This window comes from Hyla sarda, chromosome 2 (assembly GCF_029499605.1).
Source record: "Hyla sarda isolate aHylSar1 chromosome 2, aHylSar1.hap1, whole genome shotgun sequence".
NCBI lineage: Eukaryota > Metazoa > Chordata > Amphibia > Anura > Hylidae > Hyla > Hyla sarda.
The window spans coordinates 90,018,028-90,127,888 of NC_079190.1; the positions used below are offsets into that span (position 1 = coordinate 90,018,028).

General features: G+C 43.9%; 1 protein-coding gene across 4 annotated transcripts; it reads left to right on the forward strand.

Moving 5' to 3' along the window:
• The first annotated feature begins 735 nt into the window (after positions 1-735).
• Positions 736-73,237, forward strand: SHMT2 (serine hydroxymethyltransferase 2). 4 transcript variants are annotated; one of them, XM_056562525.1, is made up of 12 exons: positions 736-893; positions 13,288-13,461; positions 18,610-18,689; positions 25,127-25,327; positions 27,176-27,257; positions 38,624-38,746; positions 42,794-42,933; positions 55,036-55,201; positions 61,983-62,082; positions 63,360-63,515; positions 66,045-66,152; positions 72,733-73,237. In XM_056562525.1, exons 1-12 carry the CDS (start codon positions 861-863, stop codon positions 72,858-72,860), a joined length of 1,491 nt encoding a protein of 496 aa, XP_056418500.1. In that variant the 5' UTR covers positions 736-860; the 3' UTR covers positions 72,861-73,237. The 4 variants fall into 4 exon arrangements, with proteins under 4 accessions (XP_056418500.1, XP_056418503.1, XP_056418502.1 ...); XM_056562528.1 differs by lacking the exon at positions 736-893 and adding an exon at positions 911-1,017; XM_056562527.1 differs by lacking the exon at positions 736-893 and adding an exon at positions 925-1,032.
• The last annotated feature ends 36,624 nt before the right edge of the window (positions 73,238-109,861 follow it).

Consider the following 109,861-nt stretch of genomic DNA (forward strand, 5'->3'; position numbering starts at 1 on the left):
GAACCCCCGCGATCTAAAACTAATCTCCTATCCTTCAGATAGGGGATAAAGTTCAAAGCATTACAGATCTCCTTTAAGGTGTCATTATGCCTCAATAATCCACTCCAAGCAATTAATCCAACAAATGAAGTCTTTAGAACAGTGTTTCCCAACCAGGGTGCCTCCAGCTGTTGCAAATCTACAGCTTCCTGCATTCCAGAGCAGCAAAACACTACTCTAGATCAGTTTTTCCCAACTAGGGTGCCTCCAGCTGTTGCAAAACTGCAAATCCCAGCATGCCCGGATCTGGGAGTTGTAGTTTTGCAACAGCTGGAGACACCCTAGTTGGGAAACTGCCCTAGAAGGACATTATGGGGGAGATTTATCAAAATCTACCTGGTGGAAAAGTTGCTGAGTTGCCCATAGCAACCAGATTGCTTTTATTTTTTCAGAGGCCTTTTCAAAACTGAAAGTAGCGATTTGATTGGTTGCTATGGGCAACTCAGCAACTTTTCCTCTGGACAGGTTTTGATGAATCTCCCCCTCTGTGACTACCAGTACACAGACTGTACCCCATATATACCGCCAGTGCTACACCTGAAGTATGACTGAGGGGCTGACACCACGAGTCAGCGGCCCCCAAACGTCCACTTCTCCTCACGTATTGTGCGGTTCTTTACCAAAATGCAGCAGCATCAACACAAACACCTCACGATTTGTGCAGCGCGCGCCCCCGTTCCTAGAATGCACTGCGGGCGACGCATGCGCAGTTCAACGCACTAGTAGCGTGGCAAGTCGCCAGTGCGCAGCCTCAGTCACACGTGTTTCTCCGGTGCTGCTGCTGCAGATCGCTGCTGTGCGGGAGGCCCCGGTCACGGATCATGTTACCGTTCTCGTTACGGCGCCTGGCCCAGGTGAGTGGCGGGGGACAGTACGTGACACTGATGCACCGGGGCGCTATCTGTCATATGTCAGTGCCTTATACACGGCATCTAATCCGATTACTGGCACTAACTCGTGATGGGGACTTTGCATTATGTAAAAAACACTGCAGTCAGTATGTGAAATGGTCCCTGTACAGCGCTGCAGCATATGCTGGTGCTATATACATTATATAGTGCATATAAAAGCAGCGGGTTTTCCTGTCTCCTGTACTTTGCTAATGCATATGCAGGGGCAATAGAAATGAGTAGAAAACATGGCAGGATGTACCAGAACTGGAGCAGAGGAAAAGTAGTTACCCATGAGAACCAATCAGGTTGCAGAATTTATGTTAAAGACTGTTAAAGACTTCCAGAAACAGCACCACAACTGTCCACAGTTTGTGTCTGGTATTGCAGCTCAGCCCCATTCTTTTTTATTGGAGCTGAGCTGTAATACCTGAAATGACCTGTTGACAGGTGTGGCGCTGTTTCTGGAAGAAAGCAGTCAAGTTTGTGTAATCCTGTTACTCCAGGGAACTGAACTTTTTAGACACCTTTTTACAGGATAGCAGATAAGTGTCTGATTGTATAAGTAGCCGGGGCCCCTGTACAGGTGATAGTGGGGGTCCCAGCGGTCAGACTCCCCGTGATCAGACTTTTATACTTTTTAGCCACAGCTAGGGAATAAATGTCTGATAAGTTTAGTTCCCTGGACTACCCCTTTAAAGACTTTATAAAAGAAAGTTGAAAGCTGGTTGTTTTATAACCACTCCGCTATTTCCCCTTCCCTAATGTTTCCTACCTGTTTATAAAGGGGTATTCCAGCGATACCGATGTACTGGCACAGGCCCCATTGATTTTAATGACCTAAACACAGTCAATGAAGGACTATGTTTAGGGTCATTTCCTACATGTATAAGTTTAAGTCATTGTTTCCCAACCAGGGTGCCTCCAGCTGTTGCAAAACTACAACTCCCAGCGTGCCTGGACAGCCTTTGGCTGTCCAGGCACGCTGGGAGTTGTAGTTTTGCAACAGCTGGACGCACCCTTGTTGGGAAACACTGGTTTAGGCCATGTTCACACAACAGAATTTCCAAGTGGAATCCGGCATACAGATTCAGCTTGGAAATTCAGTCCTATTGTGTTCATTGGGATTCTGCTGTACCACATACACGGCGGAATTTCCGTTTCTGCCACGAAAATCCGTCTCCGCTGAGAGAATTGACTTGTCTATTTCGGTGTAAACCGCTGGGAAATGCATTGCCGTCTATGAAGACAGTGCATTTTTTGAGCGGGTGTAGCGCCTGCTGTTTGCGGAATGTCAGCCCATGTTTGTCGTGTGAACATGGCCTTACTTTGTCACACTCAAAATCGTGGTGTGGTACACATTTGAGTCCCGTATAATCTACATACGGGAAACAACCGGAACGTCATTACCATTCGACTGTGGTGAGGTCATTGAAGTCAATGGTGCTGGGTCTGTACGTGCACGTATGCATCGGCGTCTCATTTTGACAGGCTGCAGATGTGTAAGTGCAATATACTGCCGAATTGTCTATGGGGATGGATGGATGGATGGATGGATCAGTTTGCCAAATGCATTGGGAGAGTTCTTTATTTATACTGCAAACATAAACAAAAATGTTCTGTACAAAGCCCAAGTTGCATAATGTTTTCCTGTTCACAGCTTTTGCTATACTGTTTCCAATTACGTAAACAGCTTAGTTTGTGGTTTTATGCTGTTCACACAGCTCCCTTTAGGGTCTATTCGCACCTACAGTATCCTGCGCGCATTTGATGCACAGGATTTTATGGTGCAGATTAGGGATCGACTGATTATCGGTTTGGCCCATATTATCGGCCGATAATCACGATTGTGGGCATTATCGATATCGTCAATTACCTTGCTGATATGCCGATAATGACCCGCCCCCACAACCCACCCCACCGCGTCGCACCCTCCACCGCACCACCCCGGCCCCATTGCCTCCCCCATTCCCGGTTTTATAATTACCTGTTCCCGGGACCCGGGGTCAACGCTACTTCTGGCTCCTGCTGCGTCCTGCGTTACGCTGTGCGAAATGACGAGTGACGTGACGCGACGTCACCGTCAGTGCGCATAGTGACAGCTCAAGAGGACGCCACCAGAGCCAGAAGTAGCGTTGACCCCGGGAACAGGTAATTATAAAACCGGAGATGGGGGAGGCAATGGGGCCGGAGCGGTGTGGGGGGGGGGCGGTCTCGGTGGCGGTGATAGGACTCAGGACCCCCGGACAGGCAGGGGGAGAGAAGCAGGTGGCGGCGGCGGTCTATGGCACCACAAAAGCCGCTGCAGTTCATTGATTTAAAGCGGTGTGTGTGGGGGGGACGTCAAATAGCCGATAACTTATACCGGAATATCGGTATAAGTTATCGGCTATCTGTATCGGCCCTAAAAAAACGATATCGGTCGATCCCTAACACAGCTTCAAATCCTACGCATCAAATCTGCTCAGGATATTGTACATAGAATACTGTGAATAGACCTTTAAAGGAGTAGTCCAGTGGTGATTCAGTGGTGAGCAACTTATCCCCTATCCTAAGGATAGGGGATAAGTTGCAGATCGCGGGGGGTCCGACCCCTGGGGCCCCCCGCGATCTCCTGTACGGAGCCCCGACAGCCCGCTGCAAGGGGGCGTGTCGACCTCCGCACGAGGCGGCGGCCGACACGCCCCCTCAATACAACTCTATGGCAGAGCCGAAGCGCTGCCTTCGGCAATCTCCGGCTCTGCCATTGAGATGTATTGAGGGGGCGTGTCGGCCGCCGCCTCGTGCGGGGGTCGACACCCGCTATCTCGGCGGAGAGCCGGGGCCCCGTACAGAGAGATCGCAGGGGCCCCCAGCGGTCGGACCCCCCGCGATCTAAAACTTATCCCCTATCCTTAGGATAGGGGATAAGTTTTTCACCACTGGACTACCCCTTTAAAGGGGTACTCCCATGGAAAACATTTTTTTTTTTTTAAATCAACTGGAGCCAGAAAGTTAAACAGATTTGTCAATTACTTCTATTAAAAAACCTTTCCTTCCAGTACTTATCAGTTGCTGTATGCTCCGCAGGCAGTTCTTTTCTTTTTGAATTTCCTTTGTCTGACACATTGCTCTCTGCTGACACCTCTGTCCCTGTCAGGAACTGTCCAGAGTAGGATAGGTTTGCTATGGGGATTTGCTCCTAGTCTGGACAGTTCTTAAAATGGACAGATGTGTCAGCAGACAGCTGGGGTCAGACAGAAAGGAAATTCAAAACGAAAAAAGAACTTCCTGTGGAGCATACAGCAGCTTATAAGTACTGGAGGGATTAAGATTTTTCAGTAGAACTAATTTACAAATCTGTTTAACTTTCTGGCACCAGTTGATAAAAAAAAGTTTTCCGGAGGAGTACCCCTTTAAAGTGAGTGTTTGATTGCTGTTAAACGGCTATTATGGTGAATTTTCTTAAAAGTTTTCGCGCAAGTGACAATTTGTGCAAAATAACTTGGGCACTGTCACTTTTCTAACAACAAGCGCAACAGTTCCACCTCCACTAACTGCACCCGTGCACGGGTTTGACCACGAGCGTCTCCAGCCACAACAACAAAATCCAGGTAAAGAAGATGTCCAGCACGAAGGATGCAGGAAATACTGTATTGTACAAAACCAACATATGGAGCATCAACACGACGTGTTTCGGATATGGCTGGATCCTTAGTCATGGCATGGCTTGACTAAGGATCCAGCTGGGTCCGAAACACGTCGGCATTGATGCTCCATATGTTGGTTTAGATGCCATAAAGTATTCCTTTTTTTCACTGAATCCTTTGTGCCGGACACCTTTTCCTTTAAAAAACTCTTGACATTGTAGACATGTCAACATTTTTAATCGGTCAGGTTCTGAGTGGTCAGACTGCGACCAATAGCAAGAACTAACTAGAAGAAGAGTGCGCTAAGCGAGACAAACATACAATGTAAGGCTACATTCACACTGCCGTAGCAGCAGATTAAAGTAGCGCTTGCATCGTCTTTTTTTTTCTCTCGATATTCTTTCTGAAAATAGCGGCGCCTGACGGACCCAATTGACTAAAATGGGGTCCATCGGGACCCGTTATGACCTGTCAAAATGACGGCTGTCAAACTCCAAAAAAAAAAGAGTTTGATGGCAGTCATTGACGTGGCATAACGGTAGTGTGAAAGGGGCCTAAGTCTATGGTAGTGTTTTCCAAACAGTGTGTCTCCAGCTGTCTCGAAACGACAACTCCCAGCATGCCCGGACAGCAAGGGGGCCCCCATTTCAGACCTTTATGGCATACCCCGTGTATCTCATATTAGTCTATGGTACTGATGCTGAGGATTCATTGAGCATTTTCCCCATTGACTTCAAAATCTGCAATAAATATGTAGTTTTAAAGATTTGACTGCAGATCCACAGCAAAAACCTTCAACTGTGGATTTTTATACATCCATATATAAAAAAAAAAAAATATATATATATATATATATATATATATATATATATATATATATAAACTTTATTATTGTTTGCTCTGAAAATTTGCATCAAATCTGCTTCAAAATCTTAGCGTTTTGGTGCAGATTTTAAGTTGGGGATTAGAGATGAGCGAACTTACAGTAAATTCGATTTGTCACAAACTTCTCGGCTCAGCAGTTGATGACTTTTCCTGCATACATTAGTTCAGCTTTCCGGTGGGCTGGAAAAGGTGGATATAGTCTTAGGAGACTCTTTCCTAGGACTGTATCCACCTTTTCCAGCCCACCGGAGCACCTGAAGGCTGAACTAATTTATGCAGGATAAGTCATCAACTGCCGAGCCGAGAAGTTTGTGACGAATCGAATTTACTGTAAGTTCGCTCATCTCTATTGGGGATTTTAGTTGGGAAATACCTCAGACTTTCCATTGCTGAATATTCTTAGCATTTATAGTAAGTGGGGCCGTACCCTTACAGTATTACTGAACGCCACCTAATTCCGTATGTCAGTTCTTCCCATAATCACTGCTTCCGGACTGTATGATATTCGGAAATGTATTTGTGGGCAGCAGAGTAGAAAATAACAGGTGGATATTGTCATCTCTATGGAGGAGATTTATCAAAACCTGTCTAGAGGAAAAGTTGCTGAGTTGCCCATAACAACCAATAAGATCGCTTCTTTCATTTTTAAGTAGGCCTCTGAATACTGAAAGAAGTGATCTGATTGGTTGCTATTGGCAGCTCAGCAACGTTTCCTCTGGACAGGTTTTGATAAATCTCCCCCTATGTGCCTGTAGTATTACGTTATTCATACCCTTTCTATAATTGTTCCAGTAAAAATGAACATTTCCAATGGTCGATGCTTCCATTACATTCTTGTTCATCATGTTTGAGCGTGCATGTTATTTCTGTGGAGATTACGAGTGGAGCAGCTGCCAGACACTTGATGCCGCTTTCCTCCAGGCAACCTTCCATTTTTAATATCTTGTGCATTTTTTTGCACTCCTTAAAAAGTGAGATAGCGTGGAGGGAAATTGTTGCAGATAATCCCAGCAAACTAAACCATGGGGGTTTTCCAGGGAAATGTAAGAATCCACAGTTGCTGATTTTCAGGTAATTCATAGCTATATCTGTACAGAAGTAACTATAGTGTGTGACTGAGATTTGTTGTAGAGCCGCAGAAAATATCTGCAGCAATTCTGTCCTGTGTGAACTTTCCTCTGTAGTATTAAGCAGCTAATAAGTACTGGGAGGATTAAGATTTTTTAATAGAAGTAATTTACAAATATGTTTAGCTTTCTGGCACCAGTTGATTAAATAAAAAAAATAAATAAAAAAAGTTTCCACCGGAGTACCCCTTTAATTCCAGGGCCAGTTTCACACTGACATAATACAGGTGCTGGCAGTATCAACATTTTCTATATTGCTGTCAGTTTGGGTCATTAGACTGGTAGTTGTGGTGGGACTTGCGACAATAATATGAAATAATTCGCAATCATATTAAAGGGGTACTCCACTGGCCAGCATTGGGAAGTAAATGTTCCGAATGCTGTTTTCGCACTGCAGGGGTCGGCCGTGCCCCTCATGACATCACTGCCACGCCCCCTCTATGCAGGTCTATGGGAGGTGGCAGTGATGTAACGAGGGGCATGGCCGACCCCCGCAGTGCGAAAACAGCATTCGGAACATTTACTTCCCAATGCTGGCCAGTGGAGTACCCCTTTAAGTCCCCTCCTGACCAGTGAGTTGTCAGTTTAGGTCATCAGAAAAAGTGCTGCTCCTCCCTGTGCACACCGCACATACCCCGTACCTGTGTTGTCACCCCCAATATCATCTCATGTAGCCACCCATACCTATAAGGAAAGAACCATCGGGCCAGTTGTCACCCACCCCTCCCCAGTGCATGCTGCACAGACCCTGCACTGATGTCACCCACTCCACTTTGTAATGAGCAGAAAGACTCTTCGCTCATTTGCCTGTGCCTGCATTAGGGATCAACCGATATCGTTATTTTTAGGGCCGATACCGATAATCTGTGGAGGTTAGGGCCGATAGCCGATATTCCGGTATAAATTATCGGCTATTTATCCCCCCGCGACACCACTGCAGATCATTGATTTAAAGTGGGCGCTTTAAATCAATGAACTGCAGCGGCTTTTGCGGTGCCATAGACCGCCGCCGCCACCCGCTTCTCTCCCCCTGCCTGTCCGGGGGTCCTGAGTCCTGCCACCGCGAACACCCCCCCCCCCCCCACCGCCACACCTCTCTGCTCCGCGCCCCTTACCAGCGCACCGCGTTGCAACCTCACCGCTTTGCCCCATTGCCTCCCCCATCCCCAGTTTATAATTACCTGTTCCCGGGGTCCACTCTACATCTGGCTTCGTTGGCATCCTCCGGAGCTGTCACTGTGCGCACTGACGGTGACGTCGCGTCACGTCACTCGTCATTGCGCAAAGCGTAACGCAGGACGCAGCAGGAGCCAGAAGTAGCGTTGACCCCGGGAACAGGTAATTATAAAACCGGGGATGGGGGAGGCAATGGGGCCGGGGCGATGCGGTGTGGGGTGCGGCGGGTCGTGGGGGGGGGCGGTGTCGGGGGCGGGGCATTATCGGATTATCGGCAAGGTAATTCCCGATACCGATAATGCCCAAAATTGTGATTATCGGCCGATAATATCGGCCAAACCGATAATCGGTCGATCCCTAGCCTGCATGATCTATTATTTTTGAGAACCTCAGCAGGGATGGAGGTGTGTGCGTACCTGCATAGTAGCAGTTGAGATCATGCCCCCGGAAGTGAAGCAGGTCCAACTTTTTGGCTGGTCCAGAAATCTGAAACAACACTGGATCTTGCATGCAAAAGTTCGCCCATATTGCATTGGTGTGAAACCGGCCTAATAAACATTTAGGCTTTTTTTTTCTCCCTTTCTTGATCATCTTAGTATATAAATTGCGTAGTTGGGTCCATTTGGACGTAGGACACAGTTATAGGATTTGGTAATGAGAAGGTGTAGCAACGCGGATAGTAACTACTTCGCCTCCCGTTTATAGGATAGCGCTCAAGTCTGGTGTCTGTTCCGCCGACACTAGATATCCGTAGCTCTTTGCGGTATTCTGCAGCTATTCCACCACACAGTAAGGCAGTAGTCCGTCCCGGCTCATAAGCTTTGCACGTACAGCGATAAATAGGCTTCATGTGATGATGGAAGTTGTAATGATCGTTTCCTCCATCTCTGGCGGGCGGCGTGACTTCTCCAGCTGCTGCGGCGTCGAGTTTGGCTGCCGGCGGTGTGAGGGTTAATAATAATAGCGATGATACCTGAGTGGCGCGCGGAGACAGACAGAATAGGCGTAGTGTTATATGCTGGAGTAAGTGGCTGGAAATGGGTTTATTATGATCTCTTCAGAGACACGGCACGCTCCGTTGACTTTATAGCCCAATTTTGTTGGCTTTGTACCTTGCAGCTGTGTATGTACGTCTGCACATCTCTTGCATAAAAGTCATTTTCCAGCAGCCACAGCTGGCCGGCCCCGGTCTAGGCGCTCCGAGTGTCTATTTTCTTATTATCTGGAAGCGTTGGACCTTGATTGTTAGTACATGGTCCTGGTGAGGGAGGAGGGGGGGATAGCAGACATTGCACCAAGTCATTGAGCTGAGGAAGTAAACACAGGGCCTGCTATTATTCTTTGGACTTGAACTCCGTTCCGGCTCACGTGAAAGGATTTGCTGATGTTGGAACGTGCCCTGTGTACAGAGGCGGCCTGTCAATAAGGGGCGATCGATAATTGTGTGACTTGCAGGCTTCACGCGATTGGACGATGTGTTTTTGCGACTGGTGTGCGCTTTCCTTCTTTGGTCCATTGCAACCAAATGCTTGAGGGTCTTTTTAGGCCAGCTTTTCCCAATCAGTGTGCCTACAGCTGTTGCAAAACTACAACTCCCAGCATGCCCGGACAGCCAAAGGCTGTCCGGGCATGCTGGGAGTTGTAGTTTCGCAACAGCTGGAGGCACGCTGGTTTAGCCTTTATTATTGTCTGTGTAAATGTATTTCTTTCTACCCCAATTCGCCTGGCAGTATGTCATGTGTACTCTTTCCCCCCCCCACCCCCCACATAAATAGCAAACTAGCTTAGCCTAGGTTCACACATCCGTTGGTTCCCGTCCCGATATTCACCCGTTCAAGTAAAATAACGGAACATGAAAAAAATGGGTTACCAACTGGTGGAAACGGGTCTGGTAACCCATTTTTTTTTACTCCTATATTATATCCGTTTGCACCCGTTTTAAACCCCCTTTAATCCGTTAATTCCTGGCTCATGCCACCTCTTCTGAGCATGCTCAGAAGAAAATAGAGGTGAAAAACGGATTGAAATTAAACGGGAACGAACGGGTACATTTAAAGGGTAACCCGTTTGTAACCCGTTTCCCATAGACTTCAATGTTAAATTTAAAAGACCCGTTTTTCACCCGTTATTTTTGACAGGCAAAAAAAATTGTGCACGGAACGTCTTTTGGCTGTCAAAAATTACGGGTTAGAAACATAATGGGTGCAAATGGGTGCAAAAGGACTGTAAAAAAAAAAATCCCATTGAGATTAATGGGATCGGTTTACAGCCCTTTACAACCCGTTTGCAAAATTAGCAAACGAGTTGCATAACGGGCATTTTTTGACGGGAGCAGGCGGCTGTGTGAACGAGCCTTTAGATGTAGTCGAGTTTTTGAGCAAAAAATTTCCACAAAACTTTTGCGACATTTTTAGGGTGCATTCACACATAACCAATCCTCTGCAGAGGAAATGCAGCAGAAGTTCTCCTGCACGCTGAATTTCCGCAAGCAGTTATGTTGTCACCTATTGGCTTCAGCATATTCCACTAGCAGATTTTGCGGCGTGGACATTTTCTTTGCAGAATTCCGTAGCGGAAAATCCACAAGTAGAATTTCAGGTTTGGGCAACCCGCAGTGGATTCGGTATGCGTGAACGTAACCTGAAAAGGCTGCAGTTGATAAATCGCCAACCCCTGAAAAAAAGCGAACTGAGCCACTCTACATATATGTTTTCTGGGAAGACTGGATGATTTGTGCAGAAATTTTGTGATGTTTCCTCCATCCCACAAAAAAATCACAACTTTTAACAAAAAAAAAAAGATGGAGACATCTATGATAAATTTCCCCCTGAATGTTTTTGTCAACTGAGTTGGTTTATTAAAAAGAAAAACACACATCTGAGTCTTTATCCCAGGGTTCATTGGCACATTCTTTGTTCATTCGCATGCTGCAAGCGGACATTTAGCCAGCAGAATTCGCTAGCTAAGTGTCCATAGTGCGGACAAGCTCCTAAGAGGGAACTCCGGTACATGCGTTCTTATCCCTTATCCACAAGATAGGGGGTAAGTATGTGTTTGTGGGGGCTCCGACTGCTGAGACCCCCCACAATCTCCATCCCGGCTCTTCTCATGCATGTAGCGACTCCCCTGGCGATCGCGTGCCCAGCGCTCCGGCTCTCTTCGCATGGAGAGGGTGTCGGCATGCGGCCTCTATTTATTTCTATAGGAGAGCCGTAGATACACGAGTACAGTGCTCGGTAGGGCTGCACGATATATCGCAAAAGCAATCGAATCGCGATTTTTGCTTTTTACGATATAGCGATACGGCCCCCCCGGGAAAACATGCCATTATCTGTTCGGGCAGGCTCCCGTGGCGGGGGCCGGCCAGAGCAGGTAAAGACTAATTTAAGTACCAAAACTCGGTGTTTGCCAACCAGGGGGCCTCCAGTTGTTGCAAAGCTACAACTCTTAGCATGCTCGTACCGGCAAAGGCTGTCCGGGCATGCTGGGAGTAGTAGTTTCACAACAGCTGGAGGCACCCTGCTAGAAAAACACTGAGCTAAGGGCGCAGGGAGCAAAATAAAAAGCCTTCTGCTCACCTAGTCCCAGTCCCTGCAGATTCATCTCCGTGCGCTCCGGAGTGTCCTCTCTTCTTGGTACAGTAGGACCTTTCCCTTTTCAGCCAATCACTGGCCGCAGTGGTGTCACTTGTCAAGCCAGTGATTGGCTGATGGGGAAAGGTCTTGTACTGCAGCAATACCCTAGGTTTCCTGGGTCCCATGGAAGATTTGAAATCCGCCCGGGAAACCCAGTGTATTACTGCAGTACAAGAATACAAGAATGTGACAGGAGGGGGGGGGGGGGGTGGAGAATGTGACAAGGGGAGATGTGAAATAGGCGGTGGGCATAAAATGGGTGGATAGATGTTAAATGGAGGCGATTGGACATGAAATGGCGGGATTTCACAATTTTTTTTTATTATATCGCAATCACAATATTTAGGCCCAAAATCGCAATCGCACATTTTCCCCATATCGTACAGCCCTAGTGCTCGGGTATGCCGAGAAGTGCCATGCAGGAGATCAGGGGTGGAGGGGGGTTCAAGCAGTCAGATATGAGGTAAATTTGTCCTTCACTGCTGTACACTGCTTTTAACTCGCACACACAAAAATATAGGGATCAAAATGATGTCCTTTTTATTTTTTTATTCTTTTCTTTCTTTCTTTTTTATATAAACTCTATTGCCAAATGGTGTAGACTAGATTAGACTAGACCCGAACTTGACTCCAGACTGAACAGCCCTGGTTTATAGTCTGGTCAACTCCACTTATGTGAACTTTATCTGTGGTTTGTAATGATATCCAGGAGTCCAGTCCGTGGCCAGATTTATGATAAGGTTATACCCTGAGCTTTATGTAACACTGAATTGTAGTACGCTTTTCTCTAGAGCAGTGTTTCCAAAGCAGGGTGCCTCCAGCTGTTGCAAAACTACAACTCCCAGCATGCCCGGACAGCCAACGGCTGTCCGGGCATGCTGGGAGTTGTAGTTTTGCAACAGCTGGAGGCACCCTGCTTTGGAAACACTGCTCTAGTGTGTGTTTGTGTCTTTCCTGTTTTATCTATACTTTTGTTATGTAACAGCCGCTTCTGTTTTGGTTCCCTTTCTTATCTCAGGTTATGTATTAGGAGATAACTTTTTAAAGTTTTGTTGATCTTTTTTCTCCTATCACTGCTTCTGAGCAGCTGTTATGTAAAGGTTCTGCCGCGAATGCCGTTTCAATATTTCTGTTCTCCATTGGTGTCATTTCTAGAAGGAATTCATTGCAGTGAGTTCTATATAGATATTATTCAGCTGATGCAATTTAGGAATGGCGATTTCATCATCTCTACAGATCCGAGGCTGGGGAGGAAGCTGAGGTGGTGCTGAGCGAGCACATGCGTGGCGTGTTACACTAAGCCTTTTGTATGTCTGGTCTGGGTCACAAGCTTCTAGATGACGGGCTGCCACCAATAAAGTGTCCGATTCTTATATGTGGGTTTGATCTGCAGGGTTAGTTGTCATTTAGCTTTGAAAATAACATTTTCAGAGAAAATAATAGCTTCAAATCCAGGGATAACAATGCACCTTAATAGCTTTTCCCCATAGCAGCCTGACCTGATCGACAAAGCGCCGAAAATGTTAGAAATGTCAGTACCAACTATTTATAATCTATACCCATATAGATATAATCAAATCAATGACTTATAGAATGGCACTATATAGAAAAGTTGGGTTCTTAGCCTCGCGAACCCTGAAGAAACAACAAAAAAGCATAAAAAAACAACAAAAAGAATATTCTATTTGAGGTATTTTTGTTCAATTCACTGCATCAAAAAAACAACAAAAAGAATATTCTATTTGAGGTAATTTTTTTTGTTTCTTACGGGTTGTTTCTTATCTGTTGTAAGTCTGTCGACAGATATTCTGGTTTGTTTCCCATTTTTATAACGTTTCTATGAAATATGCAGCAACCGTTTAGCTACTATGTGACTGACTGTTGGCTATTGACTTGTCTATACTAGCCTTTAAGAAGATGCAGCCATATTCGAAACCAACATACAAAACCAGCATCTCAAGCTGGGAACCAGTTCTGGAACGGGCAAGAAAGCTTGGCTGAGAATGATCCTCAAATGTGGGACCTTGTACAGAAGGAGAAGGACAGGCAATGTCGTGGACTAGAGATGATTGCCTCCGAGGTAAGTGCTCCCCATGTACTCCACCCACATTCATGTTTTTTTTGTTTGTTTGTTTTTTTTAAGATAAATTCAATTTTTTGGCCTTTCCTACAAGCAGAGAGGGATCATAGATAAAGCTAGGGCTAAAATAATTTAAAGTGTTCTGATCATTAGAAAAAAATGTTGCCATGTCACTAAGCCCCATTTATTTTAATAAAAACAAGCAATCTCCAGGTAGCAGAGCGGGATCAATGGAAGCGCTGAGACCAGATAAGAAGTTAAAAGGATTTTTTTCCCATAATGCAACGCGTTTCACGGTCACCTGACTTCTTAGGCAGATGCAGATGCCTGAGGAAGCGGGTGACTGTGAAACGCGTTGCATTATGGGAAAAAAATCCTTTTAACTTCTTATCTGGTCTCAGCACTTCCATTGATCCCGCTCTGCTACCTGGAGACTGCTTGTTTTTATCGTGAATTTATTTCAGCGGGACGAAGCTGCAGAGACCCTTTGATGATTTGCCCTGTTCCATTGTTGTACTTTGTTGGAGTACAACTTCATGTGGTAAGCGCAATTCACACTTAGCGTTACCAACTCACCTTTGGTGTTACACTACGGAGCGCATCCGTTTGTGCTTTTTTATTCCATTTATTTTAATGGAAGTTCCTGACATGGATTTTCTGCTTCAAGTATGAGCATGTCCATCCATACAGCAGAAAATACATTCTTATTTGGATCTTCCATTGACATCAATGGATCTTTGAATCCAGGAGTATTCTAGGCAGGTTTTAAGTCATGGAAATTTGTGTGGAATCTGCTTGAAATGAGCCCTGGTAGAGGAATTTCATGGAGAAGAGAATTTCCGCTTTTCCTCATAATTTCCTCCATGTGAACATACCCTTATAGTTTAATGCTGTCCAAAAGGCTCTCTGTGGGGGCAGATATTATTACTTCAGGGGCTAGCTGCTTGGCGTACAATATGAGTATTCTAAGGGAAGACTATATGCTATAGGGGTCTGAATTTATTAATCTATTCATGGGTCTGGGGACATGAATTTAGTTAGGGGTTAAGGGAGAACTCCGGAGAAAATTAACTTATCCCCTATCCACGTCTCTGGGACGGGACCCCAGCTCTCTCACTGAGGAGCAGTTGGAGGTTTGGGCTGGGAAGTGGCAGATGAGGTTCAATACTGATAAATGTAAAGTAATGCACATGGGGAGGAAAAATCTGGGCTTGGAGAACACTTGGGATGACTGATGTGGAAAAGGACTTGGGGGTCTTAGTTAACCGTAAATTTAGCTGTAGTGGCCAGTGTCGGGCAGCTGCTGCCAAGGCAAATAAAATCATGGGGTGCATCTATAGTGGCATAGATGCTCACGACAAGGAAATATTTCTACCGCTGTACAAATCACTAGTGAGACCACACATAGAATTCTGTGTACAGTACTGGGCACCAGTGTACAAGAAAGATATAGTGGAGCTGGAGAGGTATCAAAGACGGGCAAAAAAGAAGGCTTAGGGGAGACCTAATAACAATGTATAAATATATCAGGGGGCAGTACAGAGATCTCTCCCATGATCTATTTATTCCCAGGACTATATCTATAACAAGGGGGCATCCTCTACGTCTAGAGGAAAGAAGGTTTCTACACCAGCACAGACGGGGGTTCTTTACTGTAAGAGCAGTGAGACTGTGTGGAATTCTCTGCCTGAGGAGGTGGTCATGGGGAACTCTGTGAAAGAGTTCAAAAAGGGTCTGGATGCATTTTTGGAGAATAATAACATCGCTGGTTATGTATACTAGATTTATAGGGACAGAAGGTTGATCAAGGGATTTATTCTGATGCCATATTTGGAGTCGGGAAGGAATTTTTACCTCTAGTATGAGGGTTTTTTGCCTTCCCCTGGATCAACTCAGTAGGGACTCATTAGGGTTATAGGTTGCACTTGATGGACTCTGGTCTTTTTTCAACCTTATGAACTATGTTAGTATGTTAGCATGTGATGTCTACCTGTAGACGACACGTGCTCCATTAATTTCCATAGAAATTAATGTAGTGCGTGCCGGATGCAGCATGCGCTCCTCACTGAGCGCTGGGTCCCATCCTGGTGATCACATGTGATCCCATGGATAGGGGAAAAGTTCATTTTCGCTGGAGATCTCCTTTAAGTGAGGGGCCAAAGATGTCTCCTTTTTAAACTCGATAGTCATCAGGAGAAGTCCTCATGGTGGCCTGGGACAATGAAGATAAGGAAAAGTTAATGACTTTAATGTCACCTGTAAGTCACTGGATGATAGAGGAGCTCTCACCCTTCCCTAAACTTTCTGTTGATAGAGACATAATAAGCTAAGAATTCTGGAGCATCTTTAGTCTGGGTTGTGTTCTTCTACTTGGAACTGTAAGGCCTGGTCTACACTTTTTGTAGGCCAATGCTCTGGTCAATAGGATTCATCCCTACACGGACTATAAGGCCAGGTCAAATGGCGGAATTTGTGCAGAATGTCTGCGCGGGAAACTTGCGGACATTCCACACATTTGCCTAATCTGGCAGGCGCTAGGACCGCTCATAAATGTGCCGTCTCATAGACGACAATTCATTTCTATTCTTTTTGTGGACGCCTAAATCTGGTTGTCCGTGGCAGAAACATCTGGCGGGGAAATTCCGCTGTGTGCAAAGTGCTGGAGAATTCCATTGAATTCAGCCGGATTTTCAGAGCAGAATATTCTGTGTGAATGTTCTGCACAAATTCCGCTATGTGAACATTCCCTAACTGTCTACGATGATTGAACCTTGTCAATCTATAAGGAGAAGGGGATCTTGACACAGAGTTGACAAATTATTCATGGATTTTCAGAAAGAATAATGGGAGAAGTACGAGTTCTGAGGAAAGATCAGCATAATAAATAAGACAATCTAAAGAACAATAGCCACATCTTTTTTTTTTTTTCCTTTTTAAATCCATTCTACGCCAAGAGTGGATTCAAAAAAGCGTAGAGGTAGCCGAAGTAGCATCTGTTTTTTTATTTTATTTATATTTATATATATATATATATATATATATATATATATATATATATACATACATACTCTAATTCATTATGATCCTTACCTGGTTTTGGCTTGTACAAGGTAGAAGCCCTCTAAGTTTAGTGATGTTCAAGGCATTGCCCATGTTGGTCTTCTGGTATGGCCTTCATGATGATATGTTTATTTTAGTGAATGAGCAAATGACTGACATCCAATATTCTGAGAATAATAAGAAGGTTACATTATATGGTAGAGTAACTGTTCCATATTATCTTTTATTTTGCTATGCAGTGTTAGCTTTTTTGACTGGTGTACTGATGTTCTTATGTTGTTTATAAAGCCCTATTCTTTAATCTGATGGGCCATTACCAATCAATAAGAAAGCCACAGTGAACAGCATTGCAGCACGTTTAATGAGCTGCACCGCAAATGCTGGGGAAGGCAATACCCTAATATATAGCCTACCTCCGATCACCACTAGGGGAGCCTATGGAATTTCTACATACAGATTCATATAGGTCCCATTATACTTGATAAGACAGGATGCACCTCTGGTACTGACTGTGAAATTCCATAATTTAACGCGGGGGGCCTCTGTGCAGTGAGGGCAGGCGGGGGGGGGGGGGGGCTCTGTGCAGTGAGGGCAGGCGGGGGGGGCCTCTGTGCAGTGAGGGCAGGCGGGGGGGGCCTCTGTGCAGTGAGGGCAGGCGGGGGGGGGGGGGCCTCTGTGCAGTGAGGGAAGGCGGGGGGGGCCTCTGTGCAGTGAGGGCAGGCGGGGGGGCCTCTGTGCAGTGAGGGCAGGCGGGGGGGGGGGGCCTCTGTGCAGTGAGGGCAGGCGGGGGGGGGGGGGCCTCTGTGCAGTGAGGGCAGGCGGGGGGGGGGGGCCTCTGTGCAGTGAGGGCAGGCGGGGGGGGGGGGCCTCTGTGCAGTGAGGGCAGGCGGGGGGGGGGGGGCCTCTGTGCAGTGAGGGCAGGCGGGGGGGGGGGCCTCTGTGCAGTGAGGGCAGGCGGGGGGGGTCCTCTGTGCAGTGAGGGCAGGCGGGGGGGCCTCTGTGCAGTGAGGGCAGGCGGGGGGGGGGGCCTCTGTGCAGTGAGGGCAGGCGGGGGGGGGGCCTCTGTGCAGTGAGGGCAGGCGGGGGGGGGGGCTCTGTGCAGTGAGGGCAGGCGGGGGGGGGCTCTGTGCAGTGAGGGCAGGCGGGGGGGGGCCTCTGTGCAGTGAGGGCAGGCGGGGGGGGGGGGGCCTCTGTGCAGTGAGGGCAGGCGGGGGGGGCCTCTGTGCAGTGAGGGCAGGCGGGGGGGGCCTCTGTGCAGTGAGGGCAGGCGGGGGGGGGCCTCTGTGCAGTGAGGGCAGGCGGGGGGGGGGGCTCTGTGCAGTGAGGGCAGGCGGGGGGGGGGCTCTGTGCAGTGAGGGCAGGCGGGGGGGGGGGCCTCTGTGCAGTGAGGGCAGGCGGGGGGGGGGCCTCTGTGCAGTGAGGGCAGGCGGGGGGGGGGGGCCTCTGTGCAGGGAGCGCCTACTAATAAAATAGAAAAGTTGCCCGCTCACTTCAGATGGTAGTAGTCATTGCTGTAGGAGAGATAATGTAGTTAAATCAATTACAAGATCTCCACTGGAAAAAAATGTTTTTAAATCAACTGGTGCCAGAAAGTTAAACAGATTTGTAAATTACTTCTATTGAAAAATCGTAATCCTTCCAGTACTGCTGTTATGATCCAAAGGAAGTTCTTTTCTTTGAGTACGGAGCAGGATAGGTTTTCTATGGGGATTTGCTCCTACTAAAATGGACAGAGGTTTCAGGAGAGAGCACTGTGGTCAGGCAGAAAGGAAATTCAAAAAGAAAACTTCCTGTGGCTCATACAGCAGTTAAGTACTGAAAGGATTAAGATTTTTTTAATAGAAGTAACTTACAAATCTTTTTAACTTTCTGACACCAGTGGATTTAAAAAATAAAATAAAAAAATGTTAAAGCTGTAAACGAGATCTACATTTACTGTGTCCATGAATACTATCTTCTGTAGGACAAGCATACTCATATCAGGTTGGTCTCACATGTCTCAGTTTGAGAACCTCCAGGAACAGTTATATGTATACTGAATGCATGAATCATTTTTTTAACTTGGCTGTGCTTTTACGTCTCTTACAGAATTTCTGCAGTCGAGCAGCTTTGGAAGCACTTGGTTCCTGCCTCAACAACAAATACTCTGAGGGCTATCCTGGGAAGAGGTGAGATTCCGCAACCAAAATATAGTTTTTCTTTGTTCTATTGCTGGTTGTATCCAACTGTATGACAAAATATTTTATCTAAAAGGGTTATTCAGTGTTTTGCTAAAATTCATATCCTCCTGAGAGTGGGAAAAAATAGAAAAAAAAAAGCTATAATTGCCTAGCCCCGTTTCACTGCTGGGTTCTCGCAGCCCCCATTCGGCTCTGTCAAGCCCCCAGATCTTCTTACTGCTTCCAAGACAAATGCTTGGGACAGGACTGGCCAACTCTGGCACAGCAATGTCCCATCTTTTAGTTCACATATGGTTATGCATGCAGAGTACAAGTATACCCCCACTTGTGCTGTGAGAGGTTTTCAGCCTGTACATCTTGATGTAAATAGAAATGTTTCAATATTGCGACAGCACAAAGAAGAACTTAAATGGACACTGTAAGATATAAAAACTTGGGATCCCCGATATCGATTTTTTTTTTTGGGCCGATACTGATAATCTGTCACCTTTCAGGCCAATAGCCGATAACTTATAACGATATTCCGGTGTAAGTTATCGGCTATTTCAAACCAACACCCACCCCGCCGGCGGGGCAGAAGCCGTTGCAGATCAAAGATTTAAATCAATGAACTGCAGCGTCTTTTACGGTGCCAGAGACCGCCGCCGCCACCAGCTTCTCTCCCCCTGCCTGTCCTGAGTCTAACCACCACTGTTGCCCCATCGCCTCCCTCCTCCCCCCTCATCCTCTGCCCACATACTGCCACTGCCCCATCGCCTCCCCCCATTCTCTGCCCTCATACTGCCGCTGCTCCGTCGCCTCCCCCCCATTCTCTGCCCACATACCGCCGCTGCCCCATCCTCTGCCCACATACCGCCGCTGCCCCATCACCTCCCCCCATCCCCGGTGTTACCTGTTCCCGGGGGTCCGCGATCCTTCTGGCTCCGTCCACGTCCTGCGCTGTCACTGTGCTGACTGACGTGGCGTTGGGGACGTCAATCGTCATTACGCAGCGCAGCGCACAGCAATTGTGCAGGAGCCAGAAGGATCGCGGACCCCCCGGGAACAGGTAATTATAACACCGGGGATGGGGGGAGACGATGGGGCGGCGGCGGCGGTATGTGGGCAGAGGATGGAGGGAGGCAATGGGGCAACGACGGCGATGGTCGTCTCAGGCCCGGGGGGCGGGGCATTATCGGCATATCTGCAAGGTAATTGCTGATACCGATAATGTCCAAAATCGCGATTATCGGCCGATAATATCTGCCAAACCGATAATCGGTCGATCCCTAATAAAAACTTTTTAGATGTTGTACATCTTGGCAAAACAATAGTTTTTCTAATATACTTCTTTTAAAAAATTCACATTTTATTAAAGAAAACTGCCTTTGAAAAACCCACCACTAGGGGTCCCCATACCTCCTGGGACACTGAGTCCCACAGCAGCATCAGCTTGTCCAAGGGTCATGGACAAGAGATGGCTGATTGACAAAGCAGCAGGAGGAACACAGCCTGTAGCAACATTACTGTAACAGCTTTACCAAACTTGTGCCTCACGCTGTTGCAAAACTACAACACAAAGCCTGCCTGGACAGTCAAAGGATGTCTGGGCTTAGTAACATAGTTCATAAGGTTGAAGAAAGACCACAGTCCATAAAGTTCAATCTATATCCCTAATGAGTCCTTGCTGAGTTGATCCAGAGGAAGGCAAAAACCTCATACTAGAGATAAAAATTCCTTCCTGACTCCAAATATCGCATTCAGAATAAATCCCTGGATCAACATTTTATCCCTATAAATATAGTATTCATAACCTGTAATGTTATTTCTCTCCAAAAATGCATCCAGGCTCCTTTTGAACTCTCTTACCGAGGTCACCATGACCACCTCCTCTGGCAGAGAGTTCCACAGCTGGTGTAGAAACCTTCTTTCCTCTAGACGTAGAGGATGCCCCCTTGTTATAGATACAGTTATGGGTATAAATAGATCATGGGAGAGATCTCTGTACTGTCCCCTGATATATTTATACATAGTTATTAGGTCGCCCCTAAGCCGCCTTGTTTCTAAACTTAATAACCCTAATTCTGATAATCTTTCTGGGTACTGTAGTCATCCCATTCCCCTATTACTCTGGTTGCCCGTCTTTGAACCCTCTCCAGCTCCACTATATCTTTCTTGTACACTGGTGCCCAGTACTGTACACAGTATCCTGTGTGTGGTCTGACTAGTAATTTGTACAGCGGTAGAATTATTATTTCCTTGTTGTGGGCATCTATGCCCCTATTGATGCACCCCATGATTTTATTTGCCTTGGCAGCAGCTGCCCAACACTGGTCACTACAGCTAAATTTACTGTTAACTAAGACTCCTAAATTCTTTTCCACATCAGTCGTCCCAAGTGTTCTCCCATTTAATACATAATCCCAGCCCAGATTTTTCCTCCCCATGTGCATTACCTTACATTTATCAGTGTTGAACCTCATCTGCCACTTCCCAGCCCAAGCCTCCAACCTATCCAGATCCATTTGTAACAGTGCACTGTCCTCTTTAGTGTTTGCCTTTTTACAGAGTTTAGTATCATCTGCAAAGATTGCTACTTTACTATTCAAACCCTCTACAAGGTCATTAATAAATATATTAAATAGAATAGGACCCAAGACGGACCCCTGTGGTACCCCACTAGTAACAGTCACCCAATCAGAATAAGTACCATTAATTACCACCCTCTGTTTCCTATCACTGAGCCAGTTACTTACCTACTTACACACATTCTCCCCCAGCCCAATCCTTCTCATTTTATGCACCAACCTTTTATGTGGCACTGTATCAAATGCTTTGGAAAAATTCAGATATAAGACATCCAGAGATTTCCCCCTGGTCCAGACTGGAGCTCACTTCCTCATAAGGTTAGTTTGACAGGACCGATCCCTCATAAACCCATGCTGAAATGGGGGTCATACATTTATTTTTATCAAGATACTCCAAAATAGCATCAGAAAACACTCAAACAACTAACATAGAACAGAGGTTAAACGAATAAGCTTATAATTCCTGTGGTCCCTTTTTTTTTTCTTTTTTAATATTGGCACCACATTTGCCATGTGCCGGTCCGGGTGAACAATCCCTGTCATTATGCAGCCTGGTGCAACCTGTCCCTACAGTAGAGCTGGTATCCAACAGAGAAGTCGGTCCAGTTCTCCATGAACCCAAACCCCTCCTTCCTACACCAACTTCTGAGCCACTTGTTTATGTCCCTAATCTCCCGCTGCCTCTCTGGTGTGGCTCGTGGTACAGGTAATATTTCAGAAAATATTACCTTGGAGGTCCTTGCCTTAAGCTTGCGGCCCAAGTCCCTGAGATCATTTTTAAGGACACTCCACCTACCTCTTACTTTGTCATTGGTGCCAATATGTACCATGACTGCTGGGTCCTCTCCAGCCCCACCCAGCAACCTGTCAACTCGATCCACAATGTGCCAAACTTGAGCACCATGAAGACAACACACTGTTCGGCGATTCCAGTCTTTGTGACAGATCACAATGTCTATCCCCCTAATAAGAGTCCCCGCACTACCAGTACCTGTCTGGCCTTTCCTGCACTCCTCCTTACTGGAGCAGACACTCCCCTGGTGGTCAGAGGCAGTATCTTGCTGCATGCAGTACTGCTAGCTCTGAAATGACATCCCCTTCATCTGCCAACAGGGCAAACTTGTTGGGGTGTGCCAGTTCACGACTAGCCTCCCTGACACTTTTCCCTCTACCCCGTTTTCTAACTGTAAACCGGCTGACTGACTGTCCTGCACCTCCATCCCTCTACCCTCCCCCACATCTAGCCTAGAGAGTACTTGCTCAGTGAGCAGGAGACTCCTCTCCAAGTTGTCAATGCGTCTTTGTTGCCAGCGGCTCTTCTAGATCCAGGATCTGGGCTTCCAAATGAACAACTCGCACAGCAATATGCACCCTTGAACTACTGTTCAGATTGCATACATTATGCAAGATGTACACCGGGCGACATTTTTCAACATGGAGTACATCTTAGTTTTGGGGATTGCACAGATAACAGTCAAAAGGAGAAGTAAATATTTTAATGAAACTCCTTCAATTTAAAGTCCCTTAATTTTAAGTCCCCCCCACTTTTATACTCACACCCACTTGAATCACACACAATTGCAAGCGCATACAATCACTTAGTGTATTTGTAAAAAAAAAAAGTTATCCAAACTATTCCACAACTACACAAGTCCCAGCATTACAGGACTGCCAAGGGATGACGCACATCAGGGGTGTGGAAATTTAATAAAAAACTGCTTGTCCACGGGACTAAAATGGAGCAAAAACTACTTGTCCCTCATGACTATCCACTTGCCGGGCCAATTTTTGCTTTTACACTCTTGTTTATTCCTCCTCGCCCTATAATAGCCATAACTACCTACTATAATGATACCTTTAAATTTTTCAATAACCTATTCTCCGAACCAAAAAAAATTAAAATAAATATATACGGTGAAGCGAAATTTAAATAGTAAAAGATAATTTAGCAAATTTGGTGTTTTTTTTTTCTATGCCATTTACCTTGTGTTTGAGCTAACATGTTGTTTTGACACTTTAGGCCGGCCCGATTACAGCATTACCATGTTTTACTAATTAAAAAAAATTTGAGAACTTCTTAGAATTTTTTAATTGCCATTTTTTTGACCCCTGTAGCTTTTTTTTTTCCACATACCAGGCTGTAATGGAGGGCAAATTTTTTGCACCATAATCTGTGTTTTGTATTGGTACCATTTTGGTATTGATCTGACTTTTTAATCGCTTTTTAACTTTTTTTTGTTTTCAGGGATATTATAAAAATTGCAATTTTGTGGTTTGGTATGGTCATTTACCGTATGGGATACATAATGTTATATTTTAATAGTTCGTAAAATTACGCACGCAGCGATACTAAATGTTTATTTTTATTATGTTTACATTTTTTATATAGGAAAACGGAGTGATTTGAACTTTTAACATGGAAGGGGTTAATGTGTTTCTTTTAAACTTTTATTAAAACTTTTTCTTTTTTACACTTTTATTAGACTTTTCGGAGGAATCATTAGTCCTCATACAGATCAATAGAGTTCTATTGAAATCCTTTGATCTGTGTGCTCTGCGATCCATTGATAGAGCCTAGTCCAGCCAGGCTCTTTATCAATGACAGAGGTAAGCCCTCTGGCTACCTCTATAGTGGATCGCCCCCACTAGCCCACCAGGGAGCATTCACATGTCCCTTTAGACACCGCTGTCAGCTTTGACAGGGGCAATCTAAAGGGTTAATAGCCAGCCGCGACGATCGCCGCATGCTGGCTATTAGCAGCAGCCCCCAGCTACTAAGAACAGCTGGAGGGCTGCAGAGTATGGAGCGGGCAGGAGTCGGGAGCCCCCTCCTTACAGACTTCTGAGTGCCGCCGCACTTGTCAGGTCCGGCCCTGCTTGCCCGGCGCCTGGTACTGCATGTCCACATCCCTGCACGTGAATGACATGCGAACATACAGAACAGATAGAAAATGTATGCTTAAAAATATAGTGTACTTTTAGCACTAAACCTTTGCACTAATTTAGGAAGATCTAAGTTATACACTCACCATATTGTCTTTGGGGCTAGAGTACAGGCAATCTCCAATAATCATGTCTCTTCTGTCTCTCTGTGTAACATGTACAGCATAAAACAAGAGAGATAAGGATTAGAGTGCAGTGTACCATACTTGGCAGACTGCCAGGCTCTCTCCCGAGACCAGAGCAGAGTGAGGAAGAAAGCGGAGCTATGCACAGTGCAGACAAGAGAGGGACCTGCCCTCTTCACAAGAGAGGACGAAAAAGACAGTGAGCAGCTTTACTAAGCAATAATTTTATTTATTTTTTTAAGTGAAATATGGGTTATTGATCAGGTTTAGGTTCTGAGTAACATAATTTTTTTTTTGTGGGTTCTTACAGGTACACTTTAATTATTGACGAGAGGACCTGGAAACATATCAGGTCCTCGACACCAAACAGAACTGCATTCTGACATTATTCTCCTAGACAATGCTGCATAGAGCTACAAAAGACCTTTGAACAATCCGCACCATGTCTGGTGTCCAGTGAACTTGTTGTCATGAAATTTTGAAATCCCTAAATGGGCACTATAAAAAAACAAACAAAAAACATTTAACATGACATGTCAAAAGTTTTACTAGATAGGGTTTGACTATTCAGACTCCAATTAATACAATGAGTCGGGAGGAGAGTGCACTAACCAAGTCTACATTTACTTCGGGTATATTTCACTACCATCCATTGGCTTGTAATATTGCAGCTTAGAAGCATAACATGGAAATGTTAAGTCCTTTATTTTGTCCACTGTTGCAAATGTACATATCTTATTATTTCAGTAAAAACTGAACAGCTTTGCTTCTATTCATGTCTTTTCTTCAGGTATTATGGAGGAGCTGAGGTGGTGGATCAAATAGAGTTGCTGTGTCAACGCCGTGCATTGGAGGCCTTCAGTTTGGACCCAGAAAAGTGGGGTGTAAATGTGCAGCCATATTCTGGGTCTCCAGCCAACTTTGCAGCATATACAGCTCTGCTTCAGCCACATGACCGCCTCATGGGGCTTGATCTTCCAGATGGAGGGCAGTAAGTATGCAGGTTGTCTCTTCAGTGATTAAACCAAAGTGCTTAACAAAATAGTAAATGTCTTCTTTTCTTCAGGGCACCTGTATCTATATGTGGGAGAAAAATATTATTCCAGCTGTTTTTGTATCTTGTCACATTGCAGTTCTCTAAGTTTTACATGTGTCCCTTGAAACAACTGAACTGCACCAAAGTAGTGCTTAAAATTTGGCAATTCATATTTGTGGAACATTCTGTGTTTAGTGTACAGAGATATAGAAGTGCAGGATCCCCTCCTCTGTGTACAGTGTATAGAGACATACAGTGGGGCAAAAAAGTATTTAGTCAGCCATCAATTGTGCAAGTTTTCCCACTTAAAAAGATGAGAGGCCCGTAATTTTCATCATAGATATACCTCAATTACGAGAGACATAATGGGGCAATAAATCAATAAAATCACATTGTCTGATTTTTAAAGAATTTATTTGCAAGTTATGGTGGAAAATAAGTGTTTGGTCAATAACAAAAGTTCAAACATTTTCTGTAAGTCTTCACAAGGTTTTCACACACTGTTGCTGGTATTTTGGCCCATTCCTCAATGCAGATCTCCTCTAGAGCAGTGATGTTTTGGGGTGTCGCTGGGTAACATGGACTTTCTACTCCCTCCCCAAAAAATTTTTGGGGTTGAGATCTGGAGACTGGCTAGGCCACTTCAGGACCTTGAAATGCTTCTTATGAAGCCACTACTTCGTTGCCCGGGCGGTGGGTTTGGGATCATTGTCATGCTGAAAGACCCAGGCACGTTTCATTTTCAATGCCCTTGATGATGGAAGGAGGTTTTCACTCAAAATCTCACAATACATGGCCCCATTCATTCTTTCCTTTACACGGATCAGTCCTCCTTGTCCCTTAGCAGAAAAACAGCCCCAAAGCATGATGTTTCCACTCCCATGCTTCACAGTATGTATGGCGTTCTTTGGATGCAACTCGGCATTCTTTTTCCTACCAAACGAGTTGAGTTCTTACCAAAACTTTGGTTTCATCTGAACATATGACATTCTCCCAATACTCTTCTGGATCATCCAAATGCTATCTAGCAAACTTCAGACGGGCCCGGATTTGTACTGGCTTAAGCAGGGGGACACATCTGGCACTGTCCGGCAGCCTAGTGTGTTACTGATGGTAGCCTTTTGTTACTTTTGACCCAACTCTCTGCAGGTCATTCACTAGGTCCCCCGTGTGGTTCTGGGATTTTTGCTCACCGTTCTTGTGATCATTTTGACACCAAGGGGTGAGATCTTGCCTGGAGCCCCAGATCAAGGGAGATTATTTCTTCACACCAAGCTGCTTGCCTATTGCAGATTCAGTCTTCCCAGCCTGGTGCAGGTCTACCATATTGTTTCTGGTGTCCTTCGACAGCTCTTTGGTCTTAGCCATAGTGGAGTTTGGAGTGTGACTGTTTGAGGTTAGGGTCTACAAGGTTAGCAGCCGGGACCTGCTGCGCATGATGCAAGCAGCGGTCTGGTGCTCGCGGTCATGGCAGAGCGTAAATGTACGTCCTATTGCGTTAAGTACCATGGCACCATGACGTACATTTACATCCATTGTCGTTAAGGGAATCTTTCATTAGACTATGTTCTTTACTTTCCTGATTTGGGGCTCTGTTCATCAGTGCTGTTTTTTCTGGTAATGCAAATGAACTGGCTTGGTTCCCCAGCCCTGAGTGTACAGTCACGGCCTATTATAGTAAACACCCTCCTTATGGATATTGTTATCATTTTATAAATTAAAACCTAGTATAAAGTTCACATAATAGGATTAGCTTTTTTGTGGTATTGCATTAACCCTCACAATTTCTTATCTTTTCCCAAGCTTAACCCACGGATACATGTCTGATGTCAAGCGCATTTCTGCTACCTCTATATACTTTGAATCTATGCCTTACAAGCTAAATGTAAGTACCTTGAAAGGAAAGTACAGTGACTTCTAGTTCATTTAATGTAAGGACATGTCCTGTAACAAATGAAATAGTAGGTAACTGATGCCAGTGAGAAGTGCAGGAATTCCCATAGGCAACAAATAGGGGTTGCTGCACTTATTATTCAAAGGCTCACTGAAAAATCAGTTATGGAATCAAATTGGTTGCTGTTTTGATTAATCTCTTATTTGTTTAGTTATTGATGTATTGCTTGCATGAAATTCTGAGTTACACACATATCAATTTATTCCTGTAGCCAGCCACTGTGCTCTATAGTTGCTGTCAAAGCTATTGTGTAGTAACAAGTCTGTATGTAGCAACAGTGAGCAAATGTGTGCATCTTGAATTAGATGAGATCGAGGGGAGGGTAATTTATATTGTCACAAACAAAAACCTGTACGGGGCCCCGGCTCTTCTTTGAAATGTAGTGTGTTGAGCACTGCATGAAGCGGTGGCCGATGCCCCCCACCATGCAGCTCTATAGGAGAGCTGGAGATTCCGGAGTGCAGCGCTCTGGCTCTCCGATAGAGCTGCATGGTGGGTGCATGTCACCTGCCACTCAGTGCAGTGGTTGACACGCCTTATTCAGTAGTAGAGCCGAGTGGGAGATTGGTTGGACCTTTGCGATCTGACACTTATCCCCTATTCTTAGGATAGGGCATAAGTTTTTATCTCCCGGAGTACTCCTACCTGACAGTGGCGCAAATTTCAAGCTCCTTTCTGAGATGACCTGCCTTTTCAAGAAGGAGGATGATCGGAACCTGTGCGGCTCTCTTCATCCTCATTGATATGTGCTCTACACTTAATGCATTGGCAATCGACAGGTTGCCGACCCCGACATGGTTAGGCTGGGTTTACAGTGCATTCAGAGATATACATTCAGAGTTATACTACCAGCAAGAGAACAGTCTTTTGAGTCCTGCAAAAGAAAAGCTTCCATTTGGGAAATAGTGTCTTAGTAGACACTGCAGTATGCGTATAACACAGTCTCACCCAAAAAAAAGTGAACCATAGCGGAAGACAATAGTAATAAAGTGTGGCTAGCGAGAAGCACAGTGAGGTGGAACAGTATCAATAGCCATAAAAAAAATCTGACCTATACACATTAAATCAAAATAACACTGTCCCGAATCAATAAAAATAAACCATGGCAGTAAGAAGGAAAGACAAAAAAAGATTAAGTTGCCAGCTGAAAGCAGACCATGGTAGCCGCCGTCCCCCCGCACACATTTCACTACTAAAAGGAAGGTTCACTGATGCAGCCCAAGGACTATTATGTAAAATAAAGAGGAAGAAAGCCTCCTGAGTGGTGATGGATCATTTGTGGTCATTGTAATAAGTGTAAAGAAATAATGGTCTTTGCAGAAATCTCTTAAGCATAAACACGATTCTTCCATGCCTGCTTATAATGTAGTGTTTGTTCTCCTGCTGCTTTTGCATCCCGCGGCTGTTTTGAGTCTTTTATTACAGAACACAAATGCAAAGGTATTTAGAAAGTTTCTTTTTAAACTGAAGATGACAACTGGAAAAAAAAAAAAAAACAGTTTTATCCAGATTATAAATAATGTTGAAACCATTTTAATGGCGTTGAAAAGTTTATGTAATTCAGTTGTGACACCATCAGGCAGGCGCAGGTTTCAGCACCCAGCTGTTCTTTATGAAGCTGTGCGGAGCTAGAACACCACTATGTGCAGTCTTTGCCAAGTGAGGAAGGGAAAAATACAGTAATAAAGCTGGTGTGTGTAAGGCATAAGGACTGGGGAAATTAAAGAAAGTAGAAGAATCTGTGGTGTAACAAACAACCTATTCTACCCAAAAGAGTGGTTGACTTTATTGTGGATACATTGTTCTAAATTGCCAAAGTGTAAACTCCTTAAAGGGGTCAGCCCACCAACCAACCTCCCACTTCTGTCATTCCGATAGTGCCTGGATCTTCAGTGGTTTCCACTTCCTAGGCCGGTGTTTCCTAACCCGAGCGCATCCAGCTGTGGCAAAAACTACAACTCTGGGCATGATGGGAGTTGTAATTTTGCCACAGCTGGGGGCACAGCGGTTGGTAAACAATGTCCTATGTCTTGTCTAGACAGGAAATGCCTGCTCAGCTGATCTTTGTGTCTGAGGCCAGTCCCTGCGGCAACCAGTGGTTAACTGATCATTTTCTGTTTGTCGAAATGGGACCAGGAAGTGGAGATCACACAGGGTCCTTGATTTGAACAACATGTCTACTTTTTTAATTTTATTTTTTCAAGGGGCCTGGGAGGGGGGGGAAGCGTCACACCCACCCACAGATTGTATGTGGCATTGCTACTTAGCTGAATTGCAATACCTGATGCAACCCATTGACAGTTGTCACACTTGCTAGCCAACAGATTTAAGGTGGTGTCTCTTGGAGTGGCACCCTTGCCTATTGGTCCCCAACCCAGTCTTCAAGGTTTTTTGTTCAATTTATTGAAATATAACATCCTTGACTGCTTGGGGGGCTTTATGGACTGGGTTGGGGAGCTCTGCTATAGCCCAGTCATTACGGAGCTCCTCCAATCCTGGGTCTCCTGGGTGCCACAACCTCACCAGGTGGAATGCAGCTTGGGTTCCCCTATTTTGCAGATAGGGGAGGGTCCCAGAACTGGAACCCACATCTGTAAGACATTTTTGATATGTCTTGCGGGGATTCTATTTAACTGGGTTGAGTATTATTACAAACCATAATATGCTACATAAATGTAACGTACAAAGCAGAACTGTAGGGGGCCAATATTGAGTATTGAGTAGACTATATGAAGTGGATAGTAAGGCCAGCACAGACTTCAGCGCTACGACTGCACAGATATTGCAATCCTGATAGACGGCAATGTCTGCAGTGTTGATTCCGCAAAAACATTGAGCAGGTTCTATGCTCTGGCGGAATTCACCTCCATATTAACCTTCATGCTGTGTAATTTCCAACCAAAATACCGGAGCGGAATTCCAGTTGGAAATTCCTTATTGTGAATCCAACCTAGTATTAATGGTTAAGCGAGACAAGAATTATATTATTATACGGTAAGATCATAGAAATGTAATAGTTTTTCTTCTGTCCGCACCTTGCGCATCACAGGCCCACTGACTGTGTGTGGAAACATTGTAAAGTATAAATATGTTTAGTTTCCATCATGTTGAGATAAATTTAAAATCTGAAATTTTTAGCTGTTCTGTTCACAATAAGAAAAGATAGATAGCCATCATTGTGTTTCTATTGATCTACATCTCCATAATTTTAATCTATAGAGATACATATTTGCACATATACAACACTATGTAATATCCACACACAACAACACATTGAGCGAATTGAACCTTTTCCAAACCCTGGTGTCCGCTTTCTTTTTATTTGATGAAGTCTTCTTATATTGCAGACAATAAAATATGATTGCAGAGGCAATAATAATTCTGTGGGTTTGGATTTCATCCATTTAAACAGTATTGTAGCGATTTTATTTTCACATCTTAATCTTTTGTCAGTGGTGCAATTGATTTCTAACCTTGTATGCAGCACCCTGTGTGGATCACGCCTGCCTGTTTACAGTGGCTAGCCTACAGGTATTGGTATCTGTGTTTAAGGTAAATTGAGCAGCTGGTTTAGAGACCTGAGCCTTCAGCTCCCCAGCTTGTCATATTTATAACTATTATATTATCTTGTTAATATCAGCAATGTCATAGGTGTGCTAAAACGTGGCCTGAAAGGGATATATTACAGCCATGTCTCAAAAATTCAGGGCATGAAACACTGCTATAGCAGGTGTATATTTGGCAAACACAAGTAAAAACGCTCACGTTTCCTATGATTTCTTGACCATCCAGTTGTTCTTTTATTTGTATTTCCACAATTGCATTGCATGAGTAAGGGGCTGGACCCCAAAACGTTGCACGTCAGATCCTGACACTCTCTGATGTGTGGAGGTGCTTCGGCTGGGAACATGTATATGCCGTTTAATCCTCTGCAATTGTGGAAATACAAATAAAATGATTACTGGATGGTCAAGAAATCATAGGAAACGGGAGTGTTTTTCCTTGTGTTTGCCAAATATACTCCTGCTATAGCAGTGGTGTTTGATGTAGTGCTGGGTGGTATGATCAACTTATGGCAGTTCCACGGTATTTAAAGGGTCACTCTCATTAAAACAAATTTTTGCTATTGCACTCCTTTATGGTAAATGAAAAATATTTCTAATATACTTTGTTTAAAAAAAATGAAATTTTCTATGTTTAATTTGTGCTTAAAAAAGCTCAAGAGCACATTTTCCCCCCAACTCATACACAGACTTTGGACCAAAGTCCAAATACAGGAATTGCCGCCTGGAGTGCTGAGGGGGGGAGGGGAGGGGGTGTCCAGCCTCATCCAATCATAGCTCCTCTCACACATAACTGCCATATGCTGTTGGTTGAACCCCCCCCCCCCCCCCTCAGCCCTCCAGACGGCACTGCCTGTGTTTGGACTTTGGTCCAAAGTCTGTGTATGAGTTGGGGGAAAATGTGCTCTTGAGCTTTTTTAAGCACAAATAAAACATAGAAAACTTCATTTTTTTTAAACAAAGTATATTAGAAATATTTTTCATTTACCATAAGGAGTGCAATAGCAAAAATTAGTTTTAATGAGAGTGCCCATTTAACGGTATTCCCCACCCACGTTGGGGAACTAATCACATGTGACCCACGGGCATTGCTCTGCTTCTCTAACCCCCCCCCCCCCCCCCATGAATTATCAGCTGCAGCGCTACGCTGTCCTCCACATCGGAAACTAATCATATGTGACCCTCGGACGCTGCTCCCCCCTGTGAGCCACCGGTGCTTTAAATGAATGAGTTGTGTGCGGTGGCGCTGGAAATGATTAATAAAGGACACCTGTACTCATTCATTTTACCCGGGCTGCAAAAATTTTAAACAATTTACTTTGACTCACCTTCCTACGTTCCCCCGTTGCTCCGGTATTGGCCTCAGTGTTCTCCGCTGCAATCCTCATGCTGCTTCCTGGGGACGGGAATGTCACAGAGCCTCAGTTTATCACCGGCCGCAGCAATGTCCCGCCTCGGCCGGTGATAGGCTGAGCGTACTGTCATGTAAGGAGCCGGCCGGCTCCTTACATGACATGATAGGCTGAGCGCACTGTCATGTAAGGAGCTGACCGGCTCCTTACATGACAGTGCGCTCAACCCATCACCGGCCAAGGCGGGACAAGCAGCATGAGGATCGCAGCGGAGAACAGTGAGGCAGATACCGGAGCAACGGGGGAATGTAGGAAGGGAAGTCAAAGTTTATTTTGTTTATTTTTGCAGCCCGGGCACATGAATATGTAACATTAATCAGTACAGATGTTCTTTTATTAATTTCCAGCACCGCGGCACGCAACTCATTCATTTAAAGCGCCGGTGGCTCACAGGAGAATGGGGGAGCAGCGCCCGTGGGTCACATATGATTAGTTCCCCGATGTGGGGACAGCCGCTGCGGCTGATAATTCATTCATTCGAAGGGGGGGGGGGAGGGGCCCGACCAGTAGTGCGGTATAGGAAAAATGCATATCGTACAGAATAAAAAAATAAAAAAGAAAAAATGCTATTTGGTATGAACTGGTATATCGCCCAACCCTAGTTTGATGCCCTGAATTTTTTGGACATGTTTGTAGTGGGAGCAAAGGGTGGAGCTCCTTACTGGGCTTCAAGAAAATTGGAGGCACTGAATTACTGAGTCTGTTTTCATTTTCATATATTACAGCCACACAATCATTGTGTTAATTGACTCTGGGTGCTTTAAAAATAAAAAAGAATCCATACTTACTTGCCCCGTTCCCCACAGCTGCTGTTCCGACAGCTCCTGGTCATCGCTGGTTCCTGTAACATGTCTCTGCAGGAAAAACCTACTTATAAACACAGGCTAAGGTGGGCCATAGCTGCAGATAGTGATTAAAGTATAGAAGGGACCAGGAGGAGTCAAAATAGCAGCTGTGGGGGATCGAAGTAGGTAAGTATGGATCCTTTTTTTATTTTTAAGTTTTTTGCACAACTCTAAAACAATTAGGCCAAAGTCATCTACCAGTTATCATTAGTGTAAGGGCCATATGATTCAGTTATATCGAATTTCTTTTTTTTTCCTCCAAGTGACATGTTTCACAATTGCTCATGAGCAAGAAAAATTTGGCACACTCTGCTCTTCACCCTTGGTATCCCTATGTAGGGCCCATTTGACACTCTTAAAAGGTAATGGTACCCCCAAAGCAACACAAGAAAAGTGTAGGTGTTGTCCTCACTTTCTCTTTGATATCTTATATTTCAAATTGGAGTACAGTAGAATCTTCAAATTGTGGGCGCTCAGGGAGAAAAAAAACAGAACATTGTTGAAAGATGTCCCCTATTGGGGAAAAAAGGCTCTAAAATATTTCTAAATGATCGAATACTGTACTCATTCCAGAGAGTAATTACCTATAAAACACGATAAAAAGCAATATTACAGTAGAATATCCCCACTGTACTATTTATTCCCCCTCTTGATCCTCCCAATTCCACTTTATTCCTTCCCTCCTTGAACCCCTATGCCACTTTATTCCCCCTGTGCCAAGACACCCCCCCCCCCTTACCCCATGTGCCACTTCATTCCCCCTTTATTACCCTCTGTGCAAATTCATCATCCCCTTTTCTATCCCCCTGTGCCACATTATTCCCCTAGTGCCAAATCTACCCCCCCCCCCCTTACCACATTACCTTTCCTCCTTCTATGCAGAGGCTCCCAGCATGTTTGTTCTTCTCATGACGTCCTCTGCGCTGCACTTACTGAGGGGCTGTGAGCAGCGCTGGCTGCGGGCACTGATGAGGGATATCAGGAGCGTCACTCGTCAATGCTGACAGCCGCCGCTGCTCATAGCCTTTCAGTGAGTTCAGCGCAGAGGACATCAGGAGATTGTCAAACCCGCAGAGAGCCCCTGTGCCTGAGCCTGCTGGCCAGGTAAGAAGAACAGGGGGAGGAGAGAAGGGGAAAAGTGATGTGGCAGAAGGGGAAAGGGGGGTTGATTTGGCACAGGGGTATAAAGGGGGAATGAAATGACAAGGGGGGGGGAAAGAAATGGCACAGAGGGATAAAATGGCACAGAGGGGTGGTGAAAGGGTAATGAAAGGCACAGGGGGGATCAAGAGGAAATTATGTTATACGGGATGTAATAAAGAGTAGGATAATATAGCATGGGGGGGCGCAAATGATGTTGGCCAGCAGACGTACAGAAGCAGGCACCCTGGGAACCCAGGCCCTTTACGGTGGTATTGGTTGTACCGTCCCGACGGCTGTCCTGTGTATAAGGTAGGGCTGGCACATGAGCCTGGTTGTCCCCAATTTGGAGTGTTTTTTGTCCCCTGTTGGGAGCGTTTTGTCCCCTAATGGGCATGTTTGCGTCTTCTATTGGTACATTGATACATTAAGTCTTATGGGACTCTGCCGGGGAATAAAAAACTGTCCCCTGTTGATGGGTGCCCCCTATTGATAGGTGCTCCCTATTGGGATGTGTACTCTTAGGGACATTTTGCTGTATTGGGGCCATGAGGCAAGGGCTGTTCAATCAAGTGGTGTGTGCTGAGGCTGGCTGCATACATTGGTTTTATGGATACATTTCTACAAATGTCCATAAAGCCAAATGTTATGGAATGTTTAGGAACAGTCTGTCTCCTTTACATGCAGATTCTGGGTTTATGTAGTTTATGCTGTGTAAGTGTTCAGTGAGATCCTCCCTGACAGTGACATCCCTTGTTTTGTGGAATACTTGCTGATCTTGTGTGCTTGTTCTGCATTGTGTCTGGTGTGCCCTAAGCACATCAGTCGTTCGCAAATGTTTGTATTTATTTGTGTTCTATATTCTGGGTTCCTCTTCTTTTTTTTTCACCCCTAGCCAGTGCTGAAATAATAGGATCGGTGACAGACGTGCAGCCCGCTATTGTGGATGCACCATTAGGTGTTAATGTTATTTGTAGACCTGTGATTATCAGTGTGTACGTTTTTTTGTGTTACTTGGCTCCATAGGTGAATAGCTAAATGGAAGTATAAAATTAGTATTTAACACAGATGTAAATGTACGTGTCAGATTATCTGGTGTAAGGATATGCTGTGCTGACGAATGCTGCTGTATAGGCATCCAGTACGGTATACATGCACAGTAGGACAGGGTAGACCACTCTTTTCTATAGAGGAAATAAAGGATATGCTGATGCATATTGGGCAAGAGCATGACAAAAGAATACTCTTTCTGCATGGAGGCCTATAGACACATCTGGACTAAAAGATTTATCAAAACCTGTGCAGAGGAAGAGCGCTGCAGTCGCCATAGCAACCAATTGGATTGCGTCTTTCATTTTTTTTAAAAAGGCCTGTGAAAAATAATGTGCACTTAAAAAATAAATAAATAAAAAAGGCAAATCTTGCATACACTTTGTTTTGTACACGTGCTGACATTCTTGTACAAAATCCTTTAGTAGTTTAAATTTCCTGCTGAACTTTTCCATGTTTGGCCAGTTAATGTCTTTGGGAGGGTTGGGCTTAACCAATGAGAAAGGCTTAAAACTTGTGTCTTACTGCAGAGGGGGGAGGCTCCTGCTGCAGCCATGTGTCATATAGCCAGACCTAGGATAGTAAAGAAGTGGAGGATGGGGAAATGGCAGCTCTCAGGGGAGACATAAGAGAGCTTTTTGTCTCTCAGATTTAAATGCAATATGAGACTAAACAGGATCAAATAAAAGTAAGCAATTTGGGAAAAATTGCTGGGATGTAATTTAACTTCAATGTTCATTGTTCTTTTAGGGTAGGGTCACACATGCTGTATTTTGCTGTGTGTTTGCTACTGCTTATTTTCCTACTCATTGAAGTAAATGGGTAGAAAAATTATGCAGCAGAGAAATACAACTAGTGTGACTCTACCCTAATGGTGTATTCACTTGTACAGTATCCTGTGCATATTTAATTTACAGGATTTTATACTGCAGATTTGATGCTGTGGTCATTCAAATAGTTTACATTGAAATCTGCAGCTTCAAATCCTTTGCAGAATGCTGTACATGTGAATACACCAGAAAGGGGTATTCCCATCTTGGCCTTCCCATCGGATATAGGAATAACAGAAATCACGTAAACTGCTTTTGAGTCAAATAGGGTCTTAAACTAACGAAACCAATTGAGAGGTGGGAACCTTAGTGCCTGACTGTTCATTGCATTATTATTGTTGGGGTTTGCAGAAAGATAAAGCAGCACATCTGTCACTTTAACATACGTGATCTAGATGGGAGAACCTCTTTTAGCGAATGCAGATTCTCCACTCACTGAACTCTATTTATTCTCCTTATTCCTCCGGCAGTATTAATGTTATGTGCTTTTACATACAAACACTGATGAGTCAATAGCAAAAAGAAAAAGTCCAGCTACTCGCCGCAACCGACACTCAGTACATAGCAGCCGCCATGGATGTCCAGGATCTTGCGGGAAGCTCAGAGGCTACAAACCGGTGAGTTTCGTGCAATTAGCACTTCTTCCGGCCCCATGGGGCACTGAGTGTCGGTTGCGGCGAGTTGCTGGATTTTTCTTTTTGCTATTGTATCATTTGCTTCTTTGATTCCTTTGCACCACCGTTTTGCTCAGAGATATATATATATATAATTTTTTTTTTGTTTTATTTTTTTATTTTTTTTTAACCACTGTGATTTGTTGCTTTTGTTTTCCATACATTCCATTGAGTGCTTCAGGTTTTTTGTGTTAGGTGCCTCCAGCTGTTTTGTTTCTCAATTAGTTTTATGTAAACACTGATGACTATTTATCGATTTTTATAATTATATCTCTGCTTCTGTCTGAAAAATACGAGACATTATTGCTTTTGACTTTTCTACCTTAAAACAAGTGATCTGTATTCTCGGGTAGTAAATATCATGTCACCTATAAGACTATTAAATCAATTTTGTTCCGTGATGTCATTCACAATTCATTTGTGATATAATGTGTGACATGCAGCATCCAGCCATCATTTTCAGTCATTTATTTCAATACTTGACTTGTGCCTCCATAAATAAGAAAACAATATATCTTGCTTGTGGCTGACATACTTCTCCTCTCCTTGGGTTCATTAGTCCTCCTTAACTTCTGCATCCAGGTCGCTCTGCTCTAGACGACCAAAAATGTTGTAATACGACATTCAACCTGATTGCTCAGCTGTCTTGTCCAATAGTGATCATATTTGTTTTTGTTTTTTTTTGTTACAATCATATACCAAAAATGGGGATTCTCTAAACTGTAATCTGTTTGGTGCTGACTAGGCTTATGTGTGGAGTCTAAGGGATCCCTTGGGCTTTAATCTTAATTCCCATAATGATTTGTGAAGGATCTCCACATCACTGTGTCCAGAGCAGTTACAGAAAAGCAGAGTTAATGCTAACACAGCAGTAGCGTAGTCAGGGACAAAGGCAGAGGTAGTCACCAGGAGAAATAAGGCAGGGTACAAGAGAGGAGCATATTTATGAATAAAGGCAAATATTAGAACAAAAGAACCTGGCTGAACAATGTAAAGACTAAGTTGGAATAGTGCCTTCAGATGGCGGGGCTATGACCGCTGGGTCATTCACTCCCCCCCCCCCATGCCCGCGATCTCCTGTACGGGGCCCTGATTCTCCGTCCAAATAGCGCGTGCCGATCATCGTATGAAGTGGCGACTGACACGCCCCTTAAATGAAAGCGCTATAGCAGTGCTGGAGATTGCCGAATGCAACGCTTCAGCTCTCCCATAGAGCTGTATTGAGGGGGAGTGTCAGCCGCCGCTTTGCGCAGTGGGCGACGTGTCCCCTTGCTGCGGACTGCCGGGGCCCCGTAGAGGAAATGGTGGGGGTCCCAGCAGTCGGAGCCCTGTGTTCTGACAAACTATCCTAAGGATCCTTTTCATATACCACAATACTCCTTTTAAGAAGCAAACAAAACATTGGAGATTGCCCTCTAACTACTGTAGGTTGCTGGCTGTGACTTTGTCGGCAGTTTGGCAAGGCAACAGTCAGTTGTAGACAGCATGAGAGCCGTGACTGAAGGCGGAGGGCAAGACAATATTGGGATAAGTAGCGGAGGTTTCTGTTGTCTGGGCAGCCATCTGCAGGAGACATGACCAATTTCAAGAATGCATCACAGGAGCTTGTTGAGGTGAATAACAGTTGCGATAACTTATCCAATGCCCTAAATTACAAAAAAATGGAAAAGTTAATGCTAGTACTATTTTCATAAGCTTGAACTTTACATTTTAGTTGGGAAACCTTTGCAATGAGAAAGAATTGTGTCCCTTCATTTATTTATACCTGGATTTTATTTCTAAGCCAGCTACTGGGTTGATCGACTATGACCAACTGGAGGTGACAGCCCGACTCTTCCGTCCAAAACTCATCATCGCTGGGACAAGCGCCTATGCAAGACTGATCGATTATGCCAGGATGAGGAAGGTATGTGAACAATAAATATATATATATATTTATTTTTTAATGCTTTAAGTTATGAGAACTATGTCAAGGTACAATTGTAGTATTACCTTTTGCTTTCTATGTATATTATGGTTTTGATGTAACTCGCAGTGTGGGAGGGCCACCAGTATCTCGAGCTCAGGAATAAGGCAGGCCCACCAGAAATCTAAGGTCACTAATATTTCAGCAGTCATGTCACTTATGGCTTTGTTGTTAATGCTGTATTGGTTTTTATGTGCGTGACCTTTCAAAGATCTCCAGTGTTCGTCACATTTTTATATTAAAGTTTGTTGCTGTTGAAATTAATATCCTGAAACAAAACAAAAAATCAGATGTCTATCACTGACCAGCCCTGTAGCTAAATACGTTTGCAGTTCACATTATAACTTGGTTAAAGATAATGCATCTGTATAAAGAGGTTAATATTTTATAACACTTTATAGTATTTCCTAGGTTTGATAAATGTTTTTATCATGCAAAATGTTTGGCATCAACAAAGAGAACCTAAAAATGCGGCAAGAATTCAAAACTTAGGCTATAAATAAGCGTTGCATTTTGTATCTTCTGAAAATCGCTGCCACAGGGATTAAAATCAGACACAATTTCACTGTCAGTTATTCATATAGTGGCATCACATCCATACTTGGGGAGTTTGGGGTGATCATCTCCTGAGCTTTATTATAGCCTCTTCTGGTATCACCGATTCAATAGAGAGCATATGAGGTGGTCCGTAACAAGAGTTTCAATGTTGGCAGTAAGGTTGCAGTGACCTAACGCCAAGCTGGCCAGGATAATGCATGAGATTCCCATAAAATAAAGCCCATGGAAAACTTTATAGATGGTAACAAATCCATCTGAACTACTTTTCTCTGAGTAACTTTTATGGTTTCAAACATTATCTGTCAGCTCTATATCATGCTCAGAGCTAAAGACAAGGGCAGATAGCTGATGAAACAAATCATACCTGTCTCTTAGTTGATGGCTGTTTGTGTCATAGAGGCTGGGTTGAGCTTTGGTGCAGCATGCATGCCTCCTCCCTCCTCCATCCTTCCTTGCTCTTCATAAATGATGTACAATGCTCAGTGAGAAAAAACAAACCCTGTGAATCAGTCATGCAGGGCAGGTAGTGTTGGAGGCATTCTTGCTGCAGCTCAGACCAACCTCTGACAGTTCATTTTTTATGAAAAATATGATATGTGAAACTGACAGGCAGCCTATTAAACCCTGCCTTTAGCATACACAGATGGCAGACCTTTGGGCCTTTTTTAAAAGGTATTCATTTTGGGGAAATATAACATATCCACCTCACCTGCACCTCTTATCGGCTTCTTAATTACCTCTGATGGTCACATGGATATACCCTAAATGTCCCAGTTCTGAATACCCCTTAAGCCCCCTTAGATGCCATTAAAATGCAATGACATCAAGAGTTCATATGAGAGAGGCTGCTCCTTGCCGTGATCCGACTTCATAGATGCTGCGTTCTGTATTGACTGGACTGTCTAAGGAGTTAAACAGCTGGTCTTGGAGATAACCTTAAAGGGGTAATCCAGGAAAAAACTTTTTATTTTTTTTTTTTTATATCAACTGGCTACAGAAAGTTAAACAGATTTGTAAATTACTTCTATTAAAAAAAATCTGAATCCTTTCAATAATTATCAGCTGCTGAAGTTGAGTTGTTGTTTTCTGTCTTGCAAAAGTGCTCTCTACTGACATCTCTGCTAGGGATCGACCGATATCGTTTTTTAGGACCGATACCGATAATCGGTGGAGGTTAGGGCCGATAGCCGATAACTTATACCGATATTCCGGTATAAGTTATCGGCTATTTATCCCCCCTCAACACAGCTGCAGAGCATTGATTTAAAGCAATCACTTTAAATCAATGCACTGCAGTGGCTTTTGCGGGGCCATAGGCCGCCGCCGCCACCACCACCACCCGCTTCTCTCCCCCTACCTGTCAGGGTGGTCCAGGCCATCCATCCTTCCTTCCTGTAGTGTCCGGCGGCATTCCGGGTGGAGGGTGAACCGGTCCGGGATGTCCTTCTTCTCCGGGGGTCCTCTTCTCCACTCCGGGCAGGCTCCGGCCTAGTACGCTGCATAGACGCCGCTGCGCAGTGACGCCCGTGCGCAGCGACGCACCTGACGTCACGGCGTAGCTGCGTCTATGCAGCGTACTAGGCCGGAGCCTGCCCGGAGTGGAGAAGATGACCCCCGGAGAAGGACAGCCCGGACCGGTTCACCCTCCACCCGGAATGCCGCCGCACACTACAGGAAGGATGTATGGCCCGGACCACCCCCATTACGGGTAAGTTTAATTTTTTCTTATTGACTCGGAGGGTGGGGGAGGGGCCCGACCGGTATGGGCAAAAATCCATACCGGTATACCGCCCAGCACTACGGGGGGGGGCGGTGGCGGTGCGGGGGGCGGGGCATTATCGGCTTAACGGCAAGGTAATTGCCGATAATGCCCAAAATCGTGATTATCGGCCGATAATATCGACCATACCGATAATCGGTCGATCCCTAATCTCTGCTTGTCTCGGGAACTGCATAGAGTAGAAGAGGTTTGCTATGGGGATTTGCTTCTAATCTGGGCAGTTCCCGACATGCGTGTCATCAGAGAGCACTTAGACAGAAAAAAACAACTCCACTTCAGCAGCTCATAAGTACTGAAAGGATTAAGAGTTTTTAATAGAAGTAATTTACAAATCTGTTTAACTTTCTGGAGCCAGTTGATATATATATATAAAAAGTTTTTCCTGGATAACCCCTTTAATCCCAGACTTTCTGTCAGTGCAATATACATTTGACACCTGTTGCACATGGTAAGTCCAGCTTCTGTGTCCCTATTACCCACCATGCTAACCATGTAAGGCACTTTGCTCTAACAACATTGTGTCAGCATCACCCATGTGTGGCGTATTATTAGTAGAGTGAGAAAGGTAACATTATTTATCCCTACTATTCTCCTTTGTTTCCCCCTTTGTGGAGAAACTCTTTGTGAGCCCATTAGTAAGACTGTGCTAATGGTGTATTCAAGCTAATATAGCAGCGAGTACCTGGGGGACCTGATTCATGCTTGTAAACTGCTGCACTAAGTCTCTGCTAAAATTCTGGTCTGAATAAGACGACATAAGGTGCAGCATCTTGGTTGTGTTAGTCTTCCATTTCCTTCAGACCCTTTGGGTATAAATCATAGGCCAGGAAAAAAAAATGTAAAGCTATTTTAAGTAACGTATCGCCAGTCTGGGCACAAAAATCTCAGGCGTTTTAATAAAGAAAACCAGAGAAGTCTCAGCCCGAGAACCTCCAGACTACAGCTCTCAAAAGACTGAATTAAGACTAAATTCTTATGGAAGCAGAATTGATCTTAATTCCGAAATGGTAAAACAAGGACAATTAAAGAGGTGCTCAGCATTTGGAACAAATTGTTCCGTAAGCTGAAGACTGCGCCGGGAGCTATGACGTCACGCCCCACACCCTCAATGCAAGTCTATGGGAGGGGGCGTAACATCTGAGCAGCAGAGTGCCCATTTAAAGATTAAGTTACAGTGGAAAGTTTGCAAAGTAGCTGTATCTTGTATCTGAGGTGTGGAAAACAAATTCAATTTTGTGCAATAATGCATGTACTATACCTTTTCTTGAGACTCTGGTTGGTATAGAATACATAGTATAGGGGTGCAAAACGGGCGGGGTTGCAATTCTTCACAATGTCACATTGGGACAAGAAAATACAATCTCGTTTAGATACAAAGGCAGAATTTGTGCCAGTCTGGGGCAGCGCTTGGTAAAGATGAGTGGTTTTTCACTGAAGGAGTGTGGCCACCCCATGCACCAAGTTTACTACAATTTACAGCTGCTAGCACTTGCTTGGTATTAATTATTGTGTTCATACAAGCAGGGGCCACATGTACTTGAGAACTTTGGAAGTTTTTTAATAGTTCATATACAGCACAGGATCTCTTGACCACATACAGTGGCATTTTAGATGTTTGCAGATCTTTCACAACCTTTTCTTGCTTACAGATATGTGATGACGTGAAGGCGTACCTACTGGCTGACATGGCACACATCAGTGGTCTTGTAGCAGCGAGAGTTATTCCATCTCCTTTTGATCATGCCGATGTGGTCACCACTACAACCCACAAGACTCTCCGAGGAGCCAGGTAAAATTGAAATGTATTTTCTATAAAGAATATTACATTTTGAATATATTTAACAATCTGTGTTACTGAGCTTGTTTAGATGCTTGTACAGAGCAGGGTTTAGGTGTTGTTGGTATTAGTAACCCTCAAGTTCTTTAAAAAAATTGGAAAATGACATACTGAGATTACTGTCAAACCATTAAGGTTGCACCATTTGCAATTATGTACAGCCTCAAGGCAAATATCTTCCATTATCCAAAACAATCGGTAACTAAAAAGCTCCAATAAATCAGTTGTTACACCCTTCCTGACCTTTTCTCATTTGTTGTATAGGGGGTCACATGATTGGGTCCAAGTGTCCTCTTATTCGGGTGTGGATCTTTTCTTCCAAGCAATCTCTTCTATTCCAGGGGGTATAAAGTCACTGTGGTTAAAGAAATACTCCACCCCTAGACATCTTATCCCCTATCCAAAGGATAGGGGATAAGATGTCTGATCGGGGTGGGGGGGCCCGCGATCTCTGTGCAGCAGGCATTTGTTTAGAGTGCTGGGTGCGGGCGGCGGGGTTGGGATGTCACAGCCATGCCCCTCGTGATGTCACGCCCCACCTCAATGCAAGTCTATGGGAGGGGTGTGGCATCCGCTACGCCCCCTCCCATAGACTTGCATTGAGGGGGTGGGGCGTGACATCACGAGGGGCATGGCCGTGACATGGCCACGACTCCCCGACCTGCTCCAAGCATACGGAACAAAATCTTCCTGGAGGTATGGCTTCAGTAAGACCTGGGCAATGAGAGGTGGAAACTAATATTCTTTCTGGTTCTGATCCTTCCTCCTGACTCGCTAAGTGGAGCACCTGTTTTGGAAAGGACCCACCACTTTATCCCTAAATAACCCTTCTAAGACCCTATCATACCCGCCACTAGAGGCATCACCTGTGGCTTATACAGAAACCTAATATGCAGTTATCTAACTTGTACCAATGCATTTCTGCAAACTGTATTCTTTGCTTTATTAGCGAACATATGTTTCATATAGTCATCGGCTAACTTGGCAAAAGGGAAGTCAAGTGTGGTTACCCCACACATGTGTTGCATCTCAGACTACCCTATGCACAGGGCTTTTCAGGAGTTTACACTCCCAGTGACTAAGTTCAGTTTATATGTAATGGTCATATAAATTGCTGCAAAGAATATTAAACTATTGATGTTGCAGCTTTTTCCATTAAAGGGGGTACTCTGCCCCTAGACATGTTATCCCCTATCCAAAGGATAGGGGATTGCATGTTCCAGCGGCCAGATCTACGGGCTGGTACTACGGGCACGGAAGCCTGGGGTTTCTGTGATCCTGGCGTCACGCCACGTCCTCTGCATTCATGTCTATGGGAAGGGGTTTGACTGATAGTACAGAGCCGTCACAACCCCTCCCATAGACATGAATGGAGGGGGAGTGGCATGACATTACTATCACTGAATCCCCAGACTGGACCCCCCATGATTAGACATGCTGTTCCCTATCCTTTTGATAGGAGATAACATGTTTAGGGGTGGAGTACCCCTTTAATGGAACATCCCCCACCCAAAAAAGGGTAAGTTCACACGTACAGTGTCTGCATATTTTGCGGCTTATTTTCTGGCTTATTTTCTGCTGCCGATTTTGCTACTCTGGGATTTTCTATTTAAAAAATCACAGAAAGAGGGCCACACTTACTGGTTACGGATACAAGGGCAGGTTAGGTTCCTATACCCACTATAATACAAGTCAGCCACAATGCTAACTAAGGGCTGGTTGTACAGGAGCAAAATACAGATGAATAAACACTCACACCCCTACTATTCATAAGGGGCGGAAGGAGGGGGGGGCCTGCTTTGTATTATAGTTGCACACAGATAAGACACCCTGGGGGAGATTTATCAAAAACTGTGTAGAGGAAGAGTGGTGCAGTTGCTGCTTTTATTTTTAGAGACCTGTGAAAAATTTAAGAAGCAATCTAATTGGTTGCCATGGGTAACTGCACCACTCTTCCTCTAAACAAGGTTTGATAAACCTGCCCTTTTATCAATAACCAGCACATCTTTTTTATTTTATTTTAATTTTTTTTATATATATATTTTTATGTTGGTCCCATTTTCCTAAAGGGATTTTCCAAGGACTTTTTAATTGAGCGACTATTTGGATGGTGCCCGATGTCTGACCCCACCAATTAGATCTGGCTCATCCTGAGCATAAGTTAAAAAAAAAAATAAAAAAAAAATGAATGGGAAATTATAGGGCTTTTTACCCTCAATCTGTACATACCTGCTAGAGCCTGACTTCACTCCCCTTTTAGGGAAGTGACTACCTGGTCAAGGGGCTGTGCTGTTCTGTGCTGGGTTCTTATAGCCTAATTCTGCAGAAGTAGTGTGAGAAAATCTTATTTTACTGAAAGAATAGTAGATGCTTGGAACTAACTTTTCAGGAATGTTAGTAAACTCATTCCTGCCTGGTATAAACATCAATCTGTCCTAAGCTAAAAGGACTGGAGAAAACTTTAAAGCGTAACTGTTGTGATCTTGTTAAATTTTATAATCCTCCCTGTTCACTGCCCCCATCATGATAAACCACCCCCTGCCTTTATTTTTATCATTTAGTTTTTTACCTTGATATAGTTCTGTATTGTCTACTCAGTCTCAGGCAGATTCACTGACTGGGAAAGGGCGGTCCCCAACAGGCGTGACATCATCTGAAGCCATACAGGGGAGAACTTCCTCCCTCACTCTGCTACACAGCCCAGAGGAGTTCAGTGTGTGAGATGAGCTATGATTGGCTAAGGCTGCACTCCAGGCTGAATTTCCTGATTAAGGCCGGCAGGAGTCTAATGTATGTGCAAGAGATGGGGAGGAAAATGTGCTCTGGACAAGTAGGGAGACACCTAGAGGCAGCTTAAAAAAAAAAAAACACATAGAAAACTTTTTTTTTTTACATTAGAAAGGAGTGCAATAGCAAAACATGATTTTAATGAGTGCCCATTTTAAGGGCAGACTCTATGGACCATGGGGCCATTTTCTAATGACAATCTCCTAAGTCAGTGTTTTCCAAACAGCATGCCTCCGGCCGTTGCAAAACTGCAACTCCCAGTATGCCCGGGCATGCTGGGAGTTTAGTTTTGCAACAGCTGGAAACCCTCTGTTTTAAGTTTCTATGACTTTTCATGGAATAATGATGCAGCTGACTACAAACACATCGTCCTCTCCTTTCCTGGAAGCTGACATCAGTCCTCGCTACTATGTTCGATATTTTTATTTCATTTATTTTTCTACACTGGGAGCTACAAGTGCATATTTTTATTTAGTTTCCGGCTTTTAATGTCTTAACGCGGGGTCACGTGGGTCGGTCCCGGCGGCTAATGAAAACCGGGACCCTGGGCTAATAGCATGCGGCACTGATCATGTGCTGCACGCTATTAACCCTTTAGATGCGACGATCAAAGTTGATTGCCGCGTCTAAAGTTGAGAAAATTGCATCCCGGCAGCTCAGTCGGGCTGATCGGGAACATTACGGTGTCCCGATCATCTAGGACGCCGAAGGAAGGTCCCCTACCTGCTTCCTCGGTGTCCATGCCTGAGATCCAGGCAGGAGAAGTCAAACCCTTATAACAGTGATCATCCGCATATAGTTCTATGGCAATGATCAGTGTTAGGAATCAATGTAATGCCTGTTATAGCTATAACATAGAGAAAAAAAAAGATACTAATGAGGAATTAACCCCTTCCCTAATAAAAATAAGAATCTTCGTGCATGTAGTTATGATTTTTTTTTCTAGAGGTAAGGCAAAATCAAACCTTTATAGGTAGAGTATCATTTTAACCATATGGACCTACAAAATTTGCATTTTTTCTTAAATTTTGTCGCACAGTGTATTTTTTTTTTTTCTGTTTCACCCTGGATTTTCTGGTAAAATGACTGTCATTGCAAAGTAGAATTGGTGGAGCAAAAAATAAGCCATAATATGGAATTTTAGGTGCAAAATTAAGAGTTATGATTTTAAAGTTAAGGAGGAAAAAACTAAAGTGCAAAGAATGGAAAAAGCCCGGGTCCTTAAGGGGTTAACAAGAGCGGATTCTAATAATAAAGGTAGCAGTGTTTTTGCCGTCAGCTGCGTGCTACCCGGTAGGTTGAGTTCTTATAATGTCAGTGCGGTGGTGTGAACACTGCCAGCATTTCTTCATGCTGCTCTCTTCACCTTCCAATCAAAGCAATTAGCAAACAGGGTCTGGGCTCCCGTACGGCTTTGCCCTCACCTCCTCTGCTTTCTCCTGATCTTCCGATTTTTTTTGGTATTATTATTTTTTGGCACCTCTCTTTGCTTCCGTCAGTTTCACACCCTGGAGTGGCGCATGAAGCAGGAAACACTGTGAAACAGAGCAGCAGGGCTCCGCAGTCCTCACGCTGGGCTTCATTCACCCTTTCTCTGCTCCAGAGCTCTGCTGGATGCATCCCCGCCGCTCGTACAAAATGCCTTATGTCTGCCAAGGAAGGCAAAGTGGAATGCGACAGCCAAGCTGCATAGTGTCCTATATGTAGCATGCAGCAGATCGGTGGCCCAGGCCGCTCGCAACATTGCTTGACGTATAAGGAACCTGGGGTCAAGTCCTATTTATGTAATTACATTTTTGATCTAGACAGTATGTAGGTGGTAAAAGTAGATATTATATTAATTCACTATATTTCCTTGTCCCAGGCTTCTCTAGATTTTAATTATATATGTGCTTAAAGCCTTTCTATTATGTAGATAAATGCTCTCTAAACTGTGGCCCTCCAGATGTTGTAAAACTACAACTCCCAGCATGTGAGTTGTAGTTTTGCAGATTGGTGCATATTGTTGGACATAAAAGGAACCTGGGGTCAAGTCCTTTTTATGTAATTAATTACATTGTTGATCTAGACAGTATATAGGTGGTAAAAAGGGGCTTCTCATGTTGTCTGTGTGTATATATATATATATATATATATATATATATATATATATATGTATATGTGTGTGTGTGTGTGTGTATGTATGTGTATGTATATGTCTGTGTGTGTGTGTGTGTGTACATATATGTGTATGTAACAGCACACCATCAAGTAGGATGATAGGTAGGTGCAACTCAGTGGGGATCCTAGGTCACAGGACTCCAGACATTCACATAAGTAGATCACTGCAGCACTCTAAAGTTGTGGAAAGTGTAGGTAGCGTTTATTCCATCGTAGTGTACAGCGCAACGTTTCAGCTGCTAACAAGCAGCCTTTCTCAAGCAATTACACAGTGCAAGTGAGGTGGTATAAATATGGTTACGGAAGTGACATCATCAGTTAAATCACTCATTTGCATCAGGATAATAACAAAGTGCAAAGAATGCAATCAATACAAAAATCATGTGAATTTACAGTACAAGGAGAGAGACAGACAGACAGACAGACTCTGGGCGGGTACTGCATGACAAGGCAGAGACGCCAGCGGTGCCGTCGTCACCATGCGACAAGTGCACTCCAGGCGTTAACTGGAAGTAAACTGGGCTAGAGGATCAGCCGGAAGTGAAAAGCTGCGCTGACATGTTAGATATTGGCACAAGCTATCAGAACGTGTGCGCAAGCGCACTGGGGCGACTGGCTCAACTAAGGGCAGCAGCATATGGACAACCAGTAAAAGATGCCACAATATGTAATGAACGGCAGTCAATAGAAATAAATATAACAACTGGTAGAGGAGGATAGCTGTCATGGCTGGACAGCAGTGGGGAACAAATGAAATAAAGAATAAAGGGAGAGGCAGGTCTAAATGGAGCAACATACAAATGATAGGGGTCATTTTTAATACATACAAGTCATGCATGGAGGACAATGCACGGAGAAATCTGGACCCATCTCAGGGTATGAGCCTCCAGCACCGGGGCATGTGATATGTCCTAGGTGGAGGCAAGTGGATAACACAGATGTCCCGACCATAGGAAGGGGACTCGATGATCTTCCCGATACCCATTCACTGAAGGTGGCACAAGCCAGAAGTATCCCACACACCAGAGTCATTCATACGTGGCCCCTGCTCCTGATGACCTGTCTTGACCTAGAAACAATAACAAAAGAGCCATGCCCAACACCATAAATAGCTGTATGTAAACAGAATCCCAGCTGATCATTGGCCCTTTCTTGAAATAAAGGAGTTGTAGCTTAATGTTCTCGCCATCTCTGTAAGAAGAGTAAAACAGAGGAGATTAAAATCTAAAATAACAGCAAAGTATAAATCCAGCATAACTGGGGTGAACAATTTACAAGACCTCGCGTGTAGGAGAAGACAGTTAATACAATATTCACAATAGGAAAATCTACATTCCGACCATGAGGCCGAAGAGACTGAAGGTCATAAATCCACTTTGCGATCACCTCCTCTTTTAGGTGGTGGAATGTGGTCTATGAGAACGAATCTCAAGTCACGTTCAGTGTGGCCGGCCTCCACAAAATGTTTAGGTACTGGAAGGTCGAGCCTAACTTTGCGTATTGTGTTAGGCTCGACCTTCCAGTACCTAAACATTTTGTGGAGGCCGGCCACACTGAACGTGACTTGAGATTCGTTCTGTTGATTAAACCTTACACGAAATTCACCAGTAGTCTCGCCAATATATAGAAGGTTGCATGTACACAATAAAATGTAAACAACAAAACTGGAAGTACATGTTAAATAGTGTCTGATGTTCTAGACTTTACCAGTACTTGGATGTGTGAAAGAGTGGCCTTTCAGCATTTTAGGGCAATTAATGCAGTGTCAAATATCATTGCCCTGTGGTAGTTTTAGTGGAAATATCAGCATTTACTAACTTGTCACGCAGATTTGGTGCTCGTCTAAAGGACATCAGTGGATATGCTTGAAACTCAGGAATATCAGGGATGGCACGTTGTAGAATGTTCCGTTGTTGTTTATTGTTGCGAGAAATAGCAGTAGATTGATCGTTGAATTGGGACACAAAAGCAATACGGTTATCAGATGATTTTAACTGAGGTATCATAAATCAATGTCTTACGCTCTACTGTAAGTGTGTTCGACTTAGTGTGAAACCATTTTTTTGGGGGTACCCTCTCTGAAAAATTAGCAGTCATAGCATCAAGAGTAGCAACAATTTGGGACTCATCACTGACGATCCGTCTCTCCTTTGGCCCTCTGGGCATGCTGGGAGTTGTAGTTTTGCAACAGCTGGAGGGTCACATTTTGGAGACCACTGATTTGTAGACTGAAGAAAGGTTATAGGAATATACTAGCACAGCAGCATATGTTATATTGAGCTTTTTTTTCCCTTTCTAATATAGCATTAGGGTAGAGTCACACATGATGTATTTTGCTACATATTTGCTGCTGCGTATTTTCCTACCCATTGAAGTCAGTGGGTAGCAAAACACCCAGTTGTGGCCCTCCAGATGTTGCAAAACTAAAATTCCCAGCTTTCCCGGATCGAAGCATTGTAAATCAAAATGTACGGGGTACGGCAGCCGGATCTGATGGAAGGAATTAATAACTGGCTGATTATATATGTAGATATATATATAATGTAGGTCTGCAACGATTAATCGATGTAATCGATTAAAATCGATAACTGGATCCGTTGTCGACGAATCCCGTTATCGAATAATCGCTCGATTTGTTGTCTGCCGTCAGTGGCGTCAGTGAATGAATGAATGAAGCCGACATGTCTCAGCCGCTGCCCTGCTCCTTGTGCAATCAGCGCACTGCTGGGAGTTGTACATTCTCTGCTGCTCATCTCTGTCGGGTACAGAGATGAGCAGCAGAGAATAGACCTGTCCCGGCGGTGCGCTAGGAGCAAGGCAGCAGTGGGGAGATGTCGGGTGGTGGCAGCAGGGCCCCCCTTTAGACCGCAGCCCCCCACCCTTGTAGACAGCTCACCTACAGCTGTTCTCTGTCGGGGGCTGCCGCTCTGCTGCCCCGTTCTCCCGTCCGCATCACGTTGTCCTATGGAGGACCATGTGACATACACGTCACTCCACCTCCTCCTCTGCGCCCGGCGTAACGTTACGGAGGAAGCAGAGTGACGTGTGTGTCACATGGTCCTCCATAGCACAACGTGATGTGGACGGGAGAACGGGGCAGCGGAGAGTCAGCCCCCGACATGACAGCTGCAGGTGAGCTGTCTACAAGGGTGGGGCTGCAGTCTAAAGGAGGGCCCTGCGGTCTAAAGGGGGGGGGGGGGCATTTGACTTCATCTCCCATCCCCATATATTGTCATACCCCGACCGCCTATCCATAAATACATAGAATGTGTCGGCAGATGAGAACCATTTGGCCCATCTAGTCTGCCCAATATTCTGAATCCTATCAATAGACCCTGGCCCTATCTTATATGAAGCCTTATGCTTATCCCATGCATGGACTCCTTCACTGTATTTGCAGCGACAACTTTTGCAGGAAGGCTATTCCATGTATCCACTACGCATTTGACTTCATATCCCATCCCCATATATTGTTGTCATATCCCCTTCCCCACATATCCCCTTCCCCACATATCCCCTTCCCCACATATCCCCTTCCCCACATATCCCCTTCCCCACATATCCCCTTCCCCACATATCCCCTTCCCCACATATCCCCTTCCCCACATATCCCCTTCCCCACATATCCCCTTCCCCACATATCCCCTTCCCCACATATCCCCTTCCCCACATATCCCCTTCCCCACATATCCCCTTCCCCACATATCCCCTTCCCCACATATCCCCTTCCCCACATATCCCCTTCCCCACATATCCCCTTCCCCACATATCCCCTTCCCCACATATCCCCTTCCCCACATATCCCCTTCCCCACATATCCCCTTCCCCACATATCCCCTTCCCCACATATCCCTTCCCCTTATAATGACCTCCTATCCCGACCTCCTTGCTTTGTGAAATGGGATGTGGCTTGCAAGCCGGATTGACACATTCACCAGGAGATGCAGAACGGAGCTTGTGGAGTAAGGTACCGGAAGTCCCATATACTCGCATGGGACTTGAAACAAAAACCCATCTTTTATGTAAGGGTGTAAGTTAAATTAACCCTTACCATCTTTTTATTTGACATATAAGTAATATGTGTACCAGGTATTATGTGGGAACATACATTTCCCATTGATTTGCATGGAACTTTAAACAAAAACCCTGACCCTTTCAAATGGGGGTAGTTAAGGGTTAAATTAACTATCCTATATTTTAAGTGGACATATAAGTAACATGTGACAAAGTATCAAAATATCTCCAACTGTTTGGAAGTTATGTTGTAACATATATTTCCCATAGACTTGTATGGGACTTTAAACAAAAACCCCGACCCAGGCAAATGGGGGTGAGTAAGGGTTAAATCACCTATCCTATGTTTGTTGTTGACATATAAGTAACATGTGTGCCAAGTTTCATGTTAATATGTTTGGACGTGATGCTGGAACATATATACACACACACACACACACACACACACACACATTGAGAATATATTTATAATATGTGTGTATATATTAACTCAATGGGGGAGATTTATGAAAACCTGTGCAAAGGAAAAGTTGCCCAGTTGCCCATAGCATCAGATTTCTTATTTCATTTTGCTAAGGCCTTGTTAAAAATGAAGGCAGCAAGCTGAATGGTTGCTATGGGTAACTGGGCAACTTTTCCTCTGGACAGGTTTTGATAAATCGCCCCACTGTGTGTATGTGTATGTATGTGTGTATGTTCCAGCATCACATCCAAACGGCTAAAGATATTAACGTGCAACTTGGCACACATGTTACTTATATGGCAACAACAAACATAAGGTAGGTAATTTAACCCCTTACTCACCCCCATTTGCCAGGGTCGGGGTTTTTGTTTAAAGTCCCATACAAATCTATGGGAATTATAGGTTACTGCATAACTTCCAAACGGCTGGAGATATTTCAATAATACTTGGTCACATGTTACTTATATGTCCACTTAAAATATAGGATAGTTAATTTAACCCTTAACTACCCCCATTTGTGAGGGTCGGGGTTTTTGTTTAAAGTGCCATGCAAATCAATGAGAAATGTATGTTCCTACATAACTTCCGTACGGCTGGAGATATTTCAATACCTGGTGCACATATTATGGGTCGGGGTAGGAGGACGGGATAGGAGGACGGGATATGACAACAATATATGAGGATGGGATATGAAGTCAGAAGCTTCCTGTGTTGATTTTCCTCCACAACAATGATTAGGAAGGAAAAACCGGGTAATGCCGTGTACTCAGCTAGTGTGTGTGTGTGTGTGTGTGTGTATATATATATATATATATATATATATATATATATATATATATATATATAATCCCAAAATAAAGCAGCACTACTTATCCAGTCCAACCAAAAAATTGGTGCCAGCGTCCCAAAGGACTTGATCAGAGTCCATCCAAGATAAAAACCAGATACAGGCGCAGCACTCCAACAAAATAAGTGATTTAATGTCTCATGTCAGTAATGCTGACATGAGACATTAAATCACTTATTTTGTTGGAGTGCTGCGCCTGTATCTGGTTTTTATATATATATATATATATATATATATATATATCTATATATCTATATATATCTATATATATCTATATATATCTCTGTGTGTGTGTTCGCCGTATAAGACTACCCCTCTACCTTACAATAGTTACCCCACACTACGTTGTCAGCATAGTTCCTCCACATTAGGCTGGCAGTATAGTTCCTCCACATTAGGTTGTCATCATAGTTCCCCAACATTAGGTTGTCAACATAGTTCCCCCACATTAGGTTGTCAGCATAGTTCCCCCACATTAAGTTGGCAGTATAGTTCCCCACATTAGGTGGTAGTTCCCCCACATTAGGCTGGCAGTATAGTTCCCCCCCCCCCCCCCCCCACATTAGGCTGGCAGTATAGCGCCTCCCCTCCACACACATTAGGTTGGCAGTATAGTTTCCCCCCTACATTAGGTTGGCAGTATAGTTTCTCCCCCACATTAGGTTGGCAGTATAGTTTCCCCCTACATTAGGTTGGCAGTATAGTTTCCCCCACATTAGGTTGTAGGTTCCCCACATTAGGTTGGCAGTATAGTTCTCTCCACATTAGGTTGACAGTATAGTTCCCCCCCACATTTGGTAGGCAGTGGACCCCACAGACATACAGCCTTCAGCCATACACAGTGTATGGCTGGAGGCTGTATGTCCTTGTACTGCCCCACTTCAGTGCTCTGACTACCGCTTCTCCGGTCTGGTGTCACGATCTACTGCTATGGCCTATAGGCCATAGCAGTAGGTCCCGGGACCAGAGGAGCAGTGGTCGTTGCACCGAAGATGACGTGCCGCTGGTAACTTGTGATGCCCGTGCGTCCGCTCTGCTGTTGCTATGGGCGCACCCACGGCATGTCAGTGACATCCCTGCGTGCGCTACCACCCGGCAGCCCCTGCGTTTTTAAATTTAACGCAGGGCCACAGAAAGGTAACCGGGACAACCTTGTGTCCCGAAAAGATCTTTCGGGACACAGGGATGTCCCGAATCTGATAGGGGAAGTTATGCTCGGCCGGGATGCCCGGGATATGGGTAATCCATACCCCGGGCGTCCCGGCCAACTGCAGCACCCGGCGTATAAGACGACACTCGACTTTTGAGAACATTTGACGGGGTTAATAAGTCGTCTTATAGTCGTCTTATATGACGGAAAATACGGGTATATACATCATGCTTATAGCCTGATGCTGTATTCCTGCGGGACCCCATTCATTTCAATGAGCTGAATAGGGTGAGTTAGTGAGGTAGGCTCATTTTTGGTCACCAAGGAAGAGCGTGTGCGCTTTAAATTAGAGAGGCAAAGGTTTAAGCAGTAATATTTGGAAGTATTTACTGAGAGAGTGGTGGATGCATGGAATAGCCTTCCTGCAGAAGTGGTCACTGCTAATACAATGAAGGAGTGTAAACATGCATGGGATAAGCATAAGGCTATCCTTCATATAAGATAGGGCCAGGGACTATTGATAGGATTCAGATTATTGGGCAGACTAGATGGGCCAAATGGTTCTTATCTGCCGACACATTCTATGTTTCTATGAATAACGACTTTAGTTAATTTTTTAATTTTTATTATTAGGTCTGGACTGATATTTTACCGTAAAGGTGTGAAATCGGTGGATAAGAAAACTGGAAAAGAAATTCTTTACAACTTTGAAGATAAAATCAACTTTTCAGTTTTCCCTTCCATCCAGGGAGGTCCTCATAACCATGCGATAGCGGCTGTAGCCGTGGCACTAAAGCAGGTAAGTTGATTACTATTGTCATGCGTTAAAGGAGTTTTCCAGGAATAGAAACCCAGAGCTAATTTCTTCTAAAAACAGTGCCACCTTTGTCCTCAGGTTGTGTGTGGTATTATAACTTGTCTCCATTCACTTCAATGGAGCAGAGCTGCAATACCACACACAACCTGAGGACCGGGGTGGCCCAGTTTTTGAAGAAATTAGCTCTGGGTTTCTATTCCTGGACAATCCTTTTAGGTTGCATAAAGCAGACAATAACATTACAGCCATGGTGCTCTTATCCGTGTGGATTATTATAATTTTTTTCATCTGCTGCCAACACTTTAAGCTGTTATCTTAGGCTGCATTCACACCACGATTGCAGCCTCCGTTTACCGGATACGGCTGGGGAGGGGAAAACCGGGTTTTGTGACCAGACCTAAAACCGTAGTATACTACGGTTTTAGGTCCGGTCACAAAACCGGATACGGGGCAGAAATGGGCCGACCGGAGTAGCTGTTTGACTCTGGTCGGCTCATTAATGTGAATGGATTTCAGCGCCGGTCCGGCTGGGGTACAGGAGCGCCCGGTTTTCCCCTCCCCCTGCCGGATCCGGCAACCTTAGGCTGCAATCGTTGTGTGAATGCAGCCTTAGATTAATGCAATATTACACAACAACCATTTACATGAACCAATGAGTTTAGTGGTCTCCAAACTGCGGCCCTATAGATGTTGCATAACTACAACTCCCAGCATGCTCGGACAGCCTTTTGCCGTAAGCACCAATGAGTTCAGTAATCTTTAAACCAAACAGCATCAATGAGTCCACCGGTCTCCAAACTGCCGTCTTATAGTTGTTGCAAAACCACAATTCCCAGTTTGCCCGGACAGCCATTGACTGGTAGTACCAATGAGTTCAGTGGTCTTAAAAACAATGAGCACAGTGGTCTGCAAACTGCAGCCCTTTAGATGTTGCAAAACTACAACTCCCAGCATGCCCGGACAGCCAACGGCTGTCCTGGCTTGCTGGGAGTTGTAGTTTTGCAACATCTGGAGGATAGCAGTTTGGAGACCACTGCTATATATCATAGAAGTGCCAAGCATAGAGGAGCCGCCATTGTCCATATCCCTAACAAGTAATTTGCAAAGTTGCTTTATATAACTTATTTTTAAGTTGAACCTGGCTAGAGCTGCTTCTCCCTACTCTCCCATTGTTTTTATTACTTGTCATAACCAACAGAGCATAAGTGGCAACCGCTCTATTACATTTCTTGTCATCATCTATATCAGATATGTGCTGCCGTTTCTCACTTTCCATCTAACACTATAGGTTGACTAAATTGATTGATCGGTGTTCCAATATATGGATTAACTATGGAACAGTAATTTATTAACACACACACACCCTTTTTATTTATTTTTATTTTTTATTTTTATTTTTTTTTAAGGATTTTTCCTATAGAAAAGTAATGAGAGAGCCAAAAAACACCATACCCAGAGAATGCTTTGTCTGTAGTTGGTGTCCTACAGGAAATCCTCTCTAAGGGTAGGGTCACACACAGCACATAAGCAACATATTTCATGCTGCAAGAAATCCACAGGGAAGCAGGAAATACTCTGCGCATTTTGCTATGAGCAGACACACAGGGATTCCCCGCCGCAGCCCTGTGTGTGCAGTGAGGTTTGGAGGCGGGCCCGGGCCCCACAGTCACAGCGGCATGCTCGGCCCGCCTTCAAACCTTACTGCGCACACAGGGCTATGGCGGAAGTGCCCAGCATATTTCCCGCTGCCTGGCAGATTTCTCGCACCATGAAATACACTGTCTATGCGCTATGTGGAACCCTACCTTAAAAGATCACCTTTTTGAGAAGACCGCCCCCACGTCCACCATACATTTAGCATAGTAAGCATTCTCTTTGAGAAGACCACCCATAGAAGACCACTTTTCACTGCATTTTTTTATTGTCTTTTCAACGAGATTTTTCTCTTTCATTATTAAAAAAAAATGCAAAAAGCACTGTGTATAAAACCAGCTTTGGCAAAATATCGCTTGGAACATGCATATCATGTATTTTTTTTATTTATTTTTTATTAAAAAGTTAGTGTGATGTACTTCTATATGCTGTAGTTTTTTTATTTTTTTATTAAAATGTCTGTGGCTCATACAGTAGACTCTTTGATGTGCACTGTAAGGATGGGTTCTCACGGCGAGATGTGTTAATGGTTAATGCAAAAAAAAACTGTGTCAACGAGGCACAAAAAAGCCTGTTACCCCTAATAATAAATTGTAACTTTTATTCGGTATATATTAAGATAGACGTGAATGAAAAATACCTATATTGTCATACTCTTATAGAATTCATTAAGTAACAGAGTGTAGGATGTATTGGGGAAACTGTTTAAAACCCAATCCTATGGCCAATGCCACCAACACTGTAATACAATTGAGGTAAGTGTTATCTTAGCCTAAGGCTGAAGTCATTAGGCCATTAACCCGTGACAACAAAGAATTTTAAAAACGTACAGACACTGCCACCTAACTAGTTTCACTCAAATACATGAGCTTCATCAGAGGTGCAGACTGGTGACTGTCAAAATGACGGTCGTTTGTACTTTTATGTCCGCAGTTACTGACATCACCCACTTGACCTGATGTCTGTTTAGCCAATCGCTGGGTCCATATTGAATGGACACTCTATTCTGCCAATCAGATCTTCTATCGGCTTGCATCATGTATCAGTCATTTTATTTGTTTATCCGTACCCATTGGCAACCCCAATTCAGGGCCGCCACATCATGATATTATCTCCACCTACCTCTGCGTAACAGCCAATAAAATAACTTACCTGGATGGCCAATCGTATCACCTCTCTGCCTGCACCAATCCACATCTTTTATGTATTGACGTCTATTTCCAGGTCAGGTGCCCGTCACTTCCTGATCTTGGCGTGTGCGCCCGGTCCATGTAAACACAGCTGCGGCTGCTAAGGTCCGCGTGCGCAAGATCTTATACTCAGGGACACATCCCTTACAGTGGTGTGTACCTGTGCCCGCACTTATCCCCCTATCTGGGTATAAGGATCATATGCGAATGCGCCGGCACTTAGTCTCAGTGTCACTGTGTGCCGGCATTCAAACTGAAATCGGGTAAGGAATGTATACCTGGCCTGGGGCGACATTCTTATTATAAAATTAGTAAAAAATAAGTTGCATAGAAAAATGTGTAGGAAACCATAGGGCTGGGCGTCCGGGCCAATGGCTGTCCGGGCATGCTGCGAGTTGTAGTTTTGCAACAGCTGGAGGTCCGCAGGTTTGAGACCACTGCTGTACGCTGTATCCCTATGCCCGGGCTGCAAAAGATAAAGAAAATAAACTTTAACTTACCTACGTCGGCCTTACGCTGGGGACGGGACTGTCGGACAGCCGTCAGCCTATCACCGGCCTGAGCGATGTCCTGCCCCGGCCAGTGATAGGCTGAGCCCACTGTCATGCAGGCCAGAGCTCCTTACATGACAGTGGGCTCAGCCTATCACTGGCCGGGGCGGGACCTCGCTCCGGCCAGTGATAGGCTGACAGCTGTCCGAAGTTCCCGTCCCCAGCGTGAGGCCGACGTAGGTGAGTTAGTTTATTTTCTTTATCTTTTGCAGCCCGGACATAGGGATACAGCATACAGCATTGGTCTCAAACCTGCGGACATCCAGCAGTTGCAAAACTACAACTCCCAGCATGCCCGGACAGCCATTGGCACGTCTATCTTAATATATACCGAATAAAAGTTCAATTTTATTATTAGGGGTAACAGGCTTTTTTGTGCCTCGTTGACACTGTTTTTTTTTGCATTAACCATTAACACATCTCGCCGTGTGAACCCATCTTTACAGCGCACATTAAAGAATCTACTGTATGAGCCACAGACATTTTAATAAAAAATAAAAAAACTACAGCATATAGAAGTACATCACACTAACTTTAAAAAAAAAAAAAATAAATGATATGCATGTTCCACGCGTTATTTTGCTAAAACTGGTTTTATACACAGTGCATAGACAGTGCATTTCACGCTGCGAGAAAACAGTGCTGGCGGGTAACATAGGATTAGTTCCCGATGTGGGGACGGGACAGCGCTGGGCTGATAATACATTCCCGAGGGGGAGGGGCCAAACCGGTATTGTGGTATGGGGGAAAATTCATATCGTGCAGCCCAAAAAATTCGGTATTCAGTATGAAACGGTATACCGCCCAGCCCTAGGAAACCTGTAGCTTCTCGAGTACCACGGACCACAATAATATGAACATTTTGACAGTCACTTGCCTGCACCTCTGATGAAGCTCATGTATTTGAGTGAAACTAGTTAGGTGGCAGTGTCTGTTTTTAAAATTCTCTTTGTTGTCACGGGTTAATGGCCTATTGGACTGCAGCCTTAGGCTAAGATAACACTTACACCAATTGTATTACAGTGTTGGTGGCATTGGCCATTGGATTGGGTTTTAAACAGTTTCCCCAATACATCCTACACTGTGTTACTTAATGAAGTCTATAAGACCGTGACAATATAGGTATTTTTAATTCACATCTATCTTAATATATACCGAATAAAAGTTAAATTGTATTAGGGGTAACAGGCTTTTTTGTGCCTCGTTGGCACTTGTTTTTTTTTTTGCATTCGATTGCCTTCCCTAATAAGGGTATCTGTGATGTTAGTTAAAGGGGTACTCCGGCACTTAGACATCTTATCCCCATCCAAAGGATAGGGGATAAGATGCCTGATCGCTGGGGACCCCCGTGATCTTGCATGCAGCACCCCATTAAAATCAGTCCCCGGAGCACGTTCGCTCCAGGTCTGATTACTGGCAATCACGGGGGCCGGAGCATTGTGACGTCACGGCTCCGCCCCTGTGTGACGTCAAGCTCTGCCCCCTCAATGCAAGCCTATGTCATCACAATGCTCCAGCCCCCGTGATCGCCAGTAATCAGACCCCGAATGTGCTCCAGGGAGTGATTTTAACATGGTGTTGCGTGCAAGATCACGGGGGTCCCCAGCGGCGGGACCCCCGCAGTCAGGCATCTTATCCCCTATCCTTTGGATAGGGGATAAGATGTCTAAGCGCCGGAGTACCCCTTTAATGGTTAATGTGCACATTTTTTTCTTAAAAAGTATACAAACTCAAACATTGACTTCTATGGTGTTACGTAGACAAACTGAATATTTCCAATTTTTTACCTTTCATGTTTTTTTCTGTATACTGTAATGTAGTAGTCTATGCTTTTGTGTCGAGCAAAAAACAAATATGTTTTTATATCATGTAAGTTAAAGGGGTAATCTGGGGAACTAAACCCAATAAAGCCCATCCATTCTTTCTTAGCAACCTATTTATTTTTCTAAATATTGTGTATTAGCTATATAGAGCAGTTCCCCTCTTTGATTGTCACTTACATACAGGAAGTCAGGGAATTACATCATCCAGCCATCCACGCTCTTTGTCCAAATTCCTCTCTGAAAGCAGCCCCCCTCCTGAGAGAGACAGGCCATGTGGTTTCTGCCTTGCAATGATGACTCATTCTCCCTTTAGGTTATGTTTACCCTACGTAATTCCCACGGAATTACACAATGTGAACATAAACATCAGTGAGAGTGGGTCCTCCAGGAATTTCAGCAGCGGACAATTTTGCCGCTGAAATTGTTCCGTGCAAAGAAGGAACATGTTCGTTCTTTGAGCAGAAGTCCGCGAGCACTGCATAACCGTCAGTGGTGACGGCGCAGTGCTGCGCAGTCCTACCACCGAAGTATTTTGTCCGCCAGAATGGAATTTCCGCTCGTGGAGATTCCGCAGTGTGAACGCACCCTTAGTGTTGAGAACTAGGAGGTGTGTGCAGCCTCAGCCAATTGGACACTGAACCTCCCTCTGCTGTTCAGAGCAGGTGTGTTGGGGCTGCTCTCGGAGAGTGAACTGGCTGACAGAGCAGAGCTGCAATGATTGCTGGGAGAGGAGGCAAGGATGGCAAAGAATATCAAGCAGTCAGAGGCAATGCATATCGGGCAGGATGGCTTACAGGGACCATTGGCTGTCTAGGCATTCTGGGAGTTGTAGTTTTGCAACCGCTACATGTCCACAATTTGAAGACTACTGATTTGCAGACTGAAGAGGGTTTATAAGAATATACTAGCGTATGTACTTGTCTGGGCTAAGGTGTTTTTTTTTGCAGCTGTCTAATCTGTATATATGTGCATTATGTAATTATATACTGTATATAAGCACACACTTTGGGACCCCCTACTGCCTCGCAGTACAGAAATCTTTTTAATAAACCTTCTATTTGTTGAATGGAATAGCGATTTTGTTGTGTGTGAAACACCTGCTGACCGATAACCACAGCGCAGGTGACTCCAATAGGAAATGTGGTTATTAATCTTATGGTGACAGCGCTGGCAAATACTGCAGAACCCAGACAACCGCCTCACCCTGAGAAACTATTAATTGCTGACTAGAGGGACAGGCGTGAAGGAAGGGGGGTTAGAATAATACGGAGACGGAAAAGGATTTGAGGCATCTATGTGGACAAGAAATTAGCTAAATGGAATAAAATGTAACAATACTGTATGCATTTCACAGCTAAAGACCCTTTCTGCTTAAAATAAAAAATAATAAAATAACAAATACCAGTATTGTTAATACTGGTGTCCTATGTGGAGGATCTCTTGGATATGCACGGATCCCGATGTTACTGTTAAACTAGGCCTCTCATTCTGCAGAAAATATGGCAAATAATCAGTAATAAACAGAAATCTTTCTTTGACTCCGCAGGCCAGTTCTCCGATGTTTCAGGAATATGCCGCACAGGTCCTGAAAAATGCCAAGGCCATGGCCGCCTCCCTGCTCAAGAAGGGTTACACGCTGGTATCAGGTACAGTGAAAGTGGACACTGTGGATCATATTGTCTGGAATGTATCCTGCATAATAACGGGTTGTGTTTTGTCCTGTTTGAAATGGAGTCACTTCTGTGTTATAAATTAGCTAGAAATGACCCAGATTCATTGACTTCTGTTAAGCAAATTAACCATAAGGACCACATGGCTCCACTAGTGACTCAGCCCTTGCTATCAGGCTAATAAAAACTAATATTTTATTAATTCACTCTAAAACTAAATTTTAGAATGGGTCAGAAGTGGACTTGCTAACCACCCATAGACAACATTATAGCCACTAATGTGTTAAAAACTTTGATGTAATCAAACTTGGTATCTCTCTGACATGTTTTTACTGCCTAACGGCATCATCAGGGGAATGAGACACAATTGGGTCAAACTTCATGGTGCATTGTTACCCTGATAACGCTGCACAATAGAATACTTATATGGCAGTAAGGGGAGGGCCAGTACAGTCCTATCCCTTTTAGTAGGGATACCAAAAGGGCACACGTAGCAGGTCAAGTTAACAGTAAAGTTGAAGTTTATTATGATCTTGTAGCTAACGAAAGGTTTCCTTAGGCCAAGAATTATATTAGACCTTACCTTTTTAAGAAAATATTCTCTGTGTGCCTTTTTGGTATCCATACTGGAGGGATAGGACTGTACTGGCCCTGCTTCATGAGTATCATTGACTCTGCCAGGTGGAGACCTGATGCTAAAGAGTCCTAGACATGGGTTGAAACAGCTTATTACGATATAGAGGTGGGCCTATAATACAAGCACCACTCACCCAGGGAGCACCTTTGACCTTTATTCTGGGATGTACTCATCCTGTGGTGTGCTGCGCTTTGTATATTTCTTTCTAGCCCACTGCTGTTTTTTGCGGATAAATATAATTGACTTCCAATTTCTTTTTTGCTAATATATATATATAGATATAGATAGATAGATAAATAGATAGCAGTCCAAGGGAAGCAGCACCCCCAAAAAAACGGTAGTGTGGTGCACACAGAACCGAACCCTGGTCAATGGTCCATATGTAGATAAATTAGTAGCAGCGTTTCAACCAGGAGAGCTGGTTGAAACGTCGCTGTAACTTTCACCAAGATATGGAATAAATGTCACTTTTTTTTGCACTTTCATCATTTTGTGTGCTGCGGATTTCTACTAATTTATTTATTTATATAATTTATTTTATTTTATTTATTTGTGTCTATTTGTTGAGGGAAATTTGTATCGGGGGTTTGATGATCTTATAATTTTCTTCTTTCAGGAGGTACTGATAACCATCTGGTGTTAGTAGACCTGAGGCCCAAGGGTCTGGATGGAGCACGAGCTGAGAGGGTGCTGGAACTTGTGTCTATAACTGCTAACAAGAACACGTGTCCTGGTGACAAGAGTGCTCTTACTCCTGGTGGTCTGAGGCTGGGTATGTCCTTCTGTTTTCCATGTAATTTCTTTTCACCACATGTTTTATCTCTTGTGTTTTTATATATTTGTGTTCATGCCACGAGAAGTTGCAGGCATTATGATGAAGGATGTACAGAATCTGCCCTTTGAGTTACCACGTTCAAAGAGGAAGGGGGTGAATAATATAACTATTTCTCTGTAGTGTAATGAGTCACTGACATCTCATTACAGCTCTGACCTGTCATAGACAGGTGGGGGGATTTATGAAGCCAGGACCCCTATCTTTAGACCAGTGTTTCCCAGCCAGGGTGCCTCCAGCTGTTGCAAAACTTCCTCCCAGCATGCCCGGACAGCCAAAGGCTGTCCGTGCATGCTGGGAGTTGTAGTTTTGCAACAGCTGGAGACGCCCCGGTTGGGAAACACTGCTTTAGACTATAAAAAGTCGTACATATTTTCTCAAACGCCTAATTTGCACAAAAATTAATTAAAAAAAAAAAAAATTTCATATCCATGACTAGCCATTCATCCAATAGGTGTTCATAAACTGGTTGATATATGGCCCCTAGAGCTGAGCAAAGTTACAGTGATTCGATTCGTCACGAACTTCTCGGCTCGGCAGTTGCTGACTTTAGCCGGAGCACCTGAAAGCTGAACTAATTTATGCAGGCTAAAGTCAGCAACTGCCGAGCCGAGAAGTTTCTGACGAATCGAATCACTGTAACTTCGCTCAGCTCTATTGGCCACTATATGCCTTGTTTTTTTAGTTTTTGTGTTCTCGAATTGGTTTTCTGCTTTATTATTTAGTCTTGGATACTTCAAATTGGTTTTTGCTTTAGTATAGTCTTAGATACTTTTATTAGTTTTTGTGGCTTCCAATTGGTTTTTCTGCTGTATACTTAAAATATTTTTTTGCTTTATTATATAGCCTTAGATACTTCAAATTGGTTTTCTGCTTTATTATATAGTCTTAGATAGTGCTGGGCGGTATACCGGTTCATACCGAATACCGAAAATTTTTTCCTGCACAATATGAATTTTTCCCATACCACAATACCGGTTGGGCCCCTCCCCCCTAAAATGAATGAATTATCCACCGCAGCGCGCTGTCTCCACATAGGGGAACTAATCATATGTCACCCGCGGGCGCTGTTCTGCTTCACTTTCCCCCAGGGAATTATCAGCCCAGCGCTGTGCTTTCCCCCATATCAGGGAACTAATCATATGTGACCCGCGAGCACTGCTTCTCTCCCCTGCCCCCAAATAAATATCAGCCGCTGCGCTGTTCTGCTTCACTTTCCCCCAGTGAATTAATAAGCCCGGCACTGCGCTTTACCCCATATCAGGGAACTAATCATATGTGACCCGCGAGTGCTGCTTCTCTCCCCTGCCCCCAAATAAATATCAGCCGCTGCGCTGTTCTGCTTCACTTTCCCCCAGTGAATTGATAAGCCCGGCGCTGCGCTTTACCCCATATCAGGGAACTAATCATATGTGACCCGCGAGTGCTGCTTCTCTCCCCTGCCCCCAAATAAATGTCAGCCGCTGCGCTGTTCTGTACTATCCTGAGCCCGGGCTTCAAAAATAAACAATATAGAGGAAGAGAAGCAGCGTCCATGGGTCATATGATGGGGGGGAGAAGCGCCCATGGGTCACATGATGGGGGTGGGGGCAGGAATACTGTTAAATTAAATACTTCGTAGCCGCCATAATTTACAAAAATACAGTGATACACATTTTTGGTCATACCGCCGAGCTCTAATCTTAGATACTTCAAATTGGTTTTCTGCTTTATTATATAGTCTTAGATACTTTAGGGGTGTGCGACTTTTCTTTTGCCTACATGTGACTTTCGCACATCATAAATATGGGACCACTGCAAGGTGAGGATGTTTGTAACTTTTTGCTTATCCGCAAAAAATTGCACAAAAAAGTGCTTAGTCGCACGTGAGAGTAATTAAAAAAACGCTCTAAATACCTTGATAAATGTTCACCTTAGTCTCTAGATTAGCGTCTAGCTGTGCAGGGACAGTTTTCTTTTTCACTTTTTAGGAACTATGCTTCTAGTTTGTGCTCAGTATATATTAGCACTTCTCTACCCATCTAGTTATTGTTTATGCACACACCATGTCTTACTATTTGTATATGTCAATGCATATTCCTGTATTTGGTGGTGTCATTTTCCTCCCTTCCTTCCTTTTGTACCCTTCTCTTCCCTGTTAATTTTAAAAATTCCATTCAAATTTTGAATGAAAAAAAAAAAAAAAAACAGCTTTTCACTATGCTCACGAAGTGGGTGGAGCATTACGTAAAATGGGTGTGGAAAGGGGCATGGCCACCGCAACGCTGAACTTATGACAATTTATGCTACAGAGCTAAATTGTATTTGAACTCTACACAAGCGCCATCATAATGCTAAAGAACAGCCGATGCAATGCCTGATTTATTAAGGGGTCTGTGCCTTTTAGATCATGTTTTTTAATAAGACTGAATGTATGTTATACAAAGCTTTCAAGAATATTTATCTTGTCCTTTTTTTTTTTTTTTAAAGGTGCTCCTGCTCTTACGTCCCGGAATTTCAGAGAGGCAGACTTTGAAAAAGTTGTTGATTTTATTGATGATGGCATCAAGATTGGTCTTGATGTGAAAAGCAAGACAGGTTGGTGATAATTGTTATAATAGCACATTAAACAGCTTCTAAATATCTCTGTGTAACACACATATAAGAGATGGGGCATGTGTATTAGCACTCTGTACTGTATAAAGTATGTGTGTGCCGGATTGGCTGAAAATGAAAAGAAGACTTTAATTCTTTCACCCATTCCCCTCCATGTCCATTCCATGTTGTCCAGTCCTGGCTAGAGATGTAAACTTTCTGGAAATTTTGAAGCCATGGCAAAAAATATGTATATTTTCCTGAAAAAAAATGAACTTTTCTAGAAAAAAACAGAGTGGAGTAGTAGTTATGAAATTAAAATGATTTACAGTGCTGAATGTTGGTTTCCCTTTTTGCAGACGGGAGGAAAATTAAAACAAATTTACTAGTCAACCAGAAACATTATATAGATGGGGAAGAACATTAAGGCCCCTTCACATATGTGCGTCGTCCGGCAGTGTTTCCCCCTGGTGCTGTAAGAAAATGACTTGTAGAACTGATCCTATTCATTTGAAGGGGACCGTTCACATTTTTCTGGCATCTCAAGTTGGATGCCGGATAGTGGAACAGGGGAGCATATTTTGCTGCTTTCCCCTGTCCAGCATGCACACTAAATGAATGCCAGATCCTAAACAGTTGATGAACTTTTGCTATCAGTTGTGGGTCTCTGGACATATGCAAATCCAGCCTAATAGGAATAAGATAAAGGCCGATCTGATAGGACAGAAACATCAACTACTATAATACCAACAAGATGGAGCCCAGCCAAAACCAAATTACACTCATCTTTTCCCCTGCAGCGCCCCTAGAGACAGAAATGCATATTGCTCTTCTTTTAAAATTGCATTCTAAGTATTTGAATTGAATTCCAGGATTTGCTCGTCTCCAGGTGAGACTTTAGAACACAATTACCCCAGAGCACGTAGCCTGGGGTACAGATATCCCTATATAGTGGGATTCCCTAAAACATAACTTTTATTGGTGTGTATTAAATATAAAGGCAAAAAATGGTGCTCAAAGTGAATTTAAAACTGAATGCACTATATGCCCATTGACTGCATATTGCCAGGTGGAGCTCCACTCTCTATATGTACTAGTAGTGGGAGTTCTATGTATGATCCCACCTTATTGGCATATATAACATGAGCTTAAAAACAGTAGATGCCACCTCTACATGTTTCTGTGAATCATTACCGTCATCAGGAGGTGTGGCACCATTTTTTGTCTATATATTTAATACATACCAATAAAAGTTAATGATTCACAGAAACATGTAGAGGTGGCATCTACTGTTTTTAAGCTCATGTTATATATGCCAATAAGGTGGGATCATACATAGAACTCCCACTACTAGTACATATAGAGAGTGGAGCTCCACCTGGCAATATGCAGTCAATGGGCATATAGTGCATGCAGTTTTAAATTCACTTTGAGCACCATTTTTGTCTTTATATTTAATACATACCAATAAAAGTTATGTTTTAGGGAATCCCACTATATAGGGATATATGTACCCCAGGCTACATGCGCTGGGGTAATTGTGTTCTATAGTTGATCAGATCCCGGATTTCCCTTTGGGGACATTTGTGATCAGGTGAGACTGGAGATCTTTATGTTCTCCAGTCTCCAGTTCTAAATGTTCTATAGTTTCAATACCATGGTATAAACATATTATCTATCATTATAAAAGAACATCTTACTTACTGCTTTTTGAGTTTTATTTTACATTTTTTCAGAAAATTAAAAAGTTCTTTGGAAAGAAAGCAAACCCAGATCCTCTCTGCAGGGACAATAATACAGAGGCTATATTATGTCTACCCTATTTACAGTGGAAGTCAGCACTAAAAATAAATGTGTTGTACTTTCAACACCCCCCTAACACCCTATATGACATGGATAGGTTGGACAAAATACAAGAAAATAAATGGCCAAATGACAGCTTCTGGCCCCGTCCCCATATATATTTAAAAATTTTAAACAGACAATGATTTCAATTTTATTTTCAAAAATGTTTCCAGTATTACTAAAAATCAAAACTTTACTAAAATAAAGACATACAAATAAAGCCCAATGTATCTAAAAACTATTAAAAAATATTAAAATGACTAGAATAAACAAAACTTTACATCCAGTCATTAAATACACTGCTCCAAAAAAATAAAGGGAAGACTTAAACAACACAATGTAACTCCAAGTCAATCACACTTCTGTGAAATCACACTGTCCACTCAGGAAGCAACACTGATTGACAATCAATTTCACATGCTGTTGTGCAAATGGAACAGACAACAGGTGCAAATTATAGGCAATTAGCAAGACACCCCCCAATAAAGGAGTGGATCTGCAGGTGGTGACCACAGACTACTTATCAGTTCCTATGCTTCCTGGCTGATGTTTTGGTCACTTTCGAATGCTGGCGGTGCTTTCACTCTAGTGGTAGCATGAGACTGAGTCTACAACCCACACATGTGGCTCAGGTTGTGCAGCTCATCCAGGATGGCACATCAATGCGAGCTGTGGCAAGAAGATTTGCTGTGTCTGTCAGCGTAGTGTCCAGAGCATGGAGGCGCTACCAGGAGACATGGAGGAGGCCGTAGGAGGGCAACAACCCAGCAGCAGGACTGCTACCTCCGCCTTTGTGCAAGGAAAAGCAGGAGGAGCACTGCCAGAGCCCTGCAAAATGACCTCCAGCAGGCCACAAATGTGCATGTGTCCACTCAAATGGTCAGAAACAGACTCCATGAGGGTGGTATGAGGGCCCGAAGTCCTCAGGTGGGGGTTGTGCTTACAGCCCAACACCATGCAGTAAGATTGGCAAATTCACCACTGGTGCCCTGTGCTCTTCACAGATGAAAGCAGGTTCACACTGAGCACATGTGACAGAGTCTGGAGATGCCGTGGAGAACTGCGAGCAACATCCTCCAGCTTGACCGGTTTGGCGGTGGGTCAGTAATGGTGTGGGATGCATTTCTTTGGGGGGGTGCACAGCCCTCCAAGTGCTTGCCAGAAGTAGCCTGACTGCCATTAGGTACGGAGGTGAGATCCTCAGACCCCTTGTGAGACCATATGCTGGTGCAGTTGGCCCTGGGTTCCTCCTAATGCAAGACAATGCTAGACCTGATGTGGCTGGAGTGTGTCAGCAGTTCCTGCAAGGGGAAGGCATTGATGCTATGGACTAGCCCGCCTGTTCTCCTGACCTGAATCCATCTGGTACATCATGTCTCGCTCCATCCACCAACGCCACGTTGCACCACAGACTGTCCAGGAGTTGGCGGATGCTTTTGTCCAGGTCTGGGAGGACATCCCTCAGGAGACCGCCACCTCATCAGGAGCTTGCCCAGGCGTTGTAGGGAGGTCATACGGGCACGTGGAGGGCACACACACTACTGAGCTTCATTTTGACTTGTTTTAAGGACATTACATAAAGTTGGATCAGCCTGTAATATGGTTTTCCACTTTGATTTTGAGTGTGACTCCATATCCAGACCTCCATGGGTTGATAAATTTGATTTCCATTGATAATTTTGTGTGTGATTTTGTTGCCAGCACATTCAACTATGTAAAGACGAAAGTATTTCATACGATTAGTTCATTCATTTGGATTTAGGATGTGTTATCTTAGTGTTCCCTTTATGTTTTTTTAAGCAGTGTATATTGGGATAAGCTCAGGGATTTGAGCAAATGTATGAAATTCTGCTTTTACTGATTTATTAAAGGGATCCTCTTCTCCCAGTTATGCTGCCCCCTGATGAGGACAGCATAATGTAGCAGTAGGCATTCTGATTCCAGAGGTCAGTCCCTTGTGCCAACACGAACAGTAGTTTATAAGGACTTAAAATTTGAAGTGCCCGGCGCTGGCAGAGATATTTCTAGCATAATCTTTAGGTGTCTCTCCCACCTGCCAGCGATGGACTGGATTCTCCCTATCATTGTGCATAAGCAGAAGGCTGACAACCGTGAGCAGGGGGAGCAAAATCTAGTGAATAGGCTGGACTACTGTTTGTATTGGCACAAATGAGAGACCCCTAGAAACAGAGTGTCTGCCTCTATATTATGCCATCCTCTGCATGGGCAGGATAACCAAGGCGAAGGGTTCCCTTTAATTGAAACCACACAATCTTATAATCAATATTTAAGAGATTTAATACCAATGACATACTGTAGCTCAATGATCACCGCTGCAACAGGGAGCACATAGACATAATAGGAGAAAAGTCCAGCATACTAGAATTCTGTAAAGCACTTACCATATTTTTCGTCATATAAGACGCTCCGGCATATAAGACGCACCCAATTTTAAAGCATAAAAATCTAGAAAATAAAGATTCTGAACCAAATACAATGTAAAGTATAGGACAGTGATCTTCAACCTGCAGACCTTCAGATGTTGCAAAACTACAACTCCCAGCATGCCCAGACAGCCGTTGGCTGTCCGGGCATGCTGGTAGTTGTAGTTTTGCAACAATTGGAGGTCTGCAGGTTGAAGACCACTGGTATAGGAGGTAGTACTCATGTGTCCCCGCCACTCCGTACCCGTCACCGCTGCCCTGGATGTCGCCCTCCATCGCTGTCGCCACGTCCCCGGGTGTCCCCGCTGCTCCGGGACCTCTCTGCTGCCCGGTATCCTTGCTCTCCGTCGCCGTCATCATGTCGCTACGCACGCCGCTCCTATTGGATGATGGGACGGTGTGCGCGACGACGTGATAACGACGAAGGAGAGAGCAGGCCATGCAGGGGATCCCGGCATGGAGCAGACACAGAGGAGGCAGGTAAGGTCCCTCCCGGTGTCCTGTAAGCTGGTCCCGAACAGCCCGACTGAGCAGCCGGGTTAGTGTCACTTTCGCTTCAGACGCATCGGTCAGCTTTGATCACCGCGTCTGAAGGGTTAATACAGAGCATCACCGCGATCGGTGATGTCCTGTATTAGCCGCGGGTTCCGGCCTTTGATGGCCGCAGGGACCGCCGGTTTTAATGTGTATTTGCCGTATAAGACGCACCAACTCCCCCCCCCCCCCCCCCAGTTTTGGGGAAGAAAAAATACGGTACTTTGTTGGCAAATAGTTTAATCCAAATCACTGCTTTAGCATTTCAGGCAAAAATGCCCTAGTATGCAGTTTATTATAATGTATTTCCTTTGACTTTGTTAAACAAGTTTATTAGAGTAATCCTACTAAGTATGCATTTGGGGGTTTCAGTAGGCTTTCTGTTTGCATCTCATCTATACACATCAGATTGACCAAAGGAACCTGCAGATAAAATGTACACAAACCATATTGTACACAAACCATACCAAAATATATGGTGAGAACCAAGAAAATGTGGTCTCTTATTGTGTTTTGCTGTAGTATGTTCTGCTGCTTTGCACATAGAACAGTCACGTCCAGAATAGTCGCTCATATTGTAATATATTCCTGCTTTGTGTGTGGTGGCTGGGGATCCATTACTTGGGTTGAGTTATGGTATAATAGAGTAAAATCTTAGTGTAAGGGATACACTGAATATAAATCATACGCATATGGCTTTTAACTGGGGTTATTGTGTCACTCCTCATTTGTGGATGCTGTGGTTGGCTTGTGTGAGAATGTTACATTAAAGAAAACATTACAATGGAAGATTATATGTAGCAAATCTAAACACTTCTGTAGCCTAAATGTAGTTTTTAGGTCCCTGCAGGTCACTGGAAGCCACTTTCTCTACTCAGAATAACAAATTATTCTGTGGGAAATAAAACATCTTGACGCATGTTTAACGCGAGGTCAAGAGATTAGTAAAATGGGTCATCTCTTATGATCTGCCTTCCTATTTTCCCCAGTATCTACGTGATACTTTGTGGCTTTGCTTTAACTTGACAATTGCCTCTTGTAGCAGATCTACATCAGGGGTGGTCTTCTTAAAGAGCCCATCCATTGTAAAGGTTTTACAGCCAAGGCTGTATTTTTCATTAGGCTCCTGTAGGCCTGTGCCTAGGGCAGCTCTTCAATAATAATAATAAATAAATAAAAAATGTCGATGTAGCTGTGGACTGGAAAATAAAGCTCAATTTGGTTAAATACACATAGATAAGAACATATTTGCAGCTACTTTCACACTGCTATTGCTCCCCGTCGACAATGGCCGTCAAAGTCTCCCCCCGACTTAAACGGTCGTTGTCATAACTGGGAGCAACGGGTCCCGGTGGCTCCCATTTACTATTACGGGGGGCCGCCGGGCACTGGTATGAATAACGGGAGAAAAAGACGGCACATGCTGTAATTTTTCTCCCGTTATTCTGCCCGGCTCTCCCAGCGGCGTCACACTGCCGTGCACTAAAGACAGTGTGAAAGGGGCCTATGTTGTAGATTTGTGTTTTTTTTTCACTTTGTCTGTGTATAGGGGCGACATGTAAAACATGAGTTTTTTTTTTTTGCTGCTTATGGGAACAGATCTGCATTAAAAAATTCCAAAGTTTGTGGAATCACCCTAATGAAGGGAGTGCCTAGTGTAGCATGAGCTGTAAATACATTTATAGCGGACGGTATTTGCTTTGTAATCCTATGATAATGCACCAATATTCTATAATCTCTTCTCAATTTTATTTTTGTAGCTAAATTGCAAGATTTTAAGAACTTCCTTTTGGAGGACCAAGACACAGTACATCGCATTGCAGATCTCCGTCAACGTGTAGAGAAGTTTGCCCGTGCCTTCCCTATGCCAGGGTTTGAGGAGCGTTAAACTTACGAGAACAAAGGCTACTTCATTCTGCTGTCTGTGCCCTGTCTGTACCTTTTCCTTTAGACACTCTTTCCCATTACGTACTATGCATTGCTCCTTCTCCAAATCTTTTTCTACTTTTCTGCTTTTTCTGACGCAGACTTTTTCCTCCAGGATCGCTTTTACATGCAAGAACTCAATATAGGACTCTATGGACAGATTGTGCAGCCGCGGCAATGAATGTTGTGGTGGCATTTGTAGACTGCAGTGTCTAGTGAAGGTCAATAAAAGCAATAACATCCATTGTGTGGACTCCTTTCCCATCTTAAATGAAGACTTGCCAACAAGTACAACCTCAGCCTTTTTTTTTTTTTTTTTTTTTTTTTTAAACTTTGCCACCTACAACATAACCACCATCTGTTTTTTGTGGTCTTCAGTATGCCTTTTTGCATTATTTCAGTATTTTATATGATCAATCATGACGAACATTCTTTGACTATTCTTATGGTATTGTGTCTTGTATACAAAAATATAGCATACCTCCAGTGAAAAATAAAAACTTCTCAGTGCTCGTATATCTTCATGAACAGAATCATTGTAAATCCTTTCCCTTCAAAGCTCTTGTGCTGCAGACTTTTCCTTCCTTATTAAAGGGGTATTCCGGGCAAAATATCTTATCCCCTATCCAAAGGATATTGGCTAAGATGTCTGATGGTGGGGGGCCTGCCGCTGGGGTCCCCCCGCGATCTCCCTGCAGCAACCGTATTCTATGCGGGGCTGCATCTCCAGTTTCAGAAACCTCCGGGACTGGAGACGTAACGCCACGCCCCCTCCATGTCTATGGGAGGGGGCGTGACGGCCGCCACGCCCCCTCCCATAGATATGAATGGAGGGGGCATGACGTCATGTCACGTCTCCAGTCCCGGAAACCTGGAGATTACAAAAACTGGAGACGCCACCTGCGATCAGACATCTTATTTTCGATCGTTTTGGACAGGGGATAAGATTTTTTTGCCCGGAATACCCCTTTAACTAACAGAATTGTATCCATGTTACCTTCAGTCAAGTCCTAGCTACACAGTACGCAGGTCCACATACTTGCAATACACTTGGCAGCTCTCCCCCCTTTATTTTGGGTATGACACACAATCCAGTTACATTGCATTCCCGTTATCCCTATGTAGTAAATACTTCTGAACTATCTCTGTTAATCTGCATTTTTTATTTTTATAATTGCAGACTTTTGGGGTATAATTGGTAAAACTGGCAAATATTTTTTTTTTAAATGTCTGCATGGTCCTAGTGCCAACGGACTCAAAAATAGAGTAATTCCTTGTTTGTGTAATATTTTCCTCATTATGTAACTTATGTTTTCTTTGTAAGGAGAAAGGAAAAGGCTTGCAGCAATTCAAGCGTCCTCCTACATTGCCCCATATTGAAATGATACAAATAAATGAAGTTAGAGCACTTCTTTATTCTGAGTTTAAAACTTAATTTTATATGCTGATATTCTCTCCTAAGTGGTTGTAAGTGGATCACTGGAGGTAGGCTTTAAATCAGGGTCTGATCCATAGCATCATTAGGATTAGTATGTCCATACAGTATAGATTTAACTAGTGCCAAAAGAAAACCTATGGGTTGTATGAGAACTCTGTATGTGAAGCTGACTGACAATAAGCTAATAACAGTACTGTTGAATTTCCTCTAGAGCGCTATGCCGCGATGCACCAGTGCGTGCTAATGCCGATAAGCTGCAAATGATGTCTAAACAGAACCTTCATCTCGCCCACCGTTTCTCTTGTTGTGGCACCTTATGTAGCAGAACTTCTCACAGTGACTAGGATGGTGACATACTATTATTAAAATTCTTTATAAGACGATTACTTTGCCTTTTGGAAAACATTCCTCTAAAATATATCATTTATCTTTTCACGAATCAAGCTCACGGGCACGAGAGCACAAGGTATAAAGCCGGTCGTGTGTGCTGTAAGAAGGTGGGGGGATTAAATCATCTGTTCCTTTGCAGATAATATGCATAAAGAATGGAGCAATAATTAATACACATGTGTATTAGAATACAAAACAATCTGTTCACCGGTTTCAAAATACTAATTTAATTGATATTGGCAGGCTCTACGCGTTTCAAGAAAAATCGTTATTAAAATACTTGTAAAAACCCATGCCTTGGCAGCATGCCACTCTCGCGCTAATCTTAAAGGCATCTTTCCTGTGTAGAACCAAGGTTTGTGACGTGGCGTTTCTCTCCTCCTCATGCAGGGCTCACAGCCATAACTTCCCATCGCAGCCAGAGAACTATTATCGCAAAGCAAATTCAATTTGTTAGATGAAATTGTATTTGCCCCGAGGCTGTGGCTGTGTTTCGTCCATGGAAGGAGCAGGCAACAGCTTGGGAAGTAGACTCCTCGCATTTTTGTTTTTTAAACGATCCCGGCGGTCAAATTAGAATCGATTAACAAACAAACGGAGTAAATGTAATGAAATGAGACTGGGTATTGGCTTAATGTTCCCATCTGCTCACTGCCTGCAGTGACATACACAGCTCTGTGTTATTAACCCTTTTTGCTGTAAGGGGGCAGCAGTCTAATGCTCAGCTGGGCTGAATGGGTTCACCTTCCAGGAATAGGAATCAGACAAGGTGTTTATTAAGGTGTCAAGTTCGCTCCAATTATAAAAATAAGCAGCGCAAACAAGTCTATTTTCCATGAAGTTTAGTGTTTCCATTTATTGTCAGTGTCCTGTCCTTGAATATAGTTCAGGTATAGAAACAGAAAAATGTATTTTTCAAGAGCATTGTAAAGTATTAACTTCTTACCTGTAGCAACGGCACAGGTATAACATTGTAATACATGCATTTTCTATTCACACTAGATCAGGAATCTAACTAGGGGGCGGGATATGTCCTAACCTTGTATTGCATGTTGCATAATAAGATCTGTAACGTGAATAAAAGTTAATATGATAAATTATAGTGTGTCGTCCCATCTTTATTTTCAGACCACAGTCTTGAAAATGTCAAATAATTGCTCTGAACTTTCCAATACATGATAGTCGTAATCTCAGTTTAAAGGAATATTTCACTTGTGGTTTCAAAAAATTCTTAAACGAGAATCTGTCAATTCTCAAGCACGCTCAGAACTACAGATAGCTGAGATAGTAAGAACAATACCTTTCTCTGAGATGCAGAGTTATAAAATTATGTTTTACTTCTAAAGTTATAGAGGCTGGACTGAGCAGCAGCATGCATGCCCCGCCCCTCTCTGCCCTGCATGATTGATGGAAGTCAAGAAAGGAGGAGTGGGGAGGAAAAAGACATGCTTACTGCAACTCAAATCCACCTCCATGGCTCTAGAGCTAAGAAGTATAACATGATTTTATACCAGCCATCAGCTAAGAGACAGCTTTCATTTGTTTTATTTACCTATCAGCTATTTGCCCATGTCTGTAGCGCTGAGTGTTTTTATATAGCTGACACAATCCCATTTTAGCATATATAATGCCTGACAATGCGTTATATATGCGAAAATCGTTATCCTTACTATACCCGGGGGATTTTTTTGCCCCAGGGATGGTGAAGATATGAAGTTATAAAGTCTACTCGGCTACCCTGCAAGTAGTTCCCTGGGCGAGGACGTCTACTTACCAGCACCCATTGCTCGGGCTGTGGTCCCGTCCCCTTGTTTAGATTGTCAGCTCGCATCACCACTCTGCTCCATCTGCTTAGGGAGCAGAGTGATGACGCAAGCTGTCAATCCAGCCGACGGGGCGCGGCCATGGCTGGAGCAATGGGTGCTGGTAAGTAGACGTACTCCCCCAGGGGACTATTTGTTGGGGGAGGGGGGACATTATAAGTTAAAGGGGTACTCCAGTGGATAACTTTTTATTATTTTTTAAATCAACTGGTGCCAGAAAGTTAAACAGATTTGTAAATTACTTCTATTAAAAAAATCTTAATCCTTCCAGTACCTATTAGCTGCTGAATACTACAGAGGAAATTATTTTCTTTTTGGAACACAGTGCTCTCTGCTGACATCACGAGTTCAGTGCTCTCTGCTGACATCTCTGTCCATTTTAGGAACTGTCCAGAGAAGCATATGTTTGCTATGGGGATTTTCTCCTACTCTGGACAGTTCTTAAAATGGACAGAGATGTCAGCAGAGAGCACTGAACTCGTGATGTCAGCAGAGAGCACTGTTCCAAAAAGAAAATAATTTCCTCTGTAGTATTCAGCAGCTAATAAGTACTGGAAGGATTAGGATTTTTTAATAGTAGTAGTTAACAAATCTGTTTAACTTTCTGGCACCAGTTGATTAAAAAAAAAAAAAAAAAGTTTTCCACCGGAGTACCCCTTTAATATCTTCACCATCCCTGGGGGCAAAAACATCCCCCAGGGATGGTGAGGATAACTATTATAGCATATATCATGCGTTATATATGCAAAAATCTGCTGTTCCCTTTAAATGAAAACTTACATGATAATGCACATTCTGTATCTGTTTCTTACAATCTTTTAAAATCTTTTTGCAGTCATTCATTGTTCATATCCCGGAAATAAAAATTCTGTCCTGTTCATGTGATGGCTTAGATAACTGTACCTTAACAAAAATGTTGATGACATTATCAGGGCACAGCAGCAGTCACATCTGCATTCACTTTGGTCTGCTGATAGGTGGTGGTCCCAATGATCAGAGCCCAGCAATAACTCATCAGTGTCAGAGCCTACTTGGAAACGATCATTTCTTGGTTGCTCTTCATTGGGGGATTATATATGCTCTTGCCACTAGGAGGCGCTGACACTAGGGGAAAAAAAATCAGCTCCTCCCTGGCAGGATATACCTGCCCACTGGAAGTAAGGTAATCAGTTTTAGCTAGTGTCAGTAGGAGGCAAGACACAGGTCTAGGAGCTCCCCCAGACCTGGTCTTCCTTTTTTTTTTTTTCTAGTAAGGGCTGTTTAGTTAGATTTTTTTTTTCTTTTATTTCCCTTTTTCAGGTGGGGGTGCAGGGGCATGGCACTACCTGGTCCCTGGTCCCTGTTCCCTGGTCTTAGACCATTTGGTGGCGTTTAGCGCCCTCTTGTAGCCAATAATTGTATTGCGCCCTTGATTTCCCCTGCAGCTTATGAGTTACCCCTTGTAGCAACCAGTCACTATGCAGCCTTGGTCTGTCATATTTGTTTTTCATTCAGTTTACTATCTGCAGGGTCCCTTACCTAGGGACTGGCTTGGGGCTGCTTTTATTGCTTCAGTCACCCTGTAAGGTGACCTGCTATAGACTAATTACATTGCGTCAGTTGTGGTATACCTCTGGTGCCCCTATTTTCTGCAGGGTTCTTATGATCCTTTGGAAAGTGCCGGGGATATATTCAATGCCTGTTCTCCCCTACCACTGAATGCTACGCATGCAAGGGCTTTTGTTTTCTGGCGGACACTAAGGACTCTTGAGGTTTCTCTGTCAGGTCCACCGGCCACCCACCGAGGGGGTGTTCTTGGCGTGTCATACAATGTGGTCCCCTCCTCATAGGCTGCCGTATCCGTGGCTAGTGCTCCGGATCCTCATTGTGGAAGTATCCCTGCATGGGCATGGATCGGACTTCATATTGGATATGCTGGAAAGTAGTCTTGCATGTCACTCATCTCACAGCTGCTGCGTCTGCGGCTATCATTCCGGTATCCCACTGCTAGTGCCTGGTGGCCGATGGAGTGATCCCTTGTCTAGTAAGGACCCATACCAGTAAGCCAGACAGTGGTCTGCATGGTTTCCTATGCCGCCTATCATACGGCTGATATATCTGTGACTGGAGTTACGGTACCCCATTGTGGCGCAAGCAGGGGTCAAGTCCTGGGAAAAAAAAGTGTGGGAACTCACCCTAGATTTCCACTTAGGATAGGGGATAAGATGTCTGATCCTGGGGGTGCCGCCTCTGGGGACCCCCACATTCTCCCTGCTGCTCCCGGCGTTCATTTAGAGGGTTGGGTGCAGCCCCATAGGCTCATGTTGTCAATGTCACGGCCCCTCAATGCAAGCCTATGGGCTGTCACGCCCCCTCCCATAGACTTGCATTGATGGGGCATTACTGTGACATCACGAGCCTCTGCCCTGCATCACCAGTCATCCGGCACGGAGTGAAGCTCGCTCCGTGCACCGGATGTTTGGGGTGCCACAGCCGAGATCGCGGGACCCCCATGATCGGACATCTTATCCCCTATTCTTTGGATAGGGGATAACATGTCTAGGGGCAGAGTAACTCTTAAAGGGCTGGTCCTGCAGGACTCCTGCTAATGGGAACTGCGTTTCTGCTGTGGAAAAGTGCAGGAACTCTGTTCCCATGAGTTCCTGCAGAACTTGAGCCCTGGGTGCAAGGTGTACGAAGTCTGGCCCCAGCGTGTCCTAGGGACCCTATATGGGGTGAAGGGGATACAATCCACGGCTCCTCAGCCTTCCCGATCTCACAGGGGAGCGGGGTTTCTATCCATGGCCTCCCCTTCCTCCCACATGCGACAGAGGTGCTCATTGATCGCCTATCTGACTGTCTTTTTTTGCCAGCACCTGGAGGTGTACTTGTTCACCAGACTGTCTGCCCAGTTTCTGCCGCCGTTGGCCTCCCATCTCAAGGGTGCTGCGGGCATGGCTAGGTTTCCCGTATCTCACTGCTGGTGTGAGGAATCCGGATGGGGGTCCCTGCAGGTTCTCGGGACTGCTGCCAGTCTTTCGTCTGCTGGGTCTCCTACTCCGCCAGGTCGCCCGTTAGATCGGCCTCACTCCGGTGCCCCACTCTGTGGGAAGGTCAGATTGTAGTGATCCTGTGCGTTCAGGAATCCTATGCCAGTCCGTCATATAGTTGTCCGCATGGCTTACTACTACGTGGGTTCAACTATCATACACTTCTCACACCGTGGATAGAAGTTCCGGTAACCTACTGCTAAGGCGTAGTCCCGTGTGAGTCTCCTCATGTTGCTCCTCGGCCCTATACAATGCACCATGTACTTTTTCGCAGGGTTCCCTACTTTACCAGGTCCCTCTCTTCATGTCTACCATTTTCATGGCTGAAGGCTGGTGACCCACTTTCAGTGTGTGGTTCTTTTATGCGGGACCCGGTGCGGCCATAGGTCCCTATGCCACATAGCCGGCCTGTATCTGCATCGTTTTACAATCTACCAGATAACCTCCCCCTTTCCTGCTGCTCCCACGGCTGCAGTTTGGTACCTCACTTTCCATGTGAGGTTCCAACAGGAGTGTCTGTGGGTCCTTTGGGCCTCTCACTAAATCCTTTATTCCTGTTGTCAGACTGTGTCTACATGTTTCCTGCCCCACATGATTTCTTCATCTCTTGCATCTGCGACATCAGTCCTGGTGTGTAGCACCCTTAGGAGATGGGGTGTGGGTGTTTCCTGAAAGTTCCATGGACTTTCACACCTACAGCAGCTGCACTCTCTGTTCCCCTTTCTAAGAGTTCCACATTGGTCTACTAGGGGCATGGTTGTGACACACCGTTGGGTGCTGAGCCTGTCTTCCATACTGCCGGACTTTTGGATGTCTGCGGTTTCTTTCGGTCTCTGCACCTCTGTTCTGGCATGGGTCCTGGCGGGGTGTCAGTCAGTTCAGCTGGATTCCTGTGCAGGGTGGCTCAGGCGCCTACTCTATTGCCTTACATATGACCAGACTGGCTCTGTTGACGCCCATCTGCTGCTCCTACAGTACTTGGTGCACTTTGTCAATCCCCCTTCCACAGGGTATGGGGATCAGGGAGCTTGGCATGGTCGGTGCCTGAGTTTCATCTCGACAACCCCTTGTTTCCCCTCCACTAGGGGGACTTTTTCATTGGGAGCTTTCTACTGCCGAGTTGGAGCAATCTCTCTCTTCCCACTATATAGGTGGGTTTTCTGGCTGGGCCCTTGTTTTTTTGCTATGAGCTTTCAAACGAGCCTCTCGCTGTCTATGCCTGTGTGCTTTCTGCCCACTATTGCAGCCTGGCTCTCTTTCTGTTTCTTGGTTATTTACAGCTGCTCATGCAGCCTTGGCACTCTCCTCTGTTGGAGAGGTTTATGCAATCATGTATGGCTCGGCGACGGCCGGTCTAGCCACAGTCTCTTGTTTGGGTCCTGACATTGCTCTCCTTCCCCCTCGGCACAATCTCCCTAGTAAGGGTGGGTTCACACCACATTTTTGCAATAGTTTTATTTTTTTATCAGGTTTTTGATTAAAAAAAACGAGTTCCTCAAAACCTGACTAAACTGTATCAAAACGTGTGTACAAAGTTTTATCTGTATACGGTTGAAAACCGTATGCGGTTTGAAAAGTGATTTCCGGCTGCATCCGTTTTTTAAGAAAAAAAAGGTATACGTTTTGAACTTTTCATTCCATTATGAATACAGTCTCACTTGTTTCATTGAAATTCCAAGAAAAAAACTGTGCAAAGTCAAAAAACCGCATGGTAAAAACTGGATGGGGCCGTACACACATACAGGTCTGTACGGTTCCCATTGACTCCCATGTTTAAAAAAAACGTATACGGGTCAATACGGTTTTTCACCTGGACCAAAAACCACGGTTTTCTGTCCAGAAAAAAAACAAGTAAAAAACCATGTGGTGTGAAAAACGGAGACAACCGTATGCAATATGGTGCATACAGTTTTGAATGGAAAGTCTATGGCCACGGTTTGCTGTACTGCTGCATACGGTTATTAAAAAAAATCGTGGTGTGAACCCACCCTAAGGTGTGTTCCTTCTTCCCTTGCGCTACACTGACACCGCAGTCTTCTGGAGTATCCTTCCTGTCCAGAGCCTGGGAGTCTCAGCCAGGTTCCCTTTTTTGTTTCCCTCTCCGTTCCCATCCTGGCAGTTGTTGTTTCAAAGCTCTCTGGTCCACTGGGTCCAAGACCGGTTGGTCTCGTTGTCTTGGACACTATTCTGGGATGCTGTGGCATGCCTTCTTTTCTAGGTCGGCCCTCCTGGTTCCTTGGGCCTTAGTGACAGTTGAGGTCTCAGGCATGTGTAGCGGTCCTATCCAGACTTCTCCGCGATCCAGTTATTGGGCGGTTTTTCTGTACTGCACTTCTTCTGGTTTCAGCACAGGTGTTTGTCACCTGGAGAGTTTTGCGATCGTCGGGTTTATTTACCCTTCGGGTGTAAGTCGTTCCAGGACACTCTGGAACCTTCAGTTCCCATTTCGGCCTCCCCGGTGTTTCGGGATGCTCCTTTTCGGGGTCTTCCCCTCTATTGACAGTTTATTCTTCTGTGTTCGTCTTCCAGGTGACTCAGGAACCTCCAGTTCCCATGTCTGTCGCTCGGGTGTTGCTTATGATGCCTTATGTGAAACTTCTGACAAAGAAAAACTCTGTGAAATGGCTATCGATGCATTCAATTATAATTTTTGGTATACAGGTCTATGATGATTCATATGACTGGAGATGGGGCTACATGGACTTATGGAAGCATGAATGTTCTATTTCTGCCAACTGGAGTCCACAGATGAGCCCTTCACTACTGCACATGCAAATAAAAGTATTCCTGTGGACTACAACTGTACAGCTAAAATTGCAAAGTTAGAATTAGTCTGTTGTTTAAGCTTAAAGCATACCAATACTTGAAGAATATAAAAAATAAAAAAAATTCTTACCTAGCCCCAGCAGCTCCCATCCAGCCTCTGTCCGGTCACCTAATCTTCTGTCTTTTTTCCTGCTTTCTATATTTTTTCCCAGCCAAGGGAAAACTCCCTAGAACCTGTACTCTCAGTGCTGTAATTGTGTCCAAGAGACCCCTCCATGGTGCACAGCTATTTCTCATTCTCTCCATGTCAGGGTCAGGACATGTTTCCCAGCAATCCTCATACCTGGACTTGCTGGCGGTGGGATGTTTGATAACCCCACTGACAAGTAGAAAGCCGATATTAAAGATCAGTGCTATGCAATAACATTACAAAGATCATTAATAGCAATTGGGACTTAAATAAATATAAATAAGCCCCTCATCAAATAAAAATTTTAATCAACCCCTTCTCATTTTATACACAAAAATGTATTCTGAAAGTATACACTGATAGTTCGCCTGTGAGACCCAGCCTATGGCTGGACCTCACATACTTGGCAGACAGTAGGCCATCATTTGTTCTGTCATGGCAACTATCAGGACCCCAAGATCGCATTGCGGGGTCGTCAGTGGGGGATGGGGTCATTACAAAGTACAATTGGTCGCGCAAAAAACAAGCCCTGATATGGCTCTGTGGATGGTGAGGAGGAAATAACTATAAAGCAAATATTACAATTGGCAGTGTAAAGGGGTTAAGTGAAAGTAACTATTGGTTCCTATTTTTTATATAACTGATGTGAATTCAAAATAACTTAAAAAATATAGAAATATAACTTATAATATGCAATGATTGTTAAACATTACCTTGCTTAGTAGAAATGCCAGGCACGTTGGTTAAAGGGGTTGTCCAGAATTAGAAAAATGCTACTTCTTTTATTATAAAAACAGCACCACCTCAGGGGGTGTGTAGTACTGCAGCTCAGTCCCATTAACTTTAGTGGATCCAAGCTGCAATACCAGATACAACCTGAGGACAGAAGTGGTGCTGTTTTGAAGAAAGAATTTTTTTTTTTTTTTTAAAAGCAGTGTTTTATCTAATCCTGGACAACTCCTTTACTGCCGGTCTACTTCTAAGGATATGTTCACACGGTGGAATGTCCATACCTAATTCCGCCAGAATATTCCGCTGCAGCAGAGTCCCGATGATTTCAAAGGGATTCTCCTGCACTGTTGACATGGTAGAATTTCCGATTCTGGTGTCTGCAAAAAGAATAGACTTATCTATTCCATTTGCAGATTGCGCTCAGAAATGCATTGGCCTTTATGAGTCTGCGCATTTCTGAGCGGTCCTAACATCTGCCGTATTATTCAAATGTACGTAATGTGGACATTCTGCACATTTTATGCCGTGTGAACATGGATTAAGGAAGAAGAAAGCAATTTTATTAGCTGCAGAGAAGGATTTTTCACTTCAGGGAACGTCTCCATAATGTGGCATAGCAGGAGACACAAGTTCGGAAGTGCTCTACAGCTTCATACCACACTCTAGATGAAGCCTTAAAACAGTGCTTTTTCAAACCGTACGTCTCCAGCTGTTGCAAAACTACAGCTTCCAGCATGCCCGGACAGCCAAAGGCTGTCCGGGCATACTGGGAGTTGTAGTTTTGCAACAGCTGGAGACACTGTTGTAGTTTTGCAACATCTGGGCACGCTGTTTGGAAAACACAGCCTTAGAATGATGTATATAAGAACAGATACATTTTGATTTACAATTAGAAGGGGTTAATTGAACATAGTCCGATAATTGCTGCCTGATTATAGCGCTCAATTTAAGATTAATCCTGGTAATATCCCGACTCTCTATCGATCTCCGGCGGGGTGTTAACACTTCTAATCATTGGCTTATTCCATTCAGCTCAATAGCCACATTAATCATAGTAATTAGTCGTTTCAGGGAATATAGGATGAAAGGTTGAGTGAGGGGCAAATGTATCTATTGTGGGGGGGTCTGCAGTGAGCGAAATAGTAAATCATTGACTGGAGAAAACTGACAATGCTGCTCGCACCTTCCAGACAAGCCTGTACTTCAGAAATAATTATACTCTGCAAAAGTCACTTGGTTGTTCACACGTTATGCCAGGATAAGCTCCCATCATGCACTGCATACTAAACTTATCCATAGGGTTAAAGGGGCACTCCGGTGGGAAACAAGTGCTTTCAAATCATCTGGTGCCAGAAAGTTATACAGATTTGTAAATAACTTCTGTTTAAAAAGCTTAATCCTTCCAGTACTTATCAGCTGCTGTATACTACAGAGGAAGTTGTATAGTTCTTTCCAGTCTGATCACAGTACTCTCTGCTGCTACCTCTGTCCGTGTCAGAAACTGCAATCCCCATAGCAAACCTTTCCTGCTCCAGACAGTTCCTGACACAGACAGAGGTTGCAGTAGAGAGCACTACACAACTTCCTCTGGAGCATACAGCAGCTTAAGTACTGGAAGGGTTAAGATTTTTAACCCCATAATGGATGTATATTTACGTCCTGCGTTAGCTCCCACAATATAACTCGGGGTCAATCAACGGCTGGGACCCACGGATAATATCGGAAATCGACGATCGAGGTGATGCCTGGTATTAACCCTTCAGATGCAGCGATCAAAGTCGATTGCTGCGTCTGAAGTGAAAGTGAAACCTTCCCGGCAGGTCAGTCGGACTGATCGGGACCACCGCGGAATCCCGATCAGCTATACGGCCTTGAGGAGGATCCCTACCTGCCTCCTCGCTGTCCGATTGCCAATCCAGGCAGGAACAGTCGAGCGGCGATAACACTGATCAATGCTGTGCGATTGCATAGCAGTGATCAGTGTCGAAATTGGTGTGTGCAATGTTATAGTCCCCTATGGGGGCTATAACATTGCAAAAAGATGAAAATAAAATGTTAATAAATGTGATTTAACCCCTTCTCTAATAAAAGTCAGAATCACCCCTCTTTTCCCATAAAAAAATTATATAAATAAAAATATATATGAACATATGTGGTATCGCCGTGTGTGTGTAAATGTCCGAACTATAAAAATATATTGTTAATTAAACCGCACGGTCAATGGCGTACACATAAAAAAAACTTCCAAAGTCCAAAATAGCGTATTTTTGGTCACATTTTATACCATAAAAAAATGAATAAAAAGCGATCAAAAAGTCCGATCAAAACAAAAAAAGGTACCAATAAAAACTTCAGATCACGGTGCAAAAAATTAGCCCTCATACCGCCCCATATGTGGAAAAATAAAAAACAATGATTTTTTTTTTTTGTTTTGCTATAGATTTTTGGGTAAAATAACTGATGTTTGACTAAGTAGAATTGGTGGCCCAAAAAATAAGCCATCACGTGGATTTTAGGTGGAAAATTGAAAGGGTTATGATTTTTAAAAGGGAGTAAGGAAAAAATGAAAAAGCAAAAACTGAAAAACGCTGAGTCATTAAGAGGTTAAATAGAAGTAAATATCATATAAATTGCGTAGACATGTTTGTAAAAATCATTGCCCATAGAAGAATTAAAGGGGTACTCTGCCAGAAAACATCTTCTACCCTATCCAAAGGATAGGGGAAAAGATGTCTAATCGCGGGGGTCCTGCTGCTACGGACACCCATGATCTCTGCTGCGGCACCCCAGTCATCCAGTTCAAGGTGCGAATTCTTAGAGTTGAGAGATGACAATGTAAGGTGGGGCTCTTAAAGGGGTACTCCACTGGCCAGCGTTCGGAAGTAAATGTCCGAACACTGTTTTCATGCTGCGGGGGTAGGCCACGCCCCTGATGACATCATAGCCACACACCGTCAATGCAAGTCTACGGGAGGGGGCGTGATGGATGTAAGGGGTACTCCACTGGCCAACGTTCAGAATTAAATGTCCAAACGCTGTTTTCATGCAGCAGGGGTAGGCCACGCCCCGCCCCCTAAATGCAAGTCTATGGGAGTGGGTGTGACAGATGTTACATAGACTTGCATTGAAAGGAGGCGAGGCTGTGATGCCACGAGGGGCGTGGCCTACCACCCGCAGTGCGAAAACAGCTTTGGAACATTTACTTCCGAACGCTGGCCAGTGGAGTACCCCTTTAAGCTGTGGAGTCCTCCGTAGGGCACTGTTTTCACATATATTTTACCTACAGAAACCTTACATATTCCTATGCCTGCCCCTAAATGTGCTAGGGAGGGGCCTAGGGTGACATGGGAAAATAACATACGGTATGAAGTCGTACAGCGACTAATGCTGAATGGTGGAGTCAGCCCATGAATTCCATTTCCATGTATCAGTTCATCAGATTTTTTTTAGCTTTATCACTACTAAAAAGCCAAAAAAGAGGGTGAGGAGGAGGAGCACTGTCCATAGTCATCAGTAGCATGCGAGGAGGCACGTTTCAAGGATTTTCACCATCTGCTCAGTGTCACAAGCCTCTCCTGTGCTGCGAGTGTATTTAGCTCTCCTCCTGGCTTGAGCTTTTTGCTCCAAACATGGACAGCTGCTCAGAGGTCCTTAAGGTCCTTAGAATTTTGCAAACAGCTTACAGTCTTTCTTTAACTCTTTCCATACAATACATTGTTCTAGCAGCATGCACCCATTAGAAGGTTTGTAAACGTGGGAGTATTTATTTATTTGTTTGGTTTATTTATTATAGTTATCTAAGCAATTCATAAAATATTACTTTTGTAGCAAATGTCAACAATCAATCAATGTGACTATTTCAGATTTACCATTGATATTCTTGATAAACTTTTTATATGTTTGTGCTAAACGCTAAACACCTTGGCGCTATGGAAAAAATAGTAGTGTGCCCCATAGCAGCTAAAACGTGCCAATCTAATGGGTCCCTGTATAACCATTAAAAATAAAATAAATAGCACGATACAAAAAGAGTTTTGAATGACGGCAGCGCTAATTGGGGTCTTACTGAATACTGAGCCCGCAGGTCTTTGTGTGTGTATGAGAGCGATGGATTATATGTGCACACTCTTACCACTGTAACATAGGGCGCTGTATGTTTTCCACAATTGTAGAGTCTTAAACGTAATACAAGGGTTTTTACCTTTTGTAATCTGTATTCCTGTTCGGATCCTGTTCCTCCAGTGTACTTTATACTTTTGTCGCTGGTCCGGGCGTGTATGGTAATCCGTGCAGTCGCAGGGAGATCTTCCCCCGGCCGGCAGCATCTCTACCTGCGTGCTGCAAAGTGAAAGGAGTTTGAGTCCCGTAGCTGGGAGTGATGTCACTACAAAGAGCCAGTTGGGCCAAAAAGATCCAAAGGCGTTTTGGAGAAAAGTGTTCTCCTTCCTCATGGATAACCGTTGGATCTTTTTGCGACTGCACAGATTACCATAAACGCCTGGACCATTGGCGAAAGTATAACGTAAACAAACAACAAAAAACGTGGTCTCAAATGGCTGGAGGTGCTCAACCCCAAATGCAGTTGTGCATTTATACTGGGGGAGCAGATCCTGCCCTTGTAGTCCGTTACAAAAATGCATACAATGGAGGATGCCTGCAGCGGACTACAAGTGCCACAATAGAATCCTACACCAGATAAACGGTGTGGATGTGTAACAATTAGAATAATACAATACAGAAATTTAGGTGCACTACTGTGGTAGATGTATACAATGACATTGGCTATCCCTCAACACTGATGTTAAAATTGAGACATTCGCCAGTATATCCTCATATGAAGGACATACCAGAGCCCGCACACCAACGCCAAGGTTTCTCAAAATGGTGCGGGACCTAACGCTAATCCTACCTGTGCGTGATAAGCAAAACAGGGGCCAGTGGGCAACTACAGCAGCATTCGGTCGACTCACAGCCTCCTCCCAGGTGCCCTCCAGCGTGACTGAGCACACATACAATGGGAGGGGGGAGGCAAGCTGCAAGCCCCACCTGAGTTGGCTAATATAGGTGCATGGCCTCACAGGTGCTACCTTAATGCTGCCTGGAAGATATTCAAGGCGCATTAACTATGGAGTTTACACACCTCCAAGTATAAAATTTTAACAAACAACAAAAATGTGGTCTCAAATGGCTGGAGATGCTCAACCCCAAATGCAGTTGTGCATTTATACTGGGGGAGCAGATCCTGCCCTTGTAGTCCGTTACTAGGGGCGATCCCCAGCATAAAAATGCATACAATGGAGGATGCCTGCAGCGGACTACAAGTGCCACATTAGAATCCTACACCAGATAGACGGTGTGGATGTGTAACAATTAGAATACAATACAGGAATATGGGTGCACTACTGTGGTAGATGTAAACAATGACATTGGCTAATCCCTGAACACTGATGTTAAAATTGAGACATTCGCCAGTATATGTTCATATGAAGGACATACCAGAGCCCGCACACCAACGCCAAGGTTTCTCAAAATGGCGCGGGACCTAACGCTAATCCTACCTGTGCGTGACGTACACTGGAGGAACAGGATCCGAACAGGAATACAGATTACAAAAGGTAAAAACCCTTGTATTGCGTTTAAGACTCTACAACTGTGGAAAACATACAGCGCCCTATGTTATAGTGGTAAGAGTGCGCACATATAATCCATCGCATCATACACACACAAAGACCTGCGGGCTGAGTATTCTGTAAGTAAATTAGTGCTGCCTTCAGTCAAAACTCTTTTTATATGTTTGTTACCTATGGAATTCATAAAACAATACTTTTGTAGCAAATTACAACAGTCACCGATGGAACAATTTTGAATTTACCATTGAGATTTTTTTCTATACTTTTTTATGTTTGTTAGATCTGCATATAATCTAAGTCCATGATCTCCAAACATGGACAGCTGCTCAGAGGTACTTAGAATTTTACAGTCTTTCTTTAACTCTTTCCGTAAAATATATTATTTTATATCATGCACTCATCAATTAAATAATACACGTTTACAAACTTTACAAATTTATCTTAATTCTATTTTGATAGAAGGACCAATTTTCATTTTTGAATTATTTATTTTTTCCTCCTTTCCTTTTAAAATCCATAACAATTTTTTTCACTATTATAAAATGGGAAAATAAGGGGGCTTTGATTTTTTATTAGGGAGAGGAGTTCATATAATTAAAAAAAACTTTATTATTTTTTATTCTTTTTACCATTTTAGAAGTCCCCACAGGGGACTTTTATATGCAATCATTAGATTGCATTTACTGTATAATGCTATGCCTAGCATTAAAAAGTATGATCGGCGATCCACTGATCTAGCCTGGCTAAGCCAGACTACATCATGAAATCTGCGATCGGACGGCAGGAGGCAGGTAAGAAGACCCATCACCGCTATTTTGGTTCACAGAACGCCTCTTTCCATACAAATACGTTGTTTTATACCATGCACACATTCGTAAGGTTTGCAAACATGGGAGTATTTATTTATATTTATCTAAACAATTGATAAAATATTATGTTTGTGGCAAATATAACAAGTCTAATGCACATAATCTAAGCAAGTCGTTTCCATACCTCCAGCTGTTGCAAAACTACAACTCCCAGCATGCACCCATAAGAAAGTTTGTAAACATGTGAGCATTTTTTATTTTGTTTATTTATTTTATCTAAACAATTCATAAAATATTATTTTTGTAACAAATGAAACAAGTCTCAATTTACCGATGACATTCTTAATAAACCTTTTATATGTTTGTTAGATCTGCATATAATCTAAGCCAGTAATCTCCAAACGGTGGGCCTCCTGCTGTTGCAAAACTACAACTCCCAGCGTTCCCGGTCAGGCTGGGAGTTGTAGTTTTGCAACAGCTGGAGGCCCACGGTTTGGAGACCACTGATCTAAGGCACTGACCTATGGCATGTAAGGTGTTGTGAAACTACAATTCTTAACATGCCTTGACAGATGCTGGCTGTCATTGCATGCTGGGAGTTGTAGTTGGGCAACAGCTGGAGAGCCGCTGATCGGAGACTGCTTCTCCGACATAATTAATATTTACAAGGACGTGAAGAATTCGGAATGTCGACCGCACGTGAAATGTTGCAGAATCCTTCTGGTCTAGACTGTGGCATTTATACCGCCATGTCGTGTACAGTAACTCGGTTCTCAGGCCCAGGAAGAGTGTTTAAGTGAAGATTTGCTTATTTATTTCTAATGAAGCAAAACACTATCTTCTTATTGCCATCAGTCACAAATTGTTTTAGTCTATCCTGGGAAGTACAATTTGTTCTCCAAATGTCATCTCATTGGGGAATAAAATGTCTTCTGCTTCGTGACAGATAGTATATGAAGCGTATTTATTCACTGGAATGAACACCCGGCTGCCGAGATCGGAGCTACCATATGTTGCCTGGGGCAGATTGGGCCTGTCCCAGAATGCAAGTCACTTAAGCTTGCAGATTGTTGTGATTTGACTGTGGGACGTACACAATTGGGTAACCTTGCTCTCTTTTTCTTACCATTGTACATTGCTATCCACCAGGGATGTAGACTCTTGTTTTACTTCCCCACTGGGAACATAGAGTTCTGCTCAAGTTTCTTAATACACTGCAACAAACTCTACAAGAGTTTCTATGAGTTTATTTTCTTTTTTACTCTCAGAACATGGAATTACCTCTCGAGTCATCTATACAAACGTCTAAAGAAGTTTAGTTATGATCCGTCACTAGAGATGAGCGAACTTACAGTAAATTCGATTCGTCACAAACTTCTCGGCTCGGCAGTTGATGGCTTTTCCTGCATAAATTAGTTCAGCTTTCCGGTGCTCCGGTGGGCTGGAAAAGGTGGATACAGTCTTAGGAGACTCTTTCCTAGGACTGTATCCACCTTTTCCAGCCCACCGGAGCACCTGAAATTTTCTGACATGGGAAATTATAAGAAGCAGCTACCCAAGTGAGAGCTCTAAGTGAGAGTTATCTGATCGGGTCAGGCTTTCCTTAGACTTTAATCTTCAGCTCTTTATTTGTATTTCTTCTACTAGTGTTAGGTCAAGCAGGGATCAATGACTTTCTTATGTGAACGGATTTTTATCAACTGCAGAAAACGTCCGCATTGTAACAGGGCCGGACTGTGGCTGAATTCAGTCCTGGCATTTGAAAGAACCCAGGCCCACGAGCTGTATGGTGAATGTGGAATATGTTTGTGCACTTGTGTTATGCGATGCTGTGACTATGTATCATTTATTCATATACAGTGGTCCCTCAAGTTACAATATTAATTGGTTCCAGGACGACCATTGTATGTTGAAACCATTGTATGTTGAGACCATAACTCTATGGAAACCTGGTAATTGGTTCTGAAGCCACCAAAATGGCATCCAAAAAATAGGAAAAAGTGATGATTAAAGAAAAATAAGTAGATAACTAATACAGATAAAGCAAATCCTTACATATAAAAGTAATAAAGATCTGCTGGGAGCTGTAAATCATTGTCTATGTCAGTGTTTCCCAACCAGGGTGCCTCCAGATGTTGCAAAATAACAACTCCCAGCATGCCCGGACAGCCGTTGGCTGTCCGGACATGCTGGGAGTTGTAGTTTTGCAACAGCTGGAGGCACCCTGGTTGGGAAACAATGGTTTATGTAGAGGACAGGAGCTTCTTTAGGGTCCTATACAGTACACCCAGTGTCCCAAATGGAGCCGCCCTTACTTGGTGTCCAAAAGGAGCAGCTAACCCTGGCACAGGTAAGGAGTAGTACAGAACTTGTAGTTCCTCCCTGTACTGTAGGGGGCGCTACCAGACAGCCAGTCAGTGCATGCACTTCAGTAATACAGGTGGTTTACCAGTAAAATGCCCATTCTAATTGGTCAGTTCCTCCAGTTGTGACACGTTTCACAGATCTGGACTTTCTGTACATTGTATGTTGAGTCTGGTTTCAAGTTACAATGGTCCAGAAAAAAACATTGTATGTTGAAACTATTGTATGTTGAGGCCATTGTAAGTTGAGGGATCACTGTACTGTGCAATACACATGACATCAGGGTGCCACCATAACACTTAATAGCCACTTTTTGCCCTCAGAATTGGTGGTATACTTTTTACAAGGTGCTGGAAACATTCCTTAGAGAGTTTGGTCCATATGGACATGATGGCATCACACAGTTCATGCAGATTTGTCGGCTGCACATCCATAATGAGAATCTCCTGTTCCACCACATCCCATAGGTGATCTATTGGATTGAGATCTGGATACTGTGGATCCTGGAGTCATCATAATATGAAAGCAAATTTGAATAATCAAACCAGACTTCTTTTATTGCTCCATGGTTCAGCTTTGATGCTAATGTGTACATTGTGGTTGCTTTCAGGGATGCTTAAAGGGGTACTCCGCCCCTAGACATCTTATCCCCTATCCAAAGGATAGGGGATATGATGTCTGATCGTGGGGGGTCACCGCTGGGAACCCCCGCAATCTCGGCTGCGGCACCCCAGACATCCGGGGCATGGAGCGAACTTCGAGGACCGCATGACTGGTGATGTGGAGCAGAGGCTCGTGACGCCATGGTCATGCCTCACTGGTGACTAGTGTTACATAGTTACGTAGTTAGTACGGTTGAAAAAAGACATATGTCCATCAAGTTCAACCAGGGAATTAAGGGGTAGGGGTGTGGCGCGATATTGGGGAAGGGATGGGATTTTATATTTCTTCATAAGCATTAATGTTATTTTGTTCCATGAATGTATCTAATCCTGTTTTAAAGCTGTTAATTTTTCCTGCTGTGACCAGTTCCTGAGGTAGACCGTTCCATAAATTCACAGTCCTCACGGTAAAGAAGGCGTGTCACCCCTTGAGACTAAACTTTTTCTTCTCCAGACGGAGGGAGTGCCCCCTCGTCCTTTGGGGAGGGTTTAACCTGGAACCGTTTTTCTCCATATTTTTTGTACGGGCCATTTATATACTTATATACGTTTATCATATCCCCCCTTAAACGTCTCTTCTCAAGACTAAACAATTGTAACTCCTTTAATCGCTAGTGTTGAGCGTGAATATTCGAAATGCGAATTTGTACCGCGAATATCGGTACTTTGAGATTTTGCGAATATTTAGAATATAGTGATATTTCCATAATGGCAAATATTCTTTTTTTTTTTTATATGCGAATTTATGCAAATGTATATGCGAATATCGGCACTTCCGGACTGGAGACTGATCCCTCCCTTCTTTTAGGTGAAAGATATTATTGTGCATGCGCACTATGCGAATTTCATTATGAATTTTCACAGGGAAAAAAAGAACGAACATAGCAAATATGCAAATTTCGCAAACATAGGACGAATATTCGTCCGTATATTCACAAAATATCGCAAATTCGAATATGGCCCCTGCTGCTCATCACTACTCGTGACGTCACCGCCATGCCCACTCAATGCAGGTCTATGGGAGGGGGCGTGATGGCCGTCACGCCCCCTCCCATAGATGTGCATTGAGGGGGCATGGCCGCGAGCTCTAAACGAACCGCGGGGGCAGCAAGGAGGTTGCAGGGGTCCCCAGTGGCGGGATTCCCCTCAATTGGACATCTTATTCCCTATCCTTTGTATAGGGATAAGATTTATAGGGGCAGAATACCCTTTTGAAAAATATGGGCACTAGGATTGGTCAATGACTACATAGCCCGACACACTGCACATTGCAATTCACTATCTGATTAGGCACATTTCTATTATTACCAGCCCCAACTTTTTAAGACATTTTTGCTTTAGTAGGTTTTATGTAGGATCACAGACTTGCTTTTGTCCACCACATTCATCAAGGGTTTTCCATTAGGCAAAAAAAAATGTAAAAAAATACAAAAAACCTAATATGTGGTTGCAGCTTTTTCGGCTTTTAAGGAGTTTCTTAAATAAATATTTTATGGCCCACAATAGGACATGTCATTAAATTGTGTTCGTTGGGGGTCCAGTTTATGAGAGGCCTAATAATTCCTAGAAGAATCCACATGGTGCAGATTCATTATACTGTAGAAATTTCAGCGAATAGAAAATCCTTTTCATATATCTGTATAATTATGTTTTGTAGTGGGTCTGAAGATTTTTGTGAGCCACATTCATTTTTGCAACAAATTTTCTGTATAGCCATATTGTTCCAGTCATGTATGTAAAATTGCCCTTTGACGCACAGTCAATCACTTATGAGCTGAAACTGCATGTGATCACACACATTTCTATTATTCTTCCTATTCACTGCTATGTTGTAAGACACAAGTTTAGTAATTCTCCTCCAATAAGCATTTTGTCATTTGCAAAAACTTTTCTTATACGGTAGACTAAAGATTTTAAGTATTTTATGTTATACATTGGTTAAAAATGTGTATAATTTTTGGTTTCACAAATGCAATATACTTCTTACCACTAGGTCCCTCCACTGTCCAGACCACTGTTGTCACGATTCGGCTTCCAGGTAGTGGATCCTCTGTGCCAGAGAGGGATTGGCGTGGACCGTGCTAGTGGACCGGTTCTAAGCCACTACTGGTTTTCACCAGAGCCCGCCGCAAAGCGGGATGGTCTTGCTGCGGCGGTAGTGACCAGGTCGTATCCACTAGCAACGGCTCACCTCTCTGGCTGCTGAAGATAGGCGCGGTACAAGGGAGTAGGCAGAAGCAAGGTCAGACGTAGCAGAAGGTCGGGGGCAGGCGGCAAGGTTCGTAGTCAGGATGGGTAGCAGAAGTTCAGGTACACAGGCTTTGGACACACTAAACGCTTTCACTGGCACAAGGCAACAAGATCCGGCAAGGGAGTGCAAGGGAGGAGACTAGATAAAGGCAGGGAGCAGGTGGGAGCCAATTAAGCTAATTGGGCCAGGCACCAATCATTGGTGCACTGGCCCTTTAAGTCTCAGAGAGCTGGCGCGCGCGCGCCCTAGAGAGCGGAGCCGCGCGCGCCAGCACATGACAGCAGGGGACCGGGACGGGTAAGTGACCTGGGATGCGATTCGCGAGCGGGCGCGTCCCGCTGTGCGAACCGCATCCCCAACGGCCAAAACAGTGCAGCGCTCCCGGTCAGCGGGACTGACCGGGGCGCTGCAGGGAGAAAGACGCCGTGAGCGCTCCGGGGAGGAGCGGGGACCCGGAGCGCTAGGCGTAACAACTGTCTTGTCACTGTAGCTATTGCTTGTGTGTCTGCAGGGCTCTGTGCAGGCTCCTGGCTTGTCAATCAGCCTGCTGTGTGAGCCGGTGGCATGTGTACAGAACAGTCAATTGTTAGCTCTGAGGTGTAAGTTCTCATATGAGATGTGAGGAGTAGAATAGGACATATGTGCACAGGTGATCCTACCACATTGAGGGACATACCTCACAGAGATCCATCAGAGGTATACACCAGGAAGTCCTCCTAATCCATACATAGTATACAAATAGACCCTTACACAGAAACATTTACTGGCAGCTGTGTAGTGAACTTTAGCATTAGCTAAATTCGAACAGTAGAAATGCCATAGAGTCATGGAAAGCAGGAAATTGTGACCCCCTCACACCAACAGATGTATGAAAAGCTTCCATTACATCAAAGGTCCTGAGTGAATTAACCCTGTTATCCAGCACAGGAATCATTTCCACACCAAAGAGGAGAATTCTTTAAAATGACCTTTATTTGTTGTATTTAATACATTCGGAAGAATGTCACATATATCATATATCACATCTGTAAATCAGTTCTATTTTTATCTATTAATATCCACATCAAGCATCCAGACATACAGACATGTTAGGTCACATTATTATAGCATTCTTGTTCATCAAAAACTGAATTTTTCTCATTTTACTGTTATATTTATTGTTTACATTTTATGTATTTATTGTTTACATTTTATTTATTTATTGTATATATTTATTGTTTATATTTTTATTGCTTATATTTTTACTGTATACATTTATTGGATATGTTTTTGTATATCTCATGTACAGAGTTAAAGCATTATTTTTTGCTATATAATTTTATTAAGCTTTGGTCACCTGTCAATGAACAGGGCCCCCAGCCACTGGCTTGTTTAAAGGGGTACTCCAGTGGAAAAACATTTTTTTTTTAATCAACTGGTGCCAGAGAGTTAAACAGATTTGTATATTACTTCTATTAAAAAATCTTTATCCTTCCACTCCTTATTAGCAGCTGTATATTACAGAGAAAGTTCCTTTCTTTTTGGATTTCTTTTTTTTCCTGTCCGCAGTGCTCTCTGCTGACACCTCTGTCCGTATCAGGAATTGTCCAGAGCAGCAAAGGTTTGCTATGAAGGTTTGCTCCTGCTCTGGACAGTTCCTGATACGGACAGAGGTGTCAGCAGAGAGCATCGTGGACAGAAAAAAAAACAGAAATCTGATAAGAAAACAACTTTGCCTGTAGTATATAGCAGCTAATAAGTGCTGGAAGGATAGAGATTTTTTTTAATAGGAGTAATTTACAAATCTGTTTAACTTTCTGGCACCAGTTGAGTAAAAAAAAATATGTTTTCCACCGGAGTGCCACTTTAATTTATGAGAGACATTGTTAGTTGAACGGCTATTTGAATGGAAATCATGTAGCCATACAATGAAGCTGCCTTCACAAAAAGAACATTATCAATGATAACACCAAAACCAGAGGTTTAGCCAACAGGTGTATGGTTAAAGGGGTACTCTGCCCCTAGACATCTTATCCCCTATACAAAGGGTAGGGGATAAGATGTCTGACTGCGGGGTTCCCACAGCTGGGGACCCCCACAATCTCCCTGCTGCACCCGACATTCATTTAGAGCATCAGGTGCAGTTCCAGAGGCTCGTGATGTCACGGCCACGCCCCTTCAATGCAAGTCTATGGGAGGGGGCAAGACGGCAGTTAAGTCTCCTCCCGTAGACTTGCATTGAGGGGGCATGGCTGTGACGCCATGAGCCTCTGCCCCGCATCGACAATCATCCGGCACGGAGTGAAGTTTGCTCCGTGCATGGGATGTCTGGGGTGCCACCGCCGAGATCGCGGGGGTCCCCAGTGCTGCGACCCCATCAATCAGACATCTTATCCCCTATCCTTTGGATAGAGGATAAGTTGTCTAGGGGCGGAGAACCCCTTTAACTTTAAATGAGATATTAAAGCCCCCATACACCATAATGAAAACTCAGCCAACCCGCTAATTCGGTAGGACTGGATGAACCTCTCGTGTATGGGGGGGTCCTGACTCTCCTCTGACAGATGATGTTACTGTAGAGAAGGATCAGGCATGTTGGATTTCAAATCCACAACCCTTGTGTTTTTGGGAAGACAAGCCTGACAGTGTTCTACCTTACCTTTGCCCATTCACAAAACATGATCGCTCGGCTGAGCCTAACATTCACTTGTTTGCAGTAATCTGCTGAGATAATGGTCGGATGAATAAATGCTTGACTGATAGCTATTCAAGGTGTATGGGCACCTTTAGACAATTCAGATTAAATGTTGTTGTAAATAGACAATAGGCTTCAACTTTAAACCAATTAAAATATAACATCAGTGCAGCCTAGATCACTCATGATACAGGCACCATTGCTTTTTAATTCCAATCGAAATGATGTAACACTCACCAAGATTTTTTCTGTTGTTGTTCTTCATTATTTAGTCTATATTCACAGTGGTGGAAACAGCATAATTGGGGTATTCAACAAACAGGCCGAGTGAAGCAGAGTTACTGCCATACCTTGTTTGTTGAATACCCCAGTTATGCTTTTAACCCCTTAAGGACCGGGGGTTTTTCCGTTTTTGCATTTCTGTTTTTGCTCCTTGCCTCTAAAAAATCATAACTCTTTCAATTTTGCACCGAAAAATCCATACGATGGCTTATTTTTTGCGCCACCAATTCTACTTTGTAATGACGTCAGTCATTTTGCCCAAAAATCTACGGTGAAACGGAAAAAAATCATAGTGAGACAAAATTGAAAAAATAAAACCGCTGTTTTGTAACTCTTGGGGGCTTCCGTTTCTACGTAGTACATTTTTCGGTAAAAAGAACACCTTATCTTTATTCTGTAGGTTCACACGATTAAAATGATACCCTACTTATATCGTTTTGATAGCTTTTTTATTTTTCCGCGTATGGGGCGGTATGAGGGCTCATTTTTTGCGCCGTGATCTGAAGTTTTTAACGGTACAATTTTTGCATTGATGGGACATTTTTTCATGATATAAAAAGTGACCAAAAATGCACTATTTTGGAATTTGGAATTTTTTTGCGCATACGCCATTGACCGTGCGGTTTAATTAACAATATATTTTTATAATTCGGACATTTTCGCATGCGGCGATACCATATATGTTTATTTTTATTTACACTGTGTTTTTTTTTTTTTTTTTAGGAAAAGTTTTTTAGGAAAAGGGAGGTGATTCAAACTTTTAATAGGGGAGGGGTTAAATGATCTTTAAATGATCTTTATTCACTCCCATAGGGACCTATAACACTGCACACACTGATCTTTTACATTGATCACTGGTTTCTCATAGGAAACCATTGATGATTCTGCCGCTTGACTGCTCATACCTGGATCTCAGGCACTGAGCAGTCATTCGGCGATCGGACAGCGAGGAGGCAGGTAGGGACCCTCCTGCTGTCCTTTAAGCTGTTCGGGATGCCACGATTTCGGCGCGGCTGTCCCGAACAGCCCACTGAGCTAACCGGCATACTCTCACTTTCACTTTAGACGCGGCGTTCAACTTTGAACGCCGCGTCTAAAAGGTTAATAGCACACGGCACCGCGATCAAAGCCGTGCGCTATTAGCCACGGGTCCCGGCCGTTGTTAGACCCGCCGTGGCCCCGCGTTATAGATCGGGAGCGGACACATGACGTTCCAGTACGTCATGTGTCGGTAAGGGGTTAAAGGGGCTTTCCAAGATTTTTTTTATTTGATTACTAGCTGAGTACCCGGCGTTGCCTGGTTTTTCCGTTCTAATCCTTGTTGGGGAAGAAAATAAACAAAGGAGGAAGCTTTTGACTTCATATTCAGTCCTCATATATTCGATATATTCATATTCCGACCTCCTATGCTGACCTCCTGTCCCGACCTCCTATACCGTCCTCATATCCCGACCTCCCATACCGTCCTCCTATCCCGACCTTCTATCCCGACCTCATAGACCGACCTCCTATCCCGTCCTCCTATCCTGACCTCCTATCCAGTCCTCATATCCAGTGCTCATATCTCGACCTCCTATCTTGACCTCCTATCCCGTCCTCCTTTCCCGACCTCCTATCTCGACCTCCTATCCAGACCTCCTATCCCATCCTCATATCCCGTCCTCCTTTCCCGTCCTCCTATCTCGACCTCCTATCTTGACCTCCTATCCCGTCCTCCTATCCCGTCCTCCTATCCCGTCCTCCTCTCCCGTCCTCCTCTCCCGTCCTCCTATCCCGTCCTCCTATCCCGTCCTCATATCCCGTTCTCCTACTCGACCTCATATCTTGTCCTCCTATCCCGACCTCCTATCTCGACCTCCCATCCCGACCTCCCATCCCGTCCTCCTATCCCAACCTGTAATATGTGTACCAGGTATTGAAATATCTCCAGCCGTACGGAAGTTATGTGGGAACATACATTTCCCATTGATTTGCATGGGACTTTAAACAAAAACCCCGACCCTCACAAATGGGGGTAGTTAAGGGTTAAATTAACTATCCTATATTTTAAGTGGACATATAAGTAACATGTGACCAAGTATTATAGCTGAGTACCCGGTGTTTCTCGGTTTTTTCTTCTTAATCCTTTTTGGGGAGGAAAATAAACAAAGGAGGAAGCTTTTGACTTCATATGCAGTCCTCATATATTGTTGTCATATCCCAACCCCACATCCCGACCTCCTATCCCGACCTCCTGTCCCGACCTCCTATACCGTCCTCCTTTCCCGTCCTCCTATCCCGACCTCCTATCCCGACCTCCTATCCCGACCTCCTATCCCGGCCTCCTATCCCGACCTCCTATTTCGACCTCCTATCCCGTCCTCCTATCCCGTCCTCCTATCTCAACCTCCTATCCCGTCATCCTATCCAGTCATCCTATCTCGACCTCCTAGCCCGACCTCCTATGCCGTCCTCCAATCTCATGCTTCTATCCCGACCTCCTATCCTGACCTCCTATCCCGACCTCCTATCTCCTCCTCCTATCTCGACCTCCTATCTCAACCTCCTGTCCCGTCCTCCTATCCCGACCTCCTATCCCAACCTCCTTTCCCGTCCTCATATTCTCTCGACCTCCTATCTCGACCTCCTATCCCATCCTCCTATCTTGACCTTCTATCCTGACCTCCTATCCAGACCTCCTATCCCGTCCTCCTATCCCGACCTCCTATCTTGTCCTCCTATCCCGACCTCCTACCCGACCTCCTATCCTGACCTCATATCTCGTCCTCCTATCCCGACCTCCTATCTCGGCCTCCTATCCCGACCTCCCATCCCGTCCTCATATCCAGACTCGTAATATGTGTACCAGGTAATGAAATAGCTCCAGACGTATGGAAATTATATGGGAACATACATTTCCCATTGATTTGCATGGGACTTAAAAAAAAAAAAAAAAAACCCTGACCCTCACAAATGGGGGTAGTTAAGGGTTAAATTAACTATCCTATATTTTAAGTGGACATATAAGTAACATGTGACCAAGTATTATCGAAATATCTCCCGCCGTTTGGAAGTTATGCAGTAACATATATTTCCCATTGACTTGCATGGGACTTTAAACATAAGCCTCGCTGCTGGCAAATGGGGGTTAGTAAGGGTTAAATCACCTATCCTATGTTTGTTGTTGGCATATAAGTAACATGTGTGCCAAGTTTCATGTTAATATCTTTAGCCGTTTAAAAGTTTTTGTGGAACATACATACATACCGTACATACAAACACACACACACACAAACACACACACACACACACACACACACATACACACGTTGAGTTTTATATATATACAGATGTTACAGGGGCTTAAAAGTTAGTGTAGTTTATAATGTAGTGTCTGTACCTGTGTGTGGCGGTGATCTTGCAATTCTTTCCGCCCCAATATTTATTTTTAACAGCATACAAAATTACTCAGGTCTCAGGATTTCCCAGGTTGCAGTGTGTTGAGACATGACAACACTAGTCAGGTGATGACAGAGAACCTGTCTGCTTCAATGGGTGGAGTGACTACTGGGTTGGGAAAGAGATAATTTTGCAACTAGTGGAGGCACCCTGGTTAGAAAACACTGATCTTTTGAATTGAGCAATTTGTGTTTCAATGGGTAGGGTGACTGATGTGTGGGAGGGCCCTCACACATACAAACAAGGAACTTTGGGATGCATAGTTTGAGAACCAAATCCAACAGGAAATACACAGTTCACAAAAATATTTTCACAGTGTTAAGGCAATCTCACAACATAGCCATTTAGCCTCAAGACAAGCACGGATCCTAAGCATGTCAATTACTGTCTGGCAGGTTAGTACTAAAATCGCCTTATGGTGGATAACCCCTTTAATTTCATGGTTGTTTACATAGACGGAATAATAAAGAACATCCCCAAAATAAATCTTGGTGAGTGACACAAATCCATTAGCATTGTACTGGACTCTGGATGATGATTTTTTTTTTTGTTCTAAAGCCCCACCGATTCAAAGTCATACTCCATAGCACAAATGTGTGCCCTCTGCTTTCTTGCATTGTGCTGCAGAGACTTCATTCCTTAACGTTTATCCTATTAAATTAGAGTTTGGGAAGCACCCAGGAAGGGTAAGTGGCAAGGCATAATATAGAACACTCTGTTTCCCTGAAATTAAGACATACCTATAGAGTAAGCCATAGTTGAATTTCTAAGCATTGGCGTAATAAGCCATACCCTAAAAATAAGACATAGTGGTAGACGTGGCTAAGTGTACCGGCACGGAGCGGTAAAGAAGCCCTTCTCATCTGCCCCATCGTGACAGCTGCTATCTCGGAGGTGACCGGAGAGGTGCCGGCATCCCCATCAACAAGGTTGGCTCCCCCTGTCAGATCCCGGTCCTTCTGTTCGTGCTGCCAGCCGCAGCATAGAGGGTGACAGAAAGTGAAAGAAAAAGTCTCCTCAGTGAAGTGAGGAACAGAAAGTTCTGCTTTGTGGGTCCTCAGGGGGAATAATACAGCTTTGGCTGCCATTTTACTCAGCACTGTGGGTCTCTCTCACCCAGCATCAACCAGCAACAGTCTGTGAGTCTCTGTATTGTTGTACCATACTTAATAAAAATAAGACATCCGCTGAAAATAAGCCATAGCGTGTCTTCTTAAGGAAAAATAAATATAAGACAGTGTCTTATTTTCGGTGGTTTGGAATAAATTCAAAAGCTTTCTATTGAAGCCTGAAAAATAAAACATTAAAGCAGAAGGAAACATATATAGATTACTGACACAGTTGGTGCTATAGTTGTCCCTTTTGCTGCTTCCCTTCTGCTATGTCCCTCAAATATACAGTAACACTCAGCAGTGAATCTCTATGGTCATGGTACAACATTCAGTGCCCTTCTTATCGAGTAGACTGTTAGCCAGAGGTGTAACGTGAAACTTCTTTGTCCTAATGCAGAATGCAAACAGTGCCATCCACCCTGTTCTATACATAATATTGATGTCTTCTTATGTAGCAGAGTGTGCCCTGTCAGATACCAGGACTCAGGTGCCACTGCTACCTCCCCAGCCTCTATAGCTATGGTCCTAGTGCTTAGCGAAATACATACTGAGTGATGTATAGTAAAGCAAAATTAAAGGGGTGCTCCACTAGAATTTTTTTTTCTAAAAATCAACTGGTGCCAGAAAGTTAAACAGATTTGTAATTTACTTATTTTTAAAAATCTTAATCCTTTTAGCACTTATCAGCTGTTGTATACTCCACAGGAAGTAATTTTTTTTTGAATTTCCTTTCTGTCTGACCACAGTGCTCTCTGCTGACACCTCTGTTCATTTTAGGAACTGTCCAGAGTACAAGCAAAATCTCATAGCAAACCTGTCCTGCTCTGGACAGTTCATGACATGGACAGAGGTGTCAGCAGAGAGTAGAAAGTAATTTACAAATCTGTTTAATCGTGCACCAATCTGGCTCCAGTTGATTAAAAAAAAAAAATGTTTTCCAGTGGAGTACCCCTTTAAGCTTAATTAACAACATCACCATATTACATATACCTCACATCACCTGCTGTTTATTTCTTATTCCATTGAAATGAGACCAACTTACTGTCACATTAATTTCTCAGAATATGTGATATGCTATGAGCTACAGTCTTGTACCGATACAGGCCTTTCTAGTCAGCCCATTGATGTACATTACAGGATGCAACAGCTGGACTTCTTCTTCTATAGGATAACATGTTGATTCTCAAGCGGTGTAGGTAGTGGCTGGCCCAGGACTAGATGGTACCAGTGCATGGCACCAGTAGACCAGAAAGCTAAGCAAAGTTTGCAGTCAGGGTTAAAGGGGTACTCTGGCTTTAGAAAGTTAAATAGATTTGTAAAGTACTTCTATTAAAAAATCTTAATCCTTCGAGTACTTATCAGCTGCTGTATAGTACAGAGAAATTTGAGTTGTTCTTTTCTGTCTGACCACAGTGCTCTCTGCTGACACCTCTGTCCATGTCAGGAACTGTCCAGAGCAGTAGAGGTTTGCTATGGGGAGTTGCTCTTACTATGGACAATTCCTGATACAGGCAGAGGTATCAACAGAGAGCACTGTGGTCAGAAAGAAAAGAACAACTCCACTTCCTTTGGAGCATACAGCAGCTGATAAGTACTAGAAGGATTACGATTTTAATAGAAGTAATAAACACAACTGTTTAACTTTCTGCAGCCAGTTGGTATGAAAAAAATTGTTTCCAACAGAGTATCCCTTTAAGCCCTGGAAAGTAAACATGGTACACAGGGATCAGGCAGAGTCAGTGGCAGGCAAGAAGGTCAAGGAAGGCAGTACAGATTTTGGGTAAACAAACAAGAAAGATCATTCTGCACAGTGGAATCAGACAGAAGCAGAAGATGGAAACCAAAAGATGGACACAGGTCAACATATAGGAAAGCAGGATTAGATATAGCACAACTTCTCAAATAGACACGAGGCAAAGCAACAACACTCAGCACCAAAGAGAGAGTGAAGTCGACTTAAATAGGTCCTGCAGAACTGTGCTAGGAAGGGGACTGTAAGGGGAAAAAAGGATATGCAAAACAGCTCAATCACACCACCTTTTCAGGTAAATTCCCAATCAATTTTTAAAACTCTGGAGTGAAAGTGAAACATTAAATGGATTATTCAGCATTAGAACATCAGATATAATTTCTTACAAAAACAGCACCACCCCTGTCCTCAGGTTGTGTGTGGCATTGCAGCTCAGTTTAATTTAAATGGGCACTGTCAGATACAAAAGCTTTTTATATGCTGTACAGCTTGGCAAAACATTAACCTTTCTAATATACTTCATAAGAAAATGTTATTTACTTTTTATGGAAATCGTGGCTTATAAAATCATGGCTTTGTCCAAGCTGAAGCACAGGCATGGACAAAGTCAGTAAGTGAGGGTGGGCTAGCACTCCTCTGTGTCTGATAGGATAGGAAAGAACACAGAGGAGTACTATCAGACAGGAGAGAGCACAGAGGAGTACTATCAGACAGGGGAGAGCACAGAGGAGTACTATCAGACAGGGGAGAGCACAGAGGAGTACTATCAGACAGGAGAGAGCACAGAGGAGTGCTATCAGACAGGAGAGTGCACAGAGGAGTGCTATCAGACAGGAGAGAGCACAGAGGAGTGCTATCAGACAGGAGAGAGCACAGAGGAGTCCTATCAGACAGGAGAGAGCACTGAGGAGTCCTATCAGACAGGAGAGAGTACAGAGGAGTACTATCAGACAGGAGAGTGCACAGAGGAGTGCTATCAGACAGGAGAGAGCACAGAGTAGTGCTATCAGACAGGAGAGAGCACAGAGGAGTGCTATCAGACAGTAGAGAGCACAGAGGAGTCCTATCAGACAGGAGAGAGCACAGAGGAGTGCTATCAGACAGGAGAGAGCACAGAGGAGTGCTATCAGACAGGAGAGAGCACAGAGGAGTGCTATCAAACAGGAGAGAGCATAGAGGAGTACTATCAGATAGGAGAGAGCACAGAGGAGTGCTATCAGACAGGGGAGAGCACAGAGGAGTGCTAGTCCACCCTCACTTACTGGACTTTGTCCATGCCTATGCTTCAGCTTGGACAAAGCCATGATTTTTATAAGCCATGATTTCTATAAAAAGGAAATAAAATTTTCTTATGAAGTATATAATAAAAGGTTAAAAGGGTACCGTGCCCCAAGGCATCTTATCCTCTATTCAAAAGATAGGGGATAAGATGCCTGATCGCGGGGGTCCGCCCCTTGTGACATCATGCCCCACCCCTCAATTCAAGTCTATGGGAGGGGGCGTGGTGGCAATCACGCCCCCTCCCATAGGGTTGCATTGAGTGGGCAGGGGCGTCATGTCATGAGGGGGCAGAGCCATGACATCATGATACTTCCACCTTTGGATCTTCGCTCCATGCAGCTGGTGACAAGTTGGTGCTGCAGTAGAGACTGCGGGGGTCCCCAGCGGCGGGACCCCCACGATCAGACATCTTATCCCCTATCCTTTGGATAGGGGATAAGATGTCTAGGGGTGGAGTACCCCTTTAATATTTTGCTAAGATGTACAACATATGAAAATTTTTGTATCTGACAGTGCCCTTTTAACCCCTTGAGGATGCAGGGTTTTTCCGTTTTTGCATTTTCATTTTTTCCTCATCACCTTCTAAAAATCATAACCCTTTCAATTTTGCACATAAAATTCCATATGATGGTTTATTTTTTGCGCCACCAATTCTACTTTGCAGTGACATTAGTCATTTTACCAAAAGTGCATGGCAAAACAGAAAAAAATCGTGCAAAAAAATTGAAGAAAAAAACGCCATTTTGTAACTTTTGGGGGCTTCTGTTTATACGCAGTGCATTTTTCGGTAAAATTGACAGCTTATCTTTATTCTGTAGGTCCACACGGTTAAAATGATAGCCTACTTATATAGGTTTGCTTTTGTCGTACTTCTGAAAAGAATCATAACTACATGCAGGAAAATGTATACATTAAAAATTCTCATCTTCTGACATCTATAACTTTTTTATTGTTCTGCATACGGGCCAGTATGAGGGCTAATTTTTTGCGCCATGATCGGAAGTTTTTATCGGTACCATTTTTATATTGATCAGAATTTTTGATCGCTTTTGATTAATTTTTTCTTGATTTAAAAAGTGACCAAAAATACGCTATTTGGGGCATTTCCGCACGCGGCGATACCACATATTTACACAGTTATTTTTTATGGGAAAAGTGGTGATTCAAATTTTTATTAGGGAAGGGGTTAAATGATCTTTATTAACTTTTTTTTCACTTTTTTTTTTGCAGTGTGATAGCTCCCATAGGGAGCTATAACACTGCACACACTGATCTTTTACACTGATCCCTGCAAAGCCATAGCTTTGCATTGATCAGTGTTATATGCGGGTGATTGCTAAAGCCTGGATCTCAGGCTTGGAGCAATCAATCGCCGATCGGACGCAACGGAGGCAGATAAGAGGACCTCCGCTCGCATCCTAGCTGATCGGGACATCGCAATTTTATAATGATGGTCCCGATCAGCCTGACTGAGCTGCCGGGAAGCTTTCACTTTCATTTTAGACTCGATGATCAACTTTGATTGCTGCATCTAAACGGTTATTAGCGCACGGCACAACGATCTGTGCCGCATACTATTAGCCCAGGGTCCCGGCTATCATTAGCCTCTGGAACCGACCCGGTATAACGCGGGGTCATGGCGTGACCCCGTGTTATATACCGGGACCGGGCGCAGGGCGTACAAGTATGCCCTGTGTCCTTAAGAGGTTAAGTGAATGGAACCAAGTTGTAATACCCCACAAGACCTAAGAACAAGAATGGTACCGTTTAGGAATGAAATTCAAAGTTTTTTATTCCTGGGAAAGCATTCTAGAAAACTAAACCTTCTAGAGGACAAAACAGATGAATCTCCTTAAAGTGTCTGGTTGATTTTTATGAGGCTCAGATTGGTGGTAAAGTAAATGTTCATCATCTCCTTCAAAGTAGTGACAGGGCCTCAATACAAAAAAAAAAAAAAAAATCTGTAACAGTACTCTTACCGACCATGTATCATGTATAATATTGGTGTCTTCTTATGTGGTAGAAGGGCATATGCACCTCTGCTGGCACAAGGATCTGGGTGTGAATGCTAAATATTTACCCCTTCTAGTTATGGCCCTGGCTGTGCTTGTTGTAATCATTATTGTTCAGATTTTGTTCAGCTTCTCCTTTACTGGTCTCTGCAGTGACATACTGGCTGAAGCAGGAAGACTGGGGTTGCCATGTAAGGCTGGGTTCCCATTACGTCTTCCCCCATATGGGAGCGCATACGGCAGGGGAGAGCTAAAAACTTGCGCTCCCGTATGCCTTTCTATGCGCTCTCATATGTAATTCATTTCAATGAGCCGACCGCAGTGAAACGTTCGGTCTGGTCGGGTCATTTTTGCCCCGTATGCGCTTTTAAAACCGGACTTAAAACCGTGGTCGACCACGGTTTTAGGGGCGGGGAAAAAGCACATACGGGGCAAAAATGTGTATGTATGTGTGTGTATGTTCCAGCATCACGTCCAAACGGCTAAAGATATTAACATAAAACTTGGCACACATGTTACTTATATGTCAACAACAAACATAGGATAGGTAATTTAACCCTTACTCACCCCCATTGGCCAGGGTCGGGGTTATTGTTTAAAGTCCCATACAAGTCTATGGGAAATATACGTGACTGCATAACTTCAAAACGGCTGGAGATATTTTGATAATACTTGGTCACATATTACTTATATGTCCACTTAAAATATAGGATAGTTAATTTAACCCTTAACTACCCCCATTTCTGAGGGTTTTTGTTTAAAGTCCCATGCAAATCTATGGGAAATGTATGTTCCCACATAACTTCCGTACGGCTGGAGATATTTCAATAATACCTGGTACACATATTACGGGTCTGGATAGGAGGTCGAGATATGAGATCAGGATATGAGGTCGGGATATGAAGATGGAATATGAGTTCTGGATATGATGTCTGGATATGAGGACAGGATATGGAGTCGAGATAGGAGGTCGAGATAGGAGGATTGGAAATGAGGTCGAGATAGGAGGCCAGGATAGGAGGTCAGGATATGGGGACTGGATAGGAGGTCGAGATATGAGGATGGGATATGAGGACGGGATATGAGGACAGTATATGAGGTCGAGATAGGAGGATGGGATATGAGGTCGAGATAGGAGGTCTGGATATGAGTACGGGATAGGGGGACGGTATAGGAGGTCGAAATATGAGGACAGGATAGGAGGTCAGGATATGAGGTTGAGATATGATGATGGGTTATGAGGATGGGATATGAGGTAGGGATATGAGGACAGGATACGAGGTTGATATATGAGGACGGGATATGGGGTTGGGATATGAAAACAATACATGAGGATGGGATATGAAGTCAAAAGCTTTCTCCTTTGTTGATTTTCCTCCCCAACAAGGATTAGGAAGGAAAAACGGGGCAACGCCGGTACTCAGTGATTTCTTATGTGGTGGTGGTATCCTTGCACCCCAGATTCCAGGTACAGCTTCTACCTCTACATTCTCTATAGCTATGCCTAAGTTCTGTCATGATCTGTCCTTTTTGCTCAACTAATACATGGGTTGAAGGATGAAACTTATCAGGAAACGTTGAAGGACCTTAAAGGAATACTGTAGTGCTAAATAACCGAAGGATAGGGGATAAGTTATAGATCGCAGGGTTTCTGACCGCTGGGACCCCCGCGATCTACTGTATGGGACCTCGGCAGTTGTCAGCAAGGGGGCGTGTCCATCCCCATCATGATGCGGCGGCCAACACGCCCACTTATGTATCACATAGAGATACATGGAGGGGGCGTGTCAGTCGCCTCATCATGCGGGGACGGAACGCTCCCTTCATGCGGACTGCCAGGGCCCCCTACAGGAAATCACAGGGGTCCTAGCGGTTGGACCCCCTGCGATCTATAACTTAATCCCTATCCTTCAGATAAGGAATAAGGTATTTTGCACTACAGCATTCCTTTAACATGTATAACTTGGAAGAAAGATGAGACAGAGGGGATATAATAGAAACTTTTAAATACACAAAGGGAATCAACACGGTAAGGAGGAGAGCATATTTATAGAAGAAAAACTACCACAAGAGGACATAGTTTTGTATTAGAGGGACAAAGGTTTAAAAGTAATATGAGGAATAGTGTTGCTCGCGAATATTCGCAATGCGAATTTTATTCACGAATATCGCATATTCGCGAATTCGTGAATATTCGCGAATATAGCACTATATATTGGTAATTACGAATATTCATTTTTTTTTTCACAGTACACATCACAGTGATCATCCCTCTCTGCTTCCAGCTTGTGTGGCATATGCGAAAATTTGCATATGCGAAAATATAACGC

Bases quoted from the DNA above. Each gene is read 5' to 3' on its own strand.
- SHMT2 (XM_056562525.1), top strand. From the start codon at position 861: ATGTTACCGTTCTCGTTACGGCGCCTGGCCCAG. The intron at 894-13,287 runs GTGAGTGGCGGG...TGTCTATACTAG, and splicing joins CGTTACGGCGCCTGGCCCAG to CCTTTAAGAAGATGCAGCCA. The intron at 13,462-18,609 runs GTAAGTGCTCCC...CGTCTCTTACAG, and splicing joins TAGAGATGATTGCCTCCGAG to AATTTCTGCAGTCGAGCAGC.